Raw genomic sequence first — 121,346 nt, forward strand, 5'->3', positions numbered from 1 at the left:
CTATGGGAGGCTGAGGTGGGCAGATCACCTGAGGTCAGGAGTTCGAGACCAGCCTGGCCAACATGGTGAAACCCTGTCTGTATTAAAAATACAAAAATTAGCCAGGTGTGGTGGCACATGCCTGCAATCCCAGCTACTCGGGAGGCTGAGGCAGGAGAATCACTTGAAACCAGGAGGTGGAGGTTGCAGTGAGCTGAGATCATGCCACTGCACTCCAGCCTGGGTGACAGAGCCAAGACCACATCTCAAAACAACAACAACAACAAAAAAAAAGGTCTTATTTTAACTCAGTCTGAGAAATGGTAAATAAATTGCAAGTTTTATGACTGACTTGCAGATTGAATAATTCCATAATTGGTTGGAAATGGTTCCTTAGTGTTAACTGTGTAGAAGAAAAGCTAACATAAAAATTGCTTGTTATTAACATTAAAAAATGAAGAATATTGTCCAGGCACAGTGACTCACACCTGTAATCCCAGCACTTTGGGAGTTCAAGGCAGGCAGATCACTTTGAGCTCAGGAGTTCAGACTAGTCTGAGCAACACAGCAAGACCTTGTCTCTATTCTAAAAAACTAAAATTTTATTTTAAAAAAATGAAGAATATTAAGTAATCAGATAAATTACTATTAAGATGTAATTGTATTTTCAGAATTGTCTTGATATTTAAATGTTAAGTAAAATTTTCCAAGATATTTAATTATGGCATATAAAATTATACGAATTTACCAAAAGTTAGTTGTAGATACATTCATGTGAAGAATCTAGAAAACTGATAATCTCAAACTATATGAGAAAGACAGGTAAACTTCCAAGTAAATTAATTAAATAATAATGCAGTACCCTCAGGATTTTAAGGAAATAGAGGGAAGGTTCTCTCCCGCCTACCAAAAAGTCCTAGAGAATAGGGAGGACACCTGCCTTTTGCATCCTAAAAAGGAAAAGTATGCTACAAAACTGAAGCCCCTGTATGTCTTCCATACCTAAGAAATAGCTCCTTTTATGTGTATATATGCATAAAAACTTTAATTTCCAGATTCTCAACTAGGTGAGTGTATTCCACACTTTCTCTCCTCTTTTTAATGAGAATCCATGCACATCATGTTACTGTTTTTGATGAAATGAAATGGATCTTACTCCTCAAGGGTTTCGGCAGAAACAGCAGCAAATTACTGCTATAGAGACTCAGGTACAACAAAACGTTGGTTCCTATGGTCTGTATCACGTGCAAAAGTCCAAATCTGATTGTAAAAATTAGAGAATTCCAGATTACTTGAAAAAATGTTATTTTATTTGTACAGTTAAAAAGTTATACATAGAAACTTATAATACAGTTCTGTAAAGCTGAAAGAACTGTCAGGGAAAAGGGAGGGTGTTACTTTTTTTGATTGATCATTAAGGAAGTTAGAGGAATAAAAACACAGTAAAAGGTTTAAAACATTAACATTTTTCAGGTATAAATTTTATAAATACAAAACAAATTCACAAATTACTCTCAATACTAAATAAATATCTAGTTAACAAACTTGGATTTAATACCTGCAGCCAGCACTGGTACAGCACTTCAAGGATTTAAGATTGGATTCATTCATGTGTAGTGTTGAAAGAATGTACTCAAACAATTAAGACATAAACACCTTTTCTAAACTGTGCTATAGCAGAAGACTCATCCATGTAGATAACTCTCCCTTAATACCACAACTTTTAAAAAAAAATCATCAATAACAAAATAAATCATGGGTGAAAAAATATTTTCCAAGATCTCTGGACACATGAATGATCTCAAAAATGTACAAAAACCTCTGTAAACCAGTACTGTATCCAATACATCTATCAAACTTATTAGATACTGAACAAAACTGTAGCAAAGGACATCTTTCCTACATTCTCCTGAGTGCTTAATATTAAAATTGAGAATATAGTGCAGGCCACACTTTCATGTGGTCAATCAGTTGTTATTGCTTTATACAGCATGATTTAATGTTCCATTTTCGTGAACAATTTGTTTTTCTTCAAATATATCCTTTAGAAGGACAAAGTTAGATTCGTGACTTTTTCGCAGCCGGTGGTGTGCTAACTTGGTCCACATTACTGGGTGTGACGTGGAGTCCAAGCTTTTGAGCCTGAATATGAAAAAATGCTTGAAGCCTAGTTCCAGCTTTTGCTTCACTTGTGTTACGAGGGTTGTATTCAAAGCAGTTCGAAAACATTAACTCAATATCATCAATAAACTCAGCTAGAAAGGGAAAGAGAAAAAAAAGATTAGAATGAAAGTACATAAATTATAATAAATATAATTCTTGTATCATATCTGGAAATTTTATTAAGAAAATGGAAGCCCACTTTTTTCTTAGAAAGAGAAGGCTCTGGCTAGGCATGATGGCTCACATCTGTAATCTCAGCACTTGGGAGGCTGAGGCAGGAGGATCACTTGAGCTCAGGAGTTCGAGACCATCCTGGGCAATATAGCAAAACCCCATCTCTACAAAAAATACAAAAATTAGCCACTTGCAGTGGTTCAAGCCTGTAATCCCAGCACTTTGGGAGGCCGAGGCAGGAGGATCATTTGAGGTTAGGAGTTCGAGACCAGCCTGGGCAACGTGGTGAAACTGCATCTCTACAAAAAATTAGCTAGGCATGTCGGGCGTGGTAGCTCATGCCTGTAATCCCAGCACATTGGGAGGTCGAGGCAGACGGATCACCTGAGGTCAGGAGTTCGACACTAGCCTGGCCAACATGGTGAAACCCCATCTCCACTAAAAATACAAAAATAGCTGGGCGTGGTGGCGGGCATCTGTAATCCCAGCTACTCGGGAGGCTGAGGCAGGAGAATCACTTGAACCCAGGAGGCAAAGGTTGCAGTGAGCCGAGATCACGCCACTGCACTCCAGCCTGGGCCACAGAGCAAGACTCCATCTCAAAAAAAAAAATAAATAAATAAATAAAATAAAATTAGGCATGGTGGCCTGCACCTGTGGTCCCAGCTACTTGGGAGGCTGAGGTGGGAGGACAGCTTGAGCCTGTGAGGTCAAGGCTGCAGTGAACCAAAATTTTGCCTCTGCACTCCAGCCTGGGCAACAGAGTGAGACGTATCTCAAAAAAAAAAAAAAAAGAAAGAAAGAAAACAGATTCTGAAACAAGGTAGCAGAACTAAGGCTTAAAACTGTTTAACTGTAAATACTTTAAAATTGTTTTATTGAAACTATCCAATTATGTGATCATATACATTATGTGATTATAAAGAACTTCTTTGAGTAAGATCAGATCTATAAAATATCTTTAACTTACTTGATCCTAATCCATCTTTCATCCCCACATACACTAATAAGTACTTGTGGAACCTCATGGAATGCCACCTACACAACTACATCAACACACATCTTTTTAATAAGAGAAAAACAGCCTCTACCTCTTTAAACAAAAATAAATATCAAAGATGCTATAACAGAATGCCTTAGAAAAATAAATACCAAAGAAAAACATAAATTACTTACATGCTAATTTATATTCACACTTGTTCACTTTTTCACGAATTATATTTAAGGCAATGGGCTTTTTGATGATGTCATAGTAGTCTGGGACCTGTAAAATAATTCAAATATCTCTGTCCACACAGAAAACTTAACTGGAAAGAAGTGTTCAAATAACTAAAAGTTTTGCACTAAAAAGCAACTCAATATGCAACTGCAATATGGTCTTGCTCATGGCTCTCTCCTTCTCTCTATATAGATATATATATGTCTATATAGATATGTGTATATATATATATCTATATATATATCTCTCTCTATATATATATACACACCATTGTCACTTGTGACCAAAAGAAAAATTCTCCAATGAGCATTATTGCATTTGTAATAATGAATAAAATGTATGTAACAAAGTGTAATTTAGGACAAAAATTACCCAGGCAAAATGAGTCAAACAAGTCAAACTAAGATTTAATTTTTTTATGCTATTCAATATTAATCCTTCTCATTCTTGCTCTAGAAGTCTCAAAGTAGAATTCTGATGATGTCACTTCTTCATTCAGAAACCTTTACCTCACACTGGTGAGTGAGACCCTTTATAATACAGTTGTGTGTCTGAGACTTTCTAACCCAACCTCATTCAAACCATCCACCATTCACTGTATTCTCATTTCTGGGCGTCTACCGTATAGCATATTCCTTTTTCCCTGAAACATCCTTACTGCATTTCTTAGTGTTGAAATTCTATCCTCCTTCAATGACCGGTTCCAAACAGTTCTCCTTAAAAAGCGTTCTGAGTATTATTTTGTCCCTCTGAAATGCTCAATCTGTCTTCTCTACTTCTGTAATACCACGATAACTTCTATTACAATACCATAACACTGTTCTATCTTTGCTATATAACAGATCACATTCTGCCATATATATATATATATAACCTAAATACAACACCATCTCATATCCTTCAGTTTGATTAGGCCATCACTGTTACCTAATACCTATCTTTTTTTTTTTTCCTTTTCCTTTGGAGACAGGGTCTTGCTCTGTCACCCAGGATGGAGTGTGGTGGTGTTATCTCGGCTCATTGCAACCTCCAACTTCCAAGCTCAAGTGATCCTCCTGCCTCAGATTCCCAAGTAACTGAGACTGAAGTCATGCACCACCACACTCGGCTATTTTTTTTCTTTTTTTTTTTTTTTTTGTCTTTTTGTAGAGTCAAGGTTTGACCATGTTGGTTAGGCTGGTCTCAAACTCCTGGGCTCAAGCGATCCACCTGCCTCAGCCTCCCAAACTGGTTTTCTTCTTTTTTTTTTTTTTTTTGTCTCTGTCACCCAGGCTGTCACCCAGGCTGGAGTCACCCAGGCTCTGTCACCCAGGCTGGAGTGCAGTGGCACGATCTCGGCTCACTGCAAGCTCTGCCTCCCAGGTTCAAGCAATTCTCCTGCCTCAGACTCCGGAGTAGCTGGGACTACAGGTGTGTGCCACCATGCCCGGCTAATTTTTTGTGTTTTTTTTTAGTAGAGACAGGGTTTCACCGTGTTAGCCAGGATGGTCTCAATCTCCTGATCTCGTGATCCGCCCGCCTCGGCCTCCCAAAGTGGTGGGATTACAAGCATGAGCCACTGTGCCTGGCCCTAAACTATTGAGATTACAGGCGTGACACACTGCACCCAGCCAGAATACCTATTTCTTTTTTTTGAGACAGAGTCTTGCCCAGGCTGGGGTGCAATGGCGTGATCTCGACTCACTACAACCTCCGCCTCCTGGGTTCAAGCGATTCTCCTGCCTCAGCCTCCCAAGTAGCTGGGATTACAGGCATGCACCACCATGCTCAGCTAATTTTTGCATTTTTAGTAGAGATGGGGTTTTGCCATGTTGGCAAGGCTGGTCTTGAACTCCTGATCTTAGGTGATCCACCGCCTTGGCCTCCCAAAGTGTTGGGATTACAGGTGTGAGCCACTATGCCTGGCCCAGAATAACTTTTATATCAGTGTTTCCCAAAATGTGCTCTCTGGGCCAGGACCATCAGCATCATCTGGGCAATTGTCAGAAATCCAAGAGTTAGACATCATTCCAGACCTAATGAATCAAAAACTCTGGGGCTCAGGAATGCATGTTTTAGCAAGTCCTCCAGATGATTCTGAGGCATGCAGCAGTTTGAGAACCACTGCTTTACATAAGAAAAATATGATTAATGGTACTCAATTAACTCTATTCATATTAATTACATAGAACAAAAACATTGAGGTCATTGTAACACACCATCATTATTTATAAAGAATCAGTCATGGCTGGGCATGGTGGCTCACGCCTGTAATCCCAGCACTTTGGGAGGCCAAGACGCATGGATCACCTGAGGTTAGGAGTTCAAGACCAGCCTGGCCAACATGGTGAAACCCTGTCTCTACTAAAAATACAAAAATTAGCCAGGTATGGTGGCAGGTGCCTGTAATTCCAGCTACTCAGGAGGCTGAGGCAGGAGAATCGCTTGAACCCACAAGGTGGAGGTTGTAGTGAGCTGAGATCACGCCATTGCACTCCAGCCTGGACGACAAGAGCAAGACTCCATCTCAAAAAAAAAAAAAAAAAAAAAAAAAAAAAAAAAAAAGGCTGGGTGCAGTGGCCCATGCCTGTAATCTCAGCACTTTGGGAGGCCAAGGTGGGCAGATCACCTGAGGTCAGGAGTTCGAGACCAGCCTGGCCAACATGGTGAAACCCCGTCGCTAATAAAAATACAAAAATTAGCCAGGTGTGGTGGCAGGCCCCGGTAATCCCAGCTACTCGGGAGGCTGAGGCAGGAGAATGGTGTGAACCCGGGAGGTGGAGGTTGTGGTGAGCCAAGATCACGCCATTGCACTCCAGCCAGGGGACAAAAGCAAGACTTCGTCTCGAAACAAAAACAACAAAAAAAGAATCAGTCACAAAATTAGAAGGGACTGAGCTGTCTAACTAGTTTTCTTTTTTTTTTTTTTTTGAGATGGAGTTTCACTCTTGTTGCCCAGGCTGGAGTGTGGAGTGCAATGGCGCGATCTCGGCTCACTGCAACCTCTGCCTCCTGGGTTCAAGTAATTCTCCTGCCTCAGCCTCCCAAATAGCGGGGACTACAGGCGCCTGCCACCATGCCTGGCTAATTTTTTTGTATTTTTAGTAGAGACGGGGTTTCACTGTGTTAGCCAGGATGGTCTCAATCTCTTGACCTTGTGATCCGCCCGCCTCGGCCTCCCAAAGTGCTGGGATTACAGGCGTGAGCCACCGTGCCCGGCCAACTCCATCGTTTTCAACATAGGAACTGATGTTCAAGACCAGCCTGGCAATGAAGTGAGACCCTGTCTCAAAAAAAAAAAAAAAAATTAGCTGGACCTGGTGGCATGTGCCTGTAGTACCAACTACTCAAGTGGCTAAGTTGGAGGATCACTTGAGCTCAGGAGGTTGAGGCTGCAGCGAACCAAAGTATGCCACTGCACTCCAGCCTGGGTGACAGAAACCCTGTCTCCAAAAATACTAAGAAGTAGATATGGCCAGGTGCGGTGGCTCACGCCTGGAATCCCACCACTTTGGGAGGCCGAGGTGGGCAGATCACAAGGTCAGGAGATTGAGACCAGCCTGACCAACATGTTGAAACCCCGTCTCTACTAAAAATAGAAATATTAGCCAGGTGTGGTGGTGTGCGCCTGTAATCCCAGCTACTCAGGAGGCTGAGGCAGGAGAATCGCTTGAACCTGGGAGGCAGAGCTTGCAGTGAGCCGAGATCACGCCACTGCCCTCCAGCCTGGGCGACAAAGTGAGACTGTCTCAGGAAACAACAACAACAACAAAAAAACTAGACAGTGAGTAACAGGTGTTTTGACTTCAAAGTTGTCATGTAGACTAAATCAGATAATATACATGAATACATTTTATCAAGTCTAGTAATTACCTGGATTTTAGAAACAAGTTTCAAAAAAGGCCAGCTGTCGTCATGTCGTACCAATTCTACAACAAGTTGTTCAAAAGCAGACAATTCATGAACTCCTCCCTGTCGGCCAGAACTCCTTCGACCCAGTGTCATAGGTGATGGCTCTGAGTAAATAATTACAACATTTTAGGTGATAACAAAGCAAAATATTGGTTCACTACAAGCCAAACTGGATATATAAATACCAAATTCCAACAGAAAATAGACACTCCATACACTGAGATGTTAACTATTTTCTGGGAGATATGAAAATTTGACCAAAATAGGACCAAATAGTCATTATTTCCTTTTTCATCTTAAAAATGTCCAATTGCATTAAACATTCATTGGGAACAGATTTTCAGAGTGTAATGCAAAAGAAAAATCTAGAACACAAAAGTTTTTGGATTATTTTTACTCAATTTTATTAAAAACACTTTTCAGTTACAGTTTTTTTTTTTTTTTTTTTTTTTTGAGATGGAGTCTCGCTCTGTCGCCCAGGCTGGAGTGCAGGCGATCTTGGCTCACTGAAAGCTCCGCCTCCCGGGTTCACGCCATTCTCCTGTCTCAGCCTCCTGAGTAGCTGGAACTATAGGCACCCGCCACGGCGCCCGGCTAATTTTGTTTTGTATTTTTAGTAGAGACGGGGTTTCACCGTGTTAGCTAGGATGGTCTCGATCTCCTGACCTCATGATCCGCCCACCTCGGCCTCCCAAAATGCTGGGATTACAGGCGTGAGCCACTGCGCCCGGCCTTTTCAGCTACAGTTAACTGAAACTAAGCAATTCTCTAGTATTTCCTAAAGCATATCCTTCAGGAAGTAACCTCCTCAGATCTAGAAACTAGGCTTACGTATAAATTACCCTGCATAATGGAAAAGCAATTCTCACTGGTAAAGTAAAAGATTATTCTTACAGATCTTAATTTTATTTATTTATTTAATTTAATTTAATTTTTGAGACGGAGTCTTGCTTTGTCGCCTAGGCTGGAGTGCAGTGGCATGATCTTGGCTCACTGCAACCTCTGCCTCCTGGGTTCAAGCGATTCTCCTGCCTCAGTCTCCCGAGTAGCTGGGATTACAGGTGCCTGCTACAACACCCAGCTAATTGTTGTATTTTTAGTAGAGATGGGGTTTCAGTGTGTTGGCCAGGCTGGTCTCGAACTCCTCACCTCAGGTGATCCGCCCACCTAGGCCTCCCAAAGTGCTGGAATTACAGGTATGAGCCACTGCAATTGGCCACAGATTTTAATTTTACTATCTAGATAATGTTCTAAAAGCAAAATGCTTTCTCACAGACCTAAGAAAGGTATAGTATAATGAAATCTAGAGTATGTGCATTGGTAGAAGGGGCAGTATAGTCCATATATGTATTCAGATGTATAAATTCTCTCCTTGCAGTGTAGGTCCACACATTTCCCCTTTTATTTGTCCTTAGTACCAGGCTTAGCAATTTCGCAAATCAATAAAAACAAAAAATTTTTCTTCCTAGTTTTTTGAATAAAAATGTTTCAAGTGTATTATTTCTCCAAACAGCTTGGAGAATTGGGGAAAAGCAAAACAGGTAAGGGGATAGGAAAAGCTAAATTAGATCCTGACTGGTGCAAAATTATGATACTTCCCCTAAAAAACTCGACAATCTGGTGACTGCATAAACAGATTACGTGCCATTCTTTCACCAATGAATTCCTTAATCCTGCTGCGTATCCCAATAATGCAATATAACGTATCTAAAATTCTTTGAAGAACAGTGGCTTTTTTTTTTTTTTTTTTGAGAAACAGTGGCATTTTTTATGTTTAGCTTCATTTAAAAAACAACAACAAAAAAATAGGGCCAGGCCAGGTGTGGTGGCACACACCTGTAATCCCAACATTTGGGAAGCCAAGGCAAGGGAGGCAGATAACTTTGAGCTCAGGAGTGCAAGACCAACCTGGGCAACTTGGCAAGACCCCGTCTCTACAAAGAATACAAAAGTTAGCCGGGCTTGGTGGTGCATTCCTGTAGTCGCAGCTGCTTGGGAGGCTGGGGCTGGAGGATTGCTTGAGCCCGGGAAGCAGAGGTTGCAGTGAGCTCAGATTGCACCATTGCACAACGGCCTGAGTGACTGGTATAATTAATAACAATAAAATTAAAAAATCAATTTATTACCACTTACATTAAAAACAAGGGAAAGGAAGAGATTATGAATTTCTTTATGAATAAAGAAATTAGTCTATGAATAATGATTACTATAAACAAAAATGAGAATTAAAAAGACAGCTGAGGCCAGGTGCGGTGGCTCACGCCTATAATCCCAGTACTTTGGGATGCCGAGGCGGGTGGATCACCTGAGATCAGGAGTTCAAGACCAGCCTGGCCAACATGGTGAAACCAACTGTCTCTACTAAAAATAGAAAAATTAGCCGGGTGTGATGGTGCATACCTGTAATCCTGCTACTCGGGAGGCTGAGGCAGGAGAATTGCTTGAACCCGGGAGGCAGAGGTTGCAGTGAGCCAAGATCGTACCACTGCACTCCAGCCTGGCGACAGAGCTAGACTCTGTCAGTCAATCAAATAAAAAATAAAAAGACAGCTGGTCATCGCTTCCTAAAAATATTGCTGCTTCCAACTCTCTCTTTCCCCCAAATTCAGTATTTGAGATGGGAACCTTACCAAATAATCTGATGTAGCTTGTCTAGGTGATGCTGAGTATGTGCGTTTTGAGGGAGGAAAAGGTGGGAGAGAGTGAAATGTGTTATAATGTAGTATCCTGACACTGTTCAAATATTGGCCAATTAAAACAGAACGTCATTTGTAAGTTTATTACCCTGCTTCACTAGTAGAAATACTAGTAATATAATTTACCTTTATTCATTAAATAGTTGCCCCTTCAATGACTATTATGCTTCAGGTCAGATTGTTCCCTAATAACTTTGTGTATCTTAGTGACAGACTTTAAAAAATGATCCAAAGTATCTCAACATTCAATATTTCCAAATTATTCAATTTTCCTAGGGAAGGAAGAGTTTAGATTTCTTCATACCTGGAGATTGTCTTTTTCTGCATCTTCTTTTGGATTCACTCTCTTGGAGAGAAAGTTTTGAAGCAATATTTACAGATCTTGACTGTTCACTTGACTTTGTGGCAATGACTCTGAAGTTAGGGAAGTTGGGACTATTTTCTGGTGTATTATTAGCACTTTTCCTGCCTCTGCGTTTTCTACGAGGACTAAGCAATTCCACAAATACATCTGCTTGCAGTGGGCCATGACTGTGGCGAGTAGAACGACTGGCAATTCTTAAAGATTTTGTTTCTGTAGGAGGAGCAGAGTTTATCTTTCTTAGGCTTCTACCAGTTTTAGAAGAAACAGTTGTTTTGGGTGTGCTCTGCTGACTCCTTGAAGGGTATCTTCCAGGTTCTTGTCGTTGGCCACGACTTGAGAAAGAAGAGCTAAGTTTCCCTCTTGTTTTAACTGGCAATCTAACTTGTGGTCTTCCTCGTTTGGGTAGGCTATAAATATTGTTAGAAAACACAATTATTGTACAGAGCAATGATGAACATATGATTAGCTCTATTCTCCTTGTTGTATTTAGCCAATGAGTTTATATAAATTTTCTATATAACTGAGACTTATCCTAGACTCAATTCCTTAAAGAGTCAATAAGTTTTAAGTTCTCAAGGGAATCTAAAATGTGCTTTCATGTATTTCTTTGAAACGCAAAGAGATTATCTGCAAAGAGAATATTTTATTTTATTTTATTTTTTTTTTTTTTGAGACAGAGTTATCACTGTCACCCAAGCTGGAGTGCAGTAGCACGATCACGGCTCACTGCAGCCTGACCTCCCTGTGATCAGGTGCTCCTCCCATCTCAGACTCCTGAGTAGCTAGGTGTGTGCCACCATGCCTGGCTAATTTTTGTAGTTTTTTTGTAGAGATGGGGTTTTGCTATGTTGCCCAGGCTGGTCTCAAACTCCTGGACTCAGGTGATCTGCCTGCTTGGCCTCCCAAAGTGCTGGGATTACAGGCGTAAGCCACCATGCCCAGTCCACATCTTCTTGGTAACTTCAGGACATCATTATGAAAATTAAGTCCTAAATTCTGATAAATTGTAATAAAATGCTCAAGAGAACCAACAAATAGACTTAGTCAATCATGTTGGAAAACTTAAGAGTAATGAAGTAATCTTAAAATGAAATTCTTTTGTTTCCTTTTGCTACAGGAGACTACCACTTTTCATTATCATTGATACTGAGATAACCTACAGTTTTAGCCAATGGCTGCCAATGAAGTGGGCTTTGAACCCATGGTTCCTGAATACCATGCCAAGAACCTCTCTGTTGTCTTCTGATTCTGACTCTAAAACTATATTTAATCTTTTAACTGTCCTTAATTAAAAGAATGCAACACCTCCATTAACTCATTATTCCTCTCCCCATATACCTGGACTTCCAGTTTATCCCATGTACTTGCAAGAACTTTCCACATTCTTTATCATCTTTATGTCTAACATAATACTGCCCTCACAAACTACAGGGAAGACGGCTCTTCTAGCTGGTATTTCTTAAAACTTTGTTTAAAACAGATGGGGTGGCTCTATCTTAACTTCTCCAACTGTGGTCCTTTTGCACTTTTGACAGTTCTAGGTTGCCTTGCTTCATGCTCATTTTCCCGCTTCCACAAGAATGGGGTTCAAATGTTAAAAAAAAAAAAAAAAAGCCGGGGGGAGAGGGATGATAAGAACAAGGAGCACAATGACTTCCCTGATGTGACTGGCTATGGTCAGGCCTGCTGACAGAAAACCCCCAGTAGATCTGTCTAGCTTATAGCTACCAGTTAGACATAGGCACACCTCATTTTATAGTGCTTTGTGCTTCACTGCATGCTAAATTATAAATTTTTTTTTAAACAAACTGAAGGTTTGTGGCAATTCTGCATCAAGCAAGTTTATTGGCATAATTTTTCCAACAGCATGAGCTCACTTTTTGTCTCTGTCAGATGATTGTTAGCATATTTTAGCAATACATTATTTTTAAATTAAGATATAGAAATGTACTTTTCTTTTTTTAGACATAGTGCTACTGCATGCGCACTTAGGAGACTACAGTGTAATGTAAACATAATTTTTATATGCCCTGGGAAACCAAAAAAATTTGTAACTTGCTTTATTGCTGTGGTCTGGAATTGAAACGGCAGTATCTTTGAGGTAAGCCTGTATATCTACCTTGTGGATATAAAATTCTAAATATCCCTTTATTTTGGCCCTCAACCGGAGGTTCAAGTAAGGGGAGATTGCCCCAGTGCTGCCACAGAAGGAATATCCAGGCTCCACACTCATTCACTAGGCCTGAATGACACAGCATGCTAAGTTGCAGAATACTTAGTTATATGGTAGTATAGAAGCTGTTTCCAGGTGCTAATGTGGCAGAAGTATAAAAATACAGTGCATTATCACTCTCTCTGAGATTCCCCAAATTATCAATACTCCCTTGGGAATATTTTTGAATGTTTATAATATATAATAAGCAAGGGTAACTTCAGGCCACTATATGTTAGTTTCTTTTCTTTCTTTTTCTTTTTTTTTTGAGATGGAGTCTCACTCGTCATCCAAACTGGAGTGCAATGGCGTGATCCGTTACCTCACTGCAACCTCCGCCTCCCGGGTTCAAGCAGCTCTCCTACCTCAGCCTCCCGAGTAGCTGGGATTACAGGTGTCCACCAACACCTTGGCTAATTTTTCTATTTTTAGTAGAGACGGGGTTTCACCATGTTGGCCAGGCTGATCTCGAACTCCTGACCTCAGGTGATCTGCCTGCCTCGGCCTCCCAAAGTGCTGGGATTACAGGCATAAGCTACCGTGCCTGGCCTATATATTAGTTTAAACTAAGTTACAGACCCTAACTATTCCATTTGTATTTGAATAGTGGAGAAATTGGCTAACGAAGACTTACTGACTCATTTTATTGCATGTTAGGACTTACCTGACTTCTTCCTCTTCTTGAGAGTCATCTTCATCTTGTTCTACCTCATACTCTTCCTCCTCACTTTGACCTTCTTCTTCATCACCATCAACTTCATCATCCTCACCTCCCATACTGTCTTCCACATCTTCATCACTTTCCAAGGATGGTCTCTGTCTAGAGGAGAGTCTTCTAGAACGTTGTTTTGGTCGACATTCTGGACAAAACCAGTCTCCTTCAGGCACAGTCTGAATAAATCACATAAATGATCATTAATCATCTATTGCTCAAAATCTTAATGTCTCATTTCTAATCTGATAAGAAGAAAAAAATACCTTGAGCTTTGGTCGAACACAGTAGGTATGATGACCCCTTTCACAGCCATCACAAAGAACCATGTTTTCAGCATCGCCTTTCTTTCGACATATCTTGCAACGCGCATTCAGTATAGATTTAGACCATATCACGCTACGATCCAAGGTGGATAGGTGAAGAAAAACTTGGGATAGACTAGCAGAAGAAAGGAGAGACTCTCTCCAACGGTCCAGAACTGTTTTATAAGAACGCCCACTGTCACTGGCATCTTAAATGAAAAGAGAAAGTGATTACAATTTTTTGGCAAACCTAGTAAATCTTCCTAGAAATAGTTTGTTGGTAGTTTAAATATAGGTTAGATTTTACATTTCTTTTCTTCTGATACTTAACAAAAAGACCATACTGATATTAAAAACAAAAATCTCATGGAAAATATTTGCTGAGCCGCATCTCGTTTATGACATAAGGAATTACTTAAATTCATAAATCAAATGCTAAGGGATTTTAATAGCTAAAGAGAAAAATGATTCAGACAATGTGTTCTCAATCTAGTCTTTGTATCAAATCTTGAGCTAATTTTAAAAACTGGTTACATATGATTCCAAGTCTAAGTTACTATTCATTTTAATGAAGTGTTACTTCCTCATCTCATATAAAAGATGGACTGTTCTCCAACTTAAATATCTTCTATCTCTAAGAAAATAGTTTTAAAATTGTGGTAAGTAAAAACAATGTTAATACTACCAAAAAGGATTTTTCAGCACTAATATTTATATAGAAACATTTGAAACCTTCTGTCACTTAACATCACCATTCTTTATCTTCTGGGCTAAAAAATTTAATCATCTGATTGAATGCTATCAATCAATAGTCATTTTATACTGGTGTGTGATTTCCACTTCAATCTTTAATATTGTTACCACCTTAATTTCCTAAAACATTATACTTAATTCTGCAAGGTATATAAAACTCCATACATAATCTGGTTCTATAATATCATTATTTCCTACTATTATCCTCAAATAAAACCTCCTGGGCAGTAGTATAACGGTTAAGAAAATGCAGACTTTGGAGTCAGTCTGCTCTGAGGTGAGTACTGGCTCCCCCATATGAACTTGGGCAAGTTAACCCATCTGTCTCTCAGTTTCCTCAACTGTAATACATGGAGAGTATCTGCCTCTAAGGTTGCTGGAAACATTAAATGAGATAATACGCATAAGGCATATGAAGTGTCTGTCAGAGTAAATGCTAATATTACTATCGTTATTTGTGCACTGTATAGCTCCCCCTATGTGCAGCACTTTAGAAGATATGAAACTAGTCTATTCTATGGTCCCTATCTTCAAGGAATGTTTAGTACAGCTGGAAAAGTGAAGAAATACACAATGAGTTAAAACCATAAAGCAGAGACCTGTCAAGTACCAATGGACCTTGAGCTCCTGTTTGTCTGTCGGGCAGGGTGAGATTGACAGGACATGAAACTTAGGGCCCATCAAGGTGGTTAGTCCCTCTCTAAAAAGCTAGGACCCCGGAAGGCTACCTCTTCAAGTGTCAGAGTGGAAACAGGTGCTACATGAAAAAATGGAGAGCAAGAAAATTGATTCACTTGGACTTCGGTGTTGGTTAGAAAGGGAAAATAATCTCCCTGAGGATCAAGCAAAGCCTTGAACAGGTTTAAAACCCAAAAAAACATAGGCTAAGATTTTAAAGTAGTCTAGGATTGCTAGTGACCTCAAGTGAATGGCAGAAACAAGTACAAATCTTTGCAAATTCTCTCTGAAGAGATTTTCACAGATCAAATCTGAGGAATGAGAGTTAATCAAAACCACAAGGCACATGTGGAAACAAAACATTAAGTGAAAGCCAGCAGAATCAAACTCATAAAGACTTCAGATACTAGAATTAGAAACAGAATATAAAATAACTTTAATATGTTTTAAGAAGTTTAAAATATGAATAACCAGGCAGTTTGAAAAAGATCCAGTTAGAACTTTTCAAAATGATTGAGATTAAAAACAGAGGCAAAAACACAATGGATGGGTCAAATGGCTCTTGAAAGCTGAGATGGTAATGCAGTTGGGAAAATACAAAGAGATTACTTAGAATGCAGCATCAATAATATTTTTCCATCTTTATCTATGTTGTTTTGTTTTAGGTGTGTCTTTTGTAGACAGTATATAAACCAGCTAGATTTTATGTTAATATAGTCTTTTCTTCTATTTTCTTCACTTTCCCTGTCAACTATCCAAAACTGTATCTAACTTTTAATTGGAGCCACATGTGGTAGCTCACACCTGTAATCCCAGCACTTTGAAAGGCTGAGGGGAATGGATCACATGAGGCCAGGAGTTTGAGACCAGCCTGGCCAACACGGTGAAACCCCACCTCTACTAAAAATACAAAAACTAGCCAGGCGTGGTGGTAGGTGCCTGTAGTCCCAGCTACTTTGGAGGCCGAGGCAGGAGAATTGCTTGAACCCAGGAGGCAGAGGTTGCAGATTGTGCCACCGCACTCCAGCTTGGGTGACAAGAGCAAGACTCTCTCTCTCTCTCTCTATATATATATAATAATAATTGGAGAGTACAGTCCACTTAAATGCATTTATTTCTCCCCTGTCATTGTGAGTGTTTTACTTATCTTGGTTTTTAAAATATAAGCCTTCATGAAAAGTTCTGGCCTGAGCAGGGCCTCTAAGGAATGAGGTAGCAAGAATAGCTAGTTCAAAGATCATTATCTTTCTGGGTAAATCAGAGCATATTCTCACTGGTAATGGCAAGGAATAAGGTTGCAGAGGTCAATGTGAAGGAATGGGAAGAAAGACAAAGTATGAAGAACTTTTAGAATCTTGGAAATTAGTTTGAATGATTTTTTAATGCAAAGGTTGGTGAAATGCTATGGGATTTGATTAACGAGGTGGTTTAAGAAAATTAAACCAGCAGTAGCTCAAGGCCCAATTCTTATTCTAGTCCATAATGAATGTGCCTATTTTTCTATTTTTGCATAGTACTGATATAAGGATAGAAAACAGTATATACAATTGATTCCATTTTTCTGTTGTTTCCTTATCTTAAACCTTGCTTTCCCCCCAGATTACACAACTGTAAAGGGCAGAAAATGTCTTGTTTATCTTTTATCTTCCATTATGCTAGCACAGATAAATTCCTCAATAAATTATTAAAAGGATCTTACTAATATAAAATACTGGCAGTCACATAATCAAATATTATAATGGGAGACTTCATACTGTTCAATGGCCACTATACAGTAATCCATGTGACCAGGACAGGCTTCTCTAGGGGACAAAACATAAAAACTCTTGTCCTATGTCTCTCCAAGCTAGTGAAAGAAAAAAAATGCTGTGAATAAATACTTTATGTGAAACAGGTAAACATAAGTTCCATAGCCATTCATTCTTTTCACTAATAGCTAAGTATACGAAGATTCACCGGTGTCAACTTTCTATATGCCAATGTAGAAGACTGATTAGCTGAGGTGTGAAATACAGAAAGGGAAATGCTAGGAAGATACTATTTTAAGCTTACCCCCAAGTCCATTCCCTTCCAAAAAAATCAAATCCAAGGTTTTCCTTCAAAAGCTAAATATGCAAATCAGTATTCAGCCATAGAGAAAGTAAAAATCATAATTCTTTAAAAAGACAAAACATAAATTTCTTTAAAAAGTTAAAAATTTACCATCTCTCACACTAGATTGATCTTCCTCTCTCTTTTTCTTGTCCTTTTTTTTTCTATCTCCCTTTTGATCCTTATTAATTTCTGTGTTACCTAATTTCAAATTGATATAGTTAGTTGAGGATTTTTTTTTTCATAGCTTAAGGGTTTAACCATAAGTATGACTTTAAAAATAACGGAATTATCAAGCTTAAAAAACATCCTCATGTATCTTACCTAAAACAATTAAAACATGATTTTATCTTCCCCAAATGAAAAAAAGTCTACTTTTATCAGTATGATTAATCTCTAGAATAAAAGGGACATATTAGAGAGGTAGAACGTAAGTAGAATTTTTATTTTGTACATGCTTCCTCAAGAAACTGAAATGATTTCTGAAGCTAAATTGGGAAAATGCCTACTATGATTAATTTGCTATCCTGAAATATTATCAGGTGAATGGAGAATTTCGATATATATTCCATCTCAAATATTCATAAAGTAAAACCTGCTTTTCTCTCCCCAATTAATGATATTCTTGATTACTTTATTTCAGATAGCCTATCTCCCATCTCCTGCTGTCCTGTGCAAAACAGACCTTTCAAAGGCCTAAGTTATTCTAATAACTTTTTATGGAGCAGCAACAGTAGACACCCATATTATAAATGACCAACATTTGACTTCAACCAATATTTAACTTTGACACTACCAAAGTAACAAACTTTTCTTATTTCACTTATTTCTTAAGATCTTGAATTATAATTTTCTATCTTTTGGAATGAAATTAATGTTTGAAAACCACTGTATACAAACCAGCATAAGGAACAGTGTCTCTCATATAACCTTCTAGACAAGTTGTAACAACTCTCAATGTTAACCTTTTTCTTTGTCTAAATATTTAATAAGTTGTGCAGATGAAAATACAGACATACTAAACAATTTGATTTTCCCCCCTTCAACTTATAAAAAACTTTAATGAAAATTTCAGAAGTGGGAAAATGAGCAATATTGTGTCTTATCCTTTTACTCTTTTGGAATCACAGTGTTAGTAGTAACAGTATCTTACATTTATAAAACCTGCATGATTTGCAAATAATTTGAAATTTTAATTTAGCTAAGTGTGTATTAATATGTGGTTGTAATAACAGGGTGATGATCCCTTGTAACACATAACTGGATTTACACAAAGAAAATCCTAAGAAATACTGAAGACTGGGAAATAAAAGTGACATAGCAAATACCAGCTCTGCTATCTTTGGGGAGCTGTGATTATACATATTTTATTTCTTACAATTGCTACTTTCAGTGTGGCCAGTGGGTTATTAAGCTTATGGTAGGATTATCAATTTACAAAAGTGTGAATAGACTTAATGAGATACTGGCCACAACTCTTCAATTTAAAAAGTTGACAAATATATTCACATTTCAAAACTGCTCTGATTTCACTATGAAAACTTTGTTCCAATAATGAGATATCAAAAAATTATTATTTTTTTGAGACAGAGTTTCTCTCTTGTTGCCCAGGCTGGAGTGCAATGGTGCAGTCTCAGCTCACTGCAACCTCTGCCTCCCAGGTTCAAGCGATTCTCCTGCCTCAGCCTCCCAAGTAGCTGGGATTACAGGCATGCACCACCACACCCACCTAATTTTGTATTTTTAGTAGAGATGGGGTTTCACCATGTTGGTTAGGCTGGTCTCCAATTCCTGACCTCAGGTGATCCACCCGCCTCGGCCTCCCAAAGTGCTGGGATTACAGGCGTGAGCCACCACCCCCAGCTAAAACAATTATTTAAGGATTTTAGTCAATTCAAGTAGTTCTTTCAATAGGAGACCAAAAAGATAGGGTTTAAGAAAGTTATTTCTTCCATGATCCCATTACAAGAATATAAATATCTCAACATGATGAGTTATAAATTAAACATCTCAAAAAGACAACAGGGAATTAGAGACAGTTATGATATAAACATTGATTTAGAATTCTGAAACAGATATTTTCCCAAAAACATAATGGTTAGGTTCCTTGATTAGTCCCTAAAAACCCACTAATTTCCTAATTTGTCAAAAAGTGATACAGATAGTATTATTCCTCACTATAAATTATAGAGCATTTCCTCACCCGTGTTCCTTTTAACACTTGGTATTTCTGATTTAACACTTGGTATTTCTGATACAGCATGTGGGTCAGTGACTCATATCATCAAACTATGCCTCAAATGGTAAACTTTTAAGTCACTTATTTGGGGTTCTCTTTCAAATAACAGAAAAAAAAGTTACACATAATCTTTGATTATTCAAGGTCTGACTAGTTATAGGTTTTGGTGATCTTTTTTTTCTTTTAAAGAGACAGGGTCTTACTCTGTCACCTAGGCCACAGTGCAATGGTGTGGTCATAGCTCATTGTAACCTCAAATTCCTGGGCTCCTGTGATCCTCCCACCCCAGCCTCTGGGACTACAGTTGCATGCCATGATGCCTAGCTAATTTTTTTTTTTTTTTTTTTTAATTTTGTAGAGATGGGGTTCTTGCTATATGTTGCCCAGGCTGGTCTCAAACTCTTGGGCTCAAGCGATTCCACCTCAGCCTCCCAAAGTGTTGGGATTACGGGCATGAGCCACTGTGCCTAGCTGGTAATCTTTCTTTTGATGAAACTCTTCACAAAAGACTATTATTCTAAAAATAAATCTCACCTTAAAATAACTCATTTAAAAATGAAAACATCTCAAGTTTTTAAGACTTTCAATTTCATTATGTCAGCCAATAAAGTTCTATTAGTTAAAGACCAACTCAAAATTACTTACAACACAACTAATATTTTGAAATAAAAACAGATACTTACCAAGTGGAGCTTTCAGAAAGCGCCGCTCAATGCCCTGCTCTATTTGAAAGAGTGCCATCGCCAGATAATGAACCACACTGCTCACTGATTGTGGTGTACTTGCATTTGTTGATACAGTACTTGGAGTTTCTGTTTTTATCCCCAAAAGTCTACAATTAAAACAATCAAGAGTTTATGGTACTTAAAAACACTATTAGGTAAAACTTGAGTCCATTCATTGGTTCAAATGCTTATTTATACCTTTGTAAAAAATCATTTCCTCAATCTCATGGAGTTGCAGTAAACTAGTAGGGAAGGGAGACTCATTTAGAAGGACTAAGGGTAAATATTTGAAGGAGAGAGAGTAAAAGAGGGAAGGCTTATGGGAAAGGTTTTAGAGAGGTGACATTGTGATGGGCCTTAAAGCCTAAGTATTTCGGGCAGCTTATCTCTATTTCTCTTGTTTCCCTTTTTTTTTTTTTTTTGAGACAGAGTCTCGCACTGTTGCCCAGGCTGGAGTGCAGTGGTGCGATCTCAGCTCACTGCAAGCTCTGCCTCCCGGGTTCACACCATTCTCCTGCCTCAGTCTCCTGAGTAGCTGGGACTACAGGCGCCCACCACCACGCCCCGCTAATTTTTTGTATTTTTAGTAGAGACGGGGTTTCACTATGTTGGCCTGGCTGGTCTCGAATGCCTGACCTCATGATTCACCTGTCTCAGCCTCCCAAAGTGCTGGGATTACAGGTGTCAGCCACTGCGCCCGGCCTAAAATGATCATTTTAAAGTGCAAACTCATTCACTCAAAGCCTTTGTACATTGTTTTTCTTCCCAGTGTCCTATTTTTCTCAACTTTAGGGCTCAGCTTTGCAGTCACTTCCTCTTGCACTTCCTTTACTATCTCCCATGTACTACTAAGACAAGTAGCCCGCCCATGTACTTCATCTCCACTGGGTATAACCTTCTATCAGTACCCCGTTCTAGTAAATATAATGCTAGCCTCATGTTTCTCCATTGTTCCCTTCTAGATGACAAACTGCTTAAAGGCATATAATATCCAAAATAATCTTGAAAAAATAAAAGTATCTATAGATATACGGATATAGATTCTGATTAGTAATAATATTTAATACTTATATATACTTATTTAGAGATGAGGTCTCATTGTTGCTCAGGCTGGAGTGCAGTGGCACAATCATTATTAGCTCACTGCAGCTTTGAAGTCCTGGGGTACAACGATGGAATAGATGGGACTACAAGTGCATGCCGGCCAGGCGTGGTGGCTCAGGCCTGTAATCGCAGCACTTTGGGAGGCCGAGGCGGGGGATCACGAGGTCAGGAGATCAAGATCATCCTGGCCAACGTGGCGAAACCCTGTCTCTACTAAAAATACAAAAATTAGCTGGGCGTGGTGGCACGTGCCTGTAATCCCAGCTACTCAGGAGGCTGAGGCAGGAGAATTGCTTGAACCAGGGAGTAGGAGGTTGCAGTGAGCCGAGATTGTGCTACTTTGCTCCAGCCTGACAACAGAGCAAGACTCCGTCTCAAAAAATAACAACAACAAAAAAAACCAAGTGCATGCCACCATGCCCAGATAATTAAAAAAAAAGAGAGACAGGGTGTCACTATGTTGCCCAGGCTGGTCTCCAACTCCTGGCCTCAAGTGATCCTCCTGCTTCAGCCTCCCGAGTAGCTGAGACTACAGGCCCATACCATCTTGCCTGGCTCAAATAATATTCAAGTCTACCAGAATTTACTAATTTACTAAGTTTTCCTACAGAAAAGAAGAATAATAGTATAATTACTTTCCAAAATTAATAAAACCTTAAGTTCAAAGATTAAAAAAAAAAACTTTAAGAAATTATCAGTATTCGAATGAATTGTTTTTTGGTTGCATTAGTACAAAGTGGAGTAACAGAGATCCTGAGGTTTAGAAAATGATCATTCCAGTGGTTACAAATATCAAGGTCCTCACAACAAGTTTTTAAAATAAGAAAAAGCAACATATTTACTTAAAACCAAAAACCAAAAAAAAAGAAAAAAACCCTTAAAATGGCAAGGAAAAGTAATGGTTACTTTAGAAAAATCTTTTTGTACCTGTCTTTTACTATGACCTTTGTTTGTTCATCAATTTCCATCTCTTCTACGTCTTCATTCACAGTTTTAATTATCCCATTTTCCTTGTTTTCCTCACTTAACAGCTCATACCGTCCACTTTCTAATGCTGATCTCCAGATATGTCGATCTGTAACCTGTAACAAAATTCAAACTTACTAACCATGAAAAATGGAATATATTGCTTCTGAGAGGTATGAAGTTCAATATACATATAAAATCAATTCATCGATATTTTAGAAATGATTATGAATCAAAAAGGTATCCAAAAATAAGGTTACTAAGTGGCCAAACTGGAATTCATATTCTTCATAGATGAAAACCATAATGCCTTACTTTCTGTATAAATAAAGCATAAACAGTTCTAAGATTGGTCACTTGATAGCAAAAAAGTGACAGATGATGGCAAAGGCATGAACAGAATACATTATCAGCCATGAATTACAGATTTTAAAAAGGTAACAAAGAAACCAACAAACCAACCAGACTCAGCAGAGAAGGCAGGGGCTAGTCAAGGAAGAAGAAAATATCCTTACGCATTTCAACATCTGATGAAAATATCAGAAAAAATATTTTGATGCAGGGGAATAAACTTAGTTTTCATAAAAAATTTATCATTCTCTGGTGTTTATTCAAAACACATATGCCTTGTCTATGCCATATAATTAACAATATGACCAAAATTCTGGACCAAGTAGATTAGACAAACTAAAAATGGGAACAAGTACAAACCTTGATGGCTCCTAATGTTCCTTGGTAGATTCTATCTTCAATATCTAAAAGAAAATCTCTCAGCCTTAGTTCAAGTTGCTTTTCTGCACACATCTGAGATGGATCATATGCATTGGAAGATCTTCCCCGACTATATGTTGGTTTGCTATCAGGCTGAGGTTTGTCTGAAATATTAATCAAATACTTTTATTATGATTTTCTTATTAAAAACTATAATTACTCCATGTGGCTGTTATGATCTTGAAATAACAGATATAAAAGTGCTTTGTAAATCCTCAAGTGCCACGAATGAATGAATGAATGAATGAATATCATTTTATCTTATAAAGCCCTTGTACAGCTACTCAGGAGGCTGAGGCAGGATTGCTTGAGCCCAGGAGTTTGAATCTGCAGTGAACTATGATTATGCTACTGCAATCCAGCCTGGGCAACAGAGTGAGACCCTGTCTCTAAATAAATAAATAAAGCCCTTGTATCCAGAATATATAAAGAACTCTTACAGCACAATAAAAAGACAACTGAATTTAAAAATGGGCAAAGGATCTGAATAGATATTTAAGGAAGATAGACAAATGACCAATGAGCACATGAAAAGATGCTCAACATTGGCGGGGGGGTAGTGGCTCATGCCTGTAATCCCAGCACTTTGGGAGACCAAGGTGGGTGGATTAACTGAGGTCAGGAGTTTGAGACCAGCCTGGCCAACACGGTGAAACCCTATCTCTACTAAAAATACAAAAAATTAGCCGGGTGTGGTGGCAGGCGCCTGTTATCCCAGCTACTTGGGAGGCTGAGACAGGAGATGCACTTGAACCCAGGAGGCAGAGATTGCAGTGAGCCCAACAGCCTGTTTTTTGTCTCAAACAAAAAACAAAAAAACAAAAAAACCCCCAATAATTGTGATCTATAGTTTTTAATCCTGAAAAAAACTGAAGTGGTCATGGTAACATGCCCCTAAATTTAAGCAATCCTTTTTTAAATTTTGATTTAATTTAAAATGTTTTTAGCTCTATTTTCTCTCCCACAGGAAACAAGTAAGCAATTCTTTACCTAGAGAATCTAATTTATTAATATAAAAACTCACATCTAAAAATGCCTTACTGCTTTTTCTTATTTGTCATCAGTGGATGAACCATCAAGCAGGAAATGCTGCTATCCGACCTGCCCTTGCAGCCAAGCTCCAAAGAAGTGACCATTAGTGGAACTTCTTTCAGCCAAAACTCTTAATGAGTAACTTCACTCACCATAATCTGTCCAAAACTGATGGCAGCCTTAGAGTCTATTCTTGGGTTTCAGAGTCTACTTACCAAGGAATAAGGAGATCAGGGAGAATATGTATTTTGTTATACCATAGATGTGTTCCTCATAATTCAAACAGAATCCAGTGGAATTTAGAGAATCTTGTTTCTATAAAGAAATACATTCCCAAACTCTAACTTGCAAACTAAAAGGACAGCCTAAATCAAAGATAAGGTGTTGTAAATGTATTTCTAATAGGTTGCAAAAACGCTTAATCCTGAATGACCAGAGATTAGGGGGAGGAAAAAAAAGTAAAAACAATATTCATTAAAAATTTACCTGAAAAATGAAATTTCTCTTCAGAAAAACAGGCTAGCTGTGCACATATTCTGCTTTTCTCTTGTAACAAAGTTTCTTTTAAGGCACTTTCTCTATGTCCTCTAGAATTAAGAGCTTCAATAAGCTGGTCTAGCTGTTCACAAGAACTGTAAAAGCACCACCGATTTGGCTTATGCACTGGTTTTGGCAGCTGCACAGAACGGTCACATGGACCCTGGTCAATGTTGGAGGTAGATTCAGACATCAAAGGCTCTCCAGTTTTAGTGGATACCTGAGGATCTTGAGACTGTACATTATTCTGAAATGATGAAGGTCTAGGCAACAGCATGTCTTCAGTAAGACCAGAATAATCCTCTTCAATAAAGAGTCCAGGAATAGAAGGGAAAATCCAGTATCGTCTATACATGCGGTCGCGACCCAAGGGAAAGATATTGGTACAGGCTATGGCACTTTGGATTTTTTCTAAGAGCTCTTTCTCTTTTCGTTGGTGTTCCTGTTTTAAAGCTTCTTCCTCATCAGCAGTAAGAGGCTCTCTTGTTACACAGTTGATCTCTTCTTGCCTTGTAAATTCTTTAAATCCATTTTGTCCTCTTTTCCCTGTAATTAAAATAAAATGTATCATCATCATCATATTTCAAATTTCCATTAGAAAAATATGAGATACAAAGTTACCCAAGTTATTAGGTGTTATGAACTAAACTGTGTCCCCTCTCCACAACCCCAAATTCATATGTTGAAGCCCTAACCTCCAATGTGACTGTATTTGGAGATAGAACCTTTAAGGAGGTAATTAAGGTCATGAAGGTGGGGACCTAATCCAACATGATTGGTGTTCTTAGACACCACAGATCTTGTTATCTGACATGCACAGAGAAAAAGCCATGTAAGGATATAGCAAGAAGGCACTGTCCGCAAGCCAAGAAAAAGCCTCTTCAGACACCAACCCTGCTTGATCTTGGACTTCCAGACTCCAGAACTGTGAGAAAACAAATTTCTGAAATTTCTGTTGTTTAACCCACCCCAGTCTGTGGTATTTCGTTATGGCAGCCCAAGCAGACTAATACACTATGTTAGTAAGAAATCAATACACTTAAATCTAAAGGGGCATGCAAAATCTGTCATTTCCATACTGGAGAGTGCAGTAGAGTATGTCAGTTCTCCAGTAGTCATCCCAGTCCTTCCTCTAAGGGAGGAATAACAGCAAACTACTTCTGGAGAAGACTACCTTATAAATATTTGTCTTTGTGGATCTTATGGTCTTCGTAGCTATTCAATTCCACTCTTGTGGCCCAAAAGCAATCACAGGCGACATGCAGACAATGAGCATGGCTGTGGTTCAATATAACTATTTATGGACAGTGAAATCTGAATTTCATATAATTTTCACTTATCACAAAGTATCATTCTTTTTTGCAGCCATTTAAATTGTAAAAATCCAGCTGGTGCGGTGGCTCACGCCTGTAATCCCAGAACTTTGGGAGGCCAAGGTGGGCGGATCACCTGACATCAGGAGTTCTTAACCAGCCTGGCCAACATGGTGAAATCCCGTCTCTACTAAAAATACAAAAATTAGCTGGGCATGGTAGCAAGCACCTGTAATCCCAGCTACTCAGGAGGCTGAGGCATGAGAATCGCTTGAACCCAGGAGGGGGAGGTTGCAGTGGGCCAAGATCACGCCACTGTACTCCACCCTGGGGGATAGAGTGAGACTCTGTCTCCAAAAAAAAAAGGGAAAATTCCTTTTTAGCTTATGAGTTATACAAAAACAGGGCAGGGCCAGGCACAGTGGCTCACATCTGTAATCCCAACACTTTGGGAGGCCAAGGTGGCTGGATCACTTGAGGCCAGGAGTTTGAAACCAGCCTGGCCAACATGGCAAAACCCATCACTACTAAAAATACAAAAATCAGCCAGGTGTGGTGGTGTGCACCTGTAATCCCAGCTACTCGGGAGGCTAAGGCAGGAGAATCGCTTGAACCCAGAAGGCGGAGGTTGCAGTGAGCCGAGATGGTGCCACTGCACACCCCAGCCTGGGTGACAGAGCGAGACTCCACCTCAAAAAACAGTAACAAAAAAAATGGGGCCGGCCAGATATGGCATACAAACTGTTATTTACTAACCACTGGTTGAAGGTAACAGAACCACTAGTTTTTAGCTGGGCACTTAGCAACCCAAAAGAAGGACAACATTTCCCATAGTAGGCACAACTAAATGAAAAACTTTTGTTCAAAGAGATAGGATCAGAAGCACTGTGTGTACCCTCTGGACTGTGCTTCCCTTTCCTCCTTCCCATTTCCAACTAGCTAGAATGCAGACATGGTGATAAATCATTTTGGAACATGAGAATGGCAGCAAAACCCTAAGGATGGCAGTACCAACAAGATAGAAAGAGCTTGGACCCCTGATAATCTGCCTTGACTTTGACAGTATGTTGGAATTAAATTTCTCTGTTGTTTCAGTTGCTGTCAAATTGCTTTGATAGTTGGGAAGTATTTTTTCATTCTATTTCTTTTGCTTGAAAGAGTTTGTGTAAGATTGGAATTATCTGCTTTTTAAAAAATTTGGCAGAATTCACCTATAAAGTTGTCTAGGACTGATGTTTTCTCTGCAGAAAGATTTTAGTACTGATTCAAGTTCTTTAATGGTTTAAGACCATCTACATTAACAAATTGCTTCACATATCCATTTTGATGATTTGTATTTTCTAGAATTTTTGCATACATTTTCAAATTCGTCAAAAATTGTGTGTATCTCCTTATCTTTAAATTTCTACTCTATCCATAGTTATGTTGCTCCCCTTTCGTCTTAACTTTATTATGATCGCCCTCTTTATAGAAATCAATTTCAACAAAGGTTTGTCCAGTTTGTGTCTTTCTCAGACGAACACACTTTTGGATTTGTTGTTGTTCTTTACTATATTTTTATTTTTTTGAGAAAGGGTCTTGCTCTGTTGCCCAGGCTGGAATGCAGTGGCGCAATCAGGGCGCACTGCAGCCTTGATCTCCCAAGCTCAAATGACCCTCCCACCTTAGCCTACTGAGTAGCTGGGACTACAGGTGCATGCCACCATGCCCAGCTTGCTTTCTGGGTACTTTTTGTAGCGATGGGGTTTCACCAAGGCTGATTTTGAACTCCTGGGCTTAAGCAATCCACCTACCTTGGCCTCTCAGAGTGCTGGGATTACAGGCATGAGCCACTGCACCTGGCCCTACTATATTTTTATTTTCTATTAATTTCTACTCTAATGTATTATTTCCTTCAGATTTGGGGGGATTATTCTTTTTCCCCCACCATCTTCTTAAATAAATGTCTAGCTCAGTTTGTGTTTCTTCTTTTCTAGTATGTATTAAAGCTATACATTTTCCCCTAAGTAGAGGGGCTGTATTTAACATGTGTTAATATTCAGTAATGATTAGTTTGATTCGTTTTAAATATTTTTTAGTTTCCATTATGGTTTCTCTTTTGACCCAGTATTTAGAAGTATGTTTTAAAAGCTCTGATCATATTAGGTTTGCTTTAGATGTTGAAATCAATTGCATTGTAATCAGACAATACAGCTTCCATGATACAGGAAATTTTCTAACTACTTAGAGTAACCATTTAAAAAAAATACAGAAAAAAAGATCCCATCCAAATTATAGGCACAGAATTAATTAAGGATTTCTTTTGATAGTCATTAAATAAATACACAAGAAATTTGTATTAACAACTTTTAAAAGATGTATTCGCTTTGATCTAGCAATTTATGAAATAATTTTAAGGCAGGAGAGATTACCATTTTCATCAATATGATATAAATTATGAGCATTATTGATCTTTATATCTCTAGCACATAGGAGGCATCCAATGCATGCTGAATGAGTACGTTATAGAATACAAATTTCTATTTGGCCCAAATAAAGTAGTAAATGTAAAAATTCAATGAAACTTGCTGACTAACCAAAAGTTGAAGTTATGAGAAACTGTCCTATTAACGACATAGGAATATTGTATCTTCTTTCTAAAGTATAGATGATGTGTGAATAATGACCCAATCATAAATGTACTAATAGGACTTTGTAACACATTTTTACAACTCATCATAGCTATGAGGTGGGCATTTAAAAAGACAAACACAGCCTGGAATCACAAACGAAAGCAATCAATATATTTCAGAGGAGCTGAATTAATAAAGTGCTTTATCAGTTACAAACAAATACACAAGAATGCCCTTAAGAAATTTCAGTATTACCCCTTCTGCCTCTTTTATGTGATCCTGGGTCATCTTCATCTTCAGTGACCATATCTTGATCTAATTCCTTTTGCTCTGTGTCTTTGCTCTCAATGCTAGTATCAAAATCTTCCCTTTCTTCCTCTCTTTAGGATAAAAACAAAGATGACATTTACTAATGAATATATAATTCCATTTATGAAATATTTATTGCTTGCTTATGAAGTACCAGGCATTATAGGCTTAGGAAGTAGTGAACAACATGACACAGTTTATGGTCTTGCAGCGAAAACAGATAATTACACAAATCATTTAAAAAATATGTAATAAGTACTAAAACAAGAAAAGTTCAAGCTACTGTGAAAACATTTCAAGGAGAACGAAACTGACTCAAAGGGATCAAAAAGGCTGGCTTGAAGAAGTGATATTTTACAATGTGAGACCAGGGAGATGGGGAGGAGTGTGTGCTACAGAGGAATAACATACACAATGGCACAGAGCTCATGAGAAATGGGAGGAGCTTATAATTTTGAGAAAAGTGTAAAGGAGAAAGCAGTAATCCAAGAGGTACATGAGAGAAAAAGGCAGGGTGAGATTAGGCTGGGCCTTGTAAGGCCTTATCCAAAAACAATAGGAAAAAACCAGAAGAATTTAGAAAAGGGAAATGATATTACAAAGTGCTGTAGCCACTGTGTGAAAAATTACCTGGGAAAGAAAGTAGATGAGGGGAGATCAGTAAAGAAGCCAGTAATAATAGTAACAGATCAGTAGTGGTCTAGGTGGCTGGCTAGGCGGTGATGGTGGCTTAGAGTAGGAAGGAGAGAAAATGATAAATAGTGGAGGAGAGAAATTCAGAAATAGTAAACAGGCAGAATGAACACAATATAGTTGTTTAATTCATTATATTATCCAAATTAAAACTAAAATTATATGAACCTTGAAATAAATTACACCATTATGTTCTAAATCCAAAGTTGGGTTTTGCAAGCTCTAATGTAAGGAGAGCAAAGGAAAATGTAAATGAGTGGGGCTGAATAAATATTTTAAAAATATGAAGACGTGAAATCCATACAGTGTTACTTTTCTTTTTTAAAAAATTGAGCTTACATACCATAACAATCACCATTTTAAAGTGTACAATTTAGTGGTCTTAATGTATTCACAAGGTTATGCAATCATTACCACTGTCAATTCCAGAACACTTTCATCACACCAAAAGGAAACGCCATATCCATTAGTAGTCATTTCCCATTTCCTCTTTCCTGCTGCCCCTGGCAACCAACATCTACTCTCTACTGATTTGCTTATTCTGGACATTTCATGTAAATGGAGTCATACAACATGTGATCTTTTGTCACTAGCTGCTTTTTTTTTTTTTTTTTTTTTGAGACAGACTCTCACTCTGCTGCCCAGGCTGGAGCACAATCTCAGCTCACTGCAACCTCCGTCTCCAGGGCTCAAGCAATTCTCCTGCCTTTACAGGTGTGTGCCACCATGCCTGGCTAATTTTTTGTATTTTTAGTAGAGATGGGGTTTCACCATGTTGGCCAGGTTGGTCTCAAACTCCTGACCTCAGGTGATCCGGCCGCCTCAGCCTCCCAGAGTGCTAGGATTACAGGCGTGAGCCACCGCACTTGGCCGTGAGTAGCTTCTTTAGCATATATTTTCAAAGTTCATCCACATTATAGCCTGCATTAGAACTCCATTCCTTTTTATTGTTGAATAATATTCTCCTGTATGGACATACCACGGAAGAGATATACCTTTGTTTATCCATTCATCAATTGATGGACATTTGGGTTGTTATCACTTCTGGCTATTAAGAATAATGCTGCTACGAACATTTGTGTATACATTTTTGGGTGAAGGTATGCTTTTAATTCTCTTAGGTATATATCTAGGAGTGCAACTGCTGGGTCATACAGTAACAAATGGTTTAATTGTTGGGTCATACAGTAACAAATTGTTTAATTGTTTGAAGAACTGCCAAACTGTTTTCCAAAGTAACTGCATCATTTACACTCCCACAAGCAATGTATGAGAGTCCTGATTTCTCAACTCCTTATCAAAACTTGTTATTGTTTGTCAATTTGATTATAGCCAGCCTACTGGGTATGAAGTGGTATCTTACTGTGGTTTTGATGTACATTTCCCAGATGATTAATGACATTGAGCATCTTCTCATGTACTTATTGCATATCTTCTTTGGAGAAATGTCTATTCAAATCCATTGCTCACTTTTTAATTAGGTTGTTTTTAAAAATTTTTTTTTATTATTTCTTCTTTTTTTTTTTGACATTTAAAAAATTAACTCCCTATTCTGAATCTTTCCATTTTTTATTGTTGAGTTGTAAGAATTCTTTTATATTCTGGATACAAGTCCCTTATCAGATATATGATTTGCAAATATTTTCTTCTATTGCAAGTTTGTGACCTAAGATCTTAAGGCTTATTAATGGGTATTTTTACACACAAGTATTAAAAAGTCAAAGTCAATATACTAATTTTGGAATATTGAGTTTTTTCAGAACTTTCCTTTGCAGATTTCATTAAAAAAGAAAAAAGATGATTTCTGTCAAATTACTACTTGTTTTCATAGACAATCCTATCTCAAATATTCTAAAATGCAATAAAATACTTGGGTATCTCTAAATTACTTAAGGTGCTGTCATCCTCTCTCTATATCATCTACCAAAAAACATCCAGTCTCAACCCTGTTCCTCTATACGGCACAGAATAACTCTGTGAAATACAGTGTACACCTGTGATATTGGTGGAGGGGAGAGAGAAATACATTATTGGTTAAAAATAGCCTATTGAGTGTTTTTCTGGGAAATTATCATGTACCTATAATAAAAAGACAACTTTTCTAAAAATGTGAAAGCATTTTTAGAGTTTAAGGTGTCTGGTTTTTATTCTTCATGTATGGTAAAGCAGGTGAACAGTGTGATTTAAACCATACCCAATAGATATATCTGCCGTTGAATTTCTTTGCTCATCTTCTTTCAGTTTTTCTTGTTTCTCTTTCATTTTTTGTTCTTGCTCCTTAAGTTTTTCTTCCTTCCTTTTACGAATTCTAAAAGTTAAAATGAAATATGGTAGTCTATCTGATGCACATATACTTTTCACTTTTAGTATCTTGTCTTTAATCAAATGATGGAAAGTACTCCAAACATTATTATAAAACTATAATGTAGTAATCATTTATAAGCTTTTTTTTTTTTTTTTTTTTTTGAGACAAAGTTTCACTCTTCTGCCCAGGCTGATCCTGCTTCCCAGGATCAAGTGATTCTCGTGCCTCAACCTCCCGAGTAGCTGGGATTACAGGCATGCGCCACCATGCCCAGTTAATTTTTGTATTTTTAGTAGACACGGGGTTTGGCCATGTTGGCCAGGCTAGTCTCCAACTCCTGACCTCAAGTAATCCGCCCTCCCAAAGTGCTGGGATTGCAGGCATGAGCCACCACGCCTGGCCTCATTCACAAGCTCTTAGCAAAGCCATCAAACATCAGTATAATGAATGCCACATTATAGCACCATGTGAAATATGGTTTTAAATGAAAGAAATAAACAGCTTTCATTAACACAACTATTACAATTATCTCTCTTACCTGGCAGCTGCTTCTTCCCTCTCTTTTCGATGTTGTTCTGCTTTTAATTCCCGGAACTCCTGCTTCGCCTGTCGTAATATATCAACATAATCTTCAATGAAATCCCTAGTTGAAACTAGGGTCAGTAGCTTTCCACAGAGAGCATGGAGTATCTTCATTTTTTCTCCTGTCAAAAATTGGTAAATACTTCTGTATTATCAATCACAACAAATGAACTGTGCTTGAACTTTTTAAATTTGTGGCTCAATGTGAAAATGCCTAATAAAGAATACGGAGTAGTCTCTCAAACATGTCAATGACATGTCTTCAGAAAAAAGCAATTATGGGCCAGGTGCACTGGCTCACACCTGTAATCCCACACTTTGGGAGGCCGAGGCGGGCAGATCACCTGAGGTCAGGAGTTCGAGACCAGCCTGGCCAACATGGTGAAACCCCATCTCTACTAAAAATACAAAAATAGCTGGATGTGGTGGTATGTGCCTGTAGTCCCAGCTACTTGGGAGGCCGAGGCTGGAGAATCGCTTGAACCCGGGAGGCGGAGGTTGTGTTGCACCGAGATCACACCCCTGCACTCCAGCCTGGGCGACTGAGTGAGACTCTGTCTCAATAAAAAAAAAGACAACTTTGAATCCAATTTACAGCTATTGATGTATGAGGCACTTCAAATGTCTATCTTGTATACTAGTTAAGTAAACATGAGAAATTTTGTAATTACAAATTGTTTTTCAAGTTTTATTTTACTTATTTGAGACGGAGTCTTGCTCTGTCGCCTAGGCTGAAGTACAGTGGCACCATCTGGGCTCGCAGCAACCTCTGCCTCCTGGGTTCAAGTGATTCTCCTGCCTCTGCCTCCGAGTAGCTGGGACTACAGGCGCACAGCACCACGCCCAGCTAATTTTTGTATTTTTAGTAAAGATGGTGTTTCACCATGTTGGCCAGGCTGGTCTCGAATGCCTGACCTCAGGTGATCTGCCCACTTTGACCTCCCAAGGTGCTGGGATTACAGGCATGAGCCACTGTGCCCAGCCCTCAAGTTTTAATTTTTTGGCTGAAGTTCAAAATCAATACTAAATTATAATCACATGAATTAAAAAAAGACAATGGTAAATTACTACTTCTAAAAGACTGCACAAAAAAACCACGATAAATTATAAAGACTGCAAATGTTAGGAAGTAAGGTATTCTACTTTACTGTATGTTCTCTAAAGTATACTAAATTAAACTCTTGTACATGCAATTTTTAAAAAAAAAGGAAGTGAAAAATAGCTTCATCTTAACCTCATATACTGTTTCTCATACCTCAAACACTTATTCAAGTGAATGGCAGTATTTAGCAGCCATTTAGATTTAAACTTCTGATACACTAGTGAATACAAGAGAAAGTTAATTTTCTAGCTAATTCTCACCCTTTTAAACTCAGTAGATGTAGTAGACTAATCATACATTTAAAAATATTAGAAAATCCAAATAAAAAAAGACAATCATAAATAAAGTTAATATGAATAATAACAATAGTTTGCTTTCTCTTTTTCTCTTTTAATACTGATTTATTGTAAAATTTCTCATCAGCTCCTTAGTTTTCTGGGCATAAGAGGGAGGAAGTGGGAAGGTTATGCAAATTCCAACTTGCAAAGCTTACCTGGTGTCAAATCATACACTGAGGTGCTTGACAGTTTCTTCACTAGACTGGGATTGCTCAAACGAAGCTCCATACAAGCATCATCTGTAGCATCAAATCCTCCTCGTTTTTGATATCTATACTTTGCATTTGCTGATGTTACATCAGCACCTGAAGCTAAGATGTGCAGTCTGAGGATTTCTGAAAGAGTGCAGCTATCAAGATCCAAACTTTTCAAACTGCAGCCTATAGTTGTTAAAAAGGAAATAGTCATTTAGAATATAAACAATAAATACACAGCAATGTAAATGTGCCTTTATAAAATTAAAAATAAAAAGCCAAACAAAAAAAAAAAAAACAAAACCCACACATACCCTGGTGTAACTGTGGCCATGCAGCTGCCAAAGATGCAACTGCAGACAGTGCAGATTTTGTGGGGTCTGCATCTTCATCCAAAGCCTCTGTTAAATCTTTAAGGAAATAAATACTTTATTCTAGTGCAAATCAAAGCTTGAATATTTGGGAATAATGCCCATTTTAAATGATGAAAGAAACAGCAAACGCCTTAACATTCAGAACTCAAAAGAACAAACCCTAGGTACAAGCAATATTCACATTCTGCTTCATCACCACCTACAGCTATAAATCCTAAACCATGCACTACACACTGACATTTTCGTAACAGAAAAGACAATTTCCAAATTACCAATGAGACGCACATAAACATTCCCCCAAAAGATAAAATGCACTTTAGAATTAAAAACAAATCTCCTCACTCAATATAACCTTAGAAAAGTCTACCTTGAAAACTGGAATCTATTTAAAGATACTCCAATCTTTTATGGTTTTTTTGTTGTTGTTTTTTTTGTTTTTGAGACGTAGTCTTGCTCTGTTACCCAGGCTGGAGTGCAGTGGCACGATCTCGGCTCACTGCAACCTCCACCTCCTAGGTTCAAGCAATTCTCCTGTCTCAGCCTCCCGAGTAGCTGGGACTACAGGCTAATTTTTGTATTTTTAGTAGAGACGGGTTTTCACCTTGTTGGTCAGGCTGGTCTCGAACTCCTGACCTCAGGTGATCCACCCGCCTCGGCCTCCCAAAATGCTGGGATTACAGGCGTGAACCATGGTGACCAGCCCTTTTATGGATATTTTAAGATTAAGTCATAACAAAGTATAGATTGTAGCCATCACAAAATCATGACAGAAAATGAGCTAAAAAAAGTTAAAGATGGCACTACTGTAGTTTAACTATTGAAATATCTTCATTAAAATTTCACATTTTTATTTTGAAAAATTTTCCAGACCAAGTGCGGTGGCTCATGCCTGTAATCCCAGCACTTTGGGAGGCTGAGGTAGGCGGATCACGAGGTCAAGAGATTGAGACCATCCTGGCCAACATGGTGAAACCCCGTCTCTACTAAAAATACAAAAATTAGCTGGGCGTGGTGGTGCGCGCCTGTAGTCCCAGCTACTCAGGAGGCTGAGGCAGGAGAACCACTTGAACCTGGGAGGCGGAGGGTGCAGTGAGCCAAGATTGTGCCACTGCACTCCAGCCTGGTGACAGAGCGAGACTATGTCTCAAAAAAAAAAAAAAAAAAGAAAAAGAAAAGTTTCTAATCCTAAAACCAATAGGGGCCGGGCGTGGTGGCTCGTGCCTGTAATCTCAGCACTTTGGGAGGCCAAGGCGGGTGGATCATCTGAGGTCAGAGTTTGAGACCAACCTGGCCAACATGGTGAAACCCCGTCTCTTCTAAAATACAAAAATTAGCTGGGCGTGGTGGTGCATGTCTGTAATCCCAGCTACTTGGGAGGCTGAGGCATGAGAATCGCTTGAACCTGGGAGGCACAGGTTGCAGTGAGCTGAGATCACACCACTGCACTCCAACCTGGGCGACAGAGTTAGACTCCATCTCAAAAAAACAAAACAAAACAAAAAACACAATAGGAAGATTTCCCTGAATTTTCTAAATAAACTGCTTTAGCTTTAAAACAGTGCTTAGCTTACAAGTAGAACTAAACAGCAAATCTACTGGTACAAATGTATGTAAAACATTAGTATATCCAATTATTCCTAATTATAATACATAGATTGATCAAAATGTCAAGCTATGAAAAACCCTTCTGTTACATCATAGTACAGTGTATACAGATTCAGACTAAGAGTCAGATAATGTATATTCTAGTATTAGCTATGCTAGTGCCTAGTAATGTGCCATTGAGACAAGTCACTTAAATCTGGGGTTCATTTTTCTTTTTTTTTTTTTTGAAGGTGGAGTCTCACTCTGTCACCCAGGCTGGAATGCAGTGGCGCAATCTTGGCTCACTACAACCTCCGCCTCCCAGGTTTAAGCAATTCTCTGCCTCAGCCTCCCAAGTACCTGGGATTACAGGCACCCGCCACCATGCCCGGCTAATTTTTGTATTTTTAGTAGAGACAGGGTTTCACCATCTTGGCCAGGCTGACCTTGTGATCCACCCACCTCGGTCTCCCAAAGTGCTGGGATTACAGGCGTGAGCCACCATGCTCAGCCTCATTTTTCTTTTTCTTTTTGAGACAGGGTTTGAATCTGTTGCCCGGGCTGGAGTGCAGTGCTGTGATCTCAGCTCACTACAACCTCTGCCTTCCGGGCTCAAGTCATCCTCCCACCTCGGCCTCCCCAGTAGCTGGGACTACAGGTGCATGCCACCACGCCCACCTAGTTTTTGTATTTTTTGTAGAGGCGGGGTTTTGCCACATTGCCCAGGCTGGTCTCACATTCCTGAGCTCAACTGATCCATCTGCCCTGGCTTCCCAAAGTGCTGGGATTACAGGTGTGAGCCACCATGCCCGGCCCATTTTCTTAAAGGAATGACTCTAGATCAGCAGCTTTCAAAGTCTTCCAAAACAAAAAAAAAATTTCTTGAAAACTCAATATAAAAGAGATAAAAGATGCTCTTCCTAAAGTGAGATATGGAGATGAGAATTCTGCCTTTTCATCTTTCCAACTCTCCTGCAGTGGCACTGAAGAATTTCTGAACAACTTGTAGGGTGCCTTGGGTTAGAGTTTGAAAATCACTAGGCTAATCTTCTGTGGTTCTTTAGCCTTCTACTATATGACTCCCCTACCAAAGTTCAAAGCCTGACAAAATTAACCTTAGAGAACAGTCCCTTACTAAAGGAAAAAGGCAGCTCTGGGATTGTATCTGATTATAATCATCGACAATTTCATGGCATTTACAGCATACATAGGGCCACACAGGAGAAGCTATCTATAAAATTTGCATATATGCCAAAAGTCATTCCTACCAGACCTAATCTAGCCCAAATGACAAATCATATTCTTCTGTCACAGAAAAATACTAGACCTAAAATTTCCTCAATGTTCATTTTACATATAAAGCCAAACAAATTTAATTAATGAGCACTCCAAAATTAACACCAGTCCTAGATACAAAGTTGTAAAAGGTGTTGGCTCTCATTCTGCAGCAATCACCACATTCAACCTACACCATCTATAGAAAGTTATAATTTCCTAAGACAAAGGCTATAAAAAGGCCTTTAGGAAATGAAAAACCAATGAAATGTATTTTTAATTGTGTTAAATAAAGTAATATGCTAAAATATATTCTTTAACTCTTTATCTATCATATGTCATTCTTAAGAAACTGTAAATATCATTCTAGGATTTGCTTAGTGATAGTCACTTGGGTACATCACAACCAAGAGAATATAGCTGAATTATATCCAGTATTTTATGACTACCTGCAACAGATATATTTATTGTCATGATAATCTAGAATTAGGTGCATACAACTCTAACACTAGACAGTGATCCAACAAATACACAAAACTGTTCTATATAAAGAGGATGCTCTTGTTCCCATACTTTGAAGGGCTTTTTAGTTCATGATATAAGACTAAAGAGAGGAACTGATGTATTAAATGTAAGATTTTTTAAATTGGTAGTCAAAATCTCTCAGGTTTGATATAAAAACAGGGAGACCAAGGGCCAAAGAAATTAGATCTTCTCAAAGACAAATAATTTTACAGGCAATGCCAGAGAAAGAAATATTCAAAATTTCAACTTCTTTACCGTATTATGAAACAACATAGCACAATTGTAATGAGTATCTAGATCAGACTGCTTGAGCTTGTATCCCATCAATTCCTTATTAGCCATGTTTCTTCAAACTAAGCCTCAGTTTCTTTATATGTAAAATGCAAAAAATAATATCTACCTCAAAAGAGTAGTATGAGAATTTAATGAAACAATGCGTAGTCTCTTACATCACTTATTAGCTATGTGATCTTCAGTAACCATGTAAAATGTGGCCAATAATAAGTAACAGGGAAGTGAGAAAAGAGTGAAAAATGCCAGACATTTTTTTTTCCTCCCTAACATTTAAATAAATATTTTCTTTTTTTTTTTTTTTTTCCTTTGAAACAGGGTCTTACTCTGTCCCAGGATGGCATGAAGTGGCACGATCACAGATCACTGCAGCCTCAAACTCCCAGGGTCAAACAATCCTCCCACTTCAGCCTCCCAAGTAGCTGGGGCTATAGGCATGCACCACTACACCTGGCTAATTTTGATTTATTTATTTATTTATTTGAGACACAGAGTCTCCACTGCCTAGGCTGGAGTGCAGTGTCGTAATCTCAGATCACTGCAACCTCTGCCTCCTGGGTTCAAGGGATTATGGTGCCTTAGCTTCTCAAGTAGCTGGGATTACAGGCATGCGCCACCATGCCTGGCTGATTTTTGTATTTTTAGTAGAGATGGGGTTTCACCATGTTGGTCAGGCTGGTCTTGAACTCCTGACCTTAAGTGATCCGCCCACCTCAGCCTCCCAAAATATTGGGATTACAGGCATGAGCCACCACACCCAGCCTTGTTTTATTTTTTGTAGAGACAGGGGTCTCACTATGTCACCCAGGCTAAATATTTTCAAACAGAGCATTAAAACTTTTATTTAGTGGCCAATACTTATTTAGAGAGAGATACATCTTATATTAATACACAGTCCTATATAGGGAACAGTTATTTAAAAAACTCATAGATCAATAATGAAAGTGTAATGGCAGCTGGGCGCGGTGGCTCAAGCCTGTAATCCCAGCACTTTGGGAGGCCGAGGCGGGCAGACCCTGAGGTCGGGAGTTCGAGACCAGCCTCACCAACATGGAGAAACCCTGTCTCTACTAAAAATACAATATTAGCTGGGCATGGTGGCGCATACCTGTAATCCCAGCTACTCAGGAGGCTGAGGCAGGAGAATCGCTTGAACCCAGGAGGCGGAGGTCACGGTGAGTCAAGATTGTGCCATTGCACTCCAGCCTGGGCAACAAGAGCGAAACTCCGTCTCAAAAAAGAAAAGAGAAAAGAGAAGAGAAGAGAAGAGGAGTAGTAATGGCAATTCAAACACCAACCATTGCTTAATATATATTTTTCCTTAATATATATTTTTCCTTTATACTGATTTTCCCATACTATTTCCTTTTTACCACACTTTTGTTTTCCACCATGACTTCCAAAACTACAAAATTCAAATCTGGAATTAAATACAGCTTTATGTCTTGTATTGTTAGAATTTGATCAATAACCCTATAATGCTGTTGGGCACTAATAAATATAATAGCTAAAAGAATTATCATTTAATTGACTAAATTATCTGAGATGACAATAGGGGTCATATTGCTTAAAATGGTCTTAATAAGGGACCTATGGTGGTTAGCACTCAAGCTAGATATAAATATATTTTTGCTTGAACACAGGCTGTAAAATCAAAAGGCAACAAACATCAATGCACACTCATCAATATCCTGTTGCTTCAGAGACCAGGCATGAAGGAAGATGATCCTGAATTATCTAAGGTCAACAAAACTATCTGACTAGAGGAATGTCCCATCTTTCTGTACCAATATTCTGATATCGTCTCCTAACAGTTCTTTTTTACTGTGAATTTTTATGCAACACACTCGAGTATTGTTTAATCAAGTTTCTGGTCCTAAATCTCATATATGGCAAAGCTCAAGGTATTATTCAGGAGGCCAAATCAATCTCTTATTAGAAATGCTTAACATCTCCTCTGACTGAGGTAAATCCTAAACAAAATAGTGAACATACTGTTTTAAAAATATGAAAGGGTTTGCCTCAAGAATTATTCCTACATTAACCCGTACCATACACTGACTCCAGATATTTAAGCGTGCAGAACTTAAAGGGCAAAGTATCTAGTTCAGACTCAGAAGTAAAATTTTACTTAACTCTGATGTGAAAACTGTCAGATCTAAAATGAAATCAGCAGTAGTATTTCCATTTTAAAGTATTAATTACAATTAAAGTATTTCCTGGCCAGGCGCAGTGGCTCACGCCTGTAATCCCAGCACTTTGGGAGGCCAAGGTGGGTGGATCACCTGAGGTCAGAAGTTCGAGACCAGCCTGGCCAACACAGTGAAACCCCGTCTCTATTTAAAAAATACAAAAATTAGCTGGGCACGGTGGCGGGCGTCTGTATCCCAGCTACTCCGGAGGCTGAGGCAGGAGAATCGCTCGAACCTGGGAGGCAGAGGTTGTGGTGAGCCAAGATCACACCAAGGCACTCCAGCCTGGCAACAGAGCAAAACTCCGTCTCAAAAAAAAAAAAAAAAAAAGTATTTCCTTAATTGAGGGCCAAAAAAATACCCCCAAAAAACAAAGAAACAGTGCTAGAGTACTAGTTAGCAGAATCTCTTGGAATTACAGATACTGGTCAATGAAATCTGTAATGCTCCTAAATCATAGGAAAAGTCTAAAGGAATAAAAGCAAGATAGACTGAGGGAAAATATCTTTAAGGCTGTCAGACACAGGTGATATCAAAACAAAATTTTTATAACATAATCCATTTGTTGTTAGCATATGATTCAACATCAGGTAACCTGAACAACTATATTTTATAAGCATAAAAGCCAATTTAATTTAAAATTAGCCTTCAAAAATTAGTTTCGCTACAAAACTACTATGGTTCAATCAGCAATAATGTTGAACTCTGACCTTTGGTGTCAGCATCAGTTAGTTGCTCTTTGGCTACTTCCTCTTCTTCTTCAGCTATTGCCTGGAAGATTGCAGTCAGGAAGAAAAAAAGCAATTCACACAGTGGGCCTTCACTGTCATTTCCTACAAGAGCTTCCTCTAATACTTCTGTGAATAAAATGTTTAAAATGAATTTAAAGTTCTGTTCATGTACTGAAAAAACAACTCCACTGGAATAAACATGTAATCAACAATAGTATGTGCAACTATTTTCTTAAGCATCAATTTATGAAAGTATAACCAAGTATTATCCAAGCCAAAATAAGAAACAATTTATAATGATTACAATAAAATACAATAAAATTGTAAGCCAAAGTCACGTCATTCAAGTAAGTCAAAATAGCCTCAATAGATCAACATATTTCATTTAAATTTAAGGCACAAATTAAGGCACATTTTAAAAATTACAATTTTATTCTAATCTGAACAATGTAAATATTTGTTATTGTGCCACTGTTCTTGAGGGCTATGTATGTGCAAATAGGGCATAGGAGAGGTCATTATCCGCATTAGGTTTTAAGAGTGGCATTATAGGACAGGCGCGGTGGCTCATGCCTGTAATCCCAGCACTCTGCGAGGCCAAAGCGGGCGGATCACGAGGTCAGGAGATCGAGACCATCCTGGCTAACGTGGTGAAACCTCGTCTCCACTAAAAATACAAAAAAATTGGGCCAGGTGCGGTGGCTCACGCCTGTAATCCCAGCACTTTGGGACGCCGAGGCAGGCAGATCACAAGGGTCAGGAGTTCAAGACCAGCCTGGCCAAAATGGAACCACTAAAAATACAAAAATTAGCTGGGCATGGTGGTGGGCACCTGTAATCACAGCTACTCGGGAGACTGAGGCAGTGAATTGCTTGAACCCCGGAGGTGGAGGTTGCAGTGAGCCGAGATCACGCCACTGCACTCCAGCCTGGGCGACAGAGTGAGACTCCATCTCAAAAAGAAAAAAAAGAAAAAAAGAAAAAAAAAGAAAGAAAAAAATTAGCTGGGCATGGTGGCGGGTGCCTGTAGTCCCAGCTACTTGGGAGGCTGAGGCAGGAGAATCGCTTGAACCCTGGAGGTGGAGCTTGCAGTGAGCCGAGATCGTGCCACTGCACTCTAGCCTAGATGACAGAGCAAGACTCTGTCTCAAGAAAAAAAAAATGAGTGGCATTACAATTCTCTATTTCAAAGTCTCTACATGGATTTTAAGAAAATTATTTTACCATGTGACAGCCAAAAATTTAAAATTTGATCCAAATCTTTCCTTATACTAAACTCATTATAAATGTTTATACAAAGTAAAAGTATGTAAGTACACAGGCCAAAGAGAATTACAAATTAAAGGTAGGCAATAACCTGTCTGCAAACACCCATATACCACTCCCTGCTCAAGAAGTGGAGTCTATTCCACAATCCTGTTGAATCCCACGGTGGCCTCTCACTGCTCTGACCAATGGAATGTGGCAGAAGTAAGGCTGTGCCAATTCCAGGCCTAGGCTTTTAACAGGGCTAGCAATTTCTGCTTCCTGCTTCTTAGAGCCCCCAGGTGCCACATAATAAGTATGACATACTCTGATGAAATGAAAGGCCACATGAAGAGGACCGAGGCACCAGACCTGTGTGAGAAGAAGCCATTTTGAACATCTAGCCAGACCAGAGAGATCCCAACTCCAGTGCCCCCACAGAACTTTACAAGATGGCTTTTTTTTTTTTTTTAAAGCCACTCATTTTAGGATGAACTATAATGTAGCAATAGATAACTAAAGCACTTGCCTAGGGTTACTCCATCAGGAAACTCATCTTGAAGATCAAAAAGTTCCCCAAATGCATTAAGGAACTCCAAAACCATCAGAGCATCACCAAAGATTTCAGGAGGTAGTCTAGTTTTCACTGGTGTTGGTTCTGGAAGTTCCTGAAAGATTAAACAATTTATATAACTATTTGAACCAAGAACAGGAAAACTTAAAAGGTAGAGATGACATACTTTTTACCTAACTATTAAGAAGTATTCTTTGTAAGCTACTGGTTCTCAACCCTTGCTGTTGATCACAATCACCTTTGAAACTTCTAAAATTATAGATGTCCTGAACTTGTTCCAACTTTACTAAATCACACTTCCTGAGAAGGGACTGGGAGAAAGGAACATTTTCTTCCTTATACTAAGAACGTAACTTTAGGCTGAGTGTATTTCTGACTATATTTCCTAGTAAGAGTCTCTTAACCCACATTCTGAAGTCAAATCAGCTGTGAAATACTACCTTCAATGTAGTATCTCCTTATGATCTGGAACATAATTAATCTACCATCTACTGATTTTGATTTACTGAAATTGTTCTTTATAAGCCAAGTTGAATGAGTTTGATTTGGACACTCTGACCATTTCTGGAAATAGGCAGAATCCTTACCTAGCAATCAAGCCAAATGCATGCCTGGCTACAGTGGTTTTTGGATTATTAAGGATCACACAAACTGACCTATTATTTCTACAGAATAAGAATCATTATCAAAGCTGATTATAAAACACTAACAATGCTACCTTGGAATTCTAAGTGTGAACATTTGCTTAACTAGCTATTTCCTCTCAGTTAAATATAAAGAAAAGAGGCTGCTATTAAATAAAAGAATGATTTCATCAGCAAAGCCACATAGGGCATTTAAAACCTATGTGTGCCAAACATCACATAACATGTTTATACCTTAAGGTCATCACATTCCATATCTTCTCTAGGTTTACTCCACTGTTTTAAGTATTCCACATATTTTCGCTTTTCTTCACGTAACTTCTCTCTTTCCTAAAAATTTTTAAAAGTTAATAACAATTCATGTAAGAAATTTATATGGCAGCATCGGCATCTCCTGAGAACTTGTTAGAAATGCAAATACTTGGACCTTACCCCATACCTACTGAAGCAGTAACTCTGAGGTTAGGACTTAGCAACTGGTGTTCTAGCAAGCCCTTCTGGTGGTTTTTAATACACGCTAAAGTTTTAGAACCACTGATCAAAATAATACCTATCAAAATAATGCTATGAAGACTGAAAATGGGCCGAGTGCAGTGGCTCACACATGTAATCCCAGCACTTTGGGAGTCAGAGTCAGGTGGATTACTTGAGGTCAGAAGTTTGAGACCAGCCTGGCCAAAATGGCGAAACTCCATCTCTACTAAAAATACAAACATATATATATATGCTGGGTGTGGTGGCACACACCTGTTGTTCCAGCTACTCAGGAGGCTGAGGCACAAGAAGCGCTTGAACCCTGGAGGAGAGGGTTGGGGTGAACTGAGATCACACCACTGCACTCCAGCCTAGGCAGCTCTTGAATAAATATTAACTTAATCTGACTTGATCTATATCTTTCCCTCTACTTCCTATCAATAAGATCCTAGGCAAAATAAATTATTAGACTGCCTAAAATGAAACTTCCCCTTATATTTGTAATACATTTGTCATTTTCAAGATTCATTTGAATCTGGTAACAGCCTAGAGACACAAAGAGGGAACAATAATTAAAAGCAACAATATTAGAATAGATGGACTTCTTTCTTGTAATTCAGGCTATTTCTCTTACTCACTCGGTCTTTTGAAACCCTTACTTTTTGATTCTGGTGTTTGAAATTGCAAGATAAATATTAACTGCTAAATGTCTCTAATAAAGCAGTGTAAATAAAATATTTTACTATTTTTTCCAGTAAGTATATTTAATATGTTATTATATTATTCTCTTCTTTGAAATTTAGGAAGAACAGAGATAAACAGATGTGCACTTATCAAATTTTCAACATAAAATGCCTAGCTAGTTACGGAACTTGCTGTAACTTGAATAGTCTGCTTAAATAAATTATCCACCCCCAACCTCAGAAATAATTCTTATAGGATCAAATAAGGTTAACATTCTAATTCATTGTTGCTAACAGTGTAAATAAGCACATGCTCGGGAAATACTTAGTGATATATATGTATAGAAAGTTTTAAAAATATTCTTACCCTTTGATTTATTCTATTTCTACAAATTTATCCTGGGACATAGTCCAAAAAAAAAGAAGACTTTATTCAGAAATTTGAACACAGCAGTATTATTTAAAGCACTTAGCTATGACTATTTAATGAGTTATGCAGTCATTAAAAATTCCACTTAAGATTATTTAATAACATGAAAGAATGTTTATGATCATGTTAGATAAAAAAACATATAAAACTTTAAATGGTGAGTGATCTGTTTTTTTAAGGCAGAGGATAAAGACTAGAAATAAACAAATCAAAGTGTTAATTCTCTCTGGCCAGGTGCGGTGGCTCATGCCTGTAATCCTAGCACTTTGGGAGGTCGAGGCGGGCAGATCACTTGAGGTCAGGAGTTCGAGACCAACCTGGCCAACATGGTGAAACCCCATCTCTACTAAAAATACAAAAATTAGCCAGGCGTGGTGGTGGGCACTTCTAATCCCAGCCATTCGGGAAGCTGAGGCAGGAGAACTGCTTGAATCTGGGAGGCAGAGGTTGCAGTGAACCCAGATCAAGCCACTGCACTTCAGCCTGAGCAACAGAGTGACACTCCGCCTCAAAAAAAAAAAGTGTTAATTCTATCTCTAAATGTTACCATCAGATTTCTGGTGATTTTTCTGTCCTCTATGTTTTCTGGAGTAAACTTATGTTAGACCTCCTACACCACCTCAATGGCCTATTTGACAAACATTTGGTTTCCGTTCCAAGATGGCCGAATAGGAACAGCTCCAGTCTGCAGCTCCCAGCGTGATCAATGCAGAAGACGGTGATTTCTGCATTTCCAACTGAGGTACCTGGTTCATCTCATTGGGACTGGTGCCCATGGAGGGCAAGCCGAAGCAGGGCGGCCGAAGCAGGGTGGGCATCACCTCACCCGGGAAGTGCAAGGGGTCAGGGGATTTCCCTTTCCTAGCCAAGGGGAGCCTTGACAGACTGCACCTGGAAAATCCAGACACTCCTGCCCAAATACTGTGCTTTTCCAACAGTCTTAGCAAAGGGCACACCAGCAGATTATATCCTGCGCCTGGCTCAGCAGGTCCCATGCCCACAGAGCCTTGCTCACTGCTAGCGCAGCAGTCTGAGATCGACCTGCGAGGCAGTAGCCTGGCAGAGGGAGGGGGCGTCCGCCATTGCTGAGGCTTGAGTAGGTAAACAAAGCTGCCGGGGAAGCTCAAACTGGGCAGAGCCCACCGCAGCTCCGAAAGGCTGGCTGCCTCCATAGACCACACCTCTGGGGGCAGGGTGTAGCTGAACAAAAGGCAGCAGAAACTTCTACAGACTTAAACATCCCTGTCTGGCAGCTCCTAGCACGGTTTTTGAGCTCTGAGAACAGAGAGACTGTCTCCTCAAGTGGGTCCCTGACCCCTGTGTAGCCTAACTGGGAGAAACCTCCCAGTAGGGGCCAGCTGACACCTCATACAGGTAGGTGCCCCTCTGGGATGAAGCTTCCAGAGGAAGGATAAGGCAGCAATATTTGCTGTTCTGCAGGCTCCACTGGTGATACCCAGACAAAGACACATGAAAAAATGCTCATCACTAGTCATCAAAGAAATGCAAATCAAAACCACAATGAGATACCATCTCACACCAGTTAGAATGGCAATCATTAAAAAGTCAGGAAACAACAGATGCTGGAGAGGATGTAGAGAAATAGGAATGCTTTTACACCGTTGGTGGGAGTGTAAACTAGTTCAACCATTGTGGAAGACAGTGTGGCGATTCCTCAAGGATCTAGAACTAGAAATACCATTTGACCCAGCGATCCCATTACTAGGTATATACTGAAAGGTTATAAATCATGCTGCTATAAAGACACATGCACACATATGTTTATTGCTGCACTATTCACAATAGCAAAGACTTGGAACCAACCCAAATGTCCACCAATGATAGACTGAATTAAGAAAATGTGGCACATATACACCATGGAATACTATGCAGCCATAAAAAAGGATGAGTTCATGTCCTTTGTAGGGACATGGATGAAGCTGGAAACCATTATTCTCAGCAAACTGTCACAAGGACAGAAAACCAAACACCACATGTTCTCACTCATAGGTGGGACTTGAACAGTGAGAACACTTGGACACAGGGTGGGGAATATCACACACCAGGGCCTGTTGTGGGGTGGGGGAAGGGGGGAGGGATAGCATTAAGAGAAATACCTAATGTAAATGACGAGTTAATGGGTGCAGCAAACCAACATGGCACATGTATACCTATGTAATAAACCTGCACGTTGTGCACAGGTACCCTAGAACTTAAAGTATAATTAAAAAAAAAAAATTCAAGGGAGACTATAGACAACTAAAATGAGCACAGAGCATGTAATATGATCCTCTAAGGCTACTTATGAATATCCCAAGAAATCTCTGAAAATGACTGACTTTGGAGGAAACCAGATATAGAATTCTCTAAGGAATATGTATTACTGAAGACCACAATCAAAGATTTGCTGAAACACTATTATTACACCTTATTTTTCAAGTAGGATAAGAACATCATTCTTTTTTTTTTTTTTTTTTTTGAGACGGAGTCTTGTTCTGTCGCCCAGGCTGGCGGTGCAGTGGTGTGATCTTGGCGATTCTCCTGCCTCAGCCTCCTTCATAGTTGGGATTACAGGTGCATACTACCATGCCCGGCTAAGTTTTGTATTTTTAGTAGAGATGGGGTTTCACCATCCTGGCCAGGCTGGTCTCAAATTCCTGACCTCATGATCCGCCTTGCCTTGGCCTCCCAAAGTGCTGGGATTACAGGCGTGAGCCACTGTGTCCGGCCTATTTTAGTTTTCAAATTACGTATTTTACCTCTTAAAGTTTTACATATAAACTTTTACATATATCATCTTCCCTAAATTTGGAAGTCTAAACAATGAAATCATTTAGAACTGCATTCTAAAAGAGGTTTTAAGTGATGTGTAAAGGCATGTTAAATTTTCCAAAGCAAAAGGGAGATAAACCAATCAACTTTCTATGCACATTCATAAATGTGAATGAAAGTAGTAAAAGCATTTAAAAATCAACCATGGATGTAGATATGTAAAGTAGTATTACTATATGTAGAGAGTATAGCTAATATACTCAAATGAATACCTTTTCTCTTTCTACTTTAAGCCTCTCTTTTTCTTCTTTTTTCTTTAGTCTCTCCTCTTCAACAATTTTTTTCAATTCTTCCCTCTTTTTCTCTTTATCTTCTTTTTCTTTTTTCTTCGCTTCTAGGGCATCTGCTTTTTCTCTTTTTAATTTAGCCTTTTCAAAAGCTGTGAAGAAAAATCAAACTTAGAACTATAGACAAAATAACACTTGGCAATTTTTTTGATGTAACAATAGAATCCTTGAAATAATTTAAAGTTAAATGAGATTAGTAGAGACTCTTAAAATTCCTACAGGGAGCCAGCAGGTTATTAAAACAGGAAAAGCAAATTGGCTAAGTTTATGACAAACTACAGTATTGGGACAAACATATCTGTGCCTTTGAAAGCCCTAATACCCAAAGTGTGATCTGAAGCCCAGCAGCAAGGTTATCATCACCTTGTTAAAAAATGCAGAATCTCATTCCCCCACCAGACCTAATTTAGAATCTTCATTTTAACAAGATCCCCAAGTGATTCATACATATATTCAAGTTCGGGAAGCAATGTTTTAAAAGGTTGTGTGAATCAAACAAAATAGCCCCAGTTTCCACTAAGCCCTGGAAACTCAAACTTCTGCTTAATCTGGCACTAAGCAATTTAATAGGGAATATGCAAGACCATGAAATTTTAAGAGATGAAGCGGTCTTATTTATAAAACAAGCAAACAAACAAATAAACAATAGTTCTCTGATAGAAAAAATAACTGCATTTCAAAACAACCAGAAACATGCCATTTCGGAAACATCCCCCACTCAGGCACAGAGAAATATTCTTTCTTATTCCTAATCAGCTTTTGGAAAGAATGTTAAAACTCACCCAGTGACTTCATTTCTTCTTGTTTCAAAAGTTTATCTCTTTCTTTAGTAGCTTTGTTCCTACAACTTGCAAGAGTCTGTTTATTAGCAACATTGTCCTCCTAAAAAACAAACCAAAATAGTATGCCTGGTTCTTATAGTAAGAATAAAAGGCAAAAAATTTAAAACTCTCACCAATTATGCTTTCTTTATACTAAAATGATTTTTTTTTTTTTTTGAGAAAGTCTCGCTCTGTCCCCCAGGTTGGAGTGCAGTGGTGTGATCTCGGCTCACTGCAACCTCTGCCTCCTGGGCTCAAGTGATTCTTCTCCCTCAGCCTCTCGAGTAGCTGGGATTACAGGCATGTGCCACCACACCTGGCTACATTTTTTTGTATTTTTAGTAGATACAGGGTTTTGCCATGTTGGCCAGGCTGGTCTTGAACTCCTGACCTCAAGTGGGCTACTCACCTCAGCCTCCCAAAGTGCTGGGATTACAGGTGTGAGCCACTGTGCCCAGTCTAAAATGAGTTTTTATTCTAAAGTACAATTGGTCCGGGCACGGTGGCTCATGCCTGTAATCCTAGCATTTTGGGAAGCCAAGGAGGGTAGAATACTTGAGGTCAGGCGTTTGATAGCAGCCTGGCCAACATGGTGAAACCCCATCTCTACTAAAAATGCAAAAATTAGCTAGGTGTGGTGGCATGCACCTGCAGCCCCAGCTACTCAGGAGGCTGAGGCAGAACTGCTTGAACCCAGGAGGTGGAGGTTGCAGTGAGCCAAGATCGTGCCACTGCACTCCAGCATGGGTGACAGAGTGAGACTCCATCTCAAAAAAAAAAAAAAAAAAAAAAAAAAAGTGTAACTGAACTGTTAATAACGCTAATCTTAGTAATAAACAGAACATGAGTTAACTCTGTAGCTCTATAAATTATTACAAGAATATCTCAGGAAAAACTGGTAATATATAGAAAGAGCCTTAAAAATGCATTAGAAAAACAAACTTTCAGCTTACTTTATAAAATAGATGGTGTAAATATCAAATATAAAAGATGCAGAAAAAAGACATACCAGAAAAATTCTTGTGGCCAATGTCAAATTTTATTTTTATTTTATTTCTTCTAAGAATGTTTCTAACCTAATTAATTTGTGTAGGTTTTTTTTTGTTTTGTTTGTTTTTTTTTTTTTTAAGACGGAGTCTTGGCTTTGTTGTCCAGGCTAAAGTACAATGTGGCATGATCTGGGCTCACAGCAACCTCAGCCTGTTTGCCTCCCGGGTTTGAGCAATTCTCGTGCCTCAGGCTCCTGTATTTTTAGTAGAGACAGAGTTTTGCCATGTTGGCCAGGCTAGTCTAGAACTCCTAGACTCAAATATCCACCCACCTCAGCCTCCCAAAGTACTGAGATTACAGGCAAGAGCCACTGTGCCCAGCTGCATTATTGCTTTTTTAAAGCCCCATATAACTTCTTCCTGTCAGAATTTATTGCTCTTTATTTTACACTTCAATCCCATAGTTTATTCCCTGCTTTACATTTCAGTAATTGCTTATGTGCTTGCTTCCACTTTGGTATAAAATCCTTGTGGTATGAAAGTCATATCTAATTCACACCTGAAACTTCTCCAAGCCTCATTGCTGAGCAGTTATCAACATACAGTACACACTCACATACTTTTTGGTGAGGTCATGAGTTTCTTCCTCTAGGCTATGGATGTGAGAGGAGACAAACATACTTCTTGATTCTGAATACTGTTTTACTAACAGTGAAAATGTAGTTTTAATCAATTCTCTACTTACTTGACTAATAGGTATTCGTTTGGGAGGTCTCCCTCTTCGTCTGTTAGCAGGACTGAAGATAAATGTGGGTGGATCATCAGGGAAGAAATAAGAAAAATCTTGTTCTGCTATTTTATACGTTGAAAGAGATGATGCCTTAATAAAACAAAGACATAGGGTACAATAATAACACATTAGTATACAACATACAGATATGCCCTAACATGTCATAAGGCCACTATTAATGCTGTTAAAAGATCAGGATAGGCTGGGCACAGTGGCTCATGCCTGTAATCCCAGCACTTTGGGAGGCTGAGGCAGGCGGATCATGAGGTCAAAAGATTGAGACCATCCTGCCCAACATGGTGAAACCCCATCTCTACTAAAAATACAAAAATAAGCTGGGTGTGGTGGCACACGTCTGTAGTCCCAGGTACTCGGGAGGCTGAGGCAGGAGAATCACTTGAATCTGGGAGGTGGAGGTTACAGTGAGCAGAGATTGTGCCACTGCACTCCAGCCTGGTGACAGAGTAAGACTCTGTCTCAGGAAAAAAAAAAAAAAAAAGATAAGAATAAAAACATTAGAATTTTATGCATTATTATGTAGTAAAATACATTTTAGTTGGTTTAACCAATCCTTTTTCCACTATATAATTAATTAGCCTTACCAGAAAGAAAACCACAATTCAAAGATTACTTTACAATAAAATACCTCAAGAATGGTTGTACAGTTTCTTGTACTTCAAAATCACATATATATTATACAATAATTTGTTTTGCTTTGGCAAATTTTGTGAGATTTTCTACATAAATGAATAATCAATCTATGTAAATGAATAATCAATCCATATATTTAACATTAAAAATCCACTGTATTAACCTGATAAATTTTTCTTAACCATTTGCCAACTGCTGAACATTTATTTAGATTTTCCTCCCAGGGTAGAGTAATAACTTAAATACTTAATGTATCAAATTTCCCATTACATCCCTCTAGTCTTGATAAAAAAAGCAGAAATACTTGCAAATTCCTATAAAGTTTAAACAAAGAATTTAAGTTCAGAAGTTAACCTTATTCTTGCCAGAAATGGTGTGGTTCTAGAATAATTACTAAATCCAAGAGTTTATCTCCTTTTACCTTGTATCTAGAATTTGTTTGCCTTTTAAAGTTTTTTTATTTTAATTTTATTTAATATTTATTTATTTTGAGACAGAATCTTGCTCTGTCACCCTGGCTGGAGTGTAGTGGCATGATCTTGGCTCACTGCAACCTCTGCCTCCTAGGTTCAAGTGATTCTCCTGCCTCAGTCTCCTGAGTAGCTGAGATTACAGGTGTGTGCCACCACATCTGGCTAATTTTTGTATTTTTAGTAGAGACAGGGTCTCACCATGTTGGCCATGCTGGTCTCGAACTCCTGACCTCAAGTGATCTGCCCGCCTTGGCCTCCCAAAGTGCTGGGATTATAGGCATAAGCCACTGCGCCCAGTCTTGCTTACCTTTTATCCATGTGCAACCCTAGACTTTTTGTTATTTTTGACCTAATGGCCAAGCTCATCATTCTTCCTCTCAAACAAGCAAACGAAAACAAGTGCCATTTACAGAAATACCTTTCAGGAAATGTGAGAGAAAATAATGACACAAAATACAAAAAGTTAACAAAACAGAAAGGTGTATTTTGTGTATAATTATTTTTGTAGGTAGAGCACAGCTTTAAACACCTAGAATTCAACCAGTTCTGGCCATGACAATAAATCAAGAATCTATCAAAATCTCCCATTAAAGAAGATTTCATTAAAATGATCATATTCCATCCCACATAACCTCTGAATTATGTGGGATAACAGGATTATCTACAGAATAGAATTATGTAATTATCTACAGAATAGAATTATGTAATTGTCTACAGAATTGCACCTTAAATATGAATATAAAGCACATGGGTGGTTTCTTCTCAAATATACACACTCATAAAGGCCAAAATACATTGTAGTACGTTAATTGCCAAAGTTCCTTATTCATACACACAATACACAAAACCTACATCTTTGTGTACTTGTAGGTACTCCTAACAGCAGTCTATGCTCACCAAAACTGGTTATCAAACTTTGTGTGCTTGCTCACAAAGTGCTGTGCTGATATAATTTGGCTCTGTGTCCCCACCCAGATCTCATGTGGAATTGTACTCCCCAGTGTTAAAGGGCAGGCCTGGTAGGAGGTGACTGAATCATGGAGTGGGCTTCCCCCTTGCTGTTCATGAGATCTGGTTGTTTGAAAGTGCATAGCACCTCCCACTTCACACTCTCTCCTGCCAGCCATGTGAAGATGTGCTTGCTTTCCCTTTGCTTTCCACCATGATTGTAGGTTTCCTGAGGCCTCCCCAGAAGCAGAAGCCTGTACAGCCCACAGAACTGTGAGCCGATTAAACTTCTTTTCCTTATAAATTACCCAGTCTCAGGTATGTCTTTATAGCAGTGTGAGAATGGATTAATACACCAGCATATCCGTTAATAATCTTCTATTACACTCTAAGTGAAAAATGTTTATTGTGACCTTAATTCCCATTTATTTATTAAGTAAAGTTGAGCTTCTTTCCATGTTCATTGACTTTTTCCTTGGTGAAATATTTGCTGATGTCTTTTATCACCATTTTCCAATTGGGTCATCTTTGCTCACTGATGTGTAAGAAATCTTTGTAAATTAGAGGAATTGGCCAACTGGCTGTTTACAATATATATATACAACTATTCACATATCGATTGCTTACCAAGTGTCAGGCACTGTTCTAGCCATTTATCGCAAGTATCTAAATCATTAAAACTTTTTGTAAGCATCATTTAATATGGCTGCCTGATAATGCTATAGACAGAGCATAATTGAATCTTATCAAGGCAGATACATAAATATGCTCACATTTTTTAAAAAATTATTTTTCAGATGACACTATCTTACATTTTCAAGTTTTTATATTTCATCCATTGTGAATTTTAGTCATATCTATTTGACCATTTTCCTACTGGGGTGCTTATGTTTCTCTAGTTAATTTGCATTCTTCATTGTATTTACTCAAGGTATTTTTCCCCCAGCGCTTGCCCTTGAAATCTACGCATGACTTTTTTTTTTTTTCCCTTAGACGGAGTCTCCTGTTGCCCAGGCTGGAGTGCAGTGGCGCGATCTTGGCTCACTTATTCATGACATTTTAAAACCTATGTTTATGCTCAATCTCATCCTTGGTATTTTTTTTTCCTATTTCTCCTAAGTACCTCATCATGTTTAACATTAAAATTTATTTCTTTTGAGTTAGATTTAACTTTATTATTCCAATAGTTAACCAAGTGTCCATTTTTATTTATCAATCTTGCCTCTAGAGACCTGAAATGTTAACTTTTCGCATAAACTCATTCTTTTTTTAAAGTCTCTTCTTTTTAAACATTTATATACAGTGAAATGCACAAATCTAACACATGCAGGAGCTGATTTGTGACAAATGCATACATCTCTCTAACCCATTCTACTGCCTTTTTAAACTTTTATTTTAAGTTCAGGGGTGCATTTGCAGGTTTGTTACATAGTTAACATGTGTCATGGGGGTTTTGTTGTGCAGATTACTTTATCACCCAGGTTTTAAGCAAGTACCCATTAGTTATTTTTCCCCATCCTCTCCCTCCTCCCACCTTCTGATAGGCTGAAATCCCAGGCTCAAGTGATCCTCCCACCTCAGCCTTCGGAGTAGCTGGGACTATAGGCATGAGGCTCCATTCTATTGCTTTTTTCACTTAGTGTGTCTTTATCCCAATAAAAGTTGAATATTTTGCATTTTAAAAAATTACTTTGAGTTTTACCATTTAACTTTTTATTTAGTGTGCAATGTGAAATCTCTAAAACTTGACTTTTTCCTCTCTTAATGGTTATTGACAAAATATAATCTGTCTGCTTAGTATTAGCATGATACTTTTTATTTTTATTTTTTATTATTATTATTATATTATTTTGAGACAGGGTCTCACTCTGTTGTCCAGGCTGGAGTGCAGTGATACAATCACAGCTCACAGCAGCCTTGACCTCTCCAGGCTCAGGTGATCCTTTTACCTCAGCTTCCTAAGTAGCTGGGACTACAATTACCCACCACCACACCCAGCTAATTTTTGTAGATATAGGGTTTGCCATGTTTCTCAGGCTGGTCTCCAGGCTGGTCTCCTGGGCTCAAGCAGTATGTACACTCTGGCCTCCTAAAGTGCAAGGATTACAGGAGTAAGCCATGGTGCCCAGCCAATGCTCTTTTTATTATACATTGTTCTCTTACCTAGCAGGCTCTGTTTAGCATTGTTCTTTGAATCTGTCTATCCTTCGTAAGCCAGAACCACACTATAGGTATTAGGAAGCTATCGTTGCCCCACCTGATAACTTTTCTTTTTCCAAATTTTCTATTTTCACCTGTCCTTGTTGATCTTTTTTATAAGTGGTAGTAAATGAACCACCTAGCAATTCTAGCAATTTTAGAAATAGTAATGAATCCAATAAATATTTTTCAAAAGTACTAAAAATTGCCTCCAGATTAAAAGAGAACAATCTTTAATCATCTTTGAAATAACATTTCAGCAATGTTATAACTTTATAACACTACTCATCTTGTTTTCTGTCTTCCAACAAATAATTTCATTATTTGATTACCTTTATTTTAATGACTCCATCTTGTGGTTCACAGTGTTGCTTCAGAAAAAGCTTTAGTTTATCACGAGAAAATAGGTGTTTTCTCCGGCTACAGGAGGCAAGGAAGTCAAAGAGAGGTAGTGTTAGCATCAGAGTTCAACCCCAACTCCACAATCTCTGTAAATTTGTAACCTGAATTTCAAGCCTAGGAATCAAAGGACACTTCATCTTCTAATAGTATTTATGTAGAAGTTACAAGAAACTTTTACAGAGGTATTTATGTAGGAAGTTATAAGATCTACATGAGTGAATCTATTACAAAAACAGCAATATACATTTGTCATTTAGGAGCCACTGAGAAAACAAACTTCAAGGGCCGGGCGCAGTGGCTCACGCCTGTAATCCCAGCACTTTGGGAGGCTGAGGCGGGTGGATGACGAGGTCAGGAGATTGAGACAATCCTGGCTAACACGGTGAAACCCTGTCTCTACTAAAAATACAAAAAATTAGCCAGGTGTGGTGGCGGGTGCCTGTAGTCCCAGCTACTCGGGAGGCTGAGGCAGGAGAATGGCATAAACGCAGGAGGCAGTGAGCCGAGATCACACCACTGCACTCCAGCCTGGGCAACAGCGCAAGACTCTGTCTCAAAAAAAAAAAAAGAAAAGAAAAGAAAAAAGAAAAACTTTAAGGAAAATATGCTACAGAGACTAAATCAAATTTTATAAAATTAGATTACCCCTACAAGTATAACCATTAAAATTCTCTTAAAAATTAAAATCAGGCCAGGCACAGTGGCTCACGCCTGTAATCCCAGCACTTTGGGAGCTGAGGGTGGATCACTTGAGGTCAGGAGTTCGAGACCAGCCTGGCCAACATGGTGAAACCCCATCTCTACTAAAAATACAAAAAAATTAGCTGGGCGGTAGTGGCACATGCCTGTAATCCCAGCTACTCAGGAGGCTTAGGGTGGAGAATCGCTTGGGTCTGGGAGGCCGAGGGTGCAGTGAGCCGAGATCACGCTGCTGCACTCTAGTCTTGGAGACAGAGTGAGACTCTGTCTCAAAAAAACAAAGCAAAACAAAACAAAAAAAATTAAAATCAGTAGACTACCAGAAATCATATTAAGTGCTGCAAATCAATATTCAAGTGGACACTGTAAACAAAGTTGAACACAGCTTGTATAAAATTTTAAAACATTTTGTATTTAAATCTCATGACAACCAACAAATTAGTGGGATGAAAATTAAAAGAGGCTTAAAATTAATATTCTAATTTTATTCTCCCTTGCCCCCCAATTAAAAACAACCACAAGAGTACCAAACACCACCACAAGCAAAACAAAATAAAACCAATAGAAAAGAAATAGAAGTATTTTTGGGAAAAAGTAAATGTTTTAATTGAGTTCAATGTATTCCTTTCAAGAAAAAGCCGTTAAAAGCTCCTATTAGTGAATAAATATATGATTTTTAAGTAGTGGCCTCCCCAAAAATGTGTACAGTTAGCCCTCCATGTCCTTAGATCAAAAGTATTCGGAGAAAATAAAAACTGCATCTGTACTAAACATGTGCAGACTTTTTTTATTGTCAGTATTCCCTAAACAATACAGTATAACAATGATTTATACTTCATTTACATTGTATTAAGTATTATAAGTAATCTGGAGATGATTTAAAGTATATGGGAAGATGTGTGTACGTTAAATGCAAATACTACACCATTTTATGAAACTTGAACATCCAAAGATTTCCCTCTCACACAGATAACCAAGGATGACTATATTCTCTTCCTAGACTTAAAGCTCCATGAGAACAAGGACTCTGCTATATCTCTGCAAGCTGGTAAAGAGAAGGTAATTACTTGTTGACTACTGAAGAAACTAGTCCTCAAGGACTTCATTAGTTTACATGGTAGCTACTAGCCATATATTGTTTATTTATAAATAAAATTAAAAACTCAGTTCCCTCATTCTTTCTAGCTACATTTCAAATGCTCAATAGTGACACATGGCTGTTGGACAGCATACATGTAACATTTCCATTATAAAAGAAAGTTCTACTTGTCAATGCTACTCTAGCATATCAAGTCTTCTTCTTTATTAGAGGAATATCACCATCTCTTTATTTAAACAAAAAGTATTATACTATTTTTTGATGCTAACAAAGAGCTATAAGTCACTTAAGTCTTATGAAGTATAACTTTCTCACCTTGTAATTCTTTGGCTTACCAATTAGGAAGAAAACGAGCTAACCAAGACTGTAACCATGGTCTAGCAGAATAATTATATTTAAAGTATAAGTCAAAAAGTAAATAGAAAAATGAAAAATATTAAATAGGGAATTACATTATGTAAATAACATATCCTAAACTAAAGGCAAAAGAAAAAAACTCAACTGTGAATAAGGAAAATATCTGTAGTCTCAACAATGCTATTCATTAGCCCATAAACTAAACAAATTTTTAAAAGTTTGAATAATCAAACGTTAGTTTTAGAATATTATTTTTGAATATAAAGTAAAATGTAGAATGCTCTAGAGATCTTAAACTAACGATGAGCCCCCCAAAACCAACCAACCAACAAACCACACACACACACACACACACACACACACAACAAACCACAATACAACCACAGAAAGTGATATATCTATCTCAGGATTCTCTTAACACTTATATTATTATCACTTTTGTTTGGATACATGAATATATATGGAAGGGATGAGAACATAAGCAAAAATTATTTTACATTAAATGAAATACAAGACTGACTCCTAGGTGGCAGGTTGATAGCTGGCTGATATCATCTTGCTTTCAGATGACTAAGAGCCTAAACCCAACAGGCAACAATAGGGATTTTCCTAAAATATATCTGTATAACCTAAAGCCAGTTCTTTTATGTATTAACTACTCACTAAAGCAACTTCTTACATTAACTTCTGTCTCCTTTGATTAGGCCTCAAACAGGAAGTTTTTAAAGATACTCATTTTTTATGATTTAACTTTCTTAATGAATAGGAAAAAACTGATCAAATGTTTATCTAATGAATACTACAAATGTGACGTTTATAAGCAACTTTATTAACATTAAAAATTGAGTTACCTCATGAAAAGTACTTCATAAATAGGACTCTTTTTAATTCTTTAGATAGAAGACTATTTGGGGTTTAGTCATCTAAACAAAGGGCTCAATAAGTCCATTAGGATTTTTTTTTTTTAATAGAGACAGGGTCTTGCCACGTAGTCCAGGCTGGTCTTGAACTCCTGGCCTCAAGTGATCCTCCTGGCTTGGCCTGTCAAAGTGCTAGGATTACAGACATAAGCTACTGTGCCTGGCCTCCATCAGGATTCTTAGGATTTATTTTAATCAGTCTATGAACATATAAATGTACATTTATTTTTAAAAAGGAAAGCAATCACAGTACTTCCCATTTGTTCTACATCAGACCTTCTTAATCTAACATACATAATTATTCTACTTTAAACTACTATTGAGAAGATAGTGAGTTTTACCTGATTTGCGTTGCTTTAACAATAGCAGACTCATATAATTCTTTTTTAGTGGGTTGCACTTTATACTTGAATAGTAAGGGATCAATTGTATCTTTTTTCTTCCTAAAAAGAAGAGGGAAAAGACAGAAATCAGTTAATAATTTGGAAAATGAAATTTTAAATGAAAACCTAGTTTCGAAGAATATACTATAATAAAATCACATATTTCAAAATTTTTGTTTTTGAGATGGAGTCTCTCTTGTTGCCCAGGCTGGAATGCAATGGCCCAGTCTCAGCTCACTGCAACCTCCGCCTCCTGGGTTCAAACTATTCTCCTGCCTCAACCTCTTATGTAACTGGGATACAGGCATGCACCACCATGCCCAGTTAATTTTGTATTTTTGGTAGAGGTAGCGTTTCACCATTGGTCAGGCTGGTCTCGAACTCCTGACCTCAGGTGATCCTCCTACCTCGGCTTCCCAAAGTGCAGGGATTACAGGCGTGAGACACTGTGCTTGGCCACATATTTCAAAATTTTTAAATTTTATTTTTTTTTTAAGAGACAGAGTCTCGCCCTGTCACCCAGGCTGGAGTGCAATGGCATCATCAAAGCTGAGTGCAGCCTCAAATTCCTGGCCCCCAGAGATCCTCCTACCTTGGCGTCCCAAAGTGTTGGCATTACAGGCATGAGCCACTGTACATGGCCATGCATTTTTACTTTAACTGGGGTTTTATAAGTTACTGATCCCTGCCTCCACCATTCTATTAGCCAAAACAGAAAAAAGCACTATTTTATTTTAGGTAGGTATTTTAGCTACTCATTCAATACATTTTCTTTGGGTGAAGAAAGTAACTAGAGATGAAGCATAGAGTACCCAGTTTAAAGAGTAAAAAATAAAAATTAAAAAAAAAAGTTCTTGGATTTGCTTTTAAACTTTATTTACAGCTATATAATCCAAGAATAAAAATGGAGACAATGCAGTTTAATTGACCAGGAGACTACACATTTAATCCTTACCCCCCATAACTTCACATCTTTTCTTCCCTTTCAGGGTGTATTCATTCACTTATTCAATAGTTAAGAGCCCGCAATGTGCCAGAAACTACTCTAAATAGTGAAGATCCAGCAGTCAACAAAATAGAAACAGTGAGGAGATACAGGCAAACAAAAACATACACAACAGGAGAAGTGATAAGTGCTATGAAGAGAACAGAGTGCAGGGTGGGGGAGCCACTATTTTATATAGATAGTGATCTCTGATAAGTTGACCGAGTATGCCTTCAAAGAGGTTGATATTTAAGCAGAGATCTTGGGGGGGGGGGAGGGGGGAAGGAGCAACTCATGAAAAACTTGGGGAAATGTATTTTTTAAAAAAGAGAAAAGAAGTAAAAACCCTGAGGTGGAAGGAGGCATGCACAATTTAGACAAGTAGCAGAATGAATAAGGAAAATGAAAGAAGATTCAGAGATGTAGCAGCAGTGCCAGATTACGAGGCTTTGGATATTACTCTGAGTAAAGTCACTAGAGGATTTTTAATAATAAGGTGATAATGACTTAACTTACACTTCAGAAGGATCACTCTGGCTGCTATGTGGAAAAGACACTCTAGGGAAGACACTCTGGGGCAAGAGTGTAAACAGGAACACCAGTTAGAAAGCTACTGAGAACTGACTGCAGCATGGACTTAAATGGAAGTAACAGCAACAGAGAGAAGAGGTAGGACTCTGAAAATGCCACCTCTGTGAATGTAAAGAGGATGTAAGTGGGGGTTATAGAGAAGAGCAGAAAATGATATGGTAAGATGATTAAGAGAAGCATTGGCAATGAGAATAAGATATAAAGTTACATAAATATAGCACGCACAAAGCAGGGAAAGTGTTTAACACAAAAGGGATATGACACAATTAAACTTAAACAAGTAAAACTAGAGTATTTACCTACAATAGCATTAAATTCTAAGTTGGAAGGCCAAGTATCTTTACACTAAGACTCAGTATATACATAAATCAGTAGATGTATTTAAATATGCACCTGTACTATATGGAGTATCTAGTATTTTCTATTCTATTAAAGTTCATTACCAAGTTAATTTCACAACCTACATGGGGCCATAACAACCTGTGGTATGAAAAGCACTGTTCCAAGAGAACAGATCAAAGAGAGAATTCTAAATGTAAAGAAAGAAGCACTGCTGGCCGGGTGTGATGGCTCACACTTGTAATCGCAGCACTTTGTGAGGCCAAGGCTTATGGATCAGTTTAGCTGAGGAGTTTGAGACCAACCTGGGCAACATGGGGAAACCTATAAAACACACACACACACACACACACACACAAAAAATCTAGTTGGATATGGGGGCATGCATATGTGGTCCCAGCTACTTTGGAGGCTGAGATGGGAGGACCACTTGAGCCTCACTAGAGGCTTCAGTGAGTTGTCATTGTGTCACTGCACTCCAGCCTGGGTGACAGAGCAAGACCCTGTCTCAAAAAACAAACAGGCCGGGTACAGTGGCTCACGCCTGTAATCCCAGCACCTTGGGAGGCCGAGGTGGGTGGATCACCTGAGGTCAGGAGTTGGAGACCAGCCTGGCTAACATGGTGAAACCCCGTTTCTACTAAAAATACAAAAAGTTAGCCAGGTGTGGTGGTGAGTGCCCGTAATCCGAGCTACTCAGGAGGCTGAGGCAGGAGAATCGCTTGAACTGGGAGGCAGAGGTTGCAGTGAGCCGAGATCATGCCATTGCATTCCAGCTTGGGCAACAAGAGCAAAACTCCGTCTTCAAAATAATAATAATAACATGATAAAATAAAAAACAAACGAAGCAACGAGAGGAGTTCTCAGTAACAAAATTTCAGCCAGGTGTGGTGGCTCACACCTGTAATCCCAGCACCTTGGGAGGCTGAGGCAGGCAGATCATGAGGTCATTAGTTTGCGACTAGCCTGGCCAACATGGTGAAACCTCGTCTCTACTGGAAATACAAAAATTAGCCGGCCTTGGTGGCCTGCGTCTGTAGCCCCAGCTATTTAGGAGGCTGAGGCAGGAGAATTGCTTGAACCCGGAAGGCAGAGGTTGCAGTGAGCTGAGATCGTGCCACTGTACTCCAGCCTAGGCAACAGAGCAAGAATCTGTACCAAAAAAAAAAAAAAGAAAGAAAGAAAGGAAATAAAGAAAAGGAAAAACAAATGAGTTTAATGAATTAGCAGCAGTTTAAGAACAAGAGAATTAAGTTATCTTAATACTTTTTGAATAGGTCTCAACTTAGCAACTAACCACTACCATTTTATAAATATAAGAGATTGATCAAGTATATTAAGTTGTACTTAAAATTATTATCAGTATATATATTATCAGGCTATATCTAATTATAAATGTTATAAATATATATTTTACTATGCATTATATATTAACATATAAATATATTTTATATAACCAATTAAATAGACAAAAAATCTTATTTCCCCCACATTTTAGTAAATTATAAAATAATTAATATACTAACAGGAGAGAAAACCAAGATGTGAGTAGTAATTCCTAAAAATTTAGATTCTGAGTATTCAGATATTGGTATACAGTCTAGAAAACTTGTATATGGACCTTTTTTGGGGGAGACAGGGTCTCACTCGGTGGTCCAGGCTGGAATACAGTGGCGCAATTACGGCTCACTGCTGCCTCAACCTCCCAGGCTCAAGTGATCCTATCTCAATCTCCTGGGTAGCTGGGTCTGCAGGCATGTGCCATCCACGCCCAGCTAATTTTTTGTATTTTTTTTGTAGAGACAGGGTTTCTCCACGTTGCCCAGGCTGGTTTAGAACTCCAGCGCTCAAGCAATGCTCCCACCTCAGCCTCCCAAAGTGCTGGGAGTACAGGTGTGAGCCACCGTACCAGACCTTACCTTTTTTTTTTTTTTTTTTTTGAGACAGTTTTGCTCTTGTTGCCCAGGATGGAGTGCAATGGTGCGGTCTTGGCTCACTGCAACCTCCGTTTCATGGGTTCAAGCGATTCTCCTGCCTCAGCCTCCCGAGTAGCTGGGATTACAAGGTCCCCGCCACCACACCCAGCTAATTTTATGTATTTTTAGTAGAGACAGGGTTTCACTATGTTGGCCAGGCTGGTCTCAAACTCCTGACCTCAGGTAATCCACCCACCTTGGCCTCCCAAAGTGCTGGGATTACAGGCGTGAGCCACTGCGCCTGGCCACAGACTATATCTTAATGGATTTAAGGCTGTAAAATGTGCGAGTTTATATGTGCAAAGAATTATCTTTTACTTTTCTTGCTGTACCATGAAATTCATTTGTGAAGATAAATAGAAATTTTTTTCTAATCAGTGAAAATATTCTTACTGGGGCTTTGCTGTCTATAATACTAATGCAAAATTCTATATAAAATAAAATCCTAATTGCATTCTTCCCAAAGAAGCACAATTACTGGAGATCAAGAAAAACTGCTTCTTATAATATGAATTCACCTATAAGATAGAAACTACAAGGATAATATTTTAAAAACCTTACATTTTAATCATTTTTCTTGCTACCCAAAGCCTTGGCCTAAATAGTTGAATCAAGTTGAATTTAGTGATCTCAATTATGATGGTGATTCACCATTTTATTACCAACAAGTGTAGACCTGTGTTTAGCTCTACAACAAGCAAACATCAAATATTGTACTAATAAAATCAGAACACCATTCCGATTATTCATTCACAACAAAATTTCACAAATGTTTATTTCAATATGCCTAGTTATATATGTAAATCTTAATTCTACTTTGATTTTGCCATAATGGGAGTTGTTTTTCCTATTATGAACACTTGACAACAAAGTTATAAAAAATTAAACAATTTTCTGTATCAGTGCCACAGAAATGACCAAAAAAACTTGTATACTTTCAACATAAAGGTTTCTTTTAAGAGAAATCATCAAATTGTGTTCACAACTATTCTACAATGACAACCCACTAAATGATTAGGCACAGGTGGTTACTTATGGTGAGAGAGAGATATATATATATATATAAAATGCTAATGTTATTTCTCACACATTAAGTTTCCATCCGTAGAACTACAAATAGCAAAATAATTAGGTCTGCTTCTTTAAAAATAACATTCAGATTCCATTTATCTTACTAACAATTAGTCAAGTTATAATGACAGCTAGACTATACTGCATGAAAGTACATATAATATTTTGAAGCTAGATACATATTATTCCAGACTTTTTTTTTTTTTTTTTTTTGAGATAAGTGTCTCGCTCTGTCGCCCAGGCTAGAGTGCAGTGGTGCAACCTCAGCTCACTGCAACCTTCGACTCCTGGGTTCCAGTGATTCTCCTGCCTCAGCCTCCCAAGTAGCTGGGACTACAGGCACGTGCCACCACGCCTGGCTAATTTTTTGTATTTTTAGTAGAGATGGGGTTTCACCGTGTTAGACAGAAGGGGCTCGATCTCCTGACCTCGTGATCCATCTGCCTTGGCCTCCCAAAGTGCTGAGATTTATAGGCGTGAGCCACCACGCCCAGCGCCAGATGTTTCTAAAATAGTTGTCCTTGTGCTCCTGCAAATCACCATCAGGACGGGATAGGTAACCAAAAGTGTACTCATGTATTCATGTACTATTTTCAGGTCACGCTAAAGGATTTTTTATAACGTACTTCAACTTTTGTTATGTGTTTAGAGACGGTTCCATAAAACTTGATCCATTGTAAAAAATAAGCAGCAGCCTGATAGCTTTAAATCACAATAACAGATTATATTATTAGAAAGCATCATTCACATACTAATCTGAGCTGCTACAAATACCATATTTGGTTTCTTTTATAAATTCTAAAAGCAACTACACAAACTCACTTATTACCTGGCACATCTGGCTACTGAAATCAGATGGTAAACTAGTGACTGTTTGAGTCAGGACTGTCTATCAATTTAGTTCAGATTCCAGAGAATTTGTGACTGTAGATGAACTTCATTATTTGGCTGTTAACAGGGGAAACATGTATCAAGTAATTACACACAAGGTGGTCTCACCAAATTGTAAGGACAGTTACATATAACTTTTCTTTAAAAACCTATTAGTAATTTTTGAGTGAAAGAAACAATAGCGGACAATATAACATTACTGGGCCAATTCTTGAATGGCAAACATTAAGAGTAAAAAAAAAAATTATTGAAAGCAGACACAATACTTATGTAGAATTTCAGAGACAAAGACTAGGAGATAAAATCCTAATCCTCTTTACCTCAATCTTACATAACAAAATATTGTTTCCAAAATGCAGTCCAAACTCTTATCCAGTCCTACTAATAGCCAAGAAGTCAATTTTTAAATAAAATTTACTTTTACTTATAAATATAAATCAATATGCCCCCCCAAATATATCAAGATATTTTTAAAATTCTGGTGGTCAGAATATATTATTTAAAAACCCTGTAACTTAGGCTGGGCACAGTGGCTCATGCCTGTAATCTCAGCACTTTGAGATGCTGAGGTGGGCAGATTACTTGAGGCCAAGAGTTTGAGACCAGCCTGGCCAACATGGCAAAACCCCATCCCTACTAAAAATACAAAAATTAGCTGGAGGTGTTGGCGCACACTTGTAATCCCAGCTACTCAGGAGGCTGAGGCATGAGAATCTCTTGCACCTGGGAGGCGGAGGTTGCAGTGAGCCGAGATTGCACTGTTGCGTGACAGCCTGGCAACAGAGCCAGAGTCTGTCTCAAAACAAAACAAAACAACAAAAAAACACAACTCTGTAACTCAACAACAAAAACCACCCAATTTAAAAATAGACAAAGAACTTGAATGGGTATTTCTGCAAAAAAATATACAAATGGCCAATAAGCACATGAAACGATATTCAACATCATTAGTCATTAGGGAAATGTAAATCAAAACCATGAGATACCATTTGACATCCGATAAGGATGACTATAATTTTTAAAAACCAGAGTATAACAACTGATGGCAAGTGTATGGTGAAATTGGAACCCTCTGATACTGCAGGTGAGAATGTAAAGTGGCACAGCTGCTGGGAACAGCAGTTTGGCAGTTCCTCAAAAAGTTAAGCATAGATTACCATATGACCCAGTAATCCACTTCTAGGCATATACCTGCATGAATTTCAAACAGGGACTCAAGCAGATCCCTATATGCCAATATTCAATGCAGCATTATTTACAGTAACCAAAAGCTGGAAACAATACAAATACCTATCAATAGATGAATGGACAAACAAAATGTGATATACACATACAATGGATTATTCAGCCATAAAAAGGAATGAAGTTCCTGATTGTGCTACAATATGGATGAACCCTGAAAACATGCTAAGTGAAATAAGCCAGATGCAAAAAGGCAAACATAACCTATTTCTACCTACACAAAATATCTAGAATAGGAAAATTCAAAGAGACAAAGTAGATCAGAGGTTCGTAGGGGCTGGGAGGAGGGAGACACACAAAGTTATAGCTTAATGGATACAAAATTTCTATTTCAAAGTAAATAGTGGTGATAGTTGTACAACACTGTGAATGTAATTGATGCCACTGAGTTGCACATTTAAAAATAGTTAAAAGGGCATTAAATACACATTTTTTAAATTACTAAACTTTACTGACACATAACTATCACCCAAAGTCAACAGTTTAATGTTCACTCTCAGTGTTACACATTCTATGGGTTTTCACAAATGTATATAATGACAGGTATCCTCTTGTGGTTTGAAAACATTAAAGAAAAAAATTCCAGAAATAAAAAATTCGTAAGTTTTAAATTGCATGCCGTCCTGCCCCATTCCACCCAGGACATGAATCTTCCATTTGTCCTACATATCCACACTGTATACACCATGTATATGCCAAAGAGAAGCCATAAAGTGCTTCCTTTAAGTGAAAAGGTAAAATTTCTGGACTTAATAAGGAATAAAAAATTGTATGCTGAGATTGCTAAATTAATCTATGATAAGAATGAATCTTCGCCCAGGCGCGGTGGCTCAAGCCTGTAATCCCAGCACTTTGGGAGGCCGAGGAGGTGGATCACAAGGTCAGGAGATCGAGACCATCCTGGCTAATCCGGTGAAACCCCGTCTCTACTAAAAATACAAAAAATTAGCCGGGCGTGGTGGCAGGCGCCTGTAGTCCCAGCTACTCGGGAGGCTGAGGCAGGAGAATGGCATGGACCCGGGGCAGCAGAGCTTGCAGTGAGCTGAGATCAGGCCACTGCACTCCAACCTGGGCGACAGAGCAAGACTCCATCTCAAAAAAAAAAAAAAAAAAAAAAAAGAATGAATCTTCTATTCATGAAATTGTGAAGGAGGAAAATGAAATTTGTGCATAGGGTATATAGTTTGGTACTATCTGTGGTTTCAGGAATCCACTGAAGGTCTTGGAACGTATCCCCCATAGATATGGGAGCACTACTGTATTGCTTTGTCTCAATGCCCCAGAAATCCTCTGTGCTCTGAGTATTCATCCCTCCCTCTCTAAAATCCCTGGCAACCACTTATCCTTTTACTGTCTCCATAGCTGTGCCTTTTCCAGAATGTCATAGTTGGAATCATACAGTATGTAGCCTTTTCGGATTGTATAATGTATATAGGCATATACCCACGTGAGTTTAAGTATATAGTACATTTCTTTCAGTTAGTACATATGCATTTAAATTTCTTTCAGTTAGTACATGTGCATTTAAATTTCCTCCATATTTTTTCATGGTTTAATAGCTAATTTCTTTTTAGTGCTGAATAATATTCCATTGTCTTTATGTACCACAGTTTATCCACTCATCTACTGAAGGACATCTGAGTTGCTTCAATGTTTTGGAGGTTACAGATAACGCTACTATAAACATCCATGTGCAGGTTTTTGTGTGAATATAAGTTTCCAATTCATTTGAGTAAATACCAAAGCATGCAATTGCTACATCATATAAAAGTATGTTTGGTACTGTAAGAAACTGCCAAACTGTCCTCCTAAGTGGCTATGCCAGTTTTCATTTCCACCAGCAATAAATGGAGTTCCTGTTGCTCCACACGCTCACTAGCATTTGGTGTTGTCAGTGTTCTGGATTTGGTCATTCTAATAAGTACACAGTCATATCTCATTGTTGTTTTAATTTACAATCCCCTAATGACATATGATGTTGAACATCTTTTCATATGCTTACTTGCCATCTATATGGCTTCTTTGGTGAGGTATCTGTTCAGATCTTTTGCCATTTTTTAATTGGGTTTCTCATTTTGTTGTTTTTTTATTTTTTATTTTTTGGTTTTTTTTGTTTGTTTGTTTTTTTGAGACAGGGTCTGGCTCTGTCACCCAGGCTGGAGTGCAGTGGCTCAACCAGCTCACTGCAACCTCCACCTCCTGGGTTCAAGCCATCCTCCCACCTCAGCCTCCCGAGTAGCTGGGACTACAGGCACGCGCTACAATACCCGGCTAATTTTTTTGTGTGGTTTTTTGTAGAGATGGGGGTTTCACTATGTTGCCCACACTGGTCTCAAACTCCTGAGCTCAAGCAATCCACCCCACTCGGCCTCCCGAAGTGTTGGGATTACAGGCGTGAGCCATGGTGCCCAGCCCTCATTGTCTTAATATTGAGATTTAAGAGTTATTTGTATATTTTGGATAATAATCCTTCATCAGATTATCTTTTGCACAACACTCTGTGGCTTGACTTCTCATTCTCTTGACAATGTCTTTTGCAGAGTAAAAGTGTTTATAATTTTAATGAAGTCCAGTTTATCAGTTACTTCTTTCATGGGTTATGCCTTTTGTGTTATATCTAAAAAATTATCGCCATATCCAAGGTCATCTAGCTTTTCTTCTATGTTTTCTAGGGGTTTTACACTTAGGTCTACAAACCATTTTGAGTTAATTTTTGTAAAAAGCATAAAGTCTATGTCTAAGATTTTTTTTTTTACATGTAGATATCCAGGTTTTTCTAGCACTACTGATTGAAAAGACTATCTTTACTGTTTTGTCTTTGCTGCTTTGTCAAAGGTCAGTTGATTACATTTATGTGGGTCTATTTCAGAAGTCTTTATTCTGATTCATTGATCAATCTTTCTATACTTTTGCCAATACCACACTTTATGGATTACTGTAGTTTCAGAGTAAGTCTTGAAGCTGGGTAGTGTCAGTTCTCTGACTTTGTTCTTCAATATTGTGTTGGCTATTCTGGGTCTCCCATCTCTCCATATAAACTTTATAATCAGTTTGCTGATATCCACAAAATAACTTGCTGGGATTTTGATTGGGAATGCATTGAACCTACAAATTAAGTAGGGATAAACCTATAGATCAAGATGAGAAGAACTGACATCTTGACAACACTGTGTATATCTTGTAGACATAATGAGCTATGTGATGCTGGGCAAATTTCCTCATTCCGAACTTCCATTTCTACTAAGTGATATGAGGATATGTCTATCTACCATTACAGAATGATTCTAAGAAACAAAACAATTTATGTGAGTGTTGTTATAAGCGTAACATGAAAAAATGTTAATCAATAAATGAATAAAAATAAATGAATAAATATTTGTTCCCTTCCCTTTTCTTTAAACAACCTACTAAAACATGAGAAAATCCAGATTATGTTTTGATGGCAGGGAAAATTACCTGGAAGTCAATTTATTACTCAAATTAGAGAACTTTTAAAAATTAGGGAATTAATTTAGAAATAATAAGGTCCAAAGACAGCTATGTTTCACCCTTCCTGTGGTATCTGATGATGTCTAGATACAGCAGTAGCAATCCACAAACAAGTAGGTATTTTATGATATTGATGTATAGTGAAGGCTGAGATTCTTTAATCATAGACAAATTAGTAAAAAATAATTGTGAGCCAGGCGGGGTGGCTCACGCCTGTAATCCCAGCACTTTGCGAAGCCAAGGCGGGCAGATCACCTGAGGTTGGGAGTTCGCGACCAGCCTGACCAACATGGAGAAACCCCATTTCTACTAAAAATACAAAATTAGCCGGGTGTGGTGGCACATGCCTGTAATCCCAGCTACTCGGGAGGCTGAGGCAGGAGAAGCGCTTGAACCCGGAAGGCAGAGGTTGCGGTAAGCCGAGATCGTGCCATTGCACTCCAGCCTGCCCAACAAGAGCAAAACCCCATCTCAAAATAAAAATAATAATAAAAATACCTGTGAATAGGCAGGGTGTGGTGGCTCACACCTGTAATCCCAGCACTTTGGGAGGCCAAGGCGGGTGGATCACCTGAGGTCAGGAGTTTGAGACCAGCCTGTCCAACATGGCAAAACCCTGTCTCTACTAAAAATACAAAAATTAGCTGGGTGTGGTGGCATGCACCTGTAATCCCAGCTATTTGGGAGGCTGAGGTGGGAGAATCACTTAAACCAGGGAGGTGGAGTTTGCAGTGAGCTGAGATTCACCACTGCGTTCCAGCCTGGGCGACAGAGTGAGACTCTGTCTCAAAAAAACAAAACAAAACAAAACAAATCTGTGAATAAATAATTGACTAGGCCAGGCGTGGGGGCTCACGCCTGTAATCCCAACACTTTAGGAGGTTGAGGTGGGTGAATTACTTGAGCTTAGGAATACCAAACCAGCCTGAGCAACATGATGAAACCCCAACTCTACAAAAAATACAAAAAATTAGCTGGGCATGGGTGGTGTGCACCTGTAGTCCCAGTCACTAGGAAAGCTGGCTTGAGCCCAGGAGGTCAAGGCTGCAGTGAACTGAGATCACGCCATTGCACATTCCAGCCTGGGTGACAGGGTGAGACCCTGTCTCAAAAACAGAAACAAAAAAAAAAATCATCAGCTTATTCACTTTTCTCATATCAAGGGTCTATTCCAAGTATCCATACACAAAGGATATGGCACAGTCTATTTAGTCAGGAAATTATGACTGACTGCTCCTATGGGCAAATTCAATCATACTTTGTAGTAAACTTCCTATAAATGTCACAAGTAGGATTCACCAATGGAAGTCTTCTTCAAAATGCTACCTTATAACAGGCAAATATTTACTAATACTAATTGAAATTTTGAATTAATGTGCCTTGTATTCAAAGTAACAAATTAGCCACAAAATATGCAGGCTCATGTTCAAATCTAAAAAAGAAGGGACATTCATGAACTGTTATTCATAACAGCATGCTGACCCCCAGAATCTATACAGTCCTCATCTCAGATCACCTCACAGCACCTAAAAGAATTAGAAAAGTATATGAAAAGTTACTACATGGGGCTCGGCACGGTGGCTCACGCCTGTAATCCCAGCACTTTGGGAGGCGATACGGGCAGATCAACTGAGGTAAGGAGTTCAAGACCTGCCTGGCCATCATGGTGAAATCCAGTCTCTACTAAAAAATACAAAACCTAGCTGGGAGTGGTGGCACATGCCTGTAGTCTCAGCTACTCAGGAGGCTAAGGCGGGAGATCACTTGAATCCAGGAAGCAGAGGTTGCAGTGGGCCGAGACTGCGCCACTGCACTCCAGCCTAGGCGATAGAGTGAGACTCTGTCTCAAAAAAAAAAAAAAAGTTAGTACATGGGTCGGGTGCAGTGGTTCACACCTGTAATCCCAGCACTTTGGGAGGCCAAGGTGGGCGGATCACTTGAGGTCAGGAGTTAGAGACCAGCCTGGCCAACCTGGAGAAACCTCGTCTCTACTAAAAATACAAAAATTAGCTGGGCGTGGTGGCACATGCCTTTAATCCCAGCTACTAGAGGGGCTGAGGCAGGAGAATCACTTGAACCCGAGAGACAGGGGGGTTCCAGTGAGCCAAGATTGTGCCATTGTACTCCAGCCTGGGCAACAAGAGCGAAACTCCATCTCAAAAAAAAAAAAAAAAATTCAGATAAATAAATGCTTACCATATTTAAACATGAATTTTAAAAATACCTTTCATATACAAAATCTGTGTTCTATCCTTTAAGACTGGGCTTAGTTTTTTTATCTTGAATTAAAATTTTCAAGAGGCATTCCAATAAATTAGAGACTTTATTTGTATTTATTATTATTAATGAATAATAATTGCATGTTTACTTATATTTGTACCTATGTATACACTCATCTGATTTATAACTAACTCCATTTAAAGGCTACAATCTTTGACATAGTCCAAACAAAATATATGAACTACTGTCAGACATGCTAAAGGACATACATTTACTACTATAAATCCCACAAATTTTGCATCCCAAACCCTATATTTAATGGAAGACATGGACAAGTAATACAGTAATTTATTTTTCTGGTTAATAGTAGAGCAAGTTGGCCGGGCACAGTGGCTCCTGCCTGTAATCCCAGCACTTCAAGAGACTGAGGTGGGAAGCCAGGAGTTTGACACCAGCCTGGGCAATATAGCAAGACCGTGTCTCTACTTTAAAAAAAAAAAATTAAAAATTAGCCAGGCATGGTAGCACGCACCTGTAGTCCTAGCTACTTGGGAGGATGAAGCAGGAGGACTGCTTAAGCCCAGAAGTCTGAAGCTGCAGTGAGCTATGATCTCACCACTGCACTCCAGCCTAGACAACAGAACAGGACTCCATCTCTTAAAAAAAAAAAAAAAAAGCAGCAACTCAAAAAAAAAAAAAAAAAGGGAGATGTATCAAAAGACTTAAAAGACTTATACAGGACCATGTCATGCTTCATTCACTCACCTAAAAATTATTCTGTCAGGCAATGTGCTAGTTAGATGATCTTGTACAAAGCCAATCAACCTTCCTAAGTCTCAGGTTTTTCCTCGTTAAATTAGAATTACAACACTCTTCCAGAACTGACCAAAATGCATACAAAGCACTTAGCACAGTGCCTGATCACAGTCAATTCTCAAATGCTAGTTATAGCTATAATAGTTAATGTCAGGCAAAATGAGAACTTGAACTAAAAGTTTCTGAAAGATAGAACTTATCGACACTGGTATTTCAGGAGCAAAGTAATTAAGAGAAGTAGGTAAGAGTGATCTCAGGTTTCTTTTTTAAACATTATGGTACTATTCACTAAAAATAGGAAACCAAGAAAGACACAAGACAGGCGGGAGAAAGCATTTTGAAGTTTGAGATGCCTAAAAGGGACCAGAATGGAGAAATAACGATTTAGAATAGTCATTGTGGAGAACAGAAGGGGTTGCTGAGCTAAAACATGTAAAAGAGCTTTTAATTGGTTGCAGACTCAGCTGAGATTTTAAATTCCTAGCTACATGTTTGTGTGATTTTTCTCCAACAGCACCCAGCTGACACAGACCATCAATTGTCTGAATTTTAGGTGGTTACAGCATTTCTTTATTATGTGCGCCAAAGAGAATGACTGTTAAAGTACAGAATGGATTTTTTCAAGTAAACAAAAGTAGGGGCCAGATGCGGTGGCTCATGCCTGTAATCCCAACACTTTGGGAGGCCAAGATGGGTCAATCACCTGAGGTCAGGAGTTCAAGACCAGCCTGACCAACATGGTGAAACCCTGTCACTACTAAAAATACAAAATTAGCCGGGTGTGGTGGTGCATGCCTGTAATCCCAGCTACTTGGGAGGCTGAGGCAGGAGAATCGCTTGAACCCAGGAGACTTCAGTGAGCCGAGATTGCACCATTGCACTCCAGCCTAGGCAACAAGAGGGAAACTCTGTCTCAAAAAAAAAAAAAAAAAAAAAAGAGGGCGGGGGAGATGTATAAATGACTGAATGAGAGTTGGTGTCCATGGCTCTTCAACAGCTGAGTAGCATTAACTAGAAAAATTTCAATTTTGAAAATTCTAACATCATTGTTGAACTAGATTGTTTAGATGTGTACTATACCACAGTATGACTAGCAGGAAAAAAGGAAAGGATGAAAGAAAAGTTATTTCAGCTGGGTGCGGTGGCTCATGCCTGTAATCCCAGCACTTTGAGGGGCCGAGGCAGGAGGATCACCTGAGGTCAGGAGTTTGAGACCAGCCTGGCCAACATGGTGAAACCCTGTCTCTACCAAAGATACAAAAATTAGCTGGGCATGGGGGCGGGTGCCTGTAATCCCAGCTACTCAGGAGGCTGAGGCAGGAGAATCACTTGAACCTGGGAGGTGGAGGTTGCAGTGAGCTGAGATCGAGCCACTGTACTCCAGCCTGGGCAAGAGAGCGAAACTCTATCTCAAAAAAAAAAAAAAAAGTTATTTCAATGGAATATCATTAGGCAATCTGCCAAATAATTTAAAAATTAATAAAAATCACTTACCCATTTTGAAAAGAACAGCTTTGTGTTTCTGAATCATCACTATCACTGATGATAATAGTTTCTCCATCCACACTGTTAACATGTCCATTAGCAAAACCATTTTGATGTGATGGAGGGAGGACTTCCAAAATCCTACACTGCAACCTGAAATAAAATGATACATTTAAAAATGCAAATCATTTCATATTTTACAGCCAAACATGTCAGAGCAATCGAATTGTTTTGAACTAGTTATTTTGTTTTGCAGAGGCTATAGCTGATTGATTTAAACAATTTAATTAAAAAGAAAATCTGTAACATCTAAGCAAATATTAGATATAATTTAAAGCTGTAAAACTATTTTAAAACACAATTTATCAAGATTATACAAAATTATATTATTTCCTTCCTTCTGTTAGCTCCGGATTGTTTGTTCTTCTTCTAGTTCCTTAGGTTGTAAAGTTAGGTTGCTGATGTGAGATCTTTCTTGTGTTTTAATGTAAGGATTTATAGCTACAAACTCCCCTCTTAGCACTGCTTTTGCTGTATCCCATAAATTTGGTATATTTTTGTTTTCATTCATCTCTAAGTTATTTTCTAATTTTCCTTAGGATTTCTTCTTTGCTCCACTGGTTGTTTAAGAGTGTGTTTTAAATTTTCACAAATTTGTGAATTTTCTAGTTTTCCTTTGTTAATGATTGCTAAGTTCATGTTGTTGTGGTCAGAGAAGATACTTTGTATGAGATTGTGATGCTTAATTTTAGGTGTCAACTTGACTGCATTAAGGCAAAAGCAGATAGTGGCTAAAGTATTATTGCTAAGTGTGTCTATTAGGGTGTTTCCAGAGAAGAGTGGTGTGTGAGTCAGTGGACTGAGTCAGGGAAGATTCTCCCTCAATGTAAGCAGGCACCATCCAATTAACTGGGGGCCCAGACAGAACAAAAAGGCAGGGAAAAGACAAATTCATTCTGATTCCTGGAACTGGGACACCTCTCTTCTCCTGCCTTTGGACATCAGCAACTCCAGATCCTCCAGCCTTTGGATTTTGGGACTTGCACCAGTGTCCCCTCCTCTATACTCTCTCCCCATCCCTTCTCCTATCTCTCTCTCTCTCGATATATATCTCCTATTCATTCTGTCTCTCTGGAAAACTCTAATACAGATATCTACCTTCTAAAAATCCAGTGAGACTAAATTTGTGACCTAGCATAAGGTTTATCCTGGAGAATATCCCATGTGCGCTTGAGAAGAATGTGTATTGTTGGGTTGAGTGTTCTGTTTATGTCTGTTACATCTAGTTGATTTATTGTGTTGCTCAGATCCTCTATTTCTTAACTTCTGCCGGGTTGTTCCATCCATTATGGAAGGTGGAGTACTGAAGTCTCCAGCTATTATTGTGAAAATGTCTGTTTCTCTCAAAAGTTATATTCCTAACTAAAGTTAACTGTTTAGAAAGTCATATATTGGCACAATATCTTATTTTACAGATTTGGGGCCTTATAATTTTTGAAAGCATCCAATATTTTAAATTCTAAAATTTTTCAGACTATTACCTTTTTATTCTCACAACTTTTGTTGTGATTTCTGATCTCTGGAAAGCTTCCTATTCACTAACTCTATCACCCCTATTCTGGCTTCCTTTACTCTGCATACTGTATCTGGATTTTATGGGCCATGATTTTAGACTCATCCAACCACAATTAAAATATTCCTTAATCGGCCGGGCACGGTGGCTCACACCTGTAATCCCAGCACTTTGGGATGCCGAGGCGGGCGGATCACCTGAGGTCCGGAGTTCGAGACCAGCCTGACCAACATGGAAAAACCCCGTCTCTACTAAAAAGAATACAAAATTAGCCGGGCGTGGTGGCACATGCCTGTAATCCCAGCTACTCCGGAGGCTGAGGCAGGAGAATGGCTTGAACCCAGGAGGCGGAGGTTGCTTTGAGCCAAGATTGCACCATTGCACTCCAGCCTGGGCAACAAGAGAGAAACTCCGTCTCAAAAAAGAAAACAAAAACTCCTTAATCCCATCTCTATTGTGCCAATTTTCAATGCTAGAAAAGACAGCACCTGTTTTCCCTCCACACTCTCTCGTTCCAAATTCTTTACTTCCTGCCTTGAAACCATGAGTCTACTATGAATTCAAGGTTAGGATCTTACTGTTGAGATAACTTTTGTTGGTTCTCAAAACAGATTTCCAAAACTTTCTCCTTTCCTCAAGTCCCAGTCTCACTGCTTTAACATTAAAAAATGAAAGAAGAGATCTTCACTTAGGCTCTTTGACTTCCTTCTCAGCATCAAATGTCCATATCCTTCATAACTGTTCATATTCTTATGTCAGAAGGGTTCTCTTCCAGCCCGTAACCTCTTCTCTTATCCCGTTGCATTGTATTTCTCCTCCTGTGTATCTTCAGTTTTCCTCTGCTAAAAGACATACTCTTCAATATCCTGGAAAGCTTTTATCTATCTCTAGCTTTCTAGAGACTCCAGGATATGGTCTCTTCTTCTCATTCCAGAGAGGGACCTGGCATTGCTGAAGCCAAAGTAGATTCCAAGAACAAAAACAATCCAATTTTTATAAATATCCCCTTATATGGAAGCATAGTGATTGCCAAAGCAAGGGGAAGGCCAAGCAAAGATAATCTGCATCTGTACCTGCTCTGTAGACATTTTGCTTCTTGTAAAGACCGTTTGCATGCCTGTAATCCCAGCACTTTGAGAGGGTGAGAAAGGCGGATCAATTGCTTGAGGCCAGGAGTTCAAGACCAGCTTGGCCAACATGGTGAAACCCCATCTCTACTGAAAATACAAAAATTAGCTGGGTGTAGTGGCACGCACCTGTAATCCCAGCTACTTGAGAGGCTGAGGCACAAGAATTGCTTGAACCCGGAAGGTGGAAGTTGCAGTGAGCCATGATCGTGCCACTGCACTCCAGCCTGGGCAACAGAGACTCTGTCTCCAAAAAAAAAAAAAAGCCAGGCAGGCACGGTGGTGCTGCACACCTGTAATTCCAGCTATTCAGATCCTGCAACTGCATGCACCCCAGCTTGGGTGACTGAGACTATCTAAAAAATAAATAAATAAATAAAAATAAAAATAAAAAAAGACCATTTCATTGGCTAAAAAATAAATTAATAGCAACTTCCTATCAATTTATAATCTGCTCTTTAATGTACCCTCTTCTCTCAGGACTTATTCATCCATCAGTGAAGTCTCCTCTCCTTCCATTTACTGTCAGGTGGTTCAAAAGTGTGACTTATATTTTGTCTCTCCACTTCCCTACCATTCTTACAATTTTGGTCATCACATACAAAACGTGTCCCAAGAAAGTCACAATAATCTAACTATTGGTCAACAAATCCAAAGTCTTGTATTAGTTGTCTTAATCTTCTGTAAACCATTATCCAGCCCCTCACTAAAAAATTCCACCTCTATTTTTATGGTTCAAAATCTTACCTATTCATCATCTAACCTACCTCCCTGACCACACTTTTTCTCTCTTTGCCTGCTTCTTGATCTCCTCATACTACCAAAATATATAGTGATTCCCCCAAAGTGCTACTGCATATCTTTTGGTTGATATATACTTTCCCTTGGTGTTTCATCTCAGCTCTAGATAACTGATTGACTCTCAACGTCTAGAAATGTGGTCAAAAATATCCATTTCTTCTCTAGAGGGAGTTTATGTAACCAATGAGGCTTCATTTCTATTGAGACAGTCACAATAATAGCGTTGGTGAGGATGTAGAACCACCTTGAAAAACAGTGTGACAACTTCTCAAAGATTTACCATATGACCCTGTAATTCTGCTTTTAGCTATATACCTGAGAGACATAAAACATATGTCCACACAAACTTGTACATAAATGTTCAAAACAGTATTATTCATAAGAGCCAAAAATTATAAACAATCCAAATATCCATCAACTGATCATTAAAATGTGGTATATACCATACAACAAAATATTATCCAGCAAAAAAAAAGGAATGAAGTACTGATACATGCTATAATATTTATGAATCTTGAAAACATTATGCTAATGAAAGGGGCCAGACACAGAAGACCGCCTATCGTAGGATTCCATTTATATGAAATATCCAGAAATCTGGATATTTATATTTCATATAAAATCTAGGCAAATCTCTAGAGAGAAAACAGACAAAGTAGGTACCAGAAACTTGGCGGCGGGGGATGGCGGTGGCAGTGTAAGGGGACAGGAGAGCCATGGGCAGTGACTGCTAATGGGCAAAGCTTGCTTTCTGAGATTTTGAAAATGTTATAAAATTAAAACTATACATTTTAAATGGGTGAATTTTATGGTATGTGAAATATATCTCAATAAAGTCATTAAAAAAAGAGTTGCAAGATATAGCAGGGAGTAAATATAAAGGAGAGAGAGCATTGCTGGAATTATATTTACAGTATATCTCTACAACTCCTTTTTTTTTTTTTGAGTCTCGCTCTGTCCCCCAGGCAGTGTGCAATCTCAGCTCACTGCAACTTCTGCCTCCCGGGTTCAACTGATTCTCTCACCTCAGCATCCCAAGTAGCTGGGACTACAGGCACGTGCCACCACGCCCTAATATTTTGTATTTTTAGTAGAGATGGGGTTTCTCCATGTTGGTCAGGCTGCAGCCTCTAAAACTCTTATGCAATCCTGGGGAAGGTTTTATTAACTACAAATATTCTAAGCACATAAATACCTACTGTTGGGCTAAATCTCTATTCTCTGAGAAAAAGTGGTTCAAGATTAGATATTCTGCTGACTATATCATTCATTTGGTTATACCATACCATCAACAAATTTTGATATACCGTTTGATATCCTGTCTCATTTACCAGCTCTATTCTCCTAGGAACTTTATTCTTCCCAAGTTCTATCCTCTTCCTATGGCTATTAATAGAGCTGCCATGTTCTCCCAAAATAATGGCCAGATTTAGCTGATACAGGGTAGGCACTACTTTGCTGAGCTCATATATCTTTTCTAAGATTTTTAAACTTGGAATCTAGAAGGTAAAAATCAGTCCTTGTCTCCCACCATGAAATCTGTAAGATAAAATTCTGGTGCTGTCGGCAGCCATATATCCTGCTACATGGAGGAGACAGTGTGCAGTGAAAGGTGGTAAAATCTGTAAGACAGAAGAGATGGCAAGGATACTAGAGGCAATTAGTTCTTTTATTCCTGTTCTTCCTCAGATTTAGCTGCACCTTGCCCATTCCAGGCTTAGCTGTTTAATCTTTCCTTCCATTTAACAAACAAATAATTCTACACCCAAACAAAAGAAAACATAACTGGTTCCAAAGCACCCTAAGGCTTAAGAATCAACAAAATGTGTACTATATGGGTCAACCCAAAGTCCTCAAAGCATCTTATCTTCTACCTTCTACTCATTTCCCCTCTTGGAGATTTACATAAGTTCAATTAAATTTAAACATCCTAGTCTTGGTCCTTTTCAAGCTGCTCTTTTTAAAAAATTGAAGAAAAAAAAAAAGACTCAAACTACTAAAATCAGAAGTGAAAGTGAGAATATTATTGCTGATTTTACAGAAATAAAAAAGGTTATAAGAGAATACTGGCTGGGTGCGATAGCTCACACCTAATCCCAGCACTTTGGCAGGCTGAGGAAGGGAGACGGCTTGAGCCCAGGAGTTCAAGACCAGCTTGGGCAACATGAAGAAACCCTGCCTCTACAAAAATACAAAAATTAGCCAGGGATAGTGGTGTGCAGTTGCAGTCCCAGCTACTCGGGAGGCTGAGGTTGGAGAATCATTGAGTCCAGGAGGCAGAAGCTGTCTCAGAAAATGTATGTATGTATGTATATGTATATATGTGTATACACGTATACGTATATATGTGTATATACACGTATACGTATATATGTGTATATACACGTATACGTATATATGTGTATATACACGTATACGTATATATGTGTATATACACGTATACGTATATATGTGATATACACGTATACGTATATATGTGATATACACGTATACGTATATATGTGATATATACGTATACATATATGTGATATATACATATGTGTATATGTGATATATACATATGTGTATATGTGATATATACATATGTGTATATGTTATATATGTATATATGTGTATATATATGTGTATATGTGTATATATGTATATATGTATATATATAGTATATATGTATATACGTATATATATGTATATATGTATATTTCCTAACAAAGAAAAGCCCAAGAACAGATGGCTTCACTGGGGAATTCTATTCAACCCTTAAGAAGCATTAACATACATTATCTCAAAATCTTCCAAAAAACTAAAGAAGAGGGAATGCTTCCTAATTCATTCTGTAAGGCCAGCATTACCCTGATACCTAGGTGACAAAGAGATGGCAGAATATATGAAGAACTCTCACAACAACAACAAAAAAACCCAAACCACTCAATTCAAAGATGGGCAAAAGACTTGAATAGACATTTCTCCAAGAAGATACAAACAGCAATAAACACGTGGAAGATGCTCAGCATCATTTGTCATAAGGAAAATACAAAATCAAAACTACAATGAGATACCACTTCACACTCACTAAGATGGTTATATATTTTTTCTTTTTTTTTAAACACAGAAATTCACAAGTGTTAATGAGAATGTAGAGAAACTGGAACGCTAGTGCATTGCTGGTAGGAATGTAAAATGGTACAACTGCTATAGAGAACAGTTTGGCAACTCCTCAAAAAATTAAACATACAATCATCATAAAGCCCAGCAATTCCACTTCCAGGTATATACCCAAAAGAACTGAAAACAAGAACTCAAGATACTCATACACCAATGCTCATAGCAGTATTATTCACAATAGCTAAAAGGTGGAATCAACCCAAGTGTCCATCAACAGATGGATGGATAAGCAAAATGTAGTATATACATATAATGGAACATTCCACCATAAAAAGGAATAAAATTCTGATACATGCTACAATGTGGATGAACCTTGAAAACATGTTCATAGGCTGGGCAACAGAGTGAGACCCCCAATTCTACAAAAAAAAAAAAAAAATTAAAAATTAGCCAGGTGTGGTGGTGCACATCAGTAGTCCCAGCTGCCAGGGAGGCTGTGGTGGGAAGATTGCTTGAGCCTGGGAAGTTGAGCCTGCAGTGCACCACTACACTTCAGCCTGGGCGACAGTGTAAGACATTGTCTCAAAGAAAAACAAACAAAAAAACCCCCAAGCTTGGCTGGGCGTGGTGGCTCACGCCTGTAACCCCAGCACTTTGGGAGACCGAGGCGGGTGGATCACGAGGTCAGGAGTTTGAGACCAGCCTGACCAAACATGGTGAAGTCCCGTCTCTACTAAAGATACAAAAATTAGCCGGGCGTGGTGGTGCGCGCCTATAATCCCAGCTACTAGGGAGGCTGAGACAGGAGAATCATTTGAACCCAAGAGGCGGAGGTTGCAGTGAGCAGAGATCGCACCACTGCACTCCAGCTTGGGTGACAGAGCGAGACTCCATCTCACAAAACAAAACAAAAACCCTAAGCAAACAAAAAAGAAAACATTATATTCAGTGAAATGAGCCACAAAAGGACAAATATATGATTCCACTTACATGAAGTATCCAGAATAGGCAAATTCATAGAGAAAGAACATAGAATAAAGGTTACCAGAAGCTGGGGGAAGAATAGAATGGGGAGTTATTGCTTAATAGGTACAGAGTTTCTGTTTGGGATGATGAAAAAGTTCTGGAAATAGTGGTGATATTTACACAATACTGTGTACAACATTAAGTACACTGTGAATGTACTTAATGCCACTGAACTGCACACTTAAAATGATAAAAATAGTAAAAATTTTGTTTATTTTACTAAAATGAAAAAAAAAAACAACTTTTTTTATTCTAAGAGAAAAGCTTGAGAAGAGGCTCAATTACCAATCCTATATTGGTAGCAAACGGAAATGATGTCTAAAGAACTGCAGGATGACTTTCACCACTGACTGGTAGAAATAAACCAGTGTTTCTCAAGAGGAACAACCACAGGAAATCATATCAAAACCTATTAGGTAATTATGTAGCCTATTGATAAAAAGGATCTGTACTTTAGTAACTTGAGCTATAAAAAATATGAAAGAAATCAAATGGATCTGCCTTTGAAGGGCTTAGATATCAGATCTATCAGGGCTCATAATATTACTAAGGCTTCTGGGAAGTAATGAAGGAAGCTTTTCAGGGACCCTGTGACAAGGTTTCCCAAGTTAGAAACACAGATGATCTTTGCTGGCAGAGCCCAGGTGAATGCCCCTTAAGTGGTAACAGCGGTGGTGGTCATGAGGCAAATACAGGGTAAATGAGTCTACTCTGAACCCAAGTACAGTTGATGTGAGGCCTAAAGTGGTCTGACAGTCATCAGTGGGAACAACTGACCACAGCAGGTCCCACAGGGCTACAATAATTTGAGGACTAATATATTTAAAACCAACAGAAAGAAATACAATTCCCTGACAGAGGAATTAGGGAGAAGGAAACCAGTGCAACACAGGGACATTGCCCAGAAGTAAATTATATAAATTGTAGTAATTATTGTCAATGCTACTATTGACTTTGTAGCACACCCAAACCACCCGTAGCATTCCTTGCCAATCTAATCAAGGCTAGCCCTTCCCATAGGTACTTAGCTAAACTTATGTTACTCGAGATACCAAGTCAACACCTTCTAATAGATTTCTAGAGACTTAGTCTATGTCTTTCACAGCTACTTGCTACCATTTCTTGATTCTAGGGAGTTCAAAGAAGTTTACAGGGGTGTATGTAAAAAACAGAGAATCATGAATTAAGACCCAGCTAGAGGATCTTCAAGAGCATAGAAACTATTTGAATTAAAGTTATGCTCCATTATTTGAGAATACAGTGGAAGTTAATGATTAAGAGTCCTTATCATTAGCATTCATGTGTGCCAGATTAAATATGTAATTTACATATATGTCTCTCCTCATATATCAATCAACTCCATAAGTTATACATTTTCTGGAAGATGAAATTCCGGCTCAGATTTTTTTTTTCCTTTTTTTTTTTTTTTTTTTCTGAGATGGAGTCTCGCTCTTTGCCCAGGCTGAAATGCAGTGGTACGATCTCAGCTCACTGCAACCTCCGCCTCCCGGGTTCAAGCAATTATCCTGCCTCAGCCTCCCCAGTAGCTGGGATTACAAGCACGTGCCACCATGCCCAACTAATTTTTGTACTTTTAGTGGAGACAGGGTTTCACTATGTTGGCCAGGCTGACCTCAAACTCCTGACCTCAAGTGATCCGCTCGCCTTGGCTTCTCAAAGTGCTAGGATTACAGACATGAGCCACTGCACCCTGCCCAGGGATTTAAGTAATTTGCTTTCAGTCACACAACCAGTAATGGTACAGCCAAAACTTTAACTGTGTGACTCTTAAGCCCATATACTTTCTAATTTTCCATTCTATTACTAGAGTTGAAGGGAATGGAAGCATTATATTGACCCAAGGGCATTTCACAACTTTAAGCCCAGGCAATGTGAGGCTCCTTAAAGTGCTAACAACTTAAACATATTTCAGAGTGAAAGCAAGACTATGGAACAGGAGCAAGTACAGTATAAGGGCACAACATTAATTAGTCATAAATCTGTAATAAGCTGAACATGGAAATAGCTTTTTTTTTTTTTTTTTTTCCCTGAGACAGTTTCACTCTTGTTGCCAGGCTGGAGTGCAATGGCGCGATCTTGGCTCACTGCAACCTCTGCCTCCTGGGTTCAAGCAATTCTCCTGCCTCAGCCTCCCGAGTAGCTGGGATTACAGGCATGCGCCACCACGCCCAGCTAATTTCATATTTTTAGTAGAGACGGGGTTTCTCCATGTTGGTCAGGCTGGTCTCGTACTTCTGACCTCGGGTGATCTGCCCGCCTCAGCCTCCCAAAGTGTTGGATTACAGGCGTGAGCCACTGCGCCCAGCTGGAAATAGCTTTTTATGAGGACAGTCTGGAATGTATATACCTTCCCCTAAAAAGCTATTTTTAGTAGCCATTTAAATTTATATCTCAAAAATTCAATGGAAAAAAAGCAAATTATAAAACTTTCTATAACTGAGACATATGCAGAATTTCTACAGGGTATTTGGGGTAGAAGGTAAATAGTTAACAGCAAAGGGAAAGAAGATCTAGAAGCCTGGGAAGACCTACTTGAAATAAGAGACCGACCCTCTGTTTGGGTCTCTAAAAATTGAATATGCTGAATCTATAGCATACTTCACAACTGCTCCCCATTCTGCCTCATTAACCTTTATTTTCTAGTAATACAGGTGCAAGAATATTTATAAAAAACACTATGCTTGGACAATTAAGTCAATATTTTCCAACAGTGATTAATTTGAAGTTTAGAGTTAAAAAACAAAAACCTTAAATTAAGGTTATGTGATATCTCATTTTAAGTGGAAGAAACCAGAGCATTTGAGCAAGTCAGCTATTCACACAAAAAGACTGAATTACGTTGATTACTTGTCAATGAGAAAAAAGGAAAAGATTGCTTTGTTTATAATTCCTTTTTTAGAGAAATATGTCAATGTAGCTCAAAGAATGTTTCCTTTTAAAAAATGTATTATTTTTAGTAGACACATGGTCTTGCTATACTGCCCAGGCTGGCCTCAAACTCCTGGGTTCAAGCAATCCCTCCACCTCGGCCTCCCAAAGTGCTGGGATTACAGGCATGAGTAACCATGCCTGGCCTAAAAGAATGTTTCATTTTTAGCTGTTCTGAGACCCTTTATGGACTACAGAACCAGACCTTATTATTTCTCCAACTGACATTTGACCTATTATAAGTCTAAATATCACAAGATAATAATCACTAGATTCTTACTGAAGACTAAATCCATTATTAAAAGATATATATAATACTAATAAGTCTCTTTTTTTCTTTTTTGATACAGGGTCTCTGTTGCCCAGGCTGGAGTGCAGTGGTGTGATCTTAGTTCACTGCCATTTCCGCCTCCCAGTCTCAAGCAATCCTCTAACCTCAGCCTCCTAAGTAGCTGGGACTACATGCGAATACCACCACCCCAGCTAATTTTTTTTTTTTTGTAGAGATGGGTTTTTGCCATGTTGCTCGGGCTTGTTTTGAACTCCTGGCCTCAAATAATCCTCCTGCCTCAGTCTTTCCAAGTGCTGGGATTACAGGCATGAGCCACTGGGTCCAGCCACAAAAATCTTTAGAAAGAAAATCCTAGACACAAAATCCATGGATTAAACTCTACATATTTCTAATTAGTTTCCAAATATCTGGATATTATTAATATGCTGCTTAACCTCTTTAGTATTCAAAAGTATCTTATTAAAGCCTTATTAATTAGTGTGGCTGCAGAATCAACCAAATTAATTAAAACTACCAAAAACTTTAAAATTCTAAGTAGTATATTCAAATAAATAGGTATTCAATTGTTTGTGGGCTCAGCTTTATGCCGGCCAGCATATTGGCACAAACATGTAAGATACTCTTGCCTCCTTGCAGCAAGGTTAACATTTTAAGATCAGAGACAACACATTAAATATGAAAAGCCACCACAGATTTGACAAGTGATCTTCTGTTTCAACATAGTAACAGTATTTTCAAACTAACTGGCCTCAATGTGAAAAATGCATAGGAAAAGGCTTCTTGTCTTTCCTCTATTTTGAGCCACCCTGAACAATGAAAACGATTGTTATAACAGGATGATGAAGCAGAAAACAAATAAAAGCCTGAGTTCCTGACAACTTTGTGGACCTATCACACCAGCCCTACACTACACACTTCTGGACTCATTTTACACAAGACAAAAACTTCCATTTTGTTTATGCCATTAAACACTTTTCCATTATATGCATCCAAGGCAAATCCTGCTGTCAAGGAAAGGCAATCTATTAGGTGTGCTAGATATTTATTAAACACTGATCACTTTATAAACATTTGTGTATGTTAAACTCACTTCATGAATCACAGAACCTGAATAAGGTTTTTAAATTTGAAAGTTACTGGCAATATAGATTTCAAGTCATATTTGTTTCAGAAAATTGAAAATCTGAAGAGAAACAGCAATATGAGGGAGCCCAGTAGTGACAGAAATGTTCTGTACTATAACTATATCAATGTCAATATTCTGGTTGTGATACTGTACTATAATTTTGCAAGATAACATCATGGGGGAAACTATTTTTTTCTTTTTTTTTTGAGACAGAGTCTCCCTCTGTTACCCAGGCTGGAGTTCAGTGGCGCAATCTCGGCTCACTGCAATCTCCTCCGCCTCCCAGGTTTAAGCGATTCTCCTGCCTCAGCCTCCCAAGTTGCTGGAATTACAGGCGCCCACCTCCATGCCTGGCTACTTTTTGTATTTTTAGTAGAGGCGGGGTTTCACCATGTTGACCAGGCTGGTCTTGAACTCCTGACCTCAGGTGATCCACCCACCTTGGCCTCCCAAAGTGCTGGGATTACAGGCATGAGCCACCACTTCTGGCCAGGAAACAATTATTTTACAACTACACGTGAACCTACAGTAGTCGCAAAAAAGGTTTAATTTTAAAATACTAATGATAAACATTAACAAAATATTAACTCCAATTAGAAGTATTCATTCCATGAGAGAAATAAATAAATACACAATGAAAGTAATAAATACTACAAAAAGCTACAGTAATGATGACACTGTAGTGCTGGTGAAAGGATTGCCAAACAGATCAATGGAAGAGAATAAAGTCCAGAAATAGGCTATAATTCAATTTATATTTTATTCTGGAAAAGGCAAACTTTTGAGGACAGAAAACAGATCAGTGGTTTGTCAAAGGCTAGAAGGTGAAGCAAGGGTTAACTACAAAGGGGCAGAAATAAATTTTGTGGAGGTTCATAGAAATGCTGTATGTCCTGATTGTGGTGAGTCACATGACCATGTCAAATTTCAGAACTTGGCCGGGCGCAGTGGTGCACGCCTGTAATCCCAGCACTTTGGGAGGCTGAGGCAGGTGGATTGCTTGAGCTCAGGAGTTCAAGACCAGCAACATGGTGAAACTCTATGTCTACAAAAAATACAGAATTTAGCAGGTGTGGTAGTGTGCACCTGTAGTCCCAGTTACTTAGGAGGCTGAGGCGAGAGGATGGCTTTAGCCCAGAAGGCAGAGGTTGAAGTGAGCTGAGATCACATCACTAAACTCCAGCCTGGGCGACTAAGCCAGAACCTATCTTTCAAAAAAAAAAAAAAAAAAAAAAAAATGTAGGTCAGGTGTGGTGGCTCACACCTGAAAGCCCAGCACTTTGGGAGGCCGAGGTGGGCGGATTATGAGGTCAGGAGAACTAGACCATCCTGGCTAACACAGTGAAACCCCGTCTCTACTAAAAATACAAAAAATTAGCTGGGCGTGGTGGCGGGTGCCTGTAGTCCCAGCTACTTGGGAGGCTGAGGCAGAATGGCATGAACCTGGGAAGCGGAGCTTGCAGTGAGCCCAGATCACGCCACTGCACTCCAGCCTGGGCAACAAAGCGAGCCTCTGTTTCAAAAAAAAAAAAAAAAAAATGAAAAATGAGCATTTGCTAGTTTTAAAATTAATTTTTTAAAAAAGAAAAGAACAATTAAAAAAATTTTTTTTAAGTTAGAACTCTACCAAAAAGGGTGAATTTTAGCTTAGGCAAATTCTATAAAACTGATTTTTAAAATAAGAGTGAAAGTAACACATTTAGCAAAGTTTTATTAGTTTAAACTACTTAGAATAAAAGCTTATCTGAATACAAGTTTTTATTTGATTTAAATTATTCTTTAACTTAAAAGAAAAATAATTACTGCTTTTCTAAAAACCTGGCTAACTGAGGTAGGTCTACTTGTTAGATCTCATTGAAGTATAGATTGGTCCTGCCTATACTTATTAGAAGAAAAGCCACAGAGTTTTGTGTAATGCAAAAAATATGTAAAGGGAGTCCTAAAATTTGTCTCCATCTCAACCATAAGCATATAAAAATCAATCTTAAAAATCCCTGTTTTTTCAGAAAGAAGCATTACACTGGTGTTTTCTCTCTTATAACCTGAGTCAGTCAAATCAAAGTCAGGTGATTTATGTACATCAAAATAAAGTACATAAAAACAACTGAAAGAATTTACAATGAAATTATTATATGCACAACTACCCAAGATGATAAAATTAGGTTGGGCAAGGTGGCTCACACCTGCTATCCCAGCACTTTGGGAGGCCGAGGCGGGTGGGTCACCTGAGGTCAGAAATTCGAGACTAGACTGACCAACGTGGTGAAATCTCGTTTCTACTAAAAATACAAAAATTAGCCTGGCATGGTGGTGGGCCCCTGTAATCCCAGCTACTCGGGACACTAAGGTGGAGAATCGCTTGAACCCAGGAGGCGGAGGTTGTGGTGAGCCAAGATTGCACCACTGCACTCCAGCCTGGGCGACAGAGTGAGACTCTGTCTCCCAAAAAAAAAAAAAAAACAAAAAAAAACCACACAACTTAGACTTATTACTCCCTTCTCAAATTCTTCTAGCTGGTATTTTCTAGCTATACCACCTACTTGTAGACCCCTTTTGGGGAGCTCAAACATAACCTTTTTTGTTTGTTTGTTTAACCATCTTTAGGGTACATTTATAACAACAAAATCAATATATATTTTTTTGAGATGGAGTTTCGCTCTTGTTGCCCAGGACAGAGTGCAATGGCGCAATCTTGGCTCACTGCAACCTCCGCCTCCTGAGTTCAAGCAATTCTTCTGCCTCAGCCTCCCAAGTAGGTGGGATTATAGGCACCCACCATCATGCCCTACTAATTTTGTGTTTTTAGTAGAGATGGGGTTTCACCATGATGGTCAGAATGGTCTCAAACTCCTCAAAATCAGTATTGTTAACTGACTCACTAACTGGAAGGAGATGAAGGAAATCGCAAGCATATCTTTGGAGAGAAAACTAAAATGTAAATATCAGCCCATTCTGATTGCCAATCATAGCAAATTATTAATGCAGGGCTAAATTATTTGGTACTACAATGCCCTTTATTCATTCTATTTGAATATTAGTAACATAATCACTAGCCAAATAAGACTTACCTATGTTTTCTTTTTTTTGGAGAAAGAGTCTCGCTTTGTCACCCAGGCTGGAGTGCAATGGCACAATCTTGGCTCACTTGCAACCTCCGCCTCCTGGGTTCAAGCGATTCCCACCTCAGCCTCTCAAGTAGCTGGGATTACAGGCATGTGCCAACATGCCCAGCTAATTTTTGTATTTTTAGTAGAGACAGGGTTTCACCACGTTGGCCAGGCTGGTCTCAAACTCCTAACCTCAACACACCTGCCTCGGCCTTGCAAAGTGCTGGGATTACAGGTGGTGAGCCACCGTGCCCAGCCTTATTTATATTTCCTTAATGCATTTACCTTATTCAGTCCTATATCAGTTATTCATATGTATTTCACTTATCCTTGCCTTGCAAACTCTATCCCTACTACAAATATAAACACCAATATAATGTCTGAGAACAATTAAGTACTAATCATTTACTCATATTTAATTATCCTGTTGCATCTAGCACCATGGTTTTCAGAGAAGATACTTAAGAGGCTGAAATAAAAAATATATGATTCAAGACTCCATCCTATCAAGTTTTATTTTAAAAATTTTTAAATATTTTTTAACTTTTTAATTATTTGGCATGCAAAGTTTTGTTTATAGCACCAATAAATATCTAAAATTATCCTTCTGTGTTTATCTCCCTTGCACTAGACTCTAAGTCACAAGTCCTTGTCTTATTCATAACCCTTTTCCCAATGCCTACAACAGCAGCCAGCACACAATACTTACTGTATGGATTATATAAAATTTGCCTGTGTGTACTTTAAAGTACTAACCCAGAATACTGCCTACTACCTTCAAAGAAAAAAAAAGGCACAAACAATTGCATTTTTCATCCCTGGAAATTCAAAAGACAGAAGGACAACAAATAAATGAAATATTTGTTTCCCCCATGCTTGCTGTCACCTTTTGTTGCCACTAGATAGCATTCTTTCATCTGCTAGCAAAATACTGGAAAAGAAAAAAGCTTAAAATTGCAGAGTACGCAAGTAAAATAATGAAGATACCCTTTGATTAGTACAATGGTTAAGAATTTAAGCAGCATGGCAACCCATTTATTGAAGCATTTTTCTCTTTGCTTCAATGATCAGATTAAGATGCTGACTTTCAAACCCTCAACAATGTAACCTGAATCATTAAGAGCGAATGATCAAAAGCTTAATCTGACCACATTTTGACAAAAATTATAAAAGTCAAGTGAAAAGTAAATCGTAGGTGTTCAATAAATGCATTTAACTATAGTATCTTTCAATCCTGCTTAACTGCTATCCTATAGTATGCTGTCATACACACTTATTCCTCCCAAACAGAAGCACAGAACAGGGTTCTGGTTCTGATACTGCCTGTGCTTGAAAACATCATCACTCATGACCTTGGGCAAATTTTAATTAATTAACCTCTGTGTATGGGCTCTTCAAACTGTAAAATGACCAAATAAGCAACTATCACATGGCTATCCTGGAAATTAAATAATGGTACACGCATGCTCTCCCAAGGCACTAGGGCCCATTCACATTTGAGGGGTGCCTACTCATTGAATTTACGGGGGAAAAAAAAAGGTTTATGTTAAAAACCTAGAATAGTTCCTGCACATGGTCAGCTCTCAAAAGTTTACTAGTATTGTCTTCATCTCCCTAAAAAGACATACAGCAAGTTTCAAGAACAGTGACTATAATGTAAGAAAATTAGGGACTGGCTAAAAAAAAAAAAGATGAGTCATCACAGCTGGCAGATTCTTCACTTGTCTGACAAATATAAGGAGGATCTAAAATTTACTGAGTTCTTTAGGTGCTAGGCACTGTGGCAGACTGTTGCAGTTACTGAACTGAATCACACCTTTCTGATCCCTTCCCACATTAACTCTGGATTTACTCATGTGACTTCCTTTGGCCAATGTAACACTAACAAACATACAGCACTCTGAGGCTTGTACTTTCTTGCACTTTGGGGCTTGCTCTCTCTTGCTGCTGGGATCTTTCTACCATCTTGTTAACAAGTTAGGTCTAGTCTCCTGTAGAATAATAGGTCACATGGAAGTGGACTCTAGCTACCTCAGTCTGAGGCCCCAGACATGTAAGGCTATCCTAGATTCTAGGACCTAGACAATCTAGTCCTAGCCAGGTCAGCCCAGACTCTAAGAACATTCCAGCCAACCACAGAATTGTAAGAGTAATGTTTACTGATTTAGGCCACTAACTTTTAGGGGTGGTTTGTTATACAGCAAAGGTAACTACTACAACCACCATATAAATTTAGCTTTTTTTTTCCAGTTTTACAGATTAGGAAAGAAGATTCCAAAACTAGCAAGTCAGTTTGGCCCCAAAGACTCTTTCTACTATATCAAGCCATCTTTGCATGCCACACAGAGGTTTTAGGCTCTGGTGGTTTTATCCTACAACCCTTATTTAACCCTTTCCTTTGTACCAGGAGACAGTATACTATGGTCCATGGCCAAATCCAACTCATCACCTTTGCAAGCTAAGAATGGTTTAAACACTTATTACCTGAAAAAGAAACCAAGAGAACAATAGCTATAAAAATATAAAATACTTAGGAATAAATTTAACCAAAGAGGTGAAAGACTTGTACACTGAAAACTATTAAAACATTGATGAAAGAAATTGAAGACACAAATGGAAACATATTCTGTGTTCATAAATTCGAAGACTTAATATTGTTAAAATGTCCATCCTACCCAAAACAACTTACAGACTCAATGCAATCCCTGTCAAAATTCCAACATTGGCTGGATGCAGTGGCTCAAGCCTGTAATCCCAGCACTTTGGGAGGCTGAGACAGGAGGATCACGTAAGCCCAGGAGTTTGAGACCAGCCTGGGCAACATAGGGAGACCCTGTTTCTACAAAAAAAAAAAATTAAAAATTAGCCAGGTGTGGTGGCATAAGCCCACAGTCCCAGCCACTCGGGAGGACAACCTGAGCCCAGAAATTCGAGGTTACAGAGAGCTACTACATTCTAGCCTGGGCAAGAGTGTGACCCTGTCTCCACACACACACACACAAAATCCAACATTATTTTTCATAAAAATAGAAAAATAATCCTAAAATTCATATGGTTAAAACATTTTAAATGGTTCAAAATAAAAATCAGAAGACTATTTTGTGATATGTAAAATAATATGCAACAAATTTTAGTGTTCCTTAATATTTTTGGAATACAGCCATATTCATTCATGTATCTATTATATATGACTACTTTTGCATTATAACAGCAGAGTTGGACAGTTGTGACAAAGACCATATGGACCACAAAGCCTATGATATTTACTATTTGAACCTTTGTGTTTTTAAAATGTGCCAACTCCTGCTCGGAATTATTTACAGCATATGTTTTTAATTTTAAAAGATTTTGCTCAGCCTTTAGTGATGAGTAGTTTTGTATTTTTTCATACTTTTACTACTCTTTTCATTTTATTTAAAATTATTTTACACGTGTTATTTCTCTTAATTCTTCTTTAACTTTTTTTTTTTTTTTTTTTTTTTGGAGGGGAAGAGGGGCTTTCCAGCAAAAACTGGAAAGCCTGCTAGACAATTCTAAAAGAGCTGTAACACTTCTCTCCTTTATCTTTGGATGACCTCTGAATTTGTCTAAGAAAGACAACCCCAATTTTAAAACTAATTCAGATGCATACGTCAAATGAATTCCACTTGCATTCAATAAATACTACAAGCCTCCCAGGCAGCATGGAAAACAAATGACAGTTTTACCTTGTCCTCAAAATTATTTCAAGTTTATCTATGAGAAAAGTTTTTCATTAAAAACTGTGATCTTGGCCGGGCGCAGTGGCTCACGCCTGTAATCCCAACACTTTGGGAGGCCAAGGTGAGCGGATCACGAGGTCAACAGATCGAGACCATCCTGGCTAACACGGTGAAACACCGTCTCTACTAAAAATACAAAAATTAGCTGGGCGTGGTGGCGTGTGCCTGTAGTCCCAGCTACTTGGGAGGCTGAGGCAGGAGAATCACTTGAACCCAGGAGATGGGGGTTGCAGTGAGCCGAGATAGTGCCGCTGCACTCCAGCCTGGCGACAGAGCAAGACTCTGTCTCAAAAAAAAAAAAAAAAAAAAAAAAAAAGAAAAGAAAAGAAAACTGTGATCTTATATGGCCCAACAGGAATGGATTATGATGGAGGCAGAAAAAGATGTAGGAGAGATTATTTTATCCAGAAGAGCCTCTAATTACTCAGATCTGAAACTGTAATAACCATGTAGATATGAAATCCCCAATGGGGATTTAAGGTCAGAAGTAGCTATATAGTCTCACCTCTTTTGTGTGATGACCCTATTATAATATTTGCCTGCCACTGATAACTAAGAACTTCAGAACCATTACTATTACACTTCACCACCCTGCTGCTAATCAATTCAGAAAGACACAAAATAAAGCCAACACTGAATATCCTTTCACATTAGAAAGGAGGTGAACCTCAATTTACTTGCCACTCCCCATTTTTATCATCTTTCTTACCATAAATATGATCTCCACAGTAATGACCGTAAGTCCTGGTGGAGACTCAGCTGACTGCATGTGGCATCAATGTAAAGAATAAAGAAACTGCCATAAAAACTAACCACTCTCACCCCCAGCATTTACCAAAGACTTTCTTATGAGGCATTAGACAGATGCTCCTGATAGCCACTACAATTTGGAAGCCCTTAGAACACTGAAGAAATTTGTATGGTAAGTCTAAACTTCATTGAACTATTTCGTGAAGCATAAAGCAGTTGAGTCCATGCAGAAACATTTATAGCATAGCTTTATATGCTATTTGAATTAAATGTTTAGAAACAGATTCATTTTCCATTTTCATTTGTTTTTGTGACTATGTATGAATTTTTAGCGTATAAAAAAAGGGTTTCCCAGAAATGACTTCCCAATTTATACTATTACGCATAAGGGTTCGAAATGTTAACTGCCCAACTTGCAATGACAATCCAGGAGCCAATTAGGTTGGATGGTCTCTGGTACATACAGCAAACCCAATGATATATACCTAAAAAAGATAGTTCTACTCTAACTTAGATTCCAGAGAAAGAACAGTTATCCCTACCTGTGTAACAAACCTGCGCATCCTGCACATGTACCTCGGAACTTAAAAAATTTAAAAATAAAATAATTTTTAAAAAAGAACAGTTATCCCAAATAACCCTTTTTTAAGAAATTAAAAATTGTATCATCAGCCAGGCATGGTGGCTCACACCTGTAATCCCAGCACTTTGGGAGGCTGAGGTGGGTGTATCACCTGAGGTCAGGAGTTCAAGACCAGCCTGGCCAACATGGTGAAACCCCATCTCTACTAAAAATACAAAAATTGGCTGGACGCGGTGGCGCATGCCTGTAATCCCAGCTATTCGGGAGGCTGAGGCATGAGAATGGCTTGAACCCAGGAGGCAGAGGTTTGCAGTGAGCCGAGATCCAGACTGGGTGACAGAGCGAGACTAGTCTTAAAAAAAAAAAAAAAAAAAATTGTATCAACATATTAGGGTCATCAGGGTTTACTGAAAACAATGCTGAGATGTTGCTTAGGACTTTTTTGTCCTGGAACTGGCAATTCTGATCTTACGAATTCAGTAGTATATACAGAAGGAGCAGGATTGAGGGGGCAAAAAAAAGGTAGTGTAAGCTGACCAAATGAAAGCTTTCTTTCTGAAAAAGAACTACAATAAATTTAATGTGTTGCTAAAAAATCTATACTATCTTTGAGCCGAAATAAGAAGTCCCCCTCCTGTAATCCTTTCTGCTAATCTATATTTTTTTCTTCATATTTCTACTCAACCCTTTCTCAAAAACTTCTACTTGATTAATCCCACATGTACCCAATCACTGGCATCCAAGCACGCATATTTAAGTCAAAATAACTGTATTTGTTTCTCACTTGAATCTTTTATGTTCATCTTACCGCATCAATATATTTAGCCGCTCTCTTTTGTCCTGAACATTAATGCATTTTATGATTCATTAACAGCATTTAGGCTAGCAATATAAAAGAACCCAAAGATAAAAAGTCATTTTTAATTCTAATATACCCTGAGTACTTAACACTCTGTATCATAGGTTTTTGTGCAAATTTTCTCTCTCTTTTTTGAGATAGCGTCTGGCTCTGTCACCCAGGCTGGAGTGAGTGGCACAATCTTGGCTCACTGCAACCTCTGCTTCCTGGGCTCTAGCAATCTTCCCACCTCAGTCTCCCAAGTACCTGGCACTACAGGCACGCACTACCAAGCCCAGGTAATTTTTGTATTGTTTTTATAGAGGCGGGGTTTTGTCATGTTGCTCAGTCTGGTCTTGAACTCCTGAGCTCAAGATATCCACCCACCTTGACCTCCCAAAGTGCTAGGATTACAGGCATGAGCCACTGCACCCAGCTTATTTTCTTTTACTTCATCTAAATTGCTTAGAGCATTCTACCAATGCAACATAGAAAGTCCACAGGGAATATACTTTAATGGCTGAATAGTTAACAGCTCTAATTGGTTTATTACCACTTGATGCCTAAATTGATATCAGCTTATAATATTAAAAATAACTAAGGCCAGGTGTGGTGGCTCATGCCCGTAATCCCAGCACTTTGGGAGGCCAAGGCAGGAGGACCACCTGAGGTCCGGAGTTCGAGACCAGCCTGACCAACATGGTGAAACCTCGTCTCTACTAATACAAAAATTAGCCGGGCATGGTGGCAGGCGCCTATAATCCCAGCTACTCAGGAGGCTGAGGCAGGAGAATCACTTGAACCCAGGAGGCGGAGTTGCAGTGAGCCAAAATCGTGCCACTCCAGCCTGGGCGACAGAGCGGGACTCTGTCTCAAAAAATAATTATATAATTTTCATTTTACAAGGCAGTTCTAAAAACAATACTGAACCATAGTCTCATGCTCACTTCGGCAGCACATATATTGAAAAATAATCTCTTATGTTTCTTGACTTGATAACATTTTATACATTTTAAATCCAAATACTACGGGGATAATATTTGGGGAAACCTAGCTATAAATGAAACTCTGATGCAAATCCAATTCAGCCATTTTACTGATTTAACCTATATCAGGGAAAAGGTCTGTTAGTCAAAGCTGAAAGAAAAGGCAGCTTATTATCTTCAAAGAGAGAACTCACACCAGGCTAGCAAAAGAAACTTTATCCGTCCTCAGAAAAAGGCAATATTACAAGTAAGCTTTTTCGGAAAAGTTTAACCAGTTCATGTAAAACCAATCAGAAACAGCACACGTGGCTAGGTGTGGTGGCTCACACTTATAATCCTAGCACTTCAGGAAGCTGAGGCAGATCGCACAAGGCTGGTTGAAGACTAGCCTGAGAAACATAGGGAGACTATCTATAAACAATTTTTAAAATTAGCCAGGTGTGGTGGCACATGCCTATAGTCCCATCTACTCGGGAGGCTGAAGCAGAAGGATTGCTTGAGCCTAGAAGTTCAAAGCTGCAGCGAGCTATGATCGCTGCATTCCAGACTAGGCGACAGAGTGAGACTGTCTTGCAAAAGAGGGGAAAAAGAAAAGAAAAAGGCACACATCTGTGTTCTGATACGAGAAGACATCCAAACCATTACTAAGTGAAAAAGCTGTTTGCTAATTTTTTATGTTAGTATAGTACAGAAAAAACGGTCGAGAAATATGCACTAAATTTCTGATAGTGGTTATCTCTCAGTGGAGTATTTGGAAAACGAACTCCAGGCTTTCATCTTTTGCATTTTTCTTTGATATATGAATCTTTTACTTTAATAGAAAAAAACAGATTTTTAAAAATTTATAAACTTTACTTCTGATAAGTGGAGCAAATCACATTTGAAAGTTCTGGGTCACTCATTATTATGAGGACTGAAATGAAAGCATCTAGCCCACTGCCTAGCATACAGGAAAAGCTCAATAAATGTTAGTGTACTTCCAGTTCTGCAATGTCTTCTAATGCAACCAAGTTTTATACCGACCCGCCAGTATAGTTTTTTGACTGCTGCTTATTCTAGCTTCTCCTTTGCTATTAGGTCCCACTTTTGCTGCTGTCAGTATACCCACCTTTAGAAGTACCTTCTACCACATATTGCTTCAAATCTGCCACAAACTCTTTCAGCCCCCAGAACATCTTAACTGTGCCTTTTTTATAGCAACTTATTCTCTTTCAGTTATTCATAAACCTTTATTAGCTCCTTCAAACTTTGAGTGTCTACAAAGAAAAAGACTTGTATTCATTTTTGTATCCCCCATCAGAGCCCTACTGTGGCAGTCACTCGAATATCTGTATGCACAAATAGATATAAGCTATCCCTGTGACTAAAAAAAAAAGGTCAGGCCGGGCATAGTGGCTCATGCCTGTAATCCCAGCACTTTGGGAGGCTGAGGCTGGCAGACTGCTTGAGCCCAGGAGTTTGAGACCAGCCTGAGTGACATGGCGATACCCCATCTCCACAAAAGATACAAAAATTATCCAGGTGTAGTGGAATGGGCCTGTAGTCCCAGCTACTTTGGAGGCTGAGGTGGGAGAATTGCCTGAGCCCGGGAAATGGAAATTACAGTGACCTGAGATCCCACCACTGCACTCCAGCCTGGGCAACAGGGCAAGACCCTGTCTGAAAAACAAATGAACAAACAAAAAGTTCAAAGAGGATCCCAAAATAACTTGGGACAGTTTAACACTAATGTTTTAATTTTAATATAGGACTTAGGTCAATAGGCTCTAGAATAGTTTTTATAGTCTAGTCAGAGGTAAAGCACATGGATGAACACCAGTGACAGTTACTTTCCTACCCAGTTTTAGATTTTCAGCTTTCTTTTATGTCTAAAGTTGTATTCCAAAGAATCTGAACTATTAAGTAGTCTGTACGCTAGCTAAATATAAGATTATGTACTACAGTATTACAGAGGTTCCTTAATGGTAGTGCTGACTCTCCAAGTAGTCAAAATTTTAGAATCTCTGCCACTTCTCTGTAGCAAGTATCTTTTCTCTTGCACACACTCAACTTTCTCCCAAATGGAATTAGTATGTATTCCACAGCCATTACTGTGGTTGCAAAATGTAGACTTTCACAGACCCTGAAGATATCTACGTTTTGACAGATACGTAGATTCCTTCCAGACCCAAAGAACGATAGGTAGAACTGGTGAAGTAGAAGAGGTTAAAGATGGAAATTATGTAGAAAAACAGCTACCTATCCACAAATTAACCATTTTGGGTATCTACTTCAAAGACTACATCAACATGCCAATTCTTATTTAAAAAGAGATGCTTGTAAAAAGGTCTGAAAATGGCTAGGTATAGTGGGCTCATGCCTGTAAATCCCAGCACCCTGAGAGACAGAGGCTGGTAGATCACTTGAGGCCAGGAGTTCAAGACCATCTCGGCCAACGTAGCGAAACCCCATCTCTACTAAAAATATAAAAATTAGCCAGGCATGGTTGCAGGCGTCTGTAGTCCCAGCTACTCAGGAGGCTGAGGCACAATAATTGCTTAAACCCAGGAGATGGAGGTTGTGGTGAGCTGTGATTACACCACTGCACTCTACCCTGGGCAACAGAGTGGGACCCTAGCTCAAAAAAAAAAAAAAAAAAAAAAAGTCAGAAAATGGGTTGCCCAAAGCCACTTTAATTTTAAAAATTACCAAATTTATGATTATATTTTGACTCAATTTTTCAGATTCTCTCAAATTCTATCTTTGGACTGAATGATGACTACACAATGAATCCATAATGTTTCTTTGTTGTAAGATTTCCACATCTTTTTTCCTGATTTAATTCTCCAGTTCCAGGGGAGGGGACACAAGATGGGTGAATCACCCACGTATTTGAGTTCCAGTTCACCATCCTTCCAACGTTTCATTAAACAATGATCGTGTTTGCTCAAAAAAAAAAAAAAAAGACAATGAGAACAAAGCACAGTGGCCCATGCCTATAGTCCAAGCTACTCAGGAGGCTAAGGTGGGAGGGAGGATCCCTTGAGCCCAAGAGGCCATCTGGGCAACATAGTGAAGAAAAAAAAAAAAAAGGAAATAATACTTAGATGCCTTAAAATCTGTTTGCATGGCATTCTTAGAAGACCACATAGGCCGGGCACGGTGGCTCACGCCTGTAATCTCAGCACTTTGGAAGGCTGAGGCAGGTGGATCACGAGGTCAGGAGATCGAGATCATCCTGGTTAACACGGTGAAACCCCGTCTCTACTAAAAATACAAAAAAATAGCCAGGCATGGTGGCGGGTGCCTGTAGTCCCAGTTACTCGGGAGGCTGGGGCAGGAGAATGGCGTGAACCCAGGAGGTGGAGCATGCAGTGAGCTGAGATCGCGCCACTGCACTCCAGCCTGGGCGACAGAACTAGACTCCGTCTCAAAGAAAAAAAAAAAAAAAAGACCACATAAAAATGTGGGATGATCATCTTAAAAAACAAACAAAAAACTATGTCTGTCCAATATATACAAATTGTTAACTTTTGGAGTTTCCTTCCAGTTACAATAGGGGAATTTGATTCCAAGTTGTAATGGCAAAGATAGCTATTGCAGCCCTTACATCACCACTGGTATGTCTCAAAAAGTGAAATAAAATCGGCGGGGCGCAATGGCTCATGCCTGTAATTCCAGCACTTTGGAAGGCTAAGGCGGACAGATCACATGGGGCCAGGAGTTTGAGACCAGCCTGGGCAACATAATGAAACTGTCTCTACTAAAAATACAAAAATTAGCTGGGCATGGTGGCACGCACGCCTGTATTCCCAGCTACCTGGGTGGCTGGGGCATGAGAATGGCTTGAGCCTGGGAGTCGGAAGTCGCAGGGAGCCAAGACTGCACCACTGCACTCCAGCCTGGGTGACAGACCGAGACTCTGTCTCAAAAAAAATAAAATAAAATAAAGTGCATGTTCCCCAATCAAGACACTGAAATATTAATAAGACATCTATGTGAATGGCAACATTCTATAATATAGCTTTTTTTAAAAAATCAGATTTATTACATCATTTCATCCTGAGAAGCAACCCTATAAGGCAGGGGTTCATTTAACACGTGAAAAAAGACTAAAGCTCAGAGAGTTTAAACTACTTGTTCAAAGCCATACAGCTACTCATAAATGGCAGAACCCAAAACCAAGAGCACAGTGAAAGAAATGATTTTGTAAATCAGCCCTGCTTGAATCTAAATCCTGTCTACTACCTGTGTTAAGACTGGAAGGAAAGCTCCATGACTTGGTTTTTTGTTCACTGCTCTATTTCCAGCATCTAGAACAGTGCCAGCATACAGATGATCAATAAATATATGTTGAACAATTACAAAAAAAATCACTTCTTTTGATCTGTTTCCTCATCTGTAAATGGAAATATTAAGTTCTTGCCTGTCTACTGATATCATATAGACATAAAACATCTGCTAAGTATTTAAGAACAGACTCAACTTCCAATTTAGTGTTCCTGTCACAAGACTTCTCCTGTAGGCTCTAAGGAAGTAGCAGAGAACAAATGTCAGTGCATTTGGCAGGCAAGCTAGGTGGTAATCAGGGTGTGGAGGAGAATTGAACAACTAAATAATAACTAAATCATGCTTTCTTTCCCCTATCTTCGCCAAGTAGTCAGTTATTCTCTTTACTACTCTGTCACAACAATAACAAAGGATCTTTTAAAATAATCTGTTACCTGATTGCTTCTTTGAAAGCATAAAGTCTTGGTGGAGAGGAGGAAGCACCTAAGCTGTACTTGTAAAGATGCAAAAAAGACAAGGGGAGGTCAGGCGCAATGGCTCACGCCTGTAATCCCAGCACATTGGGAGGCTGAGGCAGGTGAATCATTTAAGGTCAGGAGTTTGAGACCAACCTGGCCAATGTGGTGAAACTCTGTCTTTACTAAAAATACAAAAAAAATTAGCCAGGCGTGGTGGCACACGCCTGTAATCTCAGCTACTCAGGAGGCTATGGCAGAGAATTGCTTGAATCCAGGAGACAGAGGTTGCAGTTAGCTGAGATGGTGCCACTGCACTCCAGCCAGGGCGACAGAGCAAGACCCCATCTCAAAGATAAAAGACAAGGGGAGATGGTTAAAAGTAAATGAGACAATAAGAAAAGAATATTGAAGCGAGCAGATCTGAGTACCTATACCAACTAATTCAACATAAGAATGGTCTCTATCTCATTTCTATGTAATTCTGCAGTCCCTTTACTGGAAATCTAGGAGATAAGTGATGTTAAATAACTTGCCAAAAAGTTACACAGCTAGTAAGTATGTGGTGAAGGCACAATTCAAACCAAAGGAAATCTAGTCAATTTAGGCAAGTTTTTATCTTAAAGTTATTTTAACTGAAATGTAAGTGAAAGGGATAGAGAGAGAGAAGGATATATGATGCGGAACTCAGGATCTAAAGTTAAAATTGTGGGCTGGGCGTGTTGGCTCACATCTGTAATTCCAGCATTTTGGGAGGCCAAGGCGGGTGGATCACTTGAGGTCAGGAGTTCGAGACCAGCCTGGCCAACATGGCAAATCCCTGTCTAAAAATACAAAAATTAGCTGGTCATGGTGGTGGACGCCTATAATCCCAGCTACTCAGGAGGCTGAGGCATGAAATTCGCTTGAACCTGGGAGGCAGAATTTGCAGTCAGCCGAGGTCACACTATTGCACTCCAGCCTGGGCGACAGAGTGAGACTCCATCTCGAAATAAAATAAAATAAAATAAAATAAAATGTTAAAATTACAAGTCATCTTTGAAGTTTAATCATAATATAAAATTTAATTTTCAATAGAAAATTAAAGTCAATAGAAAAAAAAATTAACTACCATATAAGCCTCAAGTCAACAGCAGTATTATTCCCCCAGTAAAATGCTACCATATTCTATAGCAATACAAAATGTGTACAATACACACATACATACATATATATACATTTTCATTTTAATCTCGCAATAACCCAAAAGGATGTCATTTGTCCAACAAAGTCTAATTCCAAACCCTGCCCTTCGCTATCACTACCTCCCTCCCATAAAACTTTTCTCAAACTATAAACAAAAAGCAGAGATAAAGGTATCCTATTAAAACCAAGTGTTGGCTCGGCACAGTGGCTCATGCCTGTAATCCCAGCACTTTGGGAGGCTGAGGTTGGCAGATCACCTGAGGTCAGGAGTTCGAGACTAGCCCTGCCAAGATGGCAAAACCCCATCTCTACTAATGATACAAAATTAGCTGGGCTTGGTGCTGCAGGCCTGTAATCCCAGCTACTCAGGAGGCTGGGGCACAAGTATCGCTCGAACCTAGTAGGCGGAGGTTGCAGTGAGCTGAGATCACGTCACTGCACTCCAGCCTGGGCAACAGAGTGTAACTACGTCTCAAATAATAATAATAATAATATAATAATACCAAGTGTTAAGTTTAGCCTAATGCTGCTTCCTTATATATTTTAAGTTCAGCCTAAAGGTTTCTCTGTACATGGTTAACTATAATCTAACTGGGTGTATAAACAGACTATAACCTACTCTTGTAACAAGTAGCTAAGTCTCAGCCAATCACAGCAGCCATACTTCAACCACTCACAGGCAGCAAACTGTTCAAACCGTGTTCAAATAAGGCAAACAGCAAGCTGCAACCAATCTGGCTATTTCTGTACCTCACTTCCATTTTCTGTATGTCTCTTTTCTTTTTCTGTTCATAAATCCTCTTCAACCACACAGCAGCACCAGAGCCACTCTGAACCTATTTCTGGTTCAGGGGGCTGCCTGATTTGCTAATTGTTCTTTGGTCAATTAAGCTCTGTTAAATTTAATTTGTCTTAAGTTTTTAACACAAGTGGAGAATGCATGGATGTTTATTGTATTTTTATTCTTTATTTCTTAACTATTTGTTACATATATTTAAAATGTCTTAGGCCAGGCATGGTGGCTCACATCTGTAATCTCAGCATTTTGGAAAACCAAGGCTAGCAGATTGCTTGAGCCCAGGAGTTCGAGACCAGCCTGGGCAACACGGCGAAACCCTGTCTCTACAAAATACAGAAAAATAAAAAGGTAGCTGGGCATGGTGGCATACATCTGTGGTCCCAGCTACTCAAGAGGCTAAGGTGGGAGGCTCACCCAAGCCCAGGAGGTCAAGGCTACAGTGAGCTGTGATCACGCCACTGCACTCCAGCCTTAGTGACAAGAGTGAGAAACTATCTCAAAAAATAAATAAATAAATAAATAAATAAAGGTCTTTTTACCCTTATTGCATGCACACTTAAGAAAAAGAACAAAAAATGGAACAGAAACATACTCGTAGCAGTATAACAAAGAGCTTAATATGCCTAGTATTTAATATAAATCTCCCACAAACATACTGATAACAAGCCAAAAGAAAAATGAGCAAAGGATTGGAACAAGCAAGCTAAACACTGAGATATCATCCAATCTGGCAAAGGTTAAAAGACTTATTCAGTGTTAGTTGAGTGTGGGGAACCTAGGCCTAGCCTCAATGCCACACTGAACTTGGATGCTCTTGAGTTACCTTATTCACAACTTTAATATTTAGCAAGTCTGCATGTTTGTCTCTCTCTTAACTGAACTCAAGAGCATCCTTTTTTTTTTTTTTTTTTTTTTTTTTTTTTGAGACCAGATCTTACTGTCACCCAGGCTGCAGCACAGTGGCGCAATCATAACTCACTGCAGCCTAGAATTCCTGGGCTCAAGTGATCCTCCTGCTTCAACCTCCTGAGTAGCTAGGACTACAGGCACATGCCACCATGGCTGGCTTTTTCTTTTTTTTTTAATTTTTGTAGAGACAGGGTCTCACTATGTTGCCTAGGCTGCTTAGAGCATCTTAATTCTTTCCAAAACCCCAATATACCCAGCCCGGTATCTAGCCTGTAAGAAGCAATTATGAGGCTGGGTGCAGTGGCTCATACCTGTAGTCCCAGCACTTTGAAAGGCTGAGATGGGTGGATCACCTGAGGTCAGGAGTTCAAGACCAGCCTGGTCAACATAGTGAAACCCTATCTCTACTAAAAATGCAAAAATTAGCTGGGTGTGGTGGCGGGCACCTGTAATCCCAACTACTCGGGAGGCTGAGGCAGGAGAATCGCCTGAACTTGGGAGGCAGAGGTTGCAATGAGCCAAGACTGCGCCATTGCACTCTAGCCTGGGGCAATGAGAACGAAACTCGGTCTCAAAAAAAAAAAAAAAAAAAGGTCACTTACAAGTAACACAGACATGTCCATGAAACACAAAATCAGAGCAATCAGAAAATAACAGGGCCTGTTTTGAGTGCAAAGATGGCTAAACTGATACATTACTTCCTGAGGCTTCCGCATCTTTTTTCTTTTTTTTTGGAGACGGAGTCTCGCTGTGTCGCCCAGGCTGGAGTGCAGTGGTGCGATCTCGGCTCACTGCAAGCTCCGCCTCCCGGGTTCACACCATTCTCCTGCCTCAGCCTCCTGAGTAGCCAGGACTACAGGTGCCCACCACTACGTCTGGCTAACTTTTTGTATTTTTAGTGGAGACGGGGTTTCACCATGTTAGCCAGGATGGTCTCGATCTCTTGACCTCATGATCTGCCCGCCTTGGCCTCCCAAAGTGCTGGGATTACAGGCGTGAGCCACAGCACACCCAGTCTTTTCTTCGTTTTAGAGATAGGGTCTCGCTGTGTCACCCTAGCTGGAGTGTAGTTGGCATGATCATGTAGTTGGCACGATCATGTAGTCGGCTCACTATAACCTTGCATTGCTGGGCTCAACTGATCCTCCTGCCCAAGTATAGGCATGAGCTAAGGGACAATAGGCATGAGCTAAGCTTCTCCATCTTACCATCCACTAAAGGCAAAAAACTGAGATCATCCATGATTTCATCATCCATGATTTCTCTTTTCCCACACATTCCCCTGCCCAAACCAGCATCCATCCAATCCATGAATAAATTGTGTTAGTTCTCCACCTAAAATATCCTGAATCCATCCAATTCTCTCCATTTGTACTGCTGCCATCTGATTCAAAGTTCTTATCTGCACTAGAAAGCCCGTTGTAGTAGCCTCCAAACTGGTTCCAGGATTTCCATGCTTGACCTCCTTTCAATGATTTCACTAAACAGCAGCCAGAGCAATATTTTAAATTATTTCCACTTCAGGCCTTTCTCTCTGTCTAGAGAGTTCTTGACATGTTTGGTTCCTTCTCCTTCATTCTGTTCTCAGAGTTAATGTCACTTCCTCCACAGCAACATTCTCTGACCACCCTAGCTCAAGTGCCAACCACTTCCTCCCCTCACTCTCTACCATACCACTGCCTTCAAAGCACTTCTATTTGAAATTTGTTTTGCATTATTTATACTTCAACAAACACCTGCTCTGCTCACATACTATATGCCATTTTAAGTGCTAGCAATACAGTGAACAAAAATTCCTGAGCTCATGGAGCTTACATTCTGGTGGAGGAAACCACCAACAAACAAAATAAATAGAGAAAATATGTTATAGTGCCACGGTGAACAAAAAACAAAGCATGGAAGAGAAATACAAAATGTTGAGGCGAGGACTGAACTGTATTATTGAAAATGGTTAAGATGACTAATTTTACGTTGTGTATTTTTCCACAATTAAAAAAAAAATTTTTTTTGAGACAGACTCTCACTTTATTGCCCAGACTGGAGTGCAGTGGCGTGATCTCGGTTCACTGCAACTTCCACCTCCTGGGTTCAAGCAATTCTGCCTCAGCCTCCTGAGTAGCTGGAATTACAGGCGCATGCCTGTAATTGACTATAGACTACTCCCTTGTCAATAGTGCTCACAGCAAGTTACAGAGAAGACAAAACACCCAGCTAATCTTTGTATTTTTTGTAGAGATGGGGTTTTGCCATGTTGACCAGGCTGGTTTCGAACTCCTGACCTCAGGTGATCCACCTGCCTCAGCCTCCCAAAGTGCTGAGATTACAGGCTTGAGCCACCACACCTGGCCCACAATTTAAAAAAATTTTATCAAAAATGTTTTAAAAGTTGGGGCGAGGGCGGGGAGGCAAAAAATAAATAAAATAATTAAAAGTTGGGGCAAGAAAATGCTAAATTTCAGATAGGACAGAAGGCTTCAATGAAAGTGATATGGAGGAAGACGAAGAAGTAAAAGAACTCACCATGTTGATATCTGGGGAAATAAATTCCAGACAAAGAGAAGAGCAATGCAAAGGCCCTGAGGCAGGGATCATGCCTGGCATATTTGAGAAGCAGCAAGTATGTTTGGCTTTGTGAGTCAGGGAGCCATTAATCCATAACACCTAAATCAGTGTCTGGTATAAAAAAGGAACTCAAATATATGACTATTGTATAACAGCAAGACTGGTATAGGTACATCCCTTTAAAAGGTAAATTATGTTGTTATTTCACACTTCATAGGACAGTGTGGTTGATTTATAAGATCCACAGAAAAGGCCAGGTGCAGTGGCTCACATCTATAACCCTAGCACTTTGGGAAGCCGAGGTGGGATTATTGTTTGAGCTCAGAAGTTTGAGAGCAGCCTGAGCGACATAGCCAGACCTCATCTATACTAAAAGTTAAAAAAATAAATAAATCAGCCAGGTGTGGTGGCACATGCCTATAGTCCCAGCTACTCAGGAGGCTGAGGCGGGATGACTGCTTGAGCCTGAGAGATTGAGGCTGCAGTGAGTTCTGATTGTATCACTGCACTCCAGTCTGGGCGACAGAGCCAGACCCTGTCAAAAAAAAAAAAAAAAAAAAAAAAATCCACAGAAAAACAGCATAACTTAATTTTAAAAGGGAAAGATGTTTTCAGTTATTTCTAAATACTTTTCCTGATGATTTTCTGCTATTGGTTGAAAAAATTTAATTACTTAGCTTAAAAACTTACTAGATTATCCACTGGCATCTTGAGACCCCTTTTCTACTTAACTCTTAACTGAGCCTCCTTGAAATCATGATTTTCCTATAATTCATCATCGTCAATTAATCTCCTTTTTCATATGCCACCTCTTAGTATTTTGTTTTTACTATTCTTACCTTACTTACTACTCCCTTGTCAATAGCGCTCACAGCAAGTTACAGAGAAGACAAACAAAATAGCTTTGTAAAAGATGCCAACCTTAAGGATATATTAGTAAAATATACATATGAATTCTAATTCGTGCTGTCTCCAGTCTTTGGAGGAGCTGAGGAGTTGGGGAGTCTCTAGTCTCAAGTTCCACAACCTCCACCCTCCCCAAAAGCCCCAACCCTATGGTAGTTATAATCTAAGTGATCATGGGAACAAAGGACCTAAGGAGTGGATCTAATAACCATTCTTAGTTTTTAGATAAAATAACTAATAAAGTACTGTTCTCTTGTTCTTACAAGCACATTTCAGATTAACCCAATTCTATGCTTAATTATTTAAATGCACTAGAACAAGAGTTCCACACTTTTTTTTTTTTTTACAGAGTACATTCAGAATGTTGTACTTAAGGGAGGAAAACTTCAGGCACAATCACCAATTATGAATGGCCAATACAGGCTAGGCTTGGTAGCTCAGCCTGTAATCCCAGCACTTTGGGAGGCCAAGGCAGGTGGATTACTTGAGTTCATGAGTTTGAGAGCTGCTGGGGCAACATGGTGAAACCCCATCTCTACAAAAAATACAAAAATGAGTTGGACATGGTGGAATGCACCTGTAGTCCCAGCTACTCAGGAGGCTGAGGTGGGAGGATGGCTTGAGCCTGGGAGGTAGAGGTTGTAGTGAGCTGAGATGCAGCCACTGCACTCTAGCCTGAGCAACAGAGCCAGACCTCATCTATACCAACAGTTAACAACAACAACAAAAAAAAGCAAAAAAAAAAAAAACCCCACAGAGCCAGACTTTGTCTCAAACAACAATAAAAAGAATAGCCAATATATTAAGAAATTAAGCCTTAGGCCAAGCGCAGTGGCTTACACCTGTAATCCCAGCACTTTGAGAGGCCGAGGCGGGTGGATCACCTGAGGTCAGGAGTTCAAGACCAGCCTGATGAAGTCCCGTCTCTACTAAAAATACAAAAATTAGCTGGGTGTGGTGGTGGGTGCCTGTAATCCCAGCTACTCAGGAGGCTGAGGCATGAGAATCACTTGAACCTGGGAGGTGGAGGTTACAGCGAACCGAGATCTTGCCATTGCACTCCAGCCTGGGCAACAAGAGCGCAACTCCGTCTCAAAAAAAAAAAAAAGAACTTAATTACTTGCCAAAAATCAAACCCAAATAAATAAATTATATCTTAATATAAACACATTTGGTTGCTTGGCTTTTTAAGATTCAAGTAGGGTAGCACCTAACAACTAAAATGGATCATATTACTTTGTTAAGACATTAATTCTAACATTACATACAAACTTATAATGATTCTCCAAATAAGATAATAGTAACAACATAAATAACTTTTGGCTTCTAAAGTTTAAAATCCAGAAAAAAAATTTGTATTCAGGTCAATCATGGGGGCAGGGTATCCAAAAAACAGTTAATACCCTAAAGTCAAGAGGCTACAAGAGGTTTTAATGCATATAAAGTTTACTATTATAAATGTCAGTGACTAGCCAATCACAAAACTTAAGAAAACATTGATAATTTTTAATTTATTGCCATAAGATTATGTCATTTTCAATGTTCATATAAAAATCCACTTTATTTCTGAAGAGCTTGGTGAAAGGGAAGAGCACTAACCCTGCATTTGTATACTACAGAAAGGAGAAGTGTACTGTATATGAGTTACAGCTCAATAAAGCAATGTGAGAAAGTATGAAAGAAGGAGAACTTAGTGGTGTATATAAAACTCAATCCTGGTTTTGTTAAATAAAACACTAAAACCAATCAATAAATACTGGCATATTTAAACTATTAGGTGACATAATGAAGACACAGTAGATACCATTAGCTAAAGATTTCTACTCTTAAAGATGGAACTTCCATATAACAGAACTTTATTATATAGTAAATTAAAGAGAAGGAAGGTGGCTTATCTAACAAAGGACTAACCTTCAAGATCTTTAAGTGAAAAGGGATCTACAGTATATATATTCTTTTGCATTAAAAAGGGAAGGAATTTGTGCATATGTTTGTTACATAAGACATGTTATATATACACATACAGACGCATGCACGTATATGTTTTTGATGGCATATATATAAATTAGCTTTGGAAAGATATACAAGAAACAGCTAACACCAGGGCTATCTGTGGGTTAACAGAATAGCTGAAGCATAGTAAAAGGGAAGATTTCCTTAGGTCACCATTTTGTGTGTTTTGGATTTTGAGCAATGTGAATATAAACTTACCAAGAGGAAAAATTAAAAGTACTTTACCTTGCACCATTGTTCCTAATGACTTCCACAGTTTCTTCGACAAAATATCGATCCTTGACATATGCAAAGATATCATCACAAATTTCATGTAAGCGTGAACGATGGGTAAGGCTGGTCAAGTATAAAACTGGAATAATTAGTGGTTCTGGAAAACTCTGAAGATTCTGTCTTGCTTTTTTTTCTGACTCAAGTGCTTCCTGATACGTCAGTCCAGGTCTACCCGTCACAGCACAACTCCACACAAGGCTGTTGCACAGAATGGTTCGTTCAAAAAAGTCACTGATTAAAAAACAAAAACAAAAACAAAAGCCCATTACCTATCATTTCACAAATTTTACATTAAAAACTGATAGCATTATCAGGTTATTTTTGTGCCTTTAACGCAAAATTTTATGTAGACTCACAGAACTCAAGGGTTTGGTAACTGGTCAACTTATAACATTAATACAAATATAAGAAAAAGTATATTAAAACTAAATATTTATATTTTGCAATTTCAAGGTACATCAGTCAAAACCAGACTTTGAGTTGCATCTGTTTTTCAGTGAAAAACTGAAAACTTTAAGCAGCTAACAAGAGAAAAGCTAAATAAAGTAGTATTTCATACAATGAAAAATCAGTCATTAAAAAGTATAAAGTTCTTTTTGCTTTTTTTTTTTTTTTTTGAGACGGAGTCTCACTCCTTCGCCCAGGCCGGACTGCAGTGGCGCCATCTTGGCTCACTGCAAGCTCCGCCACCCAGGTTCACGCCATTCTCCGGCCACAGCCTCCCGAGTAGCTAGGACTACAGGCGCCTGCCACAGTGCCCAGCTAATTTTTTGTATTTTTAGTAGAGACAGGGTTTCACCGTGTTAGCCAGGATGGTCTCGATCTCCTGACCTTGTGATCTGCTCGCCTCGGCCTCCCAAAGTGCTGGGATTACAGGCGTGAGCCACCACGCCCGGCCAAAAGTATAAAGTTCTTAATTAACATTTCCATTAATGTTAATAGAAAAATACCTATTTTCAGTTTGATCTCTCCTGTATTTTCTTGAAACTATATGATGATCTCATTTGTGTTAAAAAAAAAAAAAAAAAAAGAGGAAAAGAGAAAAAGGAAAGAAAACAAAGGGTACCTATAGAAGCATAGATTTCTGGAATGTCATACAAAACTCAAGGTAACAGGCAGTAGTGATAAGACTGGGGAACCATTCTATTCAGTGCTCTTCTATTCTGCTGGAATTCCTTAATATGTGCATTTACTCATTTTCAAAAATTCTATCCACTTTTTTTTTTTTTTTTTTGGAGATGGAGTCTTACTCTGTCGCCCAGGCTGGAATACAGTGGCCAGATCTCAGCTCACTGCAACCTCCGCCTCCTGGGTTCAAGTGATTCTCCTGCTTCAGCCTCCTGAGTAGCTGGGATTACAGACGTGCACCACCACACCCAGCTAATTTTTGTATTTTTAGTAGAGACGGGGTTTCACCATGTTGGTCTCAAACTCCTGACCTCGTGATCCGCCCACCTCAGCCTCCCAAAGTGCTGGTATTACAGGCGTGAGCCACCGCACCCAGCGCAATATATATATATTTTTTTTTTTAAAAGACAGAGTCTCACTGTCACCCAGGCTGGAGTGCAGTGGCGTGATCTTGGCTCACTGCAACCTCTGCCTCCCAGGTTCAAGGGATTCGCCTGCCTCAGTCTCCCAAGTAGCTGGGACTAAAGGCACATGCCAACATGCCTGGCTAATTTTTTGAATTTTCAGTAGAGATGGGGTTTCACCATGTTAGCCAGGATGGTCTTGATCTCCTGACCTGGTGATCTGCCCACCTCAGCCTCCCAAAGTGCTAGGATTACAGGCGTGAGCCACCATGCCCGGTCAATATAATATTTTTTAAATGTAAAAAGCCCACTATGGTGGCATGAGCCTGTAATTCGAGCTACTCTGGAGGCCGAGGCAGGAGAATCACTTCAGTCCAGGAGTTCAAGGCTACAGTGAGCCACAATCATGCCATTGCACTCCAGCCTGTGTAAAAGTGAGACTGTCTGAAAAAAAATTTTTTTAAATATATGCATATGGTTATACATATGCAAAAGGGTTAACAATGGCTGCCTTTAAGTGGTAAGATACAGGTAAAATTTTTTCCTGCTTTATACTTTGTTCTACTTTTCCATAACTATATGTAACCATATAATTCATTATTCTTCAATTTTTTCTCCTTCCTGAAATCTTTACTTCTTCCATCATTCTAAAAGTACTTAAACTGTTATATGTCTATTTCCTGGTTAGTACATCTATCTGTGTAGGTTATCTCTATTAGTTTGATCTCCAAAAACTGGGGGCAATTCCATTTACATTGTTTCCTTTGTAGATGTCCACAGAACAACTTTTTAAAAAGGTATCTATGGAAATAAAGCAAGAGAAACTAATCATACCTCAACTTAAATGAGATCTACAGAAATAGCATGCATATGCCAAGTTATATGGCTCTTAATTCAGTACAAAGAAGATCCTTTTGAAGTAAAGTTTAGTTCAGGAAATATGGGTGTATATCATCAAAAATACAAAGTAAAAAGCAGTTATCCTTATAAGAAGGCAGATATCCTAAGAATTCAGAGAAAGGGAAGGGAAGAATCCAGAAGGTAAAAAAAGATTTTTAAAAATACTATTAGAACTTTTTTTAGGGGAAGTAATGTTAACAGGTAGGTCTTAGCCGGACACGATGGCTCATGCCTGTAATCCCAGCACTTCGGCAGGCTGAGAGGCAGGAGCATCACTTGAAGCCAGGAGTTCGAGACCAGACTGCGCAACAAAGCGAGACCCTGTCTCTACCAAAAATTGAAGAAAAAAATTAGCCAGGGGGCGCACATCTATAGTACTCGCTACTCAGGAGGCTGAGGTGGGAAGAGCACCTGAACCCAAGAGTTCAAGGCTGCAGTGAGCTATGATTACACCACTGCACTCCAGCCTGAGTGACAGAGCACAGCCCTGTTTCTTAAAAAAGTTCTAGTTCGGGCACGGTGGCTCACATCTGTAATCCCACCACTTTGGAAGATTGAGGCAGGAGAAATGCTTAAGCCCAGGAGCTCAAGACCAGCCTGGGTGACATGGCAAAACCCAGTCTCTACTAAAAACAGAAAAATTAGCCAGGTCCACGTGGTGGCACATGCCTGTAGTCCTAGCTACTCAGGAGGCTGAGGCAGGAGGAGCACTCCAGCCTGTGAGGCCGAGGTTGCAGTGAGCCAAGATCGCACCATTGCACTCTAGCCTGGGTGACAGAGTAAGACAATATCTCAAAAAAAAAAAAAAAAGGAAAAAAAGGAAAAAAAGTTCTAACTTTTTCCTGTAGAAACAAACATATCTATAAGATTTAGTTTCTCAAGCCAGTACAGTTAGCACATAATGTACATTGGTATACTTTTTTCCTCTTTTTTAAAATTGATATATAACAGTTGTACATATTAATACCTGTATACAATGTGTAATGACCAAATCGGGGTAACTGGGATATCCATCACATGAAGTATACCTCTAATAACTTAAACAATACTTAGTATTGCTCAAGAAAATTATACTTCAAATCTAAATATCTTACACTTTAGTCTGTAAGCCAGTGCTAGTAGAAATAGAATGGTTAGTCACATGTATAATTTTAAATTTTCTAGTGGTCACATTTAAAAATTTTTAAATAAAAATAACCCAATATATCACAAAATAATTTCATTTCAATACATAGTAAACATTTTAAAAATTGAGATACTTTACTTACATTCTTCTTTAAAAAAAAAAAAAAAATCCACCGGGCATGGTGGCTCACGCCTGTAATCCCAGCACTTTGGGAGGCCAAGGCAGGCAGATCACGAAGGTCAGGAGATCGAGCACATGCTGGCTAACACAGTGAAACCCCGTCTCTACTAAAAATACAAATAATTAGCCAGGCGTGGTGGCACGCGCCTGTAGTCCCAGCTATTGGGGAGGCTGAGGCAGGAAAATCACCTGAACCCAGGAGGTGGAGGTTGTAGTAAGCCAAGATTGTGCCACTGCACTCCAGCCAGGGCAACAGAGTGAGACTCTGTCTCAAACAAAAAAAAAAGAAAAAAAAATCGAATGTATATTTTACATTTACTGCCTATCTTAATTCGGACTAATCACATTTCAAGTACTTAATAACCCATCTGGCCAAGTAATGGCTCCTGTTTTGGACAGCACAGCTCTAGCCACAGCAGCTAAATGCCTGGGGTACTGAGTAGGCCATGCATGGGATATTTCATGCCATGGCAGGGGGACAGCTAAATGCAGTAAATTGCAACAAACAAGATTTAGATTTAACACTGCCTAAAAATACCAAGGACAGCAATGGCACAAATGCCACAACCAGTGATGTATAGCTGCCCTTTTATACCCTAAGGTTTCTATTATCTCCTACAAAATGTTTGTGCCATTTGTTTCCTTTGTGTCCATTTACTCTACAAAGTTATTGTTAAATTATAGCTTCACTGTGCACAAACACCTACCCTAAGGAGGCAGGACATGCTACCACAGTGGCCATTTTAAGGGAGAAAAGTCCAAGGGTCATCTCTCCTCTACTCATAACCCCCTAACAGCACAGCACCATCTCTAACATTACACACCTTCACTTTCTCCCACTTCTGTAATTCTGCTCACACTTTACCCATTTATCACACACATTTAAATGTGCAGAATTTGTTAATACTGAATTCTAGGGGGTTGGTTACAATGCCTCTTCAATTTCCACATTATAAGAATGTAACTAACGAAACTTACAAGAAATACATTTTACTACTGTGAGCAAAAATGATAACATACAAAGTATTTTTATATGAATGTAAATTTAGGCTAATACAGGTTATTAATGTCAGATTTATGACTGCACTCTTTCAATCATCCTCTTCACTAAAGGTGGGCATCCTACTGGCACAGAGACCAAATCCTGCCCTCCACCTGTTTTTGTAGTTTTTTTTGAGAACACAACTATACCTGTATTTTTAGGTGTTGTCAGTAACTGCTTTCTCACTACATTTGCACAGTTGGATAGGTACAAGAGACCCTATGGCCAAGCAAAGGTTGAAATATTGATTATCTGGCCCTTTGTGGAAAAAATTTGATGACCCCTCCTCTTCACCATTATTTCATAAGGAAAAGTTGCTGAGTTACAAGGGACCTTCTTAAGAACGCACCTGTAATATGAAGTCAACCAACACTCTGGTGAACAAACTGAGGAACAAAGTGCAACATACTATTAATTTGTTGGGTATTGGGAAAACTAAAAAACTAAAAACCTAGTAGGGGAAGATTAAATTGTCACATAAAAATCAGAAACTATGCCAGGCGCCGTGACTTACAACCTGTAATCCCAGCACTTTGGGAGGCCGAGGCGGGTGGATCACAAGGTCGGGAGGTCAAGACCAGCGTAGCCGAGATGGTGAAACTTCATCTCTACTAAAAATTCAAAAATTAGCCGGGCACGGTGTCAGGAGCCTGTAATCCTAGCTACTCGGGAGGCTGAGGCAGGAGAATCGCTTGAACCAGGGTGGCAGAGGTCGCAGTGAGCCGAGATGGAGCCACTGCACTCCAGCCTGGGAGACACAGTTGAGACTCTGTCTCAAAAAAAAAAAAATCAGAAACGAAGTACAATTCAGATAAAAACAAAGTGCACTCTACTTAGGGGCCAAAACACACTCATTCTCTCTATGTATGTAAGTATGTATATGTGTGTGTGTGTGTGTGTGTGTATATACACATATATATTATATATACATATACACTCGATCTCGAGAGATCGAGACCATCCTGGCTAACACGGTGAAACCCCGTCTCTACTAAAAATACAAAAAAATTAGCCGGGCTTGGTGGCATATGCCGAGTAGTCCCAGCTACTTGGGAGGCTGAGGCAGGAGAATGGCATGAACCCGGGAGGTGGAGCTTGCAGTGAGCCAAGATCGTGTGACTGCACTCTAGCCTGGGTGGTAGGGCGAGACTCCATCTCTAAATAAATAAATAAATAAATAAAATAACATAAAATGAGATAATTCTTAGCAAATGCCCCTAAAATGTAAGTGCACTCAATAAATATTATCAATTCTTATTGTTCAGGTACCACATGTGCAGAGAGACCCTAGAAGAATAACCAGTATGGTAGAGAAACAATGTCAGAAAAACTCTTATGTTTTCAAGACAGAAAGTTAGACATTTGGAAGGGCAGCAGAAAGAGACAGAACTATCTCAACCATCTGAAGATACTTCTTCTCATTAGCTCCTGAGGACAAGTGTAGGAAACAATAGAAATTCTAGGAAGAAAGAGTTTTTGAATCATTATTATAGGTAGTATGGGGCAAACAACAAGGTATGTCCACAAGTTCTTAGGATGGTTTTCATTGTTTTGATGGATAACATACATTAGATTATCAGTGAACACACAAAATCCAATCAGGATGACCCAACTATAAAATTGTAGCAACTGCTTGTGGTAGACCGTTTGCAAAGAGGTCTAAAGGTGTGCAGGCTCCTTTAAAGTATTACATTCATGCTCTTCTCACCAAGAACTGGAGTCTATTTCATGACCTCTTGAATCTGGGCTGACCTTATTTATAATCTGTTTTGACCAAAATAATAAAAAAATGATATTGAGTGACTTCCATTCTCATCCTCTTGAAACTCTAAAACCACCATGTGAAACAGCCTCTTTCTGAGGTTGAAAGACCACATAATAACTAAAACCATCCCAGCTGAGTTCCCAGACCTGTGACTGAGGCTCTTACTCCAACCAGCCTCAGCCTAGCCTCCAGCTGACTGCAGCTAAGTGAGGGAGCACAGAGGAAACCAGCAGAAAACAAACTGGCAATCCACAGAATAGTGAGCAAATAAAATGGGTTGTTATTTTGAGCCACCAAGTTTTGGGGTAGGTTGTTACTACGACCTACAATATTGCAATAACTGATAAATGTATTGTCTGAAGAAAAAATGTATTTAAAACATCTGAAACTAAGTACAGTCTGCTAAGTAGACAAAAGATAAAATTCAAAAAGAAAAGCATTTAGGAATCTCTGCTATACCACCCAGGAAAAAAGGACTCATGGATCCAAGTATCAGGACCATATGGCAGGCTTATTCCTTAAAAAGGAGCTAAACATCTCATTTAAAGACACTAGCTAAGAAAATTATCCAACTTCCTTTGAAAACCCCATGCTCACCAAATAGCCTTTGATTATAACTAGATTTTACACATAACTGACCATTAGTATAGGAATTGGTCAGTATGAAAGACATTCTTCCCTACTATAAATTGATGATGTTCTGATGTGTCCACTGAATACCTAGAGCTTAATCACTTCGGGTATAGTAAAAAGCCAAATGTCTAAGCAGACAGTACAGAGTGGTATCTACACAAAGATCTAGGCAGCCAGTTTAAATTCCAGGCAATGCCCCTATTTTCTTAGTGCATACTTGAACAGATATTAGGAAGAATTTTCCATAATAAGCACTATGTGATAGTAAACAGTAAAAAGAGCATAAATGCTAGAATTGATGTGAGTTAGATTCTAGCATTATCAGTTACTAGAAAAATAATTTTGGACACCGTAATCTTGGATTTACTCCCCACCCCAACTTCAGTTTCCTCATCTGTAAAAGGAGGCTGTTGAAAGGACTGACTTATTAACAGAGAGCAGATGAACAGTGAAAACAGGATGCCTTGTAAGCTAGTTACACCTCTTCCAATGAAAAGCCAGGGTGAAACGTAATTTGGACCACCTGTTAGTGATGTTGTGGAAGAGAGTTATACATTTTGTATGGAAGGCTGGACTCACTCAAAGATGGGAAATATATTCCAAGTGTCTACATGGCTAAAAAAAAAGTTATTTTATTTATGAGATTAAGTCACTAGGTAATACAACAAATCATTTTCCTATCCCACAAGTCAAGAAATTCTGTATTCAGACCTGTTCCGTTTTTTAACAATCCACAGCAAAAATAAACAAAATTGTTGTCAGCTAGCCAAAATTAAAGAACATTTTCATTTTTGTAGAAACAAGGTCTTACTATTTTGACCTGGCTGATCTCAAACTCCTGGCCTCAAGTGATCCTCCCACCTCAACCTCCCAAAAATGTTTGGATTATAGGCATGAGCCACTGCAGCAGCCAGAATAAATCGTATTTAAGAGACCACATTATGCACCTTAGCTTATGCATTTGTCTATAGTTGATGTGCTATTGAGTCTTCTTTACCTATGAAAAAGCAGGTCAATCAAGAGTTAGCAATTAGTTAAGGAGAATGTAGTAAGGAGTTTCTGCTATATAATCACTGAGGATGCATCCTGGCCAGTCACTGTCTCAAAGAGTTCAGGTTCTTGGAGAAGACAAAATGTGAGGCAACAGGCCAAGTGCAGTGGCTCACGCCTGTAATCCCAGCACTTTGGGAGGCCGGGGCAGGTGGATCACCTGAGGTCAGGAGATCCAGACCATTCTGGCCAACATGATGAAACCCCATCTCTACTAAAAATACAAAAATTAGCTGGGCGTGGTGGCAGGCTCCTGTAATTCCAGCTACTCGGGAGGCTGAGGCACAGAATGCTTGAACCCGGGAGGCAGAGGTTGCAGTGAGCCAAGATGGCACCACTGCACTCCAGCCTGGGCGACAGGGTGAGACTCCGTCTCAAAAAAAGAGCAGCCTGCAGAGGTTTCCGTCATAGTTTTTCCAGAGTTGTTCCAAAGGTCAGGTTACCATACTACAGACCACCATATACCACATACCACAAATGCATTTTTGGAAAGATCTCTTTGTAATCATTTGCGAGAAACAGAAAGTAATTTAAAATTTAACATGATTAAATGGCAGTCTTCTTCCAATGTTGTCAAAATTATTTCCGTTCAGTCATAGAAACCTAAGAACATCAGCAATACTCCTTAATTCAGGGTAAATGGTCAAATACCTTTGCTCCCAAACCAGTAATCTCTCTGGGACTGCTTGTAATTTCCAAAAGCCCAAACACTTCAGCACAAGGGGAAAAAAAAAAATTGAAAATAAAAATCTAGTTATTTAAAATGTTTAAATGCACTAAGACTACAAAGGATACAATTCCTTAATATTAATGGAAGATAAGGCTGGGCTTGGTGGTTCACGCCTATAATTCTAGCACTTTGGGAGACCAAGGCAGGCAGATCACTTGAACTCAGGAGTTCAAGACCAGCCTGGGCAACACGATGAAACCCCGTCTCTACAAAAATACAAAAATTAGCCAGAGTGGTCGCATGCACCTGCAATCCCAGCCACTCAGGAGGCTAAGGTGGTAAGGTAGGGGGGATTGTTTGAGCCCAGGAGGTGGAGGCTGCAGTGAGCCAAGATTGTGCCACTGCACTCCAGCCTGGACGACAGAGTGAGAACCTGTCTCGAAATAAGTAAATAAATAAAAATAATGGAAAACAGATAGTTCTGGAATGCGAAAAATCTGTATTTCAGCATTTCAGATTTCTCCATGGTTAAAATAATTCAGCTCAAGAACCAAAGTGCCTTAAGAGTGTTTAATTCACAAAGGATAACAGCCATATTCATCCTACCCTCTAAAGTGAGAAAAGCCTCTTTAAAAGACTACTTATGTGGAAGGAGAAAGCAGTTGGAAATTTAAGCCTATTTACTATTTTGTTGATACTCTTAGTTTTTTTTTTTTTTAAATCATAATTGTTAGCAAGGCCTGTAGCTTTAAAATCCTAAAAAAAACAAACAACAACAACAAAAAAAACACAAAACCTTGTCCAATTACCTAATCCAAGTTCACTTAACTAGTTACGAGAACTCTATTTGAGTAACAAAACAAGTCTCTACAGGAGCAGAGCGAGACGTGCACTCCTACTTAAAAGTACTGTCTGACGAAAAGTACTCTACTTCTCTGGATATAACATGTTTAATGTGTAGCCCTTTCTGTGGAGCTGAAGAAAAGGGTTTACTTAAATGCTCAAAGGAACTTTTCTAACCTCACTATTCATTTCTTAGACAGGTGCAGTTTGCCCAAAACCCTCCCTTGATCAAGCCCCCACTCAGAAAAGCTGCCTCCTTACACGCGACGTCACTTGGTTGCTATTACACTTGGTTTCCAAGCCACAAAGGGACTCCTTTTGAGTGGAGAGGATAAAGCATAAGAAAAAGAGAGGATCACCCTCTTCGAGTGATTGATCAAGTCAGGTTCTCACTTAGAGATCCTGTTTAAACACAAGACGCTAAAACACACCCCCTTGCTCCGTGTCACAGGACTAGATCTCTTGGGATAAATTAAGCGACGGGCTGAAAATGTAGGAGCTGTAACTACACCAGCAGCAGCTCCGCGTTCTTATCAAAACAATAGCGAGTGGCACATGTCAGGCAGCCCACATGCGCAGGGGGATAAAGCGGCGCCCGGCTGAGTCTGGAGTTGAACTTGTCTTAACCCCCTCCCCCAACACCCTCCACCGCGCTCCCGGCTACGCGAAAGTGAAAACGAGGGGCGCCCAAGGCCCTGCTTCTTCCCCCTTCCTCTTCCCCTTGCCCAGCCGCGACTTCTTCCTCACTGATCTCCCGGGGGCGGAGACGCTGAGTTCCCCGGAGACGAGAGTTAGTCACCAAGAAGAGGCGGTGACAGAGAGCGCGGCTCGCGTCGCACTCTGAGGCCTAGCAGCGCCGGACGGGAGGCCGCCGACAGAGGCTCTAGCGTCCCGCGCCCTCCACCCCTGGCCCGTAGGGACGCCCCCTCCTTCCCTTCTAGAGCGAGTCTCAACTCCGCTCCTCTCTCCCCTACCCCAGGCAGCTCCAACGTCAGACCCCACTCCCGACTGAGAAAACGAAGCCCAGCCCAGCCGTTTCCTGCCCACCGGGGCAGGAATTCCCTTCCCCGGCCCAGGGACTGCGGCCCCACGTCGCTGACCCTAGCGGGGATCCCCTCGGCCGCCGGGAGGGGATCCCGGAACTGGCCCGGGAGTGCGCGTGTGGCCGCGGCGGGGAGGGGCGAGGCGGGGAGTTTCCGCCGCCCCGCGGCAGGAGGGCGGGAGGGCGACAGCAGCGGCTAGGAGCGGTCCCCGAGGCCGGCCAGGGACCCCAGCCTCCTCCGCCACTACCAACCCGCGTTCCCCACGCGCGCCGCCGCCAGTTGGCCCCGCGCGTTCTCCAGGTGGAGGCCAGGAGGCAGAGAACCGCGGGCCCGGGGCCACCCGTCACTTTCAAGTCGCCCCGCCAGAAGCCCAGGGCGAGGAAAAGGAGAGAGACAAAAGGGCGCTGGGGAGGGAGTCCCCACACCCCCCCGCGGCCCCCGCACACCGCCTGGCTCTTACTCGTAGTGGCGGAAGATCTCGTTGGTGACTTTACAGTAGAAAACTTCCTCGTCGGGCCGCAGGTCCGCGGGCGGCTTCTGTCTCACAAACGGCTTTCGGTGTAGCAGCGGCATCTCCCGTCCGCCCGCGGGCTCGCCTGGACCCTCGGCCGCCCGCGCCGGCCCCGCTTCCCTATCAAAATTGGAGGGAAAGGAAAGCCGGTAAGGTGGGGAGCCCTCGGCGGCAGCGTGGGCCGGTCCGCGCGCTGGGAGAAGCTCGGCTGCCTTTTGTGTGACTGACGCGCCGCGGCCGCTACCGGAGCCGAGTTCGTTCCTGCCGCTGCCCGGGTGTCGAGCGAGCGGAGCCGCCGCCGCCCCTGCCCCCCGAGCGCGCCCTACCTCCTCTCGTCCTGCCGCCGCCTCACAATGGGGCAGGACGCCCCGCCGCGGGGGGCAGTGCGGGAGCGGCGGCGGCCCCCTCCCCCAGCGCCGGCTCCTCGCCCGCCGCCGCCGCCGCCAGGCTCACAACGTGCTCGGCGCGCAGCCGGCCGGCCGGCCAGCCCAACGCCGCCAGGGCGCTCGCCGCGGGCGGACCCCGGAGTTGCTCCGCTTTGTTCCCGGCTCGCCTCTACTTCCCGGCCGGCGCCGGCCGGCTCCCGAGCGACCCTCACCTGCGAGCACGCCGACTGCCACTTG

General features: G+C 39.4%; 1 protein-coding gene and 1 non-coding gene across 6 annotated transcripts; both read right to left on the reverse strand.

Moving 5' to 3' along the window:
* Positions 1-1,267: 1,267 nt before the first annotated feature.
* Positions 1,268-121,073, reverse strand: BAZ1A (bromodomain adjacent to zinc finger domain 1A). 5 transcript variants are annotated; one of them, XM_054447907.2, is made up of 28 exons: positions 121,050-121,073; positions 120,673-120,843; positions 109,381-109,659; positions 74,046-74,189; positions 58,890-58,991; positions 55,404-55,491; positions 50,756-50,890; positions 48,983-49,082; positions 48,126-48,292; positions 43,729-43,824; positions 42,806-42,944; positions 41,011-41,157; positions 34,374-34,469; positions 34,021-34,245; positions 32,382-32,547; positions 31,733-31,846; positions 28,792-28,916; positions 24,561-25,157; positions 22,983-23,146; positions 22,233-22,387; positions 20,160-20,308; positions 17,349-17,438; positions 13,677-13,924; positions 13,363-13,589; positions 10,427-10,893; positions 7,388-7,530; positions 3,493-3,580; positions 1,268-2,234 (listed from the first exon to the last, which is right to left on the reverse strand). In XM_054447907.2, exons 2-28 carry the CDS (start codon positions 120,783-120,785, stop codon positions 2,038-2,040), a joined length of 4,761 nt encoding a protein of 1,586 aa, XP_054303882.2. In that variant the 5' UTR covers positions 120,786-120,843; positions 121,050-121,073; the 3' UTR covers positions 1,268-2,037. The 5 variants fall into 5 exon arrangements, 4 of the variants coding, with proteins under 4 accessions (XP_054303882.2, XP_054303884.2, XP_054303883.2 ...); XM_054447909.2 differs by lacking the exon at positions 34,374-34,469; XM_054447908.2 differs by lacking the exons at positions 17,349-17,438; positions 121,050-121,073 and having other exon boundaries at positions 120,673-120,885.
* LOC129013371 (U7 small nuclear RNA) lies at positions 92,632-92,692 on the reverse strand. The gene has a single exon (XR_008493857.1). It is a non-coding gene; the product is annotated as a U7 small nuclear RNA (small nuclear RNA).
* Positions 121,074-121,346: the final 273 nt, after the last annotated feature.

Source organism: Pongo pygmaeus, chromosome 15 (genome assembly GCF_028885625.2).
Source record: "Pongo pygmaeus isolate AG05252 chromosome 15, NHGRI_mPonPyg2-v2.0_pri, whole genome shotgun sequence".
Lineage (NCBI taxonomy): Eukaryota > Metazoa > Chordata > Mammalia > Primates > Hominidae > Pongo > Pongo pygmaeus.

Excerpts from the sequence above, each read along its gene's own strand:
- BAZ1A (XM_054447907.2), bottom strand. The coding sequence starts at position 120,785 with ATGCCGCTGCTACACCGAAAGCCGTTTGTGAGACAGAAGCCGCCCGCG. Across the intron at positions 48,293-48,982 it reads AGAAGAAATGAAGTCACTGG|CTTTTGAAAAGGCTAAATTA; the intron begins GTGAGTTTTAAC and ends TTTTCTTCACAG. Across the intron at positions 3,581-7,387 it reads AACTTGTTTCTAAAATCCAG|GTCCCAGACTACTATGACAT; the intron begins GTAATTACTAGA and ends ATTATTTTACAG.